We start from the raw sequence: 144,179 nt of genomic DNA, 5'->3' as shown, positions 1-144,179 counted from the left end.
TTAAGGGTCTACCTACTGCCATGCAGACTGCGGAGGAGCTTCTCAATCATGTGTTTCGTCTTTTCGGCATCCCCAAGGACATCGTCTCCGACCGTGGTCCTCAGTTCACCTCACGTGTTTGGAGTGGACTCTGCTCCAAGCTCAATATCAACGTCAGCCTCACCTCCGGATACCACCCACAGTCTAACGGTCAGGTTGAAAGGTTGAACCAGGACCTCATTCGCTTTCTGCGGACATACTGTCATGAGAACCAACAGGACTGGAGCCGATTCCTGGTTTGGGCTGAGTATGCCCAGAATTCCCTGGTAAAGCCAGCCACAGGTCTAACACCTTTCCAATGTGTCCTAGGTTTTCAACCCCCTCTCTTCCCGTGGGCTGGAGAGCCGTCAGACCTCCCTGCGGTGGATACGTGGTTGCAACGCAGTGAGGCCACTTGGAATACCGCTCATGTCCATCTGCAACGTGCCATCCGCCGCTTTCGTTTTCATGCAGATCAAAGGAGACGTGAGGGTCCTAGGTACAGGTCCGGACAGTGGGTGTGGCTTTCCTCCCGTGATTTACGTTTAAAGCTCCCCAGCAAGAAACTCTCCCCTCGCTTCATTGGGCCCTTCAAGATCCTTCGGCAGATCACTCCGGTCTCGTTTCGTCTGGCTCTCCCAGCACATTATAAAATCTCACCCACTTTTCATATGTCTCTTCTCAGACCCGCTGCCGCTCCCAGGAGAGAGGAGGTCCAGGAGGGGGTCGGTTCCGTGCAGGCTCCCCCAATTGAAGTCGGAGGCGAGGAGGTGTACCGGATACGAGACATCCTGGACTCCAGACACCGCGGCAGGGTATTACAATATCTGATTGACTGGGAGGGTTGCGGTCCTGAGGAACTTTCCTGGGTCAGATCTCAGGATATCCTGGACCCTGCTGTTCTTACCACTTACCATCAAACTCACCCAGATCGTCCTGCTCCCAGACCCCGTGGTAGACCCCGTCGTCGTCCAGGTCCTCGCTTCCGGAGCCGCTCGCAGGGAGGGGGCTCTGTCACGGAGCGCACACCTGTCACTGAGTGCGCGTCTTCACCTCCCTCCGGTCTCACACGCTCCTTGTCACCGGAGTTCTAGAACTGCAATTCATTCATCATTCCCATCTGCTATCATTAGTTCCCAGCCCTGTCTGGTTGTCTATTCATTATCCTCACATCCACCTGTTTATCATTATCCACCCTTTATCTGGACTGCCTTGTTCTTTGTGAAGTGTTGTTTTGCCACGCTGCATGTTGCTACGTGTTTCCTTTGTGGTTTACTTCTGAGATTCCTTGTTTCATCATCTGTATTAATAAAGTTCTGCAGATGGATCCGCTTGCCTCTACTTCGTCATTACAAATCGATTGATAACACAAATTATAACCAATTTTAAAAGAGTTACACAATCATGGAGAGACTCAAAAAGAGTGAAGGTGCAGTTATTAAATATATATTCAATAGTGCTGGCTGTAAACCAGTTTCAAATTTGAGACCAACCAATATGTATTTTTCAAAAACCGCCATACCGGTGCGCAGCTGAAACTACTGCAGTATCTTCAATGGCCATGAAGAGCGATGTGTAGAGTGTGTCGAGGGCGACCTCTAATAACTGCATACTCTTCTTACACTAATACTAACAACTTTAACACAACAGTAACTAACTCACAAAACTAACTCTCTTTAATACTGCACATACCATGAAGAGCCATATGATTTCAGCAATGCAGAAACACGGATGGAATCACGGAATCACCGTTCAGAATTCCTCATGCACAAAACAAGACAAACTTACTATTTTAATTCTTCAAAACCCAGCCGTTTACTAGCAATAAAACTCCAGACAGATGAGCACATTGCTGATATTTTTTGCATTAAAGACAAAGACAGTACTATACAAGGTGACCCAAAGAAATTAAATGCTTCTTTTGCCTCCTTTTATCAGGAGTTATATAATTTGGAAAGTAATTTTGATAAACATATCTGTGATAATTTCCTGAATGATGTTAATCTCCGCATTAGTACTGATGATTCCATAAAGCTAGATCGCCCTATCACATTGCAGGAGTGCGAGGCAGCTGCTAGGGACATGCGTAAAGCTAGATCACCCGGGCCAGACAGAATTCCACCCGAATTTTATCTTACCATTTGGCCTCTGATCGGTCTGCTTTTATTGGATATGATTACTCAATCAGAGTGAGATCATTTTCTAGGGATGTTAATTCTGCATTAATTTCACTGCTTCTTAAAAAAGAAAAGTACCAGTTGAGTGCTCCTGCTACAGGCCTCTTTCACTTTTAAATGCAGATTTAAAGATTTACGCGAAACTACTGGCCCGACGGCTTCAAGGTCATATGACAGAACTGGTTCATAGTGACCAGACAGGGTTTATAAAGTCTAGACTTGCTACAGGTAATGTTAGAAGACTATTACACGTTATAGATTGTGCTCAAGACTCAAGTTCCCCTGCTGCTGTCCTTTCATTAGATGCAATAAAGGCCTTTGACCGCCTGGAGTGGCCATTTCTGTGGTCAGTGTTAGAATTCATGGGGGTCGGTTTGCCGTTTATTAATATGATTCAGGGTGCTTTCACACTTGGTTCGATTGCCTGGACCGAACCCGAGTTCGATTGCTCCCCCCTCCCCCTGCCCCCGCTGGACTGTGTTCATATTATATTATTTGGTTCCGAACCGGGGTGCGTTTGCGTCATCAAAGCAGCAGCTGTTTACCCGGTTGCTTAGTAACGACAGCGAGCGTGAAGGCGGCGAAATGCATAGTGTTGCTCACCTCACTTTTATATTTTAGTTTTTTAACTGTTGGTTTTGTTTCTAAAGCTTCAGTACGTAATGGCACTTGCGTCTATATGCCGCAAATGTACTGCAAATGCTCTTAAAAACGCTGAAGACGAGCAGAAATGAGATTTACAGCTCTCTGCTTGCAGTATGTCAGTCATGCTCTTCAGGAAAATGAGTGAAACACACACAAACACACATTTTAATCAAATCATATGTCATTAATAGCGGTTCACTTCCGCGATTTAGTACACATCAGCAGCGAACCGTACCGGAGTTCACATGAACCGTACCCCAGACCACCCTTTTTAAGCGGACTCTGGTACGGTTCGCGGGTGCGCACCCGAGTTCGGAAGACCGCGTTCACATCATCCAAACGTAGCGAACTCTGACATCAATCGAACCCGGGTGCGCACCAAAACTGCTAGTGTGAAAGCACCCTAAGATCCTGTATAAAAACCCAACAGCTGTAGTCAGGGTGTCTACAGATATGAACAAGTTCAATTTAAGACTTTTTAAGACCTTTTTAATACCACCTTATGTGAAATTTAAGACCTAACCTGTGATGGAAATACACATTATATTACATGCGTATATGTAATAATGAATGCATTTAATGCAAAAAGAAAACAAAATATCCCCCTGAGACCCAAGCATAGCATTTTGTTAATTATAGTTAGTTATGTTTTAGCAATTTTTTTTCTGACACCATACACATCACATTTTTAAGTCTGGGTGTCCTGTAAAGAGCACATTCAGGGATTTTCAGAGATACCATTTTGGAGGTTTCGTCATGACCACTCCCTCGTAAAATTACAACTGCAAAAAAATAATGTTATGAGATTAATGTTTTAAATAACATTTTGAATAGGCATATACGAATAAGAAATGTTTAAACACATTCATTTAAATACACTAAACCACCAGTAGGTGGCGGTAAGTCACTTTTTCAACCGACTGGTTCAAAGCGCTGGAACAAAACAAAACGCGGAGTGTCACTTGTGTCACTCTGTGGTCGTCTTTGTTTGGAACTATTTTCGTTGGTGAAACTAAACAAAACAGTGAATATTGTGTCTAACATGTAAGTAACTTTACTACTTGTTTGTTGAACTTAAATCAAATGTGCACTCGAGAAAAAAGTCAACAAAATAGCTCCCTTGTTATGGTATATTATTTAACTACAGTACTTTATTATAAATAAACTAAACATGTTTAATTTTTACCTCAGTTTGTTTGTTCTGTGAATTTCTTTACGTTTGCTCATTACGGTCATGTTATTTCTCCATGAGAGTTTCTCACAGTCAGGCAGTGCGAGCCTCAACAACAGCGCCACACTGATACCAGAAATACACTATCCATTATCTATCGCTGAATTGCGCTGAATGTGATCAAATCAGAAGAATCATTCTCGTGATATGATGCTGCCATTTGTTGTAAACTTGCATGAACCCATCTAAACTAGTTAGGAGGCTGGTCAGCTGTAGTTCGATTGGATTCTGCCACCGCACTTCTCTCTGATGATGACCACGCGTAGACTAACGTTACAGCGGGGAGAAATCTGTGGTTTGTCCAATGATAACAGTCAAGGTGTCCGTCAGACTGGAGAAATTTTACCGGTAATGTGACCAAAAATATTTAAGACCCATCGAATCTGAATTGAGACATTTTAAGGCCTTATTTAAGGAAAACCTTATTTAAGACATTTTAAGACTTTTTAAGGAACCGCGGCCACCCTGGTAGTACTTATGGGCAAAATTAGCTCTTCTCCCTTTGCTGTCTCGAGAGGATCAAGACAAGGCTGCCCTCTTAGCCCCCTGTTATTCGCCCTTTCTCTTGAACCACTTGCGCAAGCTATCCGCGGCTCACCCACTATCTCTCCAATTTCCATTAGAGGTACATATCATCATGTTTCACTGTACGCTGACAATGTTTTATTGTATATAAACAACCCAGTGCAATGTATCCCACATATTTTGTCAACCTTTGATCTTTATGGCAAGCTTTCTGGTTTCAAAATAAACTGTCAGAAATCGCTACCTTTAAATCAGGCAATGTGTAATGTTCTCATCCCTGCATCTATTCCAGTCACTAAAAGCTTCACCTATCTGGGTATAGATATTTCGTCCTCCATACAGACAATTGCTAAAAACAATTATTATAAAACACTTAAAGTTGTGCCGGATCTGGACAGGTGGTCTAACCTGCCAAATTCGCTTCGTGGCAGGGTAGCCATTATTAAAATGAATATTCTGCCCAGGGTTAATTTTGTCAGCTCAATGCTCCCCCTTCCCCCGCCCCCTAATTATTGGAGCAAATTACAAACAGCAATAACTTGTAACAATCGGTCTTCCTGGTTGAAGTTACATGTATTAAAATGGGGTCAGATTCTACTGTGTGAGATAATGAAGTGTTTAAAAGGATTAGACAAACAACAGTAGTAAAGTGGAAAACCAACGGTGTCTTTACAATGTACACAAGAGACTTAAAACAACACAGTAAAACTAGGAAACTTCAGTCTGTTAAAAGCATAGAATCCATAATACCCTACCCTAAAACAGTCCGAATGAGTCCCAGTGCGCTGATAGTCCTTATGCAAGTGTCCAACCGTGTATATACAATCCAAGTGAGAGTGAATCCAAATGCGTGGAACTGGAAAGGTGAGACAATAAGAACTCCACAGTCCAGGTTAGGTGATCACCAGTGCATTTGTAGCCCCCTTTGGTTTTCCATGCTGCCACCTTTATGCTGGTCTACTTCCTGTTTCCTGTCATGGGATCAGTCACATGACAGGTGGACCCCGTAACATTTAAAGACATACACACATTAAAATAGATAAGAGGACTAAAATGGACTAAAATGACTAAGACAACATGTAAACCTATTAAAACTCTAATATACATAAAATCATTATAATATATAGAGTGGTAAAACAAGCGTCTTGTGTGACAGTGTCACATAGTCCCCCCCCCCAGCCTACGGCTCCCCGGGGAAGGTACTAGTCCCTTGAAGGTACTGTCAGCCATTGTCCATGTAGTGGGTATCCTCTTGAATGTGTGTCTTAAAATGTCTTTGTAATAAATTAGATAAAACTAGGCCGTCCCACACAGGCACTAGTCTGCCGGAGGAATCTACTGGAATGCTCGAAAGAGGTGAAAGTCGATACCAGCCTGGGTGCCCTAGGATCGGTGGCGCCACGCCTCCCAGGGTCGTGTTGCACCCAGCCTTGCTGGCCCGCCAGCCCCCCTGGCATTTCCTCCTTACCGGCTTGAAGGTCTCTTTGGTGGATGATGTTGCTGCTGATGAACGGTGATGTAAATGATGAGATGGTTTCTTGTGAGGGTTGATAACAGCACACTCCCTTGTCTCCACTCCACACGCCTTGCAGTCACTGACGAATTGCCAGATGTCTCTGCGGATCGAGGGCCACCAGGCAACTTCCAGGATCTGCAGGAGTGTCTTTAGCCGCCCATGATGTCTCTCTGCTGTTCTCTGATGGAAGGGCTGTAGCGTCTGCTGGACCAGGGTCTGCGGAATGAGGAGCTGGACCTTGACCCGTCCGTCATCCTTCTGGATCCGACGATACAGCAAGCCCTGGTGTTCTTGGATCTCGATACCCTGGGTCGGTGGAGTAGAGGGTGAGATGATAAGTTGCTGGAGCTTGACGTCATCCGCCTGCATGCTGCGGAGTTCCTCTCTGGAGAAGGGAAGGATGGAGAACACAGTGATGAAATCTGGCCCTGCTGGAATGGTGGCGCAGAAATCTCCATCGGTCGCTCTGTTGTTAGTCTGTGAAGTGGGAGAGGCAGTGGGATCATTGGCTGGTGGAAAGCCAGGGGCCGATGTGGGAGGCACTGGGCTGATTGTCGCAGCAGGAGGGGAGATGGCAGTTTCTGGATCCCTTGTTTGTTCCAGCTGTTTCGCCCATTTCTTGTCTCTCCTCTTGAAACATTCAATGACCTCTCTCTCCAGTGTCGCCACGGCATCCTTTATAGAGTCCTCCATTTTGCCAAATTTAAAATCCACAGCATCTCTAAAACACACTTCACGATTAAGAGAACTTTCAACAGAGTCTTTAAAATCCTTCTCCAGTCTTAAAACAATGTTTTTAAGATCAGCAACCTCAGTGCATAGCTGTTTACACTCACAATATTGTAACCCCCGTTCATCATTCATACCAGCTGATGTATTAAAAGAAGCAGCATTAACTTGTTGTGTCGTCATCCTTAAAACACTCTTCTCAACACAGCGTAACAATCTTTAAACGTTCCCCGTACGGGCCACCATATGTAACAATCGGTCTTCCTGGTTGAAGTTACATGTATTAAAATGGGGTCAGATTCTACTGTGTGAGATAATGAAGTGTTTAAAAGGATTAGACAAACAACAGTAGTAAAGTGGAAAACCAACGGTGTATTTACAATGTACACAAGAGACTTAAAACAACACAGTAAAACTAGGAAACTTCAGTCTGTTAAAAGCATAGAATCCATAATACCCTACCCTAAAACAGTCCGAATGAGTCCCAGTGCGCTGATAGTCCTTATGCAAGTGTCCAACCGTGTATATACAATCCAAGTGAGAGTGAATCCAAATGCGTGGAACTGGAAAGGTGAGACAATAAGAACTCCACAGTCCAGGTTAGGTGATCACCAGTGCATTTGTAGCCCCCTTTGGTTTTCCATGCTGCCACCTTTATGCTGGTCTACTTCCTGTTTCCTGTCATGGGATCAGTCACATGACAGGTGGACCCCGTAACATTTAAAGACATACACACATTAAAATAGATAAGAGGACTAAAATGGACTAAAATGACTAAGACAACATGTAAACCTATTAAAACTCTAATATACATAAAATCATTATAATATATAGAGTGGTAAAACAAGCGTCTTGTGTGACAGTGTCACAAACTAAATTTCTGTGGCATGGCAAACGACCTCGCATTAAGCTCACCACTATGCAGCGAGAAAGGCAGGCCGGTGGCCTGTCTCTCCCAAATTTGTCTCTCGCAGCAAAACCTTGACTAATCCAGGTACAAAGTCCATACAGGAGGGACTGGTAGACAAGGCCTGTAAGTCTCCAATCCTCTTCAAAGAGGATAAAGCCAGCAAGAGAACAGTTTTGAATGTCAGAAACTTCTCTGCCACTGACTCCAAAGGCTCAAAGGGACCCCTCATTAGACCTTCTAGAACTATAGAAAGATCCCAAGAAGGAATTCGTGCAGGGCGGAAAGGCCTAAGCCGTCTCGTCCCTTGCAGAAAGTGAGAAACTAAAGGGTGTCGTCCCACCGAAGCACCCTGCACTTGTACATGTTGGGCAGAAATGGCCGCCACATAAACTTTCAAAGTGGCCGGAGCAGCTCCTGCTGAAAAACGGCTTTGTAGAAACTCCAGTACTGAACCGATAGGGCAGCATACTGGGTCCTCATTTCGTGACAGACACCACGAAGCAAAAAGCTTCCACTTAAAAGCATAAAGGCGTCTCGTAGACGGTGCTCTGGAGTTGATAATGGTTTCCGAGGTCTCTGCCGAGATGCCATGACAGTCTAGCGCGCTCCGCTCAGAGGCCACACCCATAACTTCCATAATTCCGGATGGGGGTGCCGAATCATGCCTTGAGCTTGCGTCAGCAAATCCGGTCTGAAGGGAACCTCCAACGGAGGACCGACTAGCAGATTGATTAGCTCCGAAAAACTTGATTGGGCCAGTGAGGAGCTATCAGTAACAGATGTTCCACTCTGTCTGTTCGCACCCTGAGCAGTACCGCTGGGAGTAAACGAACTGGAGGGAAGGCAAAGAGAGTGGTCTTGGGCCATGAATGGGCCAATGCGTCTAGCCCCAGAGGAGACGGAGGTAAAAGGGAGAACCAAAGTGGGCAGTGAGTTGTTGTGCTCGACGCAAACAAGTCCACGTCTGCTCGACCGAACCTCTGCCATATAAGGTCTACCGTCCGAGGATGTAACCGCCACGCTCCGGGATCCAGACCTTGTCTTGAGAGTAAGTCTGCGCCCAGGTTCAGATGGCCTGGAATATGAACCGCTCTGACCGACAGAAACTTGTTCTGTGCCCAAAGAAGCAAACGCTTCGCCAGATTGTATAAAGGGCGAGAGCGAAGCCCTCCTTGGCGATTTAAGTAAGATATCACGGTCATGTTGTCCGTCCTGACCAGCACAAACCGTTTGAGCGCTAGAAACACTGCTAACAGCTCCAGACGATTTATGTGCCAACCACAATGCTCTCCACTCCAGACTCCAAATGTCGGGTGTCCTTGATACACTGCTCCCCAACCCCGTCCGTCGTGATAGTCTTGCGACGACAGCACAGCCCTACACTGCATGAAAAAAGGTGTATCCGGACCAGGATACTCCTGTATACACTGCTGAAATTCGGAAGAATCCAGGAGTATACTGGCCGGATAGGTCAAATTCCATGGATCCGTATATGTCCGTATACATCCGAAATGGTACCAAATCGGATGTATGTTGTGGCCGTATACTCCCATGCTACAGCCATTTGTTGCCATGGCAAATAATCCCATCAAGTTTTTCCCAGGAGAAATTTTCACACCTCTAAACAGCTTTGCCTTCCACCCCCTATTGGTCCTTCATCTCAAACTGGATTGGTTGTTTTTTTTAAAACCACTCCCAAAACCCAGACTGCTATTGGAGGACAGGACGCATTGAAAACCCAGTCAAGTGACTTTATTGGTTACTTCTAAGGCTAAGGGTGGGCTAGGTTTTGTAACATAGGGACTTGAAATATGCAGATTTTGCTCATTAATATATAATATATATATATATATAAAATAATCCCCTCTCCCTCCCAAAAGAAAAATACACACAAAACAATTTGAGAAAGTCTGAAATATTTATTAAAAAGGTATATAAAAAAAAAAAACATTCTTAACAGCATTATAAACGAACATTAAAACAATGGTGAAACAAAAACAAGTGAACTAAAGGTATTTAAAAGGGATGAAAATGTAAAGGAACAAATGTAAAAATATAAACAGTCCAAAGAACATAAATATACGTTAAAATGAATTGGTAAAGAAACAAAAAGGGAAAAAAAAATGAACAAAATGCATTTAAAAGACAGAGATGTAAAGGAATAAAATACACAGTGAACATAAAAAGGAAAATAATAAATATACAAATTAAACAATATAAAATGAGAACAATAAATTTATAAGACAAAAAAAGTGTATATAAAATATATTAAAATACATATAAATATTCCAAGTAAACAATATAACCAAATAAAAAGAACAAAGAGCATTATAAACATACATTCAAATGAATGGGGGAAAAGATAATTGAACAAAATGTTTCTAAAGGAAGGCGACGTAAGAGGAACAACAATACAAGACGTGGAGATCAAAAGCAACATGGACATCTAAAAAGGAACAAACATACAAAGTATACAATATAAAACGAGACAAAGAAATCTATAAATTAAAAAGTGTATATAAAATATATGTAAATGTTCTATATATGGGAACCAATAAAAGTATAAGTATATAAACATAGGAATAAAGAAAATATAAAATGGAACAATTGAATATTAAAATTATAATTATAAAATAATTGTGACCAACTCTAACACAATGTTGTTTGAGTTTTGAACATTTTTTCAAACTGGCATGATGGGCTGGTGATGTGATGTGTAGTGTGGGTCAGTCTAGTCTGGCTTGTAGTAGCTAGCCTAACCATCCACACTGGTCTTCCATCAACAACAGCATCATCATCTTCATCAGGTCTATAGTTGCGGTCTTCCACAGGTTCTGTGTTGGTTTGTGCAACCCTGGACCTGGTCTCCAGCAACTGCAAAACATGACAGTGAATTAACCACTAAAACTCAGAGAGGAGTATAGTAACATTCTGGAGGGAAAAAGCTTAACCGGTTTCTTAACTTACCCGTCTCTTTCTCTGACGGTTCTGTGTGATGTTCTTCATAGTGTTTCTTTTCTGGGCCTTTTCAGACTGAGCCAAAGAATACTTCCTCAGCAAAGTCTCACAAAATAAAATACATCTTGAGACCTGCCAAATAATACATTAATAATATATAGTTAATGCCAATAAAAGTAAGTAAAACAATCAAATTAAAATGTTTTTGTATAGCGCTTTTCACAATACATATTCAGGGTTTTTCCTGGGTCAAAAATGGTCTTCGGTGGTGGCTGACAGACATGGTCATCCATACACACACACACATACGCACGGTAAAAAAAAAATACCCTACCCACTTGATCTGCAAGCGCAATACTGACAATAAATTTGAAATAAATTCAAAGAAAGTTTGTAACTTTTGCTTATCTTATTTTGATACCTTGATGTTTGTTTTTGTTCCTCATTTTTACACTATTTACTGATAATTGTTTTGGTAATCATATCAATATTAAAAAAATAGTATTAAAAAAATGAACAAATAGCCTAATTTTCTGCCATATACAATCAGCTAGCTAACAACAAATTTGTTCTGGGTTCACCTCACTCCAGTCTAAACTAAATGATTTTAGGCTATTTATTTTACTACACATTGTCCACATAAATAAGCTGAAAGACTGTTGATAATTAAAAATAATTCTTACTATCCACTCTTGCTAAAGTGGGTAAGCACACTTGTGTTCTCATTTCAGGTGTTGTTCTGAGTAAATGATTAAACTAATTCGTGAGTTCAGTGTTGGACAGATCAATTCTAACCAGTCGTTAAACAGTCCTTCCAGAAAAATGCAGCTTTTTTTTGTGATTGTTGCGGGCAAAAATCCTTGATTATGTGGCACGTTTTCTTAAAAAATGCGATGAAAAATGCGGGATATTTATGCAATTTTATGCGATAAAATTGCGGGAACTTGCAAAAACTGCGGTTTGATGAGAAAGAGGAAAAAAGCACTACATCACAGAAAGTGCTGGAATATTTAAGTTCTCATCTTGTTTTATTGAAGACCTTAATAATGGCTCAAATTTACAAAACATTTAGTCAATCAAGTTCTGTAGCTTTACAAAAGGAATATGCTACAACTTCTGAAAAAATTAATAAATAACTTCCTGTTTTACAGATGTCGCTATACAAAACAGACATTTGAGTGCTTCCAATGCACAAAGTGCAATCTCTTAAAGGGTTAGTTCACCTAAAAATGAAAATTCTGTCATTAATGACTTCCCTTTATGTTGTTGGACACAAATTAAGATATTTTAGTTGAATTCCGATGGCTCAGAAAGGCCTCCATTGGCACAATGTACACTCTCAAGACCCATAAAAGGTAGCCTACTAAAGACGTCGTTACAAAGTCCATCTCACTACAGTGGTTCTACAATAACTTTATGAAGCGACGATAATAGTTATTGTGTGCAAAAAAAACTAAATAACGACTTATATAGTGATGACTGATTTCAAAACACAGCATCATGATGCTATGAATCATCGAGTCGATTCATGATTTGGATCGCGTGTCAAACTGCTGAAATACGTGACTTTGGTGATCCAACCCGCTGAATCGACTCATTGATTCATAACGCTTCAAACCGCTGAATCAACTCATTGATTCATAACACTTTAAACCGCTGAATCGACTCATTGATTCATAACGCTTCAAAGCTGTGTTTTGAAATCAGTCAGCACACAGGGAAACTGCTTTGCTCTTTTGCTGTTATTTTTGTTGGCCAATGGGAGTTTGTGCTTCATCATGGTTTCACCGGTATCTATGGTTTCTCCACGGGGTTTGAAGCTTTTCGATGACGTTCGCGTCGGGTAATCACGTCACTTCAAAACGTTCCCATGGCAATAGGCGGAAATGGCGGCTCTTGTGTGAAGTAAACGAAAATTTTTCAACTTTCTGCTAATATATATGACTTTTTTTGCAACGAAAATGCGGGGATTATGAAATCATGATAGCCCCGCATATTTTGCACGCGGAAATAGGCAATTTACGCGGCGAAAGTGCGGCGTATTTGAAAAAATGCGGCCCCCGCATGAATATGCGGACTTTGGCTGATTATGCGTTAAATCACGCGATCGCATAATCGCGTTTTTCTGGAGGGACTGGTTAAAATGATTCGGTTCAAAGGAGTCATTAGGTCGCGAATTGGACATTAGCAGACGCGTTGTGTGCGAATCCCGTCTTTAGAAAATCGCGAAAGATTTGTCAAGACACAGAAAACACTTCATAACCGGATAGGATTTGTTTCCTGTTTATTTAAAGTATGCTTTATGTCAGCTGGTCAGAGAATCAGTCAATGTTTTTTGAGCGCATTTCACACCCAGCGGTAATTAAAGGAAGACGTCTGATAGCGCCACGTGCAACATGGATTCGGTCTTCCGACCTTTTGATTTTGATTAACGTAAAATGTGAAACAGTAGAAAGCTAAGAATGCTTATTTTGAAGACAGAGAGAGTGCGAGCGAGGGATGAGCTCTGATCGTTCTCTCTGTCACTCAGTTAACGCAAGCGCAGCAGTTATCTACTACATCAATCATAAATCACAATAACTCAACAAATAAGGCTTTGGCGGGACAAAAATTTGTTTTGGCGGCCGGCAAAAAATTTTCAATGTAGGAAAAACCCTGATATTGTTTCAAAGCAACTTCACAGAAAATGCATATGTCTACATTACAGAAAAAAACAGAGAACATTAAAATAATGACAACATTTTTAAGATTACCTTTTACACATTCAGGGTCAACATCTGTAAAAGTTCTTCAGGATCATGGATCCAAAACTTCTGGATCATGAGGGGGGAAGAAACATGCACACACACAAATGAATATTAATTTGTTTGATAAAACATTAATATTAATTATCAACTTACGGACATGGACTTGCAAAACATACTCACCAGGCCCATACAAAAACTTTACAGTAGATCCAAAATCCTGGTTTGCCTATAATTCTTCAGAGTCCAAGTATGGTGTTTTCCTGTCCTCTCTGCTGAATGAGTGTACATGATCTCAGATTATTCATTCCAAAGCTCTGTTACATTTTATGACAAGCTTGATCTTAAAACTAGCTGACAGTAGGGATGGGCATTATGACCATATAATTATACATACATGAGAAATTTTATTTTACAATAACAATATATATCACAATATATTTATTTTGATGGATATTTTATTAAAATGCTACAGAATAATACTGCTTTAAAAGTCTTCACTGTATGATATTCAATTAATTAATATCACATGATTCTTAAAGAAGCAGAAGGTCTTCACTATTCTTTTGTTTTATTAAAATTATGACAAAGCTGCAGCCCCTTTAAGAACGGATGCACAGAATGACACGCATCCGGGTTTCCCCACGTTAACTTGAACTGTTTAACTTACTTAAGACATAACTGACAGTTTAAATCAAGTGAATACCTCACATGACAAGGTTTCTGAGATAACTGTGCATTTTACAGAAAGATAATTGATTTCGGGATCGCCTGCTGTCTGAGAGAGGCTTATTTTAACACATGCATGTCCCGCTCATTATTCTACATTCATGCATGTTTCCTTGTCAAAATGTCAAAAAGTTTTAGTACAGTCAGTGCTGCGTTATATACGCTATATTCCCATTCCGCAATATAAAAAGGTAATGTTAACGTTTACAGCAAAATCGCTAACAATAGTCAGTATCATCAGATCGCCATAACACTCAGCCCTATCTTAACAATATTACAACAAAACACAGAAACAGAATATGTAAGTTAATCACGATTAGCATATGACTTTAATGCACTAACGTTATATCTTGATAAGCAGTAGAAAAAATATAAAAGGATTTACGTTACCTTCTGCCGTCTGCTGTCCGCCATTGGAAACTTAGTCTGTTCTCTCAGTTGACATCCCACAATCAAAATTCGTCCAAAATAAGATTTTAACAGGTTTAAAATGATCCATGCAATGCCATTAATGGACAGAAGAAGCCGTCCTGTTGAAGATTAGAAGCCGCGATCGCATCGCGTCCCCGCGAGCCACGAGCAACTCCAACGGCAACGGGTGTATAATTCAAACTGAAGGCGCGCACTGTCATTGGCCAGATTTCTGGATGACGTTCAGATTGACCAATCACGCTCAAAAGAACACGGAAAGACAGCAAATAGCCTTGCAAATATAGAAAAAAACTTGTTTTAAACAACAGTTAGAAAATGTGTATATTTATTTTTATTTGCTGTTATATTTGATTAATTGGTCAAATGGTGTTTTGTGGTGTGGGCAGAGGCCTGGAAGTTTCAACCTGGAGAGCAGTGCAGATTTGTACTCTTTAAAAACAATTATTGTTTGATATTTAGTTTGCTATATATTTTGTTATATTTGTATCCAGAATTGAATGTAAAACCAGTTTGAATGTAAAAATACACCTTCACTGTAAAACAGAAAATTAAAGTAAAATATCTTAATTTAAATAAGGAAAAATCTGTAAACTAAGTGTTTTCTCTAAAACGTTTAATGTACATTTCTGTGAAGTTTTTTAACTTTATTTGACTTAAGATATTTGACTTATTTTACGGTTTTTGTTTTGCAGCTGTAGCTGCTGTTTTTTTTAGGTTTTTATTTTTACAGTGTAAATATAAAACTAATAAGATTTACTTTAAAATGACAAAGAATAATGTTAAATTGTTAGTATGGACACAAACATAAACCTTTAATATAATGAGCTAAATATTGTATTACAGTTGTTAATTTACAGATATTGTTTGTAATTTTGCATGAATTTGTTATTTATGAAAACAGAAAAATAATACAGTGACAGATAGCGTGTCATCCCCAGCAGACGCTGAAGTGCCTTTCTGTCAGTGGGGGGAGGAAGCTGCACTATTGCCGATACCTTTGATTCGTCAGGTTTCATTCCATCTGATGTGATGACATGGCCTAGGTATGTCACCTCCTTGACCATATACTGCAGCTTATCTTTGTTAAACTTGACACTGAGACTCTCTGCTCTGTTCATCACCTTTTCTAGGATGGTATCATGCTCTGTCTTGGTGGATGCCGCTATGATCATGTCGTCGGCCACCATGAAAACGCCTTCAATGTCACCAAAGCTCTCTGAGTTCAAACTCTGAAATACCTCGCTTGCTGACTTGATGCCAAAAGGCATGCGATGAAACCGATACCTGCCCCATGGCGTGTTGAAAGCACACAGGTCTGCTGACTCCTCATCTAGCTTCACCTGCCAATAGCCGTCCTTCTCGTCCAGGATGGTAAACAACTTTTTGCCAGCTAACTTACTCCGTATGTCCTCCAGGGTGGGTATGTTGTAGTGCTGACGGAGTATGGCCCTGTTTAGGTCTCTAGGGTCCAGGCAGACTCTCAGTGCGCCGTTTTTCTTCTCTGTGATGCACAGACTGCTAACCCATGCAGTAGGCTTAGACACTTTGCTTATCACACCCTTTTTCACCAGTTCATCCAACGTCTCTCGGAGTCGGTCATGGACTGCATATGGAATCTTCCTGCAGCCATGTATCACAGGAGGAACAGTAGGGTCAGTGTGAATATGGTGCAATCCTGGAAACTGGCCCAAACCTTGAAACACTGATGCATAGCGGGTGAGGAGCTCCGTTTTTGTGGTGGGCGATGATGATGTCAGGGCCTCTACTTTTCTTATGAGGTCCAACTGCACACATGCCTGTCTCCCAAGTAAAGCTATATCTGATGCTGAGGTCACAAAGAACATCATGTCAGTCATTATATCTTTAGCCTGCACATGGAGGTTAACAACACCTTCTGGTTTGATGCGAGTGCCTCCATACGATACAAGCACTGTGTTTGTCTTTTTGATTTTCACAGGAATCTGAAGCTGATCAATGATTTTCTTTGGAATGACGTTCGCTTCAGCACCCGTGTCAAGCTTGAAGTTGACAATTGTGCCTGCCATGCGCAGATTTGTGTGCCAGCCTGTGTCAGGCGTGTTTGAGTGAACTACAGTACCGACAAACAGTGGGTCTACTCCAGATAGCTCAGTGTCCATGTCAAGCGTGTCCATTTTAGCTTTGGATTTGCACACAATCGCAAAATGGTTCTTTTTGCCACATTTTTTACAAACTTCATTATAGGCTGGGCACTGTCTTGGCATGTGAATGCGTCCGCATTTTCCACAGGTTTTTGTGTGTCCTCTCATTGACTTTGAAGATTGTTTATTTACTGCGGGTTTGCTTGATTTGTACACAGGCTGTGAGCCCTTTTTTGTAATGGCATGCACAAATTGTGCTTCAGATGATCCTGCCATGGCTGTGGCTTGTGCTTTTGTGACCTCTTTAGCTCTGCATATGTCGATGGCTTTTGAAAGCGTCAAATCAGATATGGACAGTAGCCGTTCGCGAAGCCCAGAGTCAGTTATACTGAATACTATTTTGTCTCGTATCATGAGATCTTCCGTTTCTCCGAATTCACATGTGCGTGCCCTGTTTCGTAGTTCTGTGACGAATTTGTCTATGCTTGCTTGCTCAGAAAATGTGTGGGCCCAGAACTGGTGTCGTTCAAAAACGACATTCTTTCGCGGAGCACAGTATCTGTGAAATGCCGCGAGCACCTCTGATAATTTTTTATGTTCTGCGTCCGCATATTCAATCTCCAGCGAATTATAAATGTCTAGCGCCTCTTCTCCTATGCAATGCAGCAGCACAGCAATCTGTCTCGACTCAGGTTTATCCACTAGCGCTGAGGCAGTAAGGTACAGATTAAATCTTTGTTCCCACTTACGCCAATTTTCAGCCAGGTTCCCCGTCAGAGACAAAGGTGGCGGCGGATGAAGCATTTCCATCTTATTCGCCGCTTCAACGTGCCTGTGATGCTTTCGTCACTCGTCGCTCGTGCAGCGGTGATCTTTTGTCACTTCTTGACGTGCGCAGCGTTAGTTAGTGGGTACCGGCGATTCTGACACCATGTTGTGTTCTTCGTTTAACACTTAATTCCCATAAAGGCACACACACAGAGTTAGATGTGTTGAACTTCTCTTTACTCGTTCCTTCTACACCTGCTCAGTTATATCGACATGCGCAGTACACCCCTGGTTCATACCAACTACACAAACTGTATGGGGGTGACCCAGACTGAACCATCTACTGCATATACTACAGGTTTATTCACCTTAAACAGAGTAGTGAGGCACAATTAGGGACATACCAGAAGGCTTAAGGCTTAACGTTACTCTCTCTCGTTCTTCCCCGTCTGCATACACCATGCGTCTGAGCGCGAACGCTTAAAGGAGAAGCGATATCTATAATTCAACATGTAGATAATAGCGCTAAATTACCCCAGCACTCAAAAAACAATTGGAAGTTAAATAACACATTTGAAAAATTGACATCCAAACATGTTATAAATTCAGTGAAATACACATATAAATGTACTAAACAGATTGAGAAAACTACTGTGTGCATAATAAAGTTATTTTTTACACAAACAGTCTCATTGTGTGAAAATATACCACAAGACATTTAGTATGTAATTACAACTATCAAGTTAGAATCACAAATTACATAGTAAACAGTCAAATAAATGATCACAAATTGAAGAAACATACCTTAAACAGAGTAGTGAGGCACAATTAGGGACATACCAGAAGGCTTAACGTTACTCTCTCTCGTTCCTGCATTGAAAGACGCACGTGGAAATGAGGCTCTAACTTTAACGAGGTTAAATGAGCCACTTACAAGGAAAATCATTGAATCACACTCATACACATTATGACATAACCTCTAAACAGTGTTTCAACATCATAAATAAAGTGATTTCATTACAGAAAATCCGTTAATGCAAGACAAATAAGAGAGAGAAAAACTACCTACTTCCCCTTCTGCATACACCATGCGTCTGAGCGCGAACGCTTAAAGGAGAAGCGATATAATTTCCTTTGGTGTCTCGCTAATTAAGGCCCCACATACAACAATTGATAGGAACTCTTGATCGGAACCACTGAAAATAGTAAATTGAAAACAAGTTTTGCTGAAGTTAACAGTTTGTACTACATTTCTTAAAACACAAAGAGGAATATCAAATAAAACTCAAATGTCAAAATTGACCGGCTACATACTTCCCCCTTAACTTCACAAAACTTGAGCTTGCACTTTTGTATTGAATAAAGGAGCAAGTAAGGCAATTAGATTGTCACTTGACAACACCACTCTGTCATACAACATTCATGTTTCCCGACACTCACGGGGAAAAAGAACATAAGAAAGTTGATCAGGCTCTCAAATATTCCTTTGCTCAAGTGGTGCCTTATACACCACTCAATGTGACTTAAATTACACTTTTTTTGTTGCCTCACATTCTTATTATTAGGCCCATAGAACTTAAAACCTCTCAAAATAAAAGGGACTTTTATTATCTTTAACTGCGTTGTGAGTTGTTCTCTGAGTCATATTTTGAATCAGTCTGTTCACAGGTCTAACTAACCTACCAACCCGTGTTCGTACCTGAGTCACTATTTCAGACACATTAGGGGGTGCGCTAGAAATGGACATGGTGCTAGTGGACCTCAGCTGATTTCTAGCATTGGGCATTGCGTCAACTGCACACACTTGGTCTTGAGAGTCTGCAAGATTTGATGGGATGATTTGGGAGTCAGACTGAGGAAAATTTATTTCAAACCCTGGGTCCGGGTCATCTGATTTACTCTCAGGCTGTTACATTCTCCTGTCCTCCAGCATCTAATCGTCCATCCATCGAATCATCTCTGTCAGGAAGTGAAGCCACCCACTCAGCAGTACGCACTGTTTCAGGAAGGCCACTCCCCAGTGCAGAATTCTGTGTCAAAGCTTCAGACTGCTCCTGGCTAGTTAGGGAGTTATCATTGAAAGACTCGTCTTCATTTACTCCTTCCTCAAGGGGCAGAAAGTTGGCTTGCAACATAAGGTTATCAACACTTCCACCCTTGCAATCTTCTGCAGACCAAAAGTCCATGCACACTAGCTCAAGAGGCCTGGTTGTCTTTACACTCTGGGGCTCTTGCTTCTGGCTCAGGTGTCTTGCTCACCACGCAGCGCTTGCAGCATCTAACATGTTCTCTGACATCTCGCTCCAAGCCTACCCAAAAGAACCTTTCTCTGGTTAGATGAAGCATTCTGGCCTGGCCCTGGTGACCAGCATCATCGTGTACTCCGTGCAGGACTTGTTCGGTGAGTGAGGCTGGGACGATGTATTGCCAACGTTTCTTTCCTGTTAGTTGGTCTTTGCACACACGATACAAAACTCCATCCAACATTTTCAATCTATCCCACTGTTTGAGAGTCTTCAGGATTTTTAATGAATCTTTTGTCCTCTCACGTCTTGATGGCCTCCTGCCACGGGAGACATAAGAAAGAACTCGAGCCAAAACAGGATCTTCTGACTGTTTATCCAGAAGCTCTCTCAGTGTAAATACTGGCAGCACACTTTGCCCAGCTGTAATTAAGTTGTGCACATCCTGAGTTAGCCAATAATGCACTTCTCCCTTTGGCCCTGCATTCCACTCAGCCTGGTTCATCAGTATGGTCGACACTTCATCTGAGGAGAACGAGAAACCATTTGACTCTTGGTCAGAGACAGGAGGTTCTACACACTGACACTTAGCACTGATTCTGAAAGCATGCTGTACTACGTCCTCTTTAAAGTGATTGGCCTCCTCCAGCAGTCTCGCGTAAGGTTCTGTTACCAACCTCTGACTTGCACGTCCTGGGACAAAAGGTTGTCGACTCATGGCATCTGCCACCACGTTCTTGCTCCCGGGGATGTACTGGATACTAAAGTCATATGGTGCCAACTTGGCGACCCACCTCTGCTCACACGCATCAAGTTTTGGCTTTGTCAGGATGTAGGTTAGCGGATTATTAACCATCCAGACAGTGAAGGAATGGCCTTTCAGCCAGTGGCTGAACTTGTCACAGACAGACCACTTTAAAGCCAGGAACTCCAAGTGGTGGGCAGGGTAATTGCCTTGTGCACGTGAAAGGGCCTTACTAGCAAAAGCGACAGGACGTGCTCTAGTTTCGACTTCCGAGACTTGAGAAAGCACAGCGCCCAATCCATCCAGAGAGGCGTCTGTTGACAGGATGAAAGGGCGGTTGAAATCCGGGTGTGCAAGCACTACTGACTCCAAAAGGGCTGATTTTAGCTGATTGAAGGAGTCACGCTGTTCTCTCTTCCAATCGCTTGGGTTCAGCTTCCTGAAGGCAGATGGCTTTGTTGCGCTATTCTTTTGTCCTCTCGGTGCAGTGGTCAGTGCAAACAAGGGTTTAGCTTTGCTAGAGCAGTTCTGTATGAATCGCTGATAGAACATAACCATGCCCAGGAATGACTATCTTTTTTTGAGACGGCGTAACCCCATCTTCCATCATAATGTCTGCTTCGGTTATCGCTGTAATGGCTTGAACTTTGTCGGGGTCGGCCGTTACCCCTCTCTCATCAATCACATGACCTAGGAATCGTACACTCCGACGTAGCAGGTGACACTTTTTCGGGGCAAGTTTTAGACCATGGGTTCTTAGGCGGCTGAACACCAGCTCAAGCCTTTCCATCATCACGCTCTCATTTGGTGCAAATATTAGAAGATCGTCTAGGTAACAGAGAATGGTAAGAAAGTTCTGGTCCCCGAATATGCCCATCATGAGGCGCATAAAACTTGCAGGACTATTGCACAAGCCTTGAGGGAGTCGGTTGAACTCATAGAGTCCCATTGGTGTTGTAAACGCAGTGAATTTTTTATCTTCCTCCGCCATCTCTATGTTGTAGAATCCTGAGGTAAGATCCATAGCGCTGAAGATGGCATTGCCGCCAAGCGCAGCTAGACAATCTGCCTGGTGTGGCAAAGGATGGGCGTCTTTAGTGGTGCGGGCATTTAGCCATCGATAGTCGACACAGATGCGTAAATCTACGCTTTTCTTCCAGACGAGTACCAGCGGGGAGGCCCACTCACTTGAGGATTTACGGATTATCTCAAGTTCCTCCATTTCTGAAAGAACATGTCTGAGCTTGTGGTAATGGGCTGGCGGCACACGTCGGTAAGGCAGTCTAAAGGGGCGACTATCTGCAAGATGTATTTGGTGAGAGAAACCCTTCGCTTTGCCACAGTCTAATTTACCCTTAGAGAACACGTCCTCATATTTGCATATTAGCTGTACAAGTTGTTCCTTCCAATGTGGCGACACCTCACAAGACTCAACATCAAGGTCGCTTAGACCGAGTTGGCTCAGTCTATCGCAGAGACTTGAATCAGGGGATCTACTGTCAGAGACTGAAATACCTGCAGTTTGGTTCATGACTTTCAGCTCATTACTGGCTAGATGCTGGGGACTGATGTCCAAGTCCTCCAAAGCTACACAAGGGTATACGTCAGCCAACTTGGTGTTCCTCCGCAATGTTATGGGCTTTTCTGTAGCATTTAGCACCTTGACTGGCACCCATCTGTCACCACTCATGGATGCTACCACCCGCCCAACGACAATGTTCTTATGTGACTGAGACTTTGCAGGTTCAACAAGGACAGCACTCCCCTCAGAAACAGGTGTGGTAGCAGGTAGGCGTCCCCAGACGAGGTGCTCTTGCTGAGGACACAGCACTACAGCCTGGGTGAGTTTGGCCGTTCCTATCTTGCTGGGCATTTCAGTGCCTTTCCACCTGTGGAGGCCAGACAACATGTCCAGAAACTGCATAATATCTTCATTTCCTGAACTTTCAGGTCTATTTAGAACACGCCAGTACCCATGGGTACCCTTCATCTGGCTGATGATGTACTTAATAACATTAGTGCCCAAGATCATTTCGTCTCGTTGGCCAGGTACGACAAGAGTGGGAACACTAACCGCATGTCCATACACTTCCATTTCAAGCTGGTAGATACTCTCTGGTTTGATGTTGACACCACCGCAACCGACAAGGACGATATCGGGGCACATTTCACTGGGGGTGAGCACAACTCCTGCACTCTTCAACTTGCGTTCAGCCTCCACATTCATGGTACATGCCATAGACCCACTGTCGAGCAGAGCACGTAATGTAACTTGGGCCCCTGAAACGACAACATCCGTGTAAAACAGACTGTCAGCTTTTTCCAACTTCATTACATTTTGATATAGAACACTTTTGTCAGGAATTGCTTTGCAGCTTTCTTCATACATCCAAACGTCATTTCTGCTGTTGAGGGTTTCACTTTTCCCGCTCACATAGTCCCCTCCCCAATGCGAGCAGGATAGTTTTCCTGAGTGTGAGGCACCATGTTCGGCTGGGAGGCTGGTTCTGTAACATTAGGACAGTCTTTACGCTGGTGTCCAACCCTCATGCAGACAAGACACCGCCTCTCTCGCATGCAGTGTGAGCGAGTGGAGTGTGCTGGGTCCCCACAGATGCGGCAAGACAGATTGCGAGCTCCATGTGCTTGGAAAGGCCCTGAAGGGCCCTGCGCTGGCCGACTAGTCCGTTCGAGCACTCTCTCGAACATGCTGAGGACGCGTTCTAATGCATCATGATTGACTGCATCACCTGTCTTAGGTTGGCTACTTGGAGTGCATGCTGCGACATTGATAGCAGTTACTTCACTTTCCACAACTTCAACGTTAGGGATTGCAGTGGCTATCGATACTTGAAGGGTGCGAGGCATAACTGCACTGGAGGCTCTGCAAAACTGACTTTCCCTCTGATGTTCATCAATAGCCTCCTGTATCTCCTCGACTGACCATTTGCTCATAGGTTTGCATTTAAACACACTGGACAGTTCTGGGTCAGGGCAGTTTCGTATGAACATCATGGCTACTTCCGCATTCATGTTCTCCATGTTACCCCCACTACGTTCTAAGTGACCACTGGCTCGTTCAGCTGCGGAGTTCAATCTCACCCAATAGTCAACGGGGCTTTCCTTAGCTTTAGGCTGTGTTGCGTAGAAATCTGCCAATGGCAAGAGTGAAACTGGGTGATCGCTAAAGTAGTGTCTCAACATGTCATAAATTTTCTCAACGTTAGCTGGGCTAGAAGAAGCTGTGCTTTTTAGCCCCACTTTGATTATATTTTTAGCCCTTCCTAGGAGATGACTCATGACGGTGTCAGCCTTCTCTGCCTCGGGGCAACTACTTTTCTGCAAGTACAGTTCCATAACATCTATCCACTCTTGTACTGTGTACTTGTCACTCTGGTCTCCTTTGAACATGACTGGCTCTTTGATGTCAGACCTCACTATAAAGTTGACTTTGGGGGATTCAGGTTGAAGCACATTCTTGGTTGGCTCTGGTGGGCTTGTGGGTAACAGGTTGACTACACTCTGACTGGCTAGCAAATGGCCGACTATGGACTGACCAATCTGACTACCCAGCTCTCCGATTAACTCTCGTAGCTGCTCTGTGACATTGGGGCTGGGATCAAATGGAGTGGAAAATGTTGGCTGTGCTAACTCTGGAGGGGGATTTACTTTAGGCTCTGACAAAGTACTTGGGAATAACAGTTTTGGTACGGCCCCTGTATTCTCTCTCACACTATACAGACCTCTACCCCTCCCAACTAATGGAGTGAACATATCATTAGTGTCTCTACCTCTTCCGGCCATTCTGAATGGTAAGACAAAAAAGAAACCCAAATCAGTTAACAGAAATTTGTGAAATATGTAAATATGCAGTGGGTACAGATTTGCAAAACAAACAAAACAATGAAAATATAGGATTTGAGATGAACTCAGTCTTCAAAGGAATGCAAATGTGAATGTCAACGTCCAATATGCGCAAATGTCCGATATACGCCTGCTTTTAAAGTGTACAACACAGTCTGGAATTAAGTGGAACTTCTCGGTGGACAGGTGAGCGTGTGTGTGTGTGTGTGTGCAAAAGTTTGAATAACGTCACTTGAATATCTGCTGTGTAGATCCTCTGGCCACGCAGAACGCGTCACAGCACACTGCTAGACCCCGGCGATCGGCTGCAGCTGACCAAGTGGATCCGGGTCACGGCACCAGTTTTATGTAGCAGACTTCAAGTGGTAATCATCAGGGCACCATGGAAACACGACCACACACACGATTGAAGTGATGGAAACACGAAGGGGTTTATTCACCTTAAACAGAGTAGTGAGGCACAATTAGGGACATACCAGAAGGCTTAAGGCTTAACGTTACTCTCTCTCGTTCTTCCCCGTCTGCATACACCATGCGTCTGAGCGCGAACGCTTAAAGGAGAAGCGATATCTATAATTCAACATGTAGATAATAGCGCTAAATTACCCCAGCACTCAAAAAACAATTGGAAGTTAAATAACACATTTGAAAAATAGACATCCAAACATGTTATAAATTCAGTGAAATACACATATAAATGTACTAAACTGATTGAGAAAACTACTGTGTGCATAATAAAGTTATTTTTTACACAAACAGTCTCATTGTGTGAAAATATACCACAAGACATTTAGTATGTAATTACAACTATCAAGTTAGAATCACAAATTACATAGTAAACAGTCAAATAAATGATCACAAATTGAAGAAACATACCTTAAACAGAGTAGTGAGGCACAATTAGGGACATACCAGAAGGCTTAACGTTACTCTCTCTCGTTCCTGCATTGAAAGACGCACGTGGAAATGAGGCTCTAACTTTAACGAGGTTAAATGAGCCACTTACAAGGAAAATCATTGAATCACACTCATACACATTATGACATAACCTCTAAACAGTGTTTCAACATCATAAATAAAGTGATTTCATTACAGAAAATCCGTTAATGCAAGACAAATAAGAGAGAGAAAAACTACCTACTTCCCCTTCTGCATACACCATGCGTCTGAGCGCGAACGCTTAAAGGAGAAGCGATATAATTTCCTTTGGTGTCTCGCTAATTAAGGCCCCACATACAACAATTGATAGGAACTCTTGATCGGAACCACTGAAAATAGTACATTGAAAACAAGTTTTGCTGAAGTTAACAGTTTGTACTACATTTCTTAAAACACAAAGAGGAATATCAAATAAAACTCAAATGTCAAAATTGACCGGCTACAATTACACTAAGTTTGGTCATTCTGGCATGTGTGGAAAGGGTTAAAACATGCGCGTTACAACTAACCCCGCTTTAGGTTGTGCCCGGCGCTCCCCTACTCTTGATTGCAGATGGTGACGGAGATCCGGACGATGGAATGATGGAGACGATGGAGCCAGGAGACAAGACGAGGGAACACTCAGGAGACTAGGGGTGCATTCCATTCGACAGGGTCCCTACGCACTGTTCACTGCTCCCTACTCCCTGAGCACGGTATATCAGTTGAAGTGGACTTCGCTGACAATAATCGCTCATTTGGAACCCCCTGCAACGTCATCAAAGAAAGGCAACGACGGGTGCAGATTATGATATAGCCTAACATAAATTAATATTGTAATTTACTTTACTTTCAAATTGAAAACCATATAGTAAGCATATACATTTACAAAAACACACAGTATAGGCTATCTAAAACATATAATCAAAACATTGTCCATTAGTTTTATTAGTTTACTTATAACCTGTATTGACTATGAACAGATTTGAAGCTGCACCTGTCATTCAATATAAAAATACTTTGATTTGGTTAACTATGTATGTAGGCTATTCTTAATGGTCTTTAGCGTCTCATCTCGTGCGCTTTCTTTCCCACGTGCAGCTGCACAGTAAACATTCCTGAGGTAAATAAAGTAAAATATAAAACATGACTATTCTGCCCTCGCATGTACGACGTCTGATTTGTACTAGCTAGACAGATAGTTAACAGCAATGAAGAGAAACTCCAGAAGTCTTGTTGAGGATTGATGTTTTATCTTTTTGTCTCTTTTCTTCCTCAGTTTTATTTCTCAAGTTTTTTCCCCATTTAAGTCTGTAAGACTGAAATAATAAACAGAAAATAAACATTACAGAAGTGTAAAGTCTGTTGTTCTTACACAATCACAAATAAAGTTACCCAGTAACTCAATATGGATAAACAGTTGGCTATTATATGTCAACACTTTACCCAATACTACAGATGTAAATAAATCAACTAATAATTCTGAGGCGAAGCGCTGAGGCTCGTTGCTGAGCGGATAAATCAGTGAATCAAAAAACAAAGGCTTCAATCTAGAGCATATATGCGATCAAAATGATAAGAATCACGAACGTAATAACACACATTACTTAATGTAAACATATACATCATACAGAAACCACAATTCTGACGAAAAATTACTTACAGACAAAGATTTGACCAAACTCTGTAATGACGCAGACTCGTTGGTGATATCAGCGCTGTTGCTCGGCGAACACTAGGTCCGTCACTAAAACGGGTCCGACTAGGAAACAAACTAAACGCCAAAGGGCGGAACACTCCTCGCCTGGTATATTATTATACCACTATCAACATCTTAATTACTCAAAGATTAATCAACCAAACAAATATACAATCAATCACTAATTACATTTATGAACAGTATTATTACTTATCAGAATGTCCATCACTTTATCAGTCCTTAGACATAAGAAAAACAAGCTCTGAGATGGGTCTGATGTAAGTTTTTGTTGTTCCTTGCCTCACAACTTTAACTTCAACCTTGCGGACTTTGTTGTCTTTGCTAGGCAATGTCTTTACCACAAGTCCAATTGGCCAGTCGTTCCGTTTAGCCTGACTGTCTTTCATCAGAACTACATCATCTACTTGTATGTTTGGCTTGTCATCAGTCCACTTGTGACGTTTCTGGAGAGTCACCAGATACTCCTGTCTCCAACGTTTCCAGAAGCTCTCTGCCAGACACTGCACTTGTTTCCACTGATTTTTGTGAAGATCCTTATGATCAAAGTCACCTGGAGGCGCTGTCACTGGAGTTATCTTTTGAGTAAGAATCATCGCAGGTGTCAATATTGAAGGATTGTCAGGGTCAGTTGACACTGGAATCAATGGCCTGGCATTAAGAATGGCCATGACTTCTGCCATCAGAGTCGTCAACACTTCATGTGTGAGGTGTTTCGTGTCAGACCGCAGCAACATCCCTTCCAGAATGCGACGCGCTACTCCTATCAGTCTTTCCCAACAACCTCCCATATGGGACGAATGGGGGGAGTTGAAAGTCCACGAGCATCCCTGCTTGTCAAGGAAACTTGTCAGTTCTGGATCACTGGTGTTGAATTTTAACTCTTTGCACGCTCCAATAAAGTTTGTGCCTCTGTCGGAGCGAAGCTGTTTGGATGACCCACGGATAGCAAAGAATCTGCGTAAGGCGTTTATAAAACTTGAAGTGGACATTGATTCTAACACTTCAATGTGTGTCGCTCTCGTGCTCATGCATGTGAATAACACTGCCCATCGCTTACTTTCAGCACTACCTCCACGAGTGCGCCGAGTGACAATGCTCCATGGTCCGAAGACATCCAGACCGACATGGGTAAAAGGGGGTTCTGAGGTGAGTCTGTCAGCTGGTAGTGGTGCCATTTTCTGCTCCATAAACCTCCCTCTCAGTTTTTTGCAGGTCACACAGTTATAAATGACACTTGACACCAGCCGTTTACTTCCCACTATCCACACTCCTGCTGACCGGACGGCACCTTCGGTCAAATGACGACCTTGATGAAAAACATCCTCATGGTAATGTCTCACTATTAGAGTTGCGATGTGATGAGTTTTGGGCAGTATGACAGGATGTCTCTCGTCTCTGGGTAAGTCAGCGTTGGTAAGACGTCCTCCAATCCGTAGGAGTCCATCCTCGTCGATGAAGGGATTTAACTTTCTCAGTGGACTCTTTTTTGAGAGCTGAATCCCATCTCCCAAACATTTTAACTCTTCTCCATAAAACTCTTGCTGTACACAACGAATGACAACTGTTTTAGCTTGCCAACGTGCATCAACTGCGTCCACTTTTTGAGTCTTGGAGTATGTTCTGGTTACTTGAATAAGTTTTGTGATGGCTTGCAGTAGTCTCGTCCAGCTAGAAAAACGTTCAAAGCGTGCTGAGCTGAACTGACCTTCTGTAGCTTTGGTGTAGTTGACAGCAACTTGGGCTTGAACTTCAACATCAAGATCTGGGTCAACCAGATCAAAGCTCTCGCTTTGTGGAGGCTCACTGCTGCTTTTCAAGAATTCAGGGCCTGAGAACCAGTTAGAGGCTCTGAGGATGTCTACAGACGTGGGTCTGGTGGCGTGATCTGCCGGATTCTGTTCAGTGGCAACATACTGCCATTGTTGTGAATGACTTGATTTCCTGATGCGATTGACTCGGTTGGCAACATACACATGAAATCTTCTTGAGGTGTTATGGATGTATCCGAGAACAATCCTGCTATCAGTGAAAAATCTCACGGCATGCATCTCAATATCCATCTCACAGCAGATTGTGTCCGCCATTTCAGCTGCCAGGACAGCGGCGCACAACTCTAAACGTGGAACTGTATGGGCTGGATGTGGTGCCAATTTCGCTTTGCCCATAATAAATCCTACGTGGCACTGGTTTTCATCATTGGTGACACACAGGTAGGCTACTGCAGCGATAGCCTGAGTGGATGCATCAGAGAATAAACAGAGTTCTCTACTTTGAGATGAGACAAGAGAGATAGGCACATACCTTCTCTTGATGTGTAGCTTCTCTAATTCCAGAAGAGACTCTTTCCACAACTTCCAGGACACTTGCTTGTCTGCAGGGAGAGGATCATCCCAATCATATTCTTTGGAAGACAGTTCTCTGATGAGAGCTTTTCCTTGAACAGTGATGGGAGCCACGAATCCCAGTGGATCATAGAGGCTCTGAACTGTTGACAAGATGCCTCTTTTTGTGAACGGTTTCTCTTCGTGGGATACTTGGAAACCGAAACTGTCACTCTCCAGATTCCATATCAGTCCAAGGCTCCGCTGAAGTGGGAGAGGATCTGCACTAAAGTCGAGGTCTTTTAACTCTTTTGCAAGGTCCTCGGGGGCAAATGCTGTCATGACTTTGCTGCTATTGGAAGCGATTTTGTGGAGTTTTAAGTTCGATGCTGCTAACATTTTTTGAGTCCTCTGTAGAAGATCAATAGCTTCTTCTTCTGTCGGAACCGACATCAATCCATCGTCCACGTAGAAGTTCCTCATGACGAACTCCTTGCTGTCTGTGCCGTACTCCTCCTGATGCTCTTGTGCAGCTCTCCTTAGACCATAAATGGCAACTGATGGTGAGGGGCTGTTGCCAAATATGTGCACCTTCATTCTGTATTCAGTGATGTTATTGTTCAAGTCGTTATCCTTGTACCAAAGGAACCGCAAATAATCACGATGATCCTCTCGAACAACAAACGCGTAGAACATCTGCTGAATATCAGCGGTGACTGCGATGTTCTCTTTCCTGAAGCGGATTAAGACACCCAGCAGGGCATTATTTAAGTCTGGCCCACTGAGCAGCACGTCATTCAGCGATACACCGTCATGTTTGGCACTTGAATCAAAAACAACTCTTATTTGATTTGGTTTTTGAGGATGATAGATCCCGAACAGAGGCAAGTACCACCTTTCTTGATGTTCCTCGATCTCGGGTGCTAGTTCTGCGTGGTCATTCTCAAATACCTTTTTCATGAACTCCAGGAAGTGTTCTTTCATGTCTGTGCGTCTGTCTAGAGTTCGACGGAGAGATACGAGTCGTCGCAGAGCCATCTCTCTGTTGTTTGGAAGACGACGACGGGATTTGCAGAACGGCAGCGGTGCTACCCAACTGTTCGCCTGATCCACATAAACCTCTTTGTCCATGATGTCCAGGAATGTTTGATCGTCTACTGACGGAGCTACTTTTTCATCGTCAGGGTGGCTGTCGAAGACTGTGGCTCCAAGTTTTTCTGTCTCCTCACCTTGGAACGCGCAGTCCAGACTTCTTGGTTGGTGAGTGTTTTTTCTGTTAAGTGTCTCTTTCACTTGAATTTTGTTAGGACAGGGACTTAACATGGATGTCCGTCCATTAGGCAGTGTGTGAGTCTTGTACACACTGACACTGGGTGGTTTGTGAGCCCGGTCCAGACAAACATCTCCTACGATAACCCACCCGAGATCAAGACGTTGAGCGTAGGGGTCTTCATGGTCTCCGTTATACTGCTGCCTCACTTTATGCACTCGCAAAATGTCTCTTCCTAGCAGGATAAGGATCTGAGCATTTTCATTGAGTGGTGGTATCTTATCTGCTACATGTCTCAGATGGGGGAAACAGCGAGCAATTTCGGGTGTGGGAATTTCGTTTCGATCGTCTGGCATCATTTCACACTCAATAAGAGTTGGAAGCTTGATTTGGATCTTTCCATCATATGATTCCACCACAAAGTTTGTTGCTCTCCTCCCTGAGGTTTCCATAACACCGGAGCAAGTTTTTAATGTATAGGGAGATGCTTTTTCATAGAGGCCAAAGTGGTTGAAGAACTCAGGGCGAGCAAGTGAGCGATTGCTTTGATCATCTAACACTGCATAGGTCTGAATTACCTTTCCTGGATGATCTTCTGGGTAGACTTTAACCAAACATATTTTACAGCAGGATTTGGCGTTGGTGTTTCCCCCACAAACCTCTGTACATTTTGACGTTACTGCAGGGAGAGTTCCAGGAGGAGTCTCGTGAGTCTCTTCCTCCTCGCCTTGATCTGCTGAAACTTCTGAGAACCAGGGTGCTGGACCAGGATGTAAAGCTGATGTGTGAGTCTTGCTGCCACATTCTCTGCATACTATTTCTTTATCACAGTCTTTTGCTCTATGTTTGGTCGAACCACAGCACCTGAAGCAGATGTTCTTCTCCCTGAGGTAGGTTTTACGCTCCTCTATTGGCTTGCTGCGGAAGGTACGGCATTTTCTGAGTGCGTGAGGTTTGTTATGCAAGGGGCATATTCGATCTGGATCTGTAGCTCCTTTTTCAACAGAACCGGTAGGAGCTGCTTTGGCTTCAGGAAACACGCCAGTCTTTCTCACAGACACTGGTACTTTGTTGTTGTATTTTGTGGGTCTCTCTGACTTTGTTGGACCTGAGTAGAGTGCCTGAGGTATCATAAAGCTAGGGTCGTTTCTGGTTTTGGCTTCAGAACGAATGAATTGTGAAAAGAAGGCGAAAGGTGGATATGAAACATGATAGTTTTCTTTGTACTTTGACCCTTGGAAAATCCACTTTTCTTGGAGACTAAATGGGAGCTTTTCTAAAATGGGGTTCACTCCACGTGACGTATCAAGATAAGCTAGACCAGGGAGGTATCCTCCTTCTTTTGCATATTCGAGTTCAAGCAAAAGGTCACCAAGCTCTCTTAATCTCACATTGTCTCTGTTCGAGATTCTGGGAAATTCCTCTATCCTCTTCAGGAGTGAATGTTCAACTGCCTCTGGGGTTCCAAAGGTCTCCTCTAGTCTTTGCCAAACCATGTTTAGCCCTGCAGCTGAGTTGTGGCTGTGTATGGCTCGGATTCTTTTAGCTTGTTCCTTAGATGCTGGCCCGAGCCATTTAATCAGGAGGTCTAACTCTTCTCTTGGAGTTAAGGTGAGTTCCTCAATGACGCTTTGAAAGGAAGTTTTCCACGCCCAATAGCTTTCCGGGTGGTCATCGAACTCCATTAAACCAGATGTAACCACTTCTCTTCGCATTAGGTATTTTGCGACATCTGGTGTGGTTGCTGTATGCTTTACAGAGTTGTCGGAGTCCCTTCTCTGTTGTGCAGGATGTCTCAGGTAAGTTGCATCCACACATGAATCTAAATGTCTCTTTTTCTGTGTCTGCACAGAAGGAACACTTCCAGGAGTACGTTGTGTGGCGTTTGCTGATTGTTGAGATTTCACATTTTTAGGAGCTATTTGTAGGTGAGTATCTTCAATGTCAATTCTGAGACTACTCATTTCTTGTTTTACTGACTCTACTGCAGGTTGTGAAGATGTGTGCATAGGTATGGGTTCTGATGCACTACTGCTGTGTTGCAAAACGTACTCACTTGTCCGTTGTGCAGCGTTGGATGGCGAGAGTGGTAAGTCAATGTCATGACGAGAATCTATATCTGCATTTTCCACAGCAGCCACAAACACTGCTTCTTCGGCTGTGGCTGTAGCGGCCTCCTTTTCTAACTTTAGAATGTGCATTTTTGCTTTTAATGTTGCTTCTTCGACCATCATCTCTGCTTCTTTCTGAGCGAATGAAACCTGCATGCGGGCAGCTTCGGCCCTGGCTCGAGCTCTGAGTGCAGCAGAGCTTGTTGTTGATGATTTTCTACTTGATTGGGCGATGGATCTAGTCACCAAGGACTGATACATTTCTTTGTTGTTACTCCGTTCATCCATCCTGGTTGCTTGGATGACGATGGGTCAGCAATGCTGAATCAGTGTTGAACTGCTTCGTGATGAACTTGGCGCATTACTGTCTTCTTACTATTCTGCCCTCGCATGTACGACGTCTGATTTGTACTAGCTAGACAGATAGTTAACAGCAATGAAGAGAAACTCCAGAAGTCTTGTTGAGGATTGATGTTTTATCTTTTTGTCTCTTTTCTTCCTCAGTTTTATTTCTCAAGTTTTTTCCCCATTTAAGTCTGTAAGACTGAAATAATAAACAGAAAATAAACATTACAGAAGTGTAAAGTCTGTTGTTCTTACACAATCACAAATAAAGTTACCCAGTAACTCAATATGGATAAACAGTTGGCTATTATATGTCAACACTTTACCCAATACTACAGATGTAAATAAATCAACTAATAATTCTGAGGCGAAGCGCTGAGGCTCGTTGCTGAGCGGATAAATCAGTGAATCAAAAAACAAAGGCTTCAATCTAGAGCATATATGCGATCAAAATGATAAGAATCACGAACGTAATAACACACATTACTTAATGTAAACATATACATCATACAGAAACCACAATTCTGACGAAAAATTACTTACAGACAAAGATTTGACCAAACTCTGTAATGACGCAGACTCGTTGGTGATATCAGCGCTGTTGCTCGGCGAACACTAGGTCCGTCACTAAAACGGGTCCGACTAGGAAACAAACTAAACGCCAAAGGGCGGAACAATGACAGCCCTCAGGTGCTTCTCAACACTTTTAATTTGTTTACATATTCATCAAATATAATATACAAATGTAACAGTTATTGCCATAACCATTCATAAATACTCTAGTTTTTATAATAACTATGAATATTCAAATGCATATGTAAACTCCTTAATCGCAGAGCTGTTTAAAAACTCTTCCAACCAATGGCTCTGTACCATCATTAGTTCAGACAGGTGATGCACGCGACGCGCAAAGACATTTGGGTGATTTTCACTCTCTACTTCCTGTGAAGTGATGTATCGATGTTCCCTTCTTCCCTACACCGTTCGCAGTACCCTTCGGACTGAACATGTTCGCTCCCTTTGGATTGGAATCTCACTTAAGATGGCAGAATACCCTCTGAAGTCCACTTCGCAGTCCACTTACGGTCGAATGGAACGCACCCTTGGAGTTACAAGGAGACAGGTAGGTGTAGCAGTAGCAAGAGCATGTGCAAACAAGACCGGACAGTGACTGAGTGAGTGCGTGGGGCTTAAGTGCAGGCAGTGATTGCAGTGATGATGATGTGCAGGTGCGTGTGATCAGTACTCTGGTGAAGGTGCACGTTGTGACTGGGAGAGGGTGGAGCCTGGCGTGCTTATGACAGTAACATTTTTGCAGTAAAATACCCCAAAACCACTAGGCCAGTGTTATATATTTTGTTCAGTTGAGCACTTACAATATTCCAAATGTTTCCAACTATTTGTAAATGGTGAGTAAATTGTTATTTTAATCAAGGAACTGGGACGTGTGTGGGCGTGGCCTGTCGATGACATCATATCTGCATTCCCCTCGGTTTCTGGTCTTATTCTGCAGAAACACTTTACTCTCACTGCAGTGTGAACAAGTGTGTGGCGAGGTGGACGAGCGAGAGACATGGGAGGAGCGAGCGAGATCGGTGTGCGTGATTGAGAATGAACGTCACCTGCGAGGCACACCGGTCTCGAGTCCTCTCATGAGGGAGCACGGAGACATAAAAGGACGAGCGACTCCAGTGAAGGACGAGAGAGGACCAGGCCAGGGGCCTGTTTCAGAAAGGAGGTTCAACCAACTCTGAGTTTAAACCTGAACTCTGAGTTGACTTACTCTGAGATGGGAAACTGAGTTTTGGGTTTCAGAACAGCTGAATTAAGGTAGTTCAATCAACTCTGAGTAGACTGACTCTGGCTGCATTCGAAACCGCATACTTCCCTACTATATAGTATGTAAAAAGCAGTAGGCGAGCGAATAGTATGTCCGAATCCTCAGTATTCATAAAAGAGTAGGCGAGAATTTCCGGGCGGATTAACTAATTCTCGCGAGATTCGGACGCGCGTGTACTTAAATTGCGTCCGAATATGCCTACATACCTAATATATAGTAGGAGAAAACAGTACGTGAATGGAGTAGTATGTCCGAAACCTCAGTATTTATAAAACAGTATAGGCGAGAAATCCCCGGATGGCCTACTGCGTCCGCCCAGATTCTGAAGTGTGCATCCGATGGACGTTTTAATATCCCATGAGGCCATGGGGAATCATCATTTTCGAACATGTCGGAGGACGTAGACGCAGCTGTTTTCAAGTGTAAGTACAACAAACTGAACCGCTGTTAATTGTATTTAAATTTCACATATTTAACAACTGACGAGGAAACTGTTGGTTTTAAGACATTAATATATATTAAATATTGATATATTAAAGGTATTAAATAGCTGTAAAACATTTCATTTTCATATAGTTAACGCACCAGTCGTGCTTCATTAAGCACACATACTTCTGAAGATTTGTTAATCATCGTTTTCTTGAAGGCATTACTTTAACTGTGTACAAGAACCCGATAAACGTTTGTTTAAAGAAAAGGTGTGAATGCACTCTTAACCATATGCAATATAGACGTTTCCTAAATGTGCGTTTAACATTTGACAGGGGACATTTTCGATAAGTATTGCAGATGACATCACAGCATGAAATAGACATCTGATCAGAGTGATGTGTGTGTGCTATAATGTAGAGTTCACTGTGGTCAACACTGCTTACTTTACATGAACGTCAGTAATGTTAATAAATCTACATAAAGTAACTAAACATAAGTTATCTTTTTTATTTGTCCATTAGTACTGTTGATGAATTGAGGAACATTAACACATCAGCAACTGCCTCAACATTTAAATGTAGTATTGAGCACATAAACTTTTATGCTTTTATCAAGGTGTTGTTTAAGATCCAGGTAAGATGAATGTTGTCTGATGTTACAGGGGCAGAAGAGCACGTGTGTGTGTGTGTGTGTGTGTGTGTGTGTGTGTGTGTGTGTGTGTGTGTGTGTGTGTGTGTGTTTGTTTATCTGGTAGAGACTGGAGAGAGGGTGATGAAGGAAGGCTGTCATCAAAGGCTTTGAGTATACTACAGAAACAAATAAAACATCAATTTAAATCTTAAGTTGTATTTTATTTTAATTTCAAACAGAGTTATTTCAGCACTTTTCTGATTCTTGATGTCTGTGCGTTTGCTGCAGAGCTTCTGTGGTTGAGCCTTGCTCAAGGACACACTGGTGGTGACGGCTGCGGAGATCCAAGCAGAAACCTTCTGCTTATCAGTTCAGTGTTTAGCCCACTACACCACAACAGTCATAAAGCTACAATACAAGTAGCATTTAATTGTAAATATATTAAATCAAATATGGCAAGAAATGGGATGCTGACAACATGAATTGTAAAGCGTTTTAAGTAGTCATGCTGATGGAGAGCAGGCACACGGATGTTTGGAGCAGACATCAGCTGTCAGATTGTCCCACACATGTTCTTCACTCTTGCTTCAAGGTTGTGGGGTTCAGGAGGGACATGATGGAGGGACATGATGGACATGATGGACATGATGGAGGGACATGATGGAGGGACATAATGGACGGCTGGGACAGGCGAAGGTGTTCACGGTGGTCAACTGCTTCATCAAGCTGTGTTGAGATGGCAGCAGATGTGGCTTCACCGTCTGTAAATGTGTGATGGTTTGGTAGAACAATACGTTTGAATAAAGCTTTGTTTCATGGTGACTTATTCATTTGTGATGTTTACTTTTATTCATTCTTTTACTCATTAATTCATGTTTCCTATTGTTGTCAGTAAATAAAATATTTTATTAACTCATGCATTTATTCATTGCTTGACTGAAAATTGGTATTCACATCGGCTGCATTTGTCTAGTGTGTATTCGTGCATCGCTATGTCATATGACAAGTTGCATTTTGCTTGTTTTACTAAAACAATATAATTTTCAGTAAAAAAAAATAAGAAAAAGTAATATAATTAAGTATTGGTCAGCATTTGTCATTATTATTGTAAGTGTTTTAGTGGGCTAGCAATGCAATTCATTCTGGGGTAATCTTAATTTTGAATAGTGAACTTACATTTTAAGAGTATAAAATCATCAGTTTTCTCCAAAGGTGAGATCCTCGAGCAGCTGAAAGAGTCTCTGTGCAGACACTGAGGGAAACTGCACAGGCTGTGGAGTTACTGATGCTTTGAGCTGTTACTGCACCTGTCACTCATAGCTTTTATTTTATAATTACATGGTTGTATCTTTAACAATCATAATGATAAAACAAAACAAATATCATGGGTTTGCATACATTATATACAAAGAAAAAAAACAATAATAAGGTTAGATATCTTTGAATAATTAATCATAATGCAATAAAAAAAGGAAAATATAAACGAGATTTAGGCCAATTTTGCTTGTGGATGAAATTTTTTGCATATAAAATAAAGAAATGAACAACATATTCAAGAGATCACGGTTTTGGTAAGGATAAAACTGGGTCAGATGGGTTAATATCACAAAATAAATGGGCAGCTGTTTCTTCAACAAGACCACAAAATTAGCAAGTTTAATCAATATTAAGATATTTATAGATCGATGAATTAAACCTGTCACTCGTCTTTCAAGTCGTTGCGCTTGAGATAACGTTGTAGGTCACATGATAACGTCAACATGGCGCATAAAGTGCGGATCGCATTCATACTTAACGAGATCAGGCAATATAGCACCTACTCTTTTAGAGCTCGTTAAGTAAGTACTTATTGAAAATGAGTACCTACTCAATGAGTATTTTATTATATTACTTTTGCATCAAATTACAAAAATCAAGTTACCGCTGATGTGAGAGTGTTTCTAATACAGCGTCTATGGGAGTGATAGTTAAAATTAACATCTTTCTCTGTTTTCACTGCAGTTATCAATCTTACTTTAATCTTTCCATCTTTTTGAAAGTTGTGAAATCACTATTGTGGAGTTTTTCTTTTGCTATTTGAGCAAATGGAGACACAAAAATATATATTTAATGTATTCTCTCATTCACCGCTATAAGAGTTAACCCAACTATGACGACTTCAGCTTCGGAAACCCAGAAATGTGAAAAGGGTCTATGCTCTTTCACATAATGAAATGTTCTCTGATCCCACCTGTTACATTTATTAATCAGGGTAATGACATTAAACAGTTGACTTCTACTCAGGCCAGCCAAACACCAGCACCACTGACAGATGAAGAGGAGATGGAGGAAGAATATTAACACCCAACAGGAAAAAGAATAAAGTATTTGTAGGAAATAAAGATGACTATAAAAAATGTAAATAAATGTATTTAACAGCTGTGGTGATGGTTATGCCATATATCTCGTACTACCATCTGGCAGCATCCTTCCATTCCATACAATAATCAGTTTTCAGAAAGTGTGATGATGGGTATATGAGTGTCATAAATGCGTCCAACCACTGGAAATCCTAAAGGAAATTCGAATTATTAGGTTACTTCTAGAGGTTTATCAAGTGAACGTCAGGATCCTGTATAAAAGGACATGCCATTTTTGTCACTTTGACATTGTCCTCATGATGAAAATATGAGCAATGAATGTTCTTGGAAAGAATGCTTTTCTTACTTTGTATTTTTGTCAAGTGGCAGAAAATTTAATTTGTTTTAAGTAAACTTTGCTTATTTTAGATTTAGATTAAATTTATAATTTTTTTTATATTTATACTTAAAATACGACCAAAATACTCAGTAAGAAAAGCATTTGTGGCGTTTGAATGAATGAATTAAGTATTTAAACACTGCTGGTGCTTTAAAAAGGGAAGGAGACTGAAAGAAACTCTGGGTTTACCAAAGAAAACCTGCTTCTGACCAGGTTAGGTTCACAGAGTAAGTTACCCTGGTAACTGACTCTGAGTATAAGTTACCTCTCTTTCAGAAACGGGCTTGACTTACCCTGCTTTCTCGGGTTTGACATACCTCCCATTCTAAAACAGAAAACCCAGAGTTTCCCTTATTTCAGGGTTAAACTACTCAGAGTTTTCACTTAACCTCCTTTCTGAAACAGGCCCCTGGACTTTAAAGCTACACTGTGTGATATTTTCCCCCATCTAGTGGTGCAAAGGTATATGACCATCCAGTGAATTTTAGTTTCTGTTCCTCTCAATTCCGATTTCGTTTTAACTCCTACGGTGGCCGATTTAGACCAAGATTAACATGAATTCCAGCTCGACCTCGTCCACATTCGACACGGTGCCTGTGGGATATTCTGTGCGCAGTGGGACCGTTGGAACTCAACTGGCCTAATTATTCGGCTAGAAAGAACTGCAGCTAATCCAGAGTGAACTTTGATGATAGTAATGTTTATTCAGTCATCCAATTGCAAGGCATAAACAGGTTTGCGTGGATATGTACATAAATGTGGTTTCTGTGAGAGAACAAATAAGGATGGTAAATATACATACACAGTTAAGAACTGTATAACTATACTTATAAGTTACATTTGTATAATGTAACCGTAAACCAGAGCTTATTGTACCATATATAGGCGCTAAAGGCAGCTGCATTAAAAGGAGCGGAGCTGCCGCAGCTGCTGCTAACAAGCGGTGTCGGATTACAAAAGTGTGTGCGCCGCTTTAACGTTAGCACTGCCGTGCGCTCTGTATAACAATTGTTAATATGCCGATCAGACCTGATGCATATTTCCATCAACATACATTACAAGCAAATATTTTCTAAAAACGAATAAACATTGTTGATAACAAAATAACTGAATGATTATTCAAATAGGTGAGCATTACGCTATTGTATGTTGACACAAAAATACTTCTGAGGTGACATCAACTGAATTACGTGATGACACTCTGAAACACATCTACAATGACAATAACTATTATTACTTACGGAGTTATTAACGCACAGAAATACCACACAAGGAAAAACAGACTTTTGAGGAATAAACAAGCCAGGAAAACTCCATCTGTTACTGGAGCTGCTGAGATGAAACTCTCTGCGCATGCACCAGACAAGTCTGAACAAGTTGACGCGCATATGCGCGAGGCAGAGAATTTTGTACAGTGCCATCAAGTATTAAAACCGGTTAAAACGCGAAAGGCGAAGCTTGAATTTACGGGTATGTCCCTCTTTGGCTAATGTACTTTCAAGATGGAGGGGCAACATGGCGACCACCGTCAGATCCCATTACCTTATGTATTTTCAATGGCATATTATAAACTTACGAGAATACTTTATTACTTGAAAGAAGTAAATATACATTAATGAGCACATATATTTTTGAAAGAACTAAGTGTTTTTAGCTTAGAATAGACTAAAAAAGTTACACAGTGTAGCTTTAAGTTGTATTTTTATTTATGTTTTGTTTATGTATGTGTGCGGCAGTCGTCCGTGAGGGGCTGCCGCTTTTACTTTCATTTTGTGTTCATTTATTTTATTAAAAGTATGTTGAACGTTCGCCGGTTCCCGCCTCCTTCTTTCCACACGAACAAACATTACTACATTGGTGCCGAAGCCCGGGAGGAAGGAGAGACATGCTGTCGAAGAGCCCTCGCTGCTGAGGGGGATCGCGGTGCTGAGGAGTTCGGGCAGCGCGGATGGGTGAAGACCGCGAGGAGCTGCCCGAGGCGGTGGTGCTGGAGCGAATGAAGATCCGGTGGGACGGAGAGCTCGCTGCCGTGCCGCCAGGGGGCGGAGGAGGATCGAGCCGTCCACCGAGCGTCCAGTGCCATCGCATGGCACCGCGAGGAAGAGCCTCTCGGCGGGCTGAGGACTGAGCGGCAGTGTGTCAGGGAACCGGACTCTTTTTTTTTTTTCTCCTCTCTTCACTCTCTCGTCCGGTCGCTCTGGGGGTCTCCGTCTCCCGTTCTCTCGGCTCGCCGGCCCATATCCCCGGACGCCGAGATTGGGCTCCCCGGGGGGGAGTAGGCGTAGACGCGGGGTAGTCCCCGGCCTACGAGGGGTGTTGGGGTATGTGGCGAGGTGGACGAGCGAGAGACATGGGAGGAGCGAGCGAGATCGGTGTGCGTGATTGAGAATGAACGTCACCTGCGAGGCACACCGGTCTCGAGTCCTCTCATGAGGGAGCACGGAGGCATATAAGGACGAGCGACTCCAGTGAAGGACGAGAGAGGACCAGGCCTGGATTTTAATTTGTATTTTTATTTATGTTTTGTTTATGTATGTGTGCGGCAGTCGTGCGTGAGGGGCTGCCACTTTTAATTTCATTTTGTGTTCATTTATTTTATTAAAGTTCCCATGGCATGAAATTTTCATTTTATGAGGTATTTCAACATTAATATGAGTTCCCCTAGCCTGAATATTGTCCCCAAGTGGATAGAAATGTTGATCGGTGTAAAACCGAGTTCTGGCTGTCTTTCTCTGCCTTTGAGAAAATCCAGACTAGCCAATCCTGAAGTCTCCTGTTATGACATCAGAGCAGGAGCGGTTTCCTCCCTTTCCTCCGCCCAGAGAATCTGGCACGCCCATGCAAACGCTCGAGAGATCATTACTTGTGAACGAGTGAATGCTGGCAGTTTCTCAGTGTTTGGATGTACAAATGAAAACAGAAGTCTTTTTTCAGTTCCTTCTGATCTGTGATCATTGATTTCTTATGTGTAGCTAATTATTTATTATTCGTGCACACGCTGCGGCTTCTCTCTCTCCCGACAGAATGGTGTTTTCGTGTTTTCTATCTTGTGAGTCAGTGTTTTTGTATGTCCTCGTCGCGTCTATCTGTTCTAAAATGTGCATACAGTCGTGAGTTTCTGCTCAACATCGGCAGAGCCACATCTTTAGAGATAAACCTCACGCACGCCGAGGCTCGGCCTTCAACATCCCCGACCCCCAGTACTGCATCTGGCCCACAGCGGAGGCACCAAACGCGGGTGAGATTAAGCAGAAGGGGGGTAAGCGTGAGGGTATCCGGCTAGGCTAGCCAGCTATCCCCACAATAAACTGGATTACATTCGATTACTGCTGTTGTGTCTTTGTTTGCGCTGTGTAAGTTACTCAATGCGCGTCACTGACGCTATTCATATAACGTTAATTGGAACATATCTAGAAATAATGCTTTAATCAACACTTACTAACTCGTTCATCTCGCTGTAATGGTACATTGCATGTGTTACAAAGTTTAATTTACTAAAGTTACTAACTTTCTGACATGAGTGACAGCCCCTCCGACTAGAAATAAACTAATAACCTGAAGTATATGCTAGTAACTACAACAGTTCACCCTGAACTGAGACATGCTGAGAGAACTGATGAGAAGTGAACTCAGGTCCATCCGTCTCTCTGGCAGCAGCTCGTGCGTCGTAGACTTCGTTAAACCACGCCCCCTCCGCTCATTTAAAATGCAAAGATGTCAGCCAATCACAGTGGGCGTTTTTACTGAAGTCTCACAGCAGACACGCCTCTTGAAACGGCATTCAGCCACAGGGCAAACAGCAGTATAGAAAAAATGCCTTTTATTTCTAAATTATGACATTTTATGATGTAAAAATCATACTAACAATATAAGTACACCTCAGGAAACACTATAAAATAATAGAAAAATGCCATGCCATGGGACCTTTAAAAGTATGTTGAACGTTCGCCAGTTCCCACCTCCTTCTTCCCACACGAACAAACATTACTACAAAGTGTCATAGCAGCCGCTGAGAGAACACAGAGTAACGCCATCCCATCATCAACACACTCAGATGTGTGTAATATGATCAACAGAGCTGCGTTACCTCACACTCATGAGCGGAGGAAGTGGAGACTGTGGCTTCATAATAAAAGTCCCGCTGCTCGCGAGGCGTGTGTTGCGTTGATCTTATGAACAATGGCTCCAGCGGTTCCTCAGCTCCACAACACTCGTCCTGCTCTGCTTCACTACAGTAACGTTAATAATCATTTCTGCCCGAGTCCTATCCCGATTCTTTCCCACCGGCTGAGGTGAAGACCACATGTCCCAAGATTCTGCGCTCAAACGTGCCGTCATCAAACTACGCCTTTGTTTTGAACAGGCGACCTCTAGCGGACGGAAAAGTTACATAGTGCACCTTTAAAGCTACATACACCCACACCATTACATTGTGTAAGGCTTCAAGTTAAGATGGAATGGTGAATTTGCTCAGCGTTATGAAATCACTAAATTCTAATTAAATATGTTGTAGTGTTCTCGTGCAGTGTGTTGAAACTGACTAAACACCAAGTTAAACCGTTGCAAATGAAGACAGAGTCGTAGTTAGCTTGATCATTTACTGTCACAATTCCTCATAAGCGTATAACGGTGAAAACTGTAATAAAACAATACAACAGTAATCAGTGTCCATTTCTTGAATACCATTGCATTGAATGGCTAACATGTACACACTGCTGTTCCCAGTTACAATAGCTATTAGCATTGCTATACACAATAGTAAACAAATTCATCAAACATCATCCTTTTCACAAAATACTTCCTGATATACAACCTTTAACACATCAAAAGTCATACAAGTTAACTTACGGCATTGCCTTTATGATGCTTCGTAGCGGATGCGAATGGATTGATAACAAGAGCACACCATGTCAGTTTCATGCAGGAAGGGCTAACAGGAAGTGACTTAACAGGCAGTGACATCACATGATAAGAATAAGTGTTTCTATAAACGATTTCCTTTAAATGAAAAGTAATTATTAACTTCTCATTTTCTGCCTGAAGATATACATCAACAAACATTTAGTAGATGTTTGAAAATTAAAACCCTTAAGGACAACACATATGTTAATATGCTCAGCGGCATCATTTTTAAAGTTCAGAATTGGCATCGGGCATCGATCGGTTTTGATTAGCATCGCCTGATTAATACTTACCCTCTTAATTCCTATGGGAGCATTAAGGGTGTACTTAGTTTTTCATACGTATTCTCCATTTTTGGCCTAGTTGTGGTTAAATAAATAATGACACTGTGTAATATGTCATGTGTTGATGTTCATCTAAAGTTGTTTACCTAATTTTAAGACCTGCCAAGGACCAGATGATTTTTATTATTATGGTTAGTTGGTGTACTTTCTTTTTCATATGACTGCATGCTGTACAGTTGTGTTCAGATATAGACTGTATACTGGTCACATGCAGATTTAGTTTGGGTTTGTTGTATTTCTGTAGGATGTTTTTTAACTATTTTCCTCTTTCTTTTGAGCTTTCGTTCACAGAACAAAATATGTTTATGAGTGAAGCATAGAGTATAGAGTATTCAGATGAGTATGGCAGTATTAAGCCACAGCTACACACAGCTGCCCCCTAGTGGATCTAGTTAGAAAACAGAACTAGCACATGTTTGTCATATTCATTTCCCAGTTCCTAAAAAAAACAATTGCCACCTTTTTTACGCATGTATTAGTTCATTGTAATTAGCATCTGCAATTCACATTTTCTAGTATGTCTTGTCATGCAAGTAATCATTATATAAGAAATATGTGTGTTTTATAACATAAGCTACTGCCCTCTGCTGTATGTAGACAGAAATGAAAGCTACAGCAGTAATGAAGCATTTATTCTTATATTCAATCATTTAGCAGACATTTTTATCTCTAACTTACAAATGAGGAATATTACAGCATAAACAATTCATAAACAATATCAGCAGTGCACAGTTCTAGATGTGCATCATCACATAAAATATAAAAGAAAATCTCTACAAATTAATATTTTTCTAAAATTGTATTAAGAATAATAACAATGTAATATGAATTAATTTATTAATTCCAAATAAAATAAGAAGTACAAAAGGTTATCTGTATAATTACTTAGATTTTTACAGTAAAAGTTTGGGTAACACTCATTTATTAAGTAAGTGCATTAACTAACATAAATTATAATGATAAATATATTTGTACAGCATTTTATTATTATTAATAATAATGTTCATTTAGTTTATTTACAGATACAACTTTGGATTTTAATAATGTATTATTAAATGTTGAGATTAACAATACCTAAGATTAATAAATGCTGTAGAAATGTAGTTCATTATTGGTTCATGTTAACTAATTAAAGTTAACAGATTAAACCTTATTGTAGCATGTGACCAAAATTTGTTCTTCTCTCTTCAGAAAGTCTTCTGGTTATTTATGCATCCGTGTAGTCGTTGCCCGTATCAGTTGTGGTGGTGTTGATGGAGTCTGTGTTAACAAAAGAGCACACAGAGTTCACTGGGTTAGTGTGTGTGTGTGTGTGTGTGTGTGTGTGTGTGTGTGTGTGTGTGTGTGTGTGTGTGTGTGTGTGTGTGCGTGCGTGCGTGCGTGCGTGCGTGCGTGCGTGCGTGCGTGCGTGCGTGTGTGTGTGTGTGTGTGTGTGTGTGTGTGTCCTGGAAAACCACTGAAGCTCAAGACTGATCAAATCCTGAAAACAAACCTGTCAGAAACACAGTCAGGACAGTAAACCTCATCAAATATTAATGCCAGAATTGTCTTTAAAGCATTGCCTGTCAGAATGCGTCTCACACCAACAACTGGTGTGAAAATTTAATTGCAGGAACACAGGAAACTATACTGAGCTCTGACTGTAGACATAACGTGTGAAGCCATTACAGTCGTCAGCAATAAGATTGAGGAAGAGAAACTCTGTTCATTCACTTCATCTGTATTCAAGTCTATATTTGAGCTTCTTGTAAGGCATCTTTAGCAGCCAAAAGAGAGGATGATTGAGCCAGTAATGATAACAAAGCATTTTGAGAAGCTCTCAGCATATTTGTATGAATTTTAATTTATAGATTTTGATCTGACTGTGAGTAACTGGTGAAACACACACCTTTAGCTTTCTCCTGATGGCGATCACGATCACTGCCACAGTCATGATGACGAGAACAACAGCAATGGAGGAGGAAAAGCAGATGTAGAATAAAGAAACTCCTTCCTCATGATGATCCAAGAATGCATGGAAATGCAATGACAGGCAAAAAGAAGTTTAGGCTTATATACATTTGACAGACACATACAAAATATCAGCTGTATTATTACTGTGCATTTTTAAATATCTAATTATACATCCCAAACATCAGCAGATGAGGAAGAAAGAAAGGTAGAGAGAGGAAGACAGATGACAATATTTTAAAATGGGAAAATGGAAACGCGTGGCAATATTGTTTCATCTAAACTTCTATAGCAGAGATGTATTTGTTTTACCTGACCGCTTGTAATTGTAGGTCTCGCTGTACAGGTAATCAGAATGAATCTCATGCACACAGGTGAAGGAAGCAGGTGGACTCACACTGACCATAAACACACATATAACACCAGTGCATTCTTCTATTTCCTCTGTGTAGTTCAGTTCACTCTCCACAGACAGCCGCATCTGCGTCCACCAACCGTATCTCATTTTAGCCATTTGGTCAAACTTACACAGCACTATCACACTATCATGCTCTCTGTCCTCCATCTTTCCGTACACTGTGATGTTCGGCACTAGAACATCTGAAACACAACACATCAACATGCTGGAGAAATGTGAACATGTTACAAATATCTGCAGCTAAAATTGTGCCACGGTGCAGTGCCCTTAATGCACACTAAACCCACACTTCGGATCAATATTGAAGGCTAAGCATATCCCATCATGCATTATGTTTGGGAACTCATGTACCCCCGAAATCGCGAGATATCGAGGAAAATGTTGCACTGTAAGTTAAATTAATGATATATTACATATAATTTGGAAACAAGTGTTGCACATTTTATTACATATCGACTACTGAACAACATTTAGACGTTTATTTTAAAATGTAAAGTATTGGGAAAAAAGCTCTGTAAACACTTGCATTTTTTACAACACTATAAGTGTGTCCCATCTGGTAATAAAATGTTCTGGACACACTTTCAGTCACGCCTATTGAACACTTGGGCCAAATGCAGGAAATACGCCTACATCTAGCGTGACGTTTTCAACGTGATTGCGCAATCTTTGGCACGTCGCAGAGCAGCACAAGGCAAGCAATTTACGTTAAAACATTCATTTGTTATTTGTTTTGAAAATGATGGATGGTTTGTCTAGATCAGACTCTATTCCTCGTCTGGGATCGTGCAGAGCCTCTGAAGCCCTTCCGTTGAAACTGCATTGATTTGGACCTTCAACATTTTGGTTGCCATTGAAGTCTATGATGAGGAGAAACATCCTGGAATATTTTCCTCAAAAACTTAATTTCTTTTCGACTGAAGAAAGAAAGACATGAACATCTTGGATGAGATTGTCCTAATATTTTACTCACCCCATTTTCAATTTGAAATGAACTAATCCTTTAACTGATTTGAATAATATAAATTGATAATGTTCTGTGTGTATGCCATAGTAAAGAGATGTGTTATAAGTCTAGAGTGTGTCTGCTTCCTGAACAATGCTAGGAAGAGTGTGTTCCAGAGTTTAGGAGCTAAATAGGAAAAGGATCGACCGCCTGCAGTTGATTTTGATATTCTAGGTATTAGAGCCAGAGTTTTGAGACCGCAATAGATGTGATGGAGTATAATGTGTTAAGAGCTCGCTCAAGTACTGGATTTTGTAAGTAATAAGCAAGATTTTAAAATGTATGCAATGTTTAATGCCAGTGCAGTGTTGACAGAACTGGGCTAATATGGTTATACTTACTGGTTCTAGTAAGAACTGGAGCTGCTGCGTTTTGGACCAGCTGGAGTTTATTTATTAAGCGAGCAGGGCAACCACCCAGTAGAGCATTACAATAATCTAACCTTGAGGTCATGAACGCATGAACTAACTGTTCAGCATTTTGCATTGAGAGCATGTGCCGTAATTTAGATATATTTTTAAGATGGTAGAAAGCAGTTTAACAGATGCTAGAAACGTGGCTTTAAATGAGAGATTGGTATCAAAGAGCACACCCAGGTTCCTCACTGACGACGACAGAGCCGCCATCAAGAGTTAGACAAAACATACTTTAATAATCAAATGTGTCAAAATGAAGCAAGATGATGCAATGCCGTTGTTTTGAGGAAAGTAATTAATGTTGCTTTTAATTAATTAATTAATTCCAGTGTATTAGTTTATTAAAAGACAAACAATGATTAAAAATAAAAAACAATTAGCCAGAATCACTTTAACTTAAAACATGCCGGTTGTGAGATTAGGGCTTTTTTTGTTATTATTATCATTATAATTTGTTATTATTTCAAGGACCTTTTATACAGTTAGAAAATCAGAAAACTAGAATATTAGGTCATACTTTCCTCATTTCCTATATCCGACATCTCAAAAAAGTCTGTGTCCTGTCGAACAAAGGCACATAAAAAGCTCATTAATAAAATATAACATTATTTTCTACTACAGTAAATCTAATCCAGCGCTGAGAAAAGACTAATGATATTTCTGTTCTGTTTATACATATAGAGTGCATACAGTAGTCAAAAGTAGTCACCTCATATTCTCCCATCTGACATTTATCTGGATAAAACAAATAACAATAGTTTATTTTTAATATGATTTATTACCTGCGCACATTATGAAGTAAAACACGAGATAAAGCAATGTACTTACATAAAGCTAACATTACCACCAGCAAAAGGACCTGAAGAAGGAGCTTCATCGTGCCTCAAACGATTGTGCTTCTAACACAGTCTGCATCAACTCAGTTTCACCCTTCAGTTCTTCTCCTTCACGTTTCCTGTGCTAAAGAAGTTTAGTCCTTGGCATTTGCATATGAGCCACATGTTCTATTAATTTACTATACATTCAAATAAGATCTCATTGATTCAAACTCACATCAATTAATTATATTACATGACTTTAATGACTTTATATGACTTTCCCAGTCATCCCAAAACTCCATAGTACTATAGTAATTTTTTTCACTTCTGAAACTTAGACTTTGCAAATTCTGTGTTAAAGAAGTATCATTTGATAATAAAAAAAAAAAAAGTTCCCTTCTCGAAACGTTATTTAGACAAAAGAAAAATATATATTACATGCAATTTGCTGCAGGCAATATTGCAGACCTGTTCCTCAGAAAATTATAGTAAACTAGCATTAAAATGTTTTATGAAAACATTTTAAAATTTTACAAATATCTACAAGATAACCACCAACACTAAATTAATCATTGAGGCTGTAAGTAAAAAAAATCATTATTTTTTATTTTGTTTATTCCCTTTCAGTCAAATTGGGATCTGTCTTCAGAGACCAATCTACTTCGAGTGTATTAGAAACGAGCCAATCGTATTGGCATGCGATCCACGCACCGCCCGCACCGCGGGTATAAATACGGAAGTGGATGTCCTCATTTGACGGCCACTCTCTATCTTGCATATTAACATGTGAGATCGCGTTCATGGGTGGTCCATGTTCTCTCAGGAGAGCATGGTCACGTCGGTGCGTTGTTCGTCTCACCTTTCTCACAAGGGCTTGAACGTTCAGTGCGCCGTGTGCCGTCTCGCGCCGGCTGATAGCAGGGGTTGTCACGGCAACCCAGCACGTCACTCGTGCTCTGGTGCGTGGTCGAGACTGTGAAACCTCAAACGGGGTTGAGTCCCTTTGCTTATTCCCCAATCTAGTTCCTTTTCTGGTGCACCAGAAAGGGGCTACTTTGGCTAATAAGCGTTGGTGACCTGAGGATTACAGTGGGGCTTCCCCGCCGGGTTCATTCCCCGTGGGCCCCCACTCCTCTATCGCATCACGAGCGTGCTGAGACTTTGTTCGTGGGTGGTTCATATTCCCTTATGAGAACATGGCCACGTCGGTGCGGTGTTCACTGTGCCTCTTTATTAGGGGCTTGAGTGTTCAGCGCACCATGTGCTGTCAAGTCGGCCTGCTGGTAGCTTACAGATGGGATTGCTGGTCCTTTTCTGAAAAAAAGGGGGACCTAGCGTTTTATTTGGGGCTCTGGCAGAGGACAGATGTCAATTGCTGCATCGGAGAGAGGGCTGTTATGTGCTGGAAATGATAATGCTGAGTTTCCCACTATAATGGTGTGTGCTCATGCTGAATCAGATTCAGAGTTGACAGCAATGCTTTCCGGGGTGGCTGCCCGGATGTGCATTGGAAAAACTTAGCAGTGTGGAACTATTTGGTGCCAAAATATGGAACACCAAAAGGGCCATAATCTGTAAACGTTTTTTCCCTCTCTCACTGCCCTCTGTCCTGCATGCATGAGGGTAGTCCCGACCCAGGGGTTATGCAGGAACTGCGTGCGGTGATGGACCTCACTCTCCAGGTGATGGAAGTCACTGCATGCTCCCTGGGTCAGGCGATGTCCACACTAGTGGTCCAGGAAGCTGGGGCTAAACCTGGCAGATATGCGTGAGCCCGACAAAGTTCGGTTCCTCAACGCCCCTGTCTGTCAGGCTGGCCTCTTCGGCGACGCCATCGAGAACTTCGCCCAGCAGTTCTTGGTGGCCCAGAAGCAGATGGAGGTGGTTAAAAAAAAAAACATCCTGCCCCAACGACCAGCTGCTGCCTCCACCCAGTCGTCGGCCGCAGCGCCTCCATCTGCTTGTCGCCGAGGGCGCCACCCTGCGTCCGCCTCCGCCCCTGCTAAGCCAATCAGCAGCCTCCACCCAGGCAGCAGGTGGCCGGGCGCAAGGGAGGCGCCCAACCCATCCAGGGTCCCGCCAAGTCCGCTGGCAAGCTCAAGGGCAAGCGACCCTGAAACGGGCAGAGGGGAACTGCTCAGGGAGACGGTGTCCGCACCCCGGACTGGGGGGAGAATATTTTTCGGTTTAGGTCCTGCTGCTGGCTTTCCGGAGTCCAGCAGTACCCACATGCTCAGAGCAATTTTCTTCCTCCCTGGTCCCCGAGAGGGTCAGGTTGGCAGTGTGCGATGAAACCGGGCTTTGCCACTCCTTTCCTCCCCTCTCCCCCCTCGCCAGGGGGCAGCAGAGTGGCCCACACTGCTCACCCAGACTCTGCCCCACCCGGAGTACTCAGGCAACACTCCGGGCCGGCTCCGGGCCTCCCGAGTCGGGTCTGAGTACTCCACTTCGCTGCCTCACCCCGGGTACATCTGTGGAGCAGACATTTTGTAGAGCTGCAGGCTGGGTGACACCCAACATATTCACAAGATTCTATAATTTCCCAGTGGAGCCTGTGTCCTCTCGTGTACTCGCCCCAAATGGCCAGTAAGTGGACAGGCTCAGGTGTCATCGCTTCCTGCGCCATTCCACTCCTCGGACTGGATGCGTGCGCATCTCCACTCATGTGAGCTTCTCAGCAGGCCCTGAATTCCTCCAGCACTGTTGATGTCGACACCAGAGTGCATTCCCGATTGGTAGGCCCTCGTGTCCGGCTAGGTGCCTCCGTGTGCATGGTTCCCCCTTTGGGCAACCCCCATATGTGTATTTCCACGGTAAGTCTCCTCGAGCACGTGTCTTCCCTTGGCCAGACACATTGCCACCCCTGGGGTTGAAATATTTCCACCTGTGGCTGGATACCCCAGAGTGTTCCGTATGCAGTCTGTACCACTGGAACGGCCAGGCACTCATGCCTCGGCTCTTCAGTAGGGAAACATAATGCCAGTGTGCAATGCAACGGCTTTATACCCACGCGGTGGGGCGGGGTTGCATTATGCAAATTCCGCAGAGTCATGGCATTTTCATGCCATTGGCTCATTTTGTAGATCTCAAAGGCGATTGGCTTCTAAGCGAAACCCCCATTTCGTCAGTAACTGACGTAACGTCTCCGTTCCTTCAGGGAACGAGGGTTACATACGTAACCAAGAGGTTCTGCTTCATCACTGCATGTGCTGTGAGTTTAAGACACATCTTTAGACTAATCCTGACTTGTGCAAATTTGTACACATTTATTTCTTAGTTGTAGTATTAGTTCTTACTTTGCTAAAATTATATTATTTCCGATTATGGCATAGCTTTCTGCCCACCCAATTAGGCTAATAAAGTAATGATTAAAAAAACACAAATGCTTGATCAAGGGCCCGGCGCGAGGATAGTGGTGGGAAATATCAGCCCAACCCGGCCCACGCCTGACGACAGGCTGACGACAAGTAGGTGCAGCGCATCATATGAATTGCTTTGCTCGATGAGCACCTGTTTATAGCAGTTAGGGTTAGTTAGCAGTGTTGTGGTTCATCTCTACTGCAGACTGCTTATTACATGAAATGGTGAACAGTGAAACAGAAGTAATGCATGTTGCATGTATTTACTTGAGTTACTTGAGTTTTACATATAATTTCATTGCCGCTTACTCAGTTGAATTATATTTCAGCTACACAAAATTGAAATTACTAAAGGGTGCATGTTGAAGACATGTAAAGTCTATTTGGTCAAACGCAAATTGGATGAGTTCAAAATACTTAAAAGTCTGATGCAAATAGTTTTGAATAAAACATTTTTTGAGTAAAACAAAGGCAATATTTTTTACAGTGAACAGTTTTGAACTTCACACATACAAGGCATAAGCCTACACTGTAAAATCAGATCTTCGATCAAGATCCAAGATGGCGATGGCGTGAGTGTCTGGTGCAGACTGTCTGCTAATTATGGAATTATTTGCCTTCAACTAACTTTGTGATGAGTACTATTTTGAATTTGAAAGCCTATATTAAAAGTCTCCGCTGATTATTGATTTGAGAAAGCTCTTTCCGAGCAGTCAGCTTTGATCTGTACTAGAGCCATAATGGAGCAGACCGCGTCAAACAAATTCCTTTTGGACGAACTACAACAATTAAAATCCGAAATGGTTTCCCATTTTGATGTAAAGATGGATAATCTACAGATGAATTTAGAGACAATAAAGCTTTCCTTATCAAACCTGGGAGAACATATATCGGAGCTGGAACAAAGAGTCAGTGGCAACGAGGATAATATATCCGATCTTGGAAAGCGTATCAAAACACTTAAGAGTGAAAACGCTTACCTGCGGGACAAGGTGGATGATGCCGAGAACCGTAATAGGATTTATAACCTGCGCTTTGTTCATGTTCCCGAGTTGTCGGAGGGCAAGGACACGTGTGGATTTATTTCCAGTCTGATTCAGCAGCTTTTCGGGAAAGAAAGTTTTACTACTCCCCCAGTCATTGAGAGGGCTCACCGTTCTCCAATGCATCGGACCAAAGACAGCGGTAAGCCGAGGGTGATTATGGTGAAGAGTCTTAGTCTCCTTGATAGGCACAAAATCCTCCGACTTGCCCGGGAGAAAAAACAACTAGAGTACAACGGTGATCGTATCCATATATTTCCTGACTTTAGTGCTGCTTTACTTAGCAAGCGACGTCAATTCGATGACATAAAGAAACAACTCCAACAACGTAAACTGGAATGCACACTGATTTACCCGGCTACCCTTAGGATTATCTTTAATGGGAAACCTCTTCTGTTCAAAACTCCAGCAGAAGCTAACTGTTTTTTACAGAGCGCTGTAAAACGCTAACTGTCTTTTCTTATTGATTTATTGTCCTGGAACTTGCTGCAAAATGCTGCAGACTTTCTTTGATGGCTTTGATTTGTTTTGAATTGAATTGTTTGAATTGATTATATGTGAAACAACATCACTTTATTTTTTTCTTTTGTTTTAAGTAACTTGTGCTCTAATTTGTGTTCTAAGCCCTTGTTGATAAAAAGTTGAAGCATGCTCCTTAGTTGTATGGTGTGACTTAATTTTATAATGCTACTAGAAGGGGCTTTCCTTTGTTTTTGATTATATTGGGAGCTGAGTAAGTAAATTATGTAATTACAATATTCAGTATATTAGCAGATAGTCTGTTTTTCTTTCCTCCTTTTATTTTTTAATTTCAAATGTTCTGGACCAGGCAGTTTGTGCTTGTTTGTGCGTGTGTGTGTGTGTGTGTGTGTTGCTCTTCCATCCATTCATATGTCCCTCTCTCTTATCTACTTCTGAATGACTATGGTTAAAGGTTTATTAGTTATTCACTTAAATATTAGGAGTCTACCTCATAAAATTGATCTTCTTAGAGCATGGCTCTCATATAATAAACCCGCTGTTATTACTCTTTCTGAAACTTGGTTAAATAGTAATGTACGTGATGATGAAATAAGTCTTGATGGCTATAATGTATATAGAGCAGATAGAGGCAGTCGTGGTGGAGGAGTTGCTACTTATGTTTCCGCAAACCTATCTTCTGAACGTATTACTGTAAGCGTAAGCCCCGTAGACTTTGAATGTCTTTTTGTTAGAATATGTTTTCATCAAATTCTTTAAATTGTTCTGATGAAATTATAGTACTTGAAGATTTTAATCGAAATTGGCTTGATAGGTCCTCGTTGAAAGAGAGGAATCAGTTTGAGAGTCTAAATCTTACTCAATTAATACGGGAACCCACTAGAGTCGAGGGGAACTCCAGGTCTCTCTTAGACTGGATTTTGGTCACACATCCCGATAGAATTGTTGATTCGGGTGTTCTATCTGACTGTTTTAGTGACCATTCAGTTATCTTTTGTACCTGGAAAATAAGGTTACCTCGTTTACCACCAAAAATAATCAAGGTAAGACAATTAAAAAATATGAATAATGATGCATTCATTCAAGATTTGTTATGTATTAATTGGAACAGGATGGGCTTAATTCCTTATGTTGATGATGCCTGGAATTTCTTTTATACTGAGGTATTAAAAGTTATAGATAAACATGCTCCATGGGAATCAGTCAAAGTGAAGGGTAGAAATCTACCATGGATTACCGGTGATTTAATATATCTCTTCAAGCAAAGGGACAAGGCTTGGGAAAAATACCATTTAACAAAAGATCTGGCAGATTGGATTGAATATAAGCGATTAAGAAATGTTTGTACTGTTAAAACAAGAAATGCTACATCTGACTATCATAAAAATTCATTATTAAATGATTTTTCAAATCCGAAACATTTTTGGAAAAAACTTAATTGCTTATTGAACAAATCTAATAAGAGCTCCCTTGCAAAAATTAGAATAAATAATAATATTATTAGTGATCCAACTTCTGTAGCTGACGCTTTTAATCAACATTTTTCTTCTGTTTGTAATCTACGTCCACCTGACTTCTGTTACTCCAACTTTGTAAATAGTAATGTTGCAAACAGTTCTTTCTCATTAACCACAATTCTTCCTACTGAGGTACAGCGGGCAATTTCTGAAATTAAATCTGGAAGTGGAGTTGGTATAGATGATCTAGAGATAAAGTTTATTAAGATTGCCTCTCATGTTCTAGCATATCCATTATGTGATTTATTTAATTTATCTATATCTACTTGTAAAGTCCCAGTCATGTGGAAGTGTGCCAGAGTAATACATTTATATAAAAGTGGTGATCCTCTTGATCCTAACAATTACAGACCAATCTCAATTATTAGTAATGTAGCTAAAGCATTTGAAAAAATTATATCCAAGAGATTGTTTAAATACATAAATGAGTTCTCTATTTTTTCTCCAAATCAATCAGGTTTTAGGCCCAATTTTTCAACCACTACTGCTCTTACAAAATTTGTTAATGATGTTACATCATCTTTGGACAATAATTTGTCTACTGTCTACTGTCTATTTGCAATATTTATAGATCTAACCAAAGCGTTTGATCTGGTTGATCATTATATTCTCCTAGATAAATTATATAACATTGGTCTCTCCGAAAAGTCCATTTTGTGGTTTAATTCATATCTTCATTTCAGACGTCAGTGTGTAATTGTCAATGATTCTCTCTCTCAGTTCATGATAATGGAAAAGGGTGTTCCTCAAGGTTCTTGTTTAGGCCCTCTTTTATTTTCAATTTTTATTAATGACTTTTCTCAAATGTGCTTTGATAGTCAAATTCTCTTGTATGCTGATGATACAGTTATTTACTCTTCAAAACGTGATATTAATTTGATTCAATCCTCACTGCAATTCGATTTTAATATTATTCAAAGGTGGTTTTCGGATAACGGACTTATACTGAATAAAAGTAAATCATACAGTATGTTATTTTCCACTTGGTCTGCCCGACGTAACCAAGGTAATAGTCTATCAATTAAATTCTCAGATAGTATACTTATGGAGAATGTTGAGAAATTCAAATATTTGGGCCTTTGGCTCGATTCCAACCTCTCCTTTAGGCCTCATATTGACTCTATAGTGAGAAAAGTAAACTATAATTTAAGATTATTATATCGTTCAATTAATTGTTTCCCACCACTGATTAGATTAAGACTTGTAACTCAGCTATTATTTCCTATTATTGATTACGCTGACTTTGTTTATATGAGTACAACAGAATAATGCCTGAAACCCTTAAATGTTGTCTACAACAGTCTCTGTCGATTTGTGTTGAGATGCCCGTTCTTAACCCATCATTGTTATATGTATCAACAATTAAATCTTTTATCACCTAAGGCCAGACGACAGCTACACTGGTTTCAGTTTGTTTATAAATGTATCTTTTTTAATTATCCTCTTTACTTGAAGCAATATTTAGTCCCATATAGGTCAACTTATGGCCTGAGACACCTTGATCATCTCTTTTTTTCTGTTCCAAATATATCTAAAGAAATTGGAAGACATGCTTTCAAATTTAAAGCCCCCTTTGATTGGAACAGCTTACCTTGTTCCCTAAGGTCCATTTCTTCCTTTCCACTCTGTTAACTTATTTACAATCCTGTGATCAATGTAAATGTTTCCCTAGTATATGACCTGTATTATTATTATGATTTTTTTATTTATTTATTTATTTTTTTAATTTTTTGATTTATTTATTTATTTATTTTTGATTTATATATATTTTTTTTAATTTAATTTAATTGTATTTATTTTTTTTCTTGTATTGGTATGTATATTTAGGTTGTGTATATGTGTATGTATGTATATGTATGTGTGTATGTATGTGTATATGTATGTATATGTATGTATGTGTATGTATATGTGTATGTATATATGTATATGTATATATATATATATATATATATATATATACACATGTATATGTGTATGTATGTGTATATGTATGTATATGTATATAATATCTGTTTCGGTGGCTTCATCAAATACGGTTTTCTCAAATATGGTTATCTCTTGTAATACTTTAATATTTTGATATTCTTTACTGTTTATATGAATATGCTGTGGACAGAGGGGGGACTGGTTGGGGTGGTTGATTGTGTCGAAGAGCTTTAGTATGTCTGAGTGTGTGGTTGTTTGATGTTATTTTGAGGACCCCCTCGAAAACGAGATGTTCCATCTCAAGGGGTTATCCTCTAATAAACTCAATCTGAATCTGAATCTGAATCTGTAAAAAACATTGCCTTGGTTTTACTCCAAAAAATTGAGGCAACTATTTGCAAACATCCTCGAAACAACAACGGTCACACCTGATGTAGACAACGCTGTTATAAAATTACCATAAAATATGAAATATGAGGACAAAATTTGCGATATGGAAAAATATGTCATCACCATGTGAAAAGGGTTCATTGCATCAGCCAAACCCAGCAGTAAATATTTTAGGTAAATGTAACTTGAATTGTATGTTGTAAAAGCACATGTCTACAAAGCCTTGTCTAGATTACTCAGATATATAATTATAAAAAAATGTTTTAGCTACAAATACAAATTTAGTGAGCTACTCAAATTATCCAAGTAAAGTAACCAACAAAGATTAATTTGTAAAAAAAAATTTGTCTATTACAGTCTTAATGATTCCTTATTATCAGTGACTAAAATGCATATTTGAGCTGTTGAAACTTAAAGCAACTTGCACTGACATCTTAAAACATGTCAGTGCCATTGTTTTGTCTCGAGATGCACACTAGTAATGTTGTTGTTTTTTAATCTAATGCACGTTTATAATAAGATACTCAATGTCCTAATTAAGGCCTAATCCTGGTCTAATCTAAGATCTGTCTGTGAAACCAGGCCCTATACCATCAACCAATAAACCAATAGCAATTTTGTACAGGTTTTATTTTTGTCAGGTTTGATGTAGCGGATGTACAGCGCTGAAATGACATTGCATTCCTGCATTTGACAGATGCTTTTATCCAAAGCGACTTACATTGCATTCAAGGTACACATTTTACATTTTGTCAGTTCTTGCTTTCCCTGGGAATCGAACCCATGACCTTGGCGTTGCTAGCGCCATGCTCTACTGTCTGAGCTACAGGAAAGCCATCACATCACAGAACAGCAGCAGCAGGTGGCAGGGTAGTCGAGAACGTTCACTTTCAACTCATTTCCATACACATAGTAAACATAGGGCTTCTCTTTCCAAGTGTACTTCACCCTTGTTATGGTAATGAGCTCGACTGTCTGTCTCTGGAACAAGGAAATATTAAATTACAAAACCAGATTCAGGTTTCATCCGTATTATGGAATAGTGTTGATATGCACATCTTACAACTCTAAATATTGTAGTGTGAATATTGTATTGTAGTGAGGGTACCTGCTGTAATATGCGGGAGTTCTTGGTATATTTCCCCTGATGGTGTCTTATTAACCGCTCAGACGCTTGTGCAACAGAAACATCAGGGAAACCCAGCACTGGATACACCTAGAGTGAACATACAGCCACGTTTATCATCACGTTTATCCTTTCTTTTATCTGTCTGCACATCTGTATACCATAATCTGGGCGTCTCTGAAGAGCTCCTTCCCTGAAACCTTCCCCAGCTTTTCCTGTCTCAGACCGCTCGAATCTTGCGCTACAAAATCATCCTTCTCTACAAAATCATCCTTCTCGGTGCTCCTGAAATGGTCCAAACAGTAGCTTACAGAATGAGACAGATCACTTTGACAGGGTGTGCAGGTATTATCAGTGAATATATGATGATAATACCATTTGACTTTGAGATTGATGAAGACCAGTAGCTGTCCATTTCCATCACAGGTGTCACACTTGTTGAAGCCACTGCCGCTACATGAACCACATCTGAAAAGTGCCAGATAAACACTCAAAAGACACCAAACCACAGCTGCCCCCCTACTAGATGCACTTAGAACTGTTTAAAACATCATGTTCAGGACATGAAGGACTCTATGGCAGTCTGAATCAAACGTGGTGAGAGTAAAACACTGGTTGGTTGGTGCCAAATAATAGACCACACTTTTTCTCTCTATTTTGATTGATTCTTATGAATTGTCCCAAAAGACTGGCTGAAGAGTGGAACAAGTTGTATTTAAATTAAAATGTTTCCATTATCAAAACTCTAATTCTCTCATGACATCACATACGTAATTTTATATTGTAGAATTTTTTTTAAGAAAATTCAACTGTGTACCCTAACATTAAAATTCAACTGTGTACCCTAACATTAAAAGTATTTAGTAGTTAATGATTTAAAGCTGCACTATGTAACCACTAGGCCAGTGTAATATATTTTGTTCAGTTGAGTACTTACAATATCCTAAATGTTTCCAACTATTTGTAAATGGTGAGTAAATCTTCCCAGAGGAACCGGGACGTGTGAGGGCGTGGCCTGTCGATCTCTGTGTTCCCCTCGGTTTCTCCCAAAGTCGCCTCTTCCGCTCATGTATATGTGGTGAAACTAGGGTTGGGTACCGAACTCTGTACTTTTAAGGGCACCAACCAAAGTACGTCGGTACTACCGAGTACCGATTCACATTAAATCAATCGGTACCAAATTTCGGTACCTGAGAACACATCTGGTGATATAGACTATAGATCTCCAGAGCCGCTCTGAGAGAGTCACATTTTACCGAAAAACGACCGTCATGTCACAAACACACAGAAACTCAAGATCTTCACGGCAACCCGTCAAAATAAAAGTTTGGTTTAACTTGACAAATATATTCCTGTTGTACAGTAGAATTTAGATACGTTTCAGTGTAATAATAATACTAATATAATAATAATAAATTATCAAAACATTATTTTATTAAAAGTAATAAATCACATTTTTTCTTCCATGTTTTAATTTTAACAGTATAAAGCTCAGTTGTGCAGCACTTTGTTTGACAAAAAAGTTTGTTTAATTAAGTTTTAGGGCTTCATTTGATTACCAGAAAACAGACAACACAGAATTTGTGGGAAATCTTTTCATAGAAATTGAATTAAAAAGAAAAAACAAATAATATGGTTGTTTTTATAAATTCAATTAATTAAGTAACTATAGCCTACAATTTACTGGTAAATATTAAAGTAATCAAACATCACAGATGATGGCAGACAGAGACCAAGGCAGCTCTGGCATAATGTCAATATCACTTCTATAAATGACTTACAGTTATTAATGTATCCCTAAAGTACTGAAAAAAGGTACCGTTGGGTACCGAATGTGAACGGTACCCAACCCTAGGTGTAACGCAGAGCTGTTTTATTATATTAGATACATTTGAGTGTGTTGAAAGATATGTTATAATGCCACTCTGTACGTTGGCTTGGCGCTATTGAGACACTTGTTCACACTGCAGTGAGCGAGATCAATATTAGGCGGTAAAACATGGCATTCTGTGCGGTAAATCAACAACACCAGATTTAAACAATAAGGCTAACTGTGTTGAGCTGGAGAACAATGATCAGTTTCTGTTGATGAATGATCCAAACTGTTGCTCTGCTGTCTAATAAAACACAATATATTAAAGTGTTTTTGGTGTTTCCATGGTTTCTACAAAATAAAACCGAAATCGAGGGTAACGCGGGTATGATGTCATTGATAGTCTGTGTCCTGGTTAAAATTGCTGATTTCTCTGGATTTATACATTCTTGGAAACATTTGAGATAATGTAAGTACACAAGTCAACAAAATATATGACATTGTTCTAGTGGTTTTTGGATATTTTAATCTAAAAATCGTACATATTGCCACAATTCACCAGTGTGAGTGCCCGTGATCACCACCAGAGGGCACTCCAACCCGTACTGTCATTCCATCAAAGACTACATTACCCATAATCCTTTGCCCGGACTCATCATCGCTCATTGTTTGCACCTGTGTCTCATCACCTCATTACCCCAGCCTATATAAACCATGTTCACTCTATCATTCACTGCGAAGTCTTGTTTGTTATCACTGCATTTCTGAGCGTTTCCCTGGTTTCTTGTCTGTCGGTTTTTTGGATTATTTGCCTGTTCCGTGGATTACCCATTTGCCTGTCTCTCCTGCCTTGTTTGCCTGATTGGACTGATTACATGTTATGACCTCTTGCCTGTTTGATGACTACGAGTTTGGATTACCCCTTACAAATAAAATTGCATTTGGATCCTCAATCTTCTGTTCCTACAGTACATACAGAATGCCAGACTTACTTCTCACATCCACTACAGTGACATCTACTGCAGGACTCGTTATCAGGACTTTGACCAGAACCGTTACACCCAGAGCACACTTTCTGCACAAAGACACAAATAAAAGAGTCTCTAGTTTTACATGCCAATAGTATGACGTCTTTTAACCACCACATTCTCCAAAAACTACTCAGTGAATAATAAAACTGGCCTGATGTTTACTTACACTTCCAGTTCCAGTGCATGAAGAACAGGCGTTTCTTCCCATTCCACTGCACGGGTCACATTTCTAGGACACAACAAGAAACAATTTTTTGCTTTCCAGTAATGTGATTATGTACTCTTAATGTTCCCCAATTATGCTTAAGTGGGGGTGGGGGTGGGGGTGGGGGTGGGGGGGTATTACCTTCCATGTGTTATAGAGCTGTTTGTGAATATATTGTCTCTCAAATAAAAGAACTGTTTCTGAACTGCCTGAAACCAGTCGTCAGTAATTCCAGTCTTACTTCCTGCACAAGTTTGTAACACATTTACATAATGCCAGCCTTTATCCCTTTTCCACCAGCATGAACCGGGTGCTAGTTCAGAGCCAGTGCTAGTGCAGGTTCGGAGTTGGTTCGACTGACGAGCCTTCTAAGAACCGATTTGCCTTTCCACAGGCTAGAGAGCCGTCACAGAGCCAGTCTTACGTCACTGTATACGTCTCATCTTTCTCAGCAACGCTAGCAAGATACATCGGCGCTGTGCAGACCGATCAGCGTATGATATCAAAGTACCGCAAGAGTGAATCAAAAGCATAAGGAGTCGCGTGATCTCGCCGTACTTCGATGTCATACGCCGATCGGTCTGCACAGCGCCAATGCATCTCGAACAAGCCTTCCATCAACACTGGCGAATGTTGTGTTACTACTGATGCTCATGGCTTTACGATCCTACATCGGCATCAAAACACAGCGAATCCCACGCAGTCGTGCAGCTCGCCGTAATTTGCATAGACGGAGATTACAAATGAGCAGCTTTTAGCTCCATTAGCTGCTATTTCAAAAAGGTCGGTCACAAGTTTGTGTTGGTCTTGTTGGTCACGGTAACTCCAGCCCCTGACGCAAGCAGTTCTTACTTCTAGACCAGCAATGTTTTGGTGCTACTTAAGGCCCTGTCCCAAATGGTACACTTCGTGTGCACTTTCGGTCTAGTGGACTTACAATGGCTGCTGTGTGCGTGTGTCCATTAAGTCCACGAGACCGCAGGGTGTCCCATTTGTCAATTTAGATCTCAGAAGGGTGCTCGCGAACGCCCCCTTTGAGGTCGATATGCGCCCTCGATGCGCACTATTGCCGAGCTCGCACTGGTTACACAGCGGACTTCTTCCCAGGCAGTCAAACCGGCATTACATTGTGAAAGTGCGGACTCAGAGGAAGACCGCAAGGGTTTAAGGGTGCCATTTGGGACAGGGCCTCAGTACCACTTTTCTTTGTTCAGAGCTGGTGCTTTGGGTGTCGAAAGACAAAGAACTGATTTGCTCTGGCTCCGAACCAGCAATTTTGTTCGAGACCAGAGAACCAGAATCCAAAGTTCTCCATTGACTTTGTATTGCGTGAAGCGCCTCCTTGTCACACAAAAAACAGAACAATGTCTATGTAATGTCTAAAGCTGCTATGTGACAAGGTGTACAGAAAACAAGCTAAAAACCACAAAACTATAGCCGCGTTTCCACCGCAGGAACTTTACCCCGGAACCAGGAACTTTGGGGGGGAACTCGGTGTGTTTCGACCGCAGGAACCAGGGTCTAAATGAAGTTCCGGGTAAATATTTCCCCCTCCAAACGGCCCTGCTTGCGAGGTGGGACTTTTCAAAAGTTCCCGAACTTTCGGGGGTGGGACTTGGGCGCTGAACATGCTGATTGGTTGAGCTCTCGCAGCTATTTTTTTTTCCACCGCCATATTTACAAGTCTTTTGCGAGGTGAGTTCCGTGGGTTTTGCGTTCAGTAAATATTTTTTTTTGCAACAATGGAGTTCAACAAAAAATTCGACCGATGGACCGACGACGAGGTTCAGGCTTTATTGAGCATATATGCGGAGGAGGACATCCAGCGGGAACTGGAAACGGCGACCCGCAATGAAAAGGTATAACTGAAGATATCGACTCGGTTCCAGTCACACTGGAAAACAGCGCAGAGAGAAGTTGAAGAAATTAGACAAGATTACAAGAAATTAAAGGATCATAACAACCGGAGCGGTTCCGACCGCCTGGACGCGTTGCTGGGACACAGACCGTCCTTTTCTGGCGCAGCGGTAACGAAAGACTCGGCTAGTGCGTTGTTGGAAACCATCCAGGAATCCGAGTGGGTTGAAGGTAAATATATCATCTTGGTATCATCTATTAAACTCGTTGCAGTGTTTAAACACGTTGCAGTAACTTTTTTCAACGTGCTTTTCCAGACGTAACGAGTGGCCCTGATGAATCGCAGGCAACGGAGACCAGCGTGTTTTCCCCCGCGGTCACCAGTACGTTATAAAGCTGACAAAAATGTGTATATATTTAAAAACTGATGTGTAATCCTTAATGGTTTTGTTGTTTTTAATTGTAAACTTAAATTGCCCATGATAAAAATTGCACACTGGGCATTGTTCAAGCTGGCCAAACAATTGTTCATTATTTGTAGTGAAAACACTTTAAATAATTAATTGATGGTTTCTATTGTTTCATGGTTGCCTTGTGTATTAATTTCCATGTGTTCCTGTGCAATTTTTCTACTTAGAGAAAAGGAAAAGGGACTGTGACTTTCTTGATGCACTGAGGGACATGGAGGATGATGCTAACCGGCCGTCCTGCAGCATGGACAAGAACTGACCAATATATGCAGCTGTTACTGGATGGCCAGGCCGAGGAGAGATGAGGAGGCAAGAGCTGGCATTCCACCAGTCAGAAGCGGAAGAAAGCAGACGGCAGCAGAGGGACTTTCAGACCGGGTTTCTGTCTGTTCTTGGACAGTTTGTCCAGTTGTTCAAGAAGTAGCCACAATGACCAGCCGCTTGAATGAAGCATTTGCTCTACCACATTTGTACTTTATATATTGTACATGTTGGCACAGCTCTTGGAAAGGTTACTGAAAAATACACTTTTTTTATATTGTTGTTTTCACATTTTATATTTTCATTTTATTGTTCTAGTAATTTATTTGTCTTTGCACACTTTTATTTTAATTTTGTAAGAACTAATCTGTCTAAAATAAAGTAAAATGTGTAAAATGTCACTGTGTCTTTAATTTCCACATTCTAACTATATAACCACATTCTAATTGTATTCATATAGTGTAGGAAGCAAATAAAAGGGCTGCTGCTCGCAAGTCTTTCTGAATATGCACATAAACATATCTAGAAAACCCAAATATTATATTTTTAAATGTATAACTATGTGAATGTAGTATAATAACTTATAACCACAACTTAAGTGAAGCCATAAGTGTGGTCTTACTTCATTTCAAATTTGAGGAAGAAGTCTCTAATATTATGCATTTAATGAAGCATATTGTAATACTAGTCATGTGATTTTTTTTTTTTTTTGTGAATGTTAAGAGATGTTATTGTGATAAAAAATAAAATACTTGCAGTCTAGTACCTAATCTTTCAACTGCTTAATTCAGTCTATTGTTTTCATTCAATTAACTTTTCACACATCTGTCATGACTGACTGAAACCTCATTATCCTTTTATAGAAAATGTTTTGTTTTGGAATTGAGCTATTACAACACATTCAGATTTTGGATTGCCCATCATCCCATTTTGCATTAAAATGGTCAAACCAGGTGAAAGTGCACGTTTAAATAAGCAGTGTTGGTAATGTGTGTACATATAATCAGCAAAAGCAGCGCTGCTTGCATCACCTACACTTGTTATTGTTGCAGACAGTATCGCGCAAAAGTGATTACTGTCCGTCGGTGACTGGGAGGAGCAGTCGCGCGCATTCCCACGTCACCGGACTAATTTGCCTAATCTCCCCGGTACTTTAGACCGCGGTGGAAACGCAGATTGTAGCAGGTCTGGGGGAGAAAAAGTTCCTGGGAAAAAAGTTCCTGGTACAAATAGTTCCGGGTAATTTCGGTGGAAACGCGGCTTATGTTTTTATAAGCTGTCGACCCAAAAAAATGAACGTTTCAGGAGACAAAAGTGGATACAGTAAACATGTTGCCACTGTTAAATCAAAAATCCAAATGTTAGTTTTATATATTATATTTCCTGTCTGTGATTGCGTTCCCCTCCAGTGTGTGTAGTTTAATATAACATGTCCGCTCTGTCTCAATTGCCTGTATCCACTTTTGTGTCCTTATACGCTCGTTTTTTTGGGGGTCGACAGCTTATAAAAACTTCTGGGTTTTTGGTTCTGTGTTGTTTAGCTTGTTTGCTGTACACTTTGTCGTTTATCAGCTTTTAGACATTGTTCAGTTTTTTGTTATAACTCAGGAATGAAAAGGAGGCGCTTCACGCAATACAAAGTCAAAAGAGAGCGTTGGATTGTTCCCCCCCCCGGTGGGCGTGGCCTTCAGATTATGATGCGTGTCGCTCTGTCTCCATATGGTCTTCATCGGCCACCCGTGATCAACTGTAGTTGTAGCTGATGCCTGGAGGAGTGTGGATAATGTAGTTGACATGACACGAGAAGACTTTGCATGCACTTCTAAAGGATAAAGGCCTGTGCACACCGGGACGATTTTCGCACGCGCTTATCGCCAGCGTTTTTCACAACGTTTTTCGGCGTGTACTTGTGTTCACACTCAAGCAATTTTCACTGGCGATTTTCCGAGTGAACGTACAAATTCAGTAGATGGCGCTCCCGGTACACAAGCTGGTGCTGCGCCACTTTACGCTTCTGACATTCGCTTGTCACGCAGAAGAAGAAGATAGACGGTATTTACGTGCTTGCCAAAACCATTCACGCACTTTTTTCTAACTTACGAAAGGCATCTTCTTTGTCTGGTGTCTACTTACTTCCTCTTCGTCGTATCAATGTCTGCTCGGCAAGACCGTTTTGGTCTCTATATGGGCGCCACCAAGTCATGTTTTACTGTAACTTCAGCAGCTTATGACGTCGGCAATAAACATGCAAAAATCGTCTCGGTGTGAACAGGCCTTGAGGATGGTACAGTAAAACAGTTTGGTAAAACCAACACTATCGTTACTGTTTGTATCACTGTTTCCAAGTGCTGAGGAAGCTACCGCAGCTGAAAATCTGATATGACATTGGCCATTTTGTTTCTGATACGTGCTGCAAGTGATAGACCAATAACAACAGACTGAGGCAACTGACCAATCAGAGCAGAGGAAGCTCTCAGAAAGGAGGATTTTGATCTAACCATTTCAGACACTAAGAAAAGAGTGATATTGAGTGGTGCTGCAATGTATATTATGAGAAAATTAAAGTGTTTTTTGACATTGGATGCATTTTAACCTGTTGTAGCAGACCTCTAAACCAAAATGAGGAACCTTTAAAATAGCATAATGTGCTACCAAGCTCCATAGATGGTGATTTAATATAGAAAGCTTCTGATACAGTTGCTGCACACTGTTGTTTGTCTGGGCCCTTCTTGTGGATCTTGAGTGGTCAAACCTTGATTGAGGAAGTGTAGGGCACTCTAATGGTCTCCTTGTGCTCAATAAAGTAGGACGGAGGTTGAGCTGCAATCTCCCACGGTCCAGGAGCACGCTGAATCCCAGCATCCACACGCTGCCCTGCGGAAGAGTGTAGGCAATGATTTAGCCAGGGAACAAGGTTTAGATTGTGGAACTAATAATTGCAACCAATTTGAATCGCACAAAACCTGTTGCTATCGTGTTTATAGCTCATTACTAGGGTGTTATGGTTGCCAAGTCAAAAATGTCCATCCCAGAGTCTCTATAGTCTCCTTGGAAATTGGTGCAAAATGTCAGTAATATAAATGGACTGACAGACGAAGTGCAATAAACGTCTTGCATTCGAAGGTGGATGCCTAATGTTTGGGAATGCAATCGTCGTATTGTATTTTTAGAATTTATGCTCATCTTGGGTTTGCATCCATCCATTTTTCATCCATTTCTCGGGACCTGAAACTCGTTTAAAAGAATTGAGTTCATTGGAGTGGTCCAAGACCTTATGACTTTAGTCACACCTCATGAACACACAAAAAATTTATTGGATTTGAAGAGTTTATGTGGTTGAAATAAACAGGTAACACTTTATTTTGATAGTCCACTTTAGACATTCTACTAACTATAAGTAACTTTGCAACTACATGTCAACTAACTGTCATTAGAGTATTTGTAAACTGTCTGATTAATATTTACTAAAACTTTATTTTGTTGGTCCCCCAACAGACATTCTACTGACTATAAGTAACTTGGAAACTACAATTCAACTTATTCTACTAACCCGAACCCTAACACCTAACCATAACCTACCAGTCTACTGACAGTCAACTAATCCTCTAATGACAGTTAGTTGACATGTAGTTGCAAAGTTACTTATAGGTAGTAGAATGTTTAAAGTGGACTATCAAAATAAAGTGTAACCACAAATTCTTCCCTCATGGGTCAATTTGACCTCCTTAGGAATGAATGGAATGAAAGGAATGCTTCAGTACACATAGACAAACCAAAATTGCTCAAAATTGAAACTAAAAATGCTAAAACCTTACCAAAAAGTGATTTTATAATGCTATCTGAATGCATTCTGAAGAGAGAAACTCAAGAACTGACTTTAGGACCCAGCGGAACAGCTCATTTGCTCCATATAGAGCAGGGGTGTCCAAAGTCCGGCCCGGGGATGAATTTCAAACGGCCCGCAGCTTGTCTATTAAAACATATTAAATGTGGCCCGCCACAGCCCATCAACAACACTAACGTGCAAATCAGGAGAAACATTGAGCCGATCCAGTTTCAACCAACAATTCACCAACATTTATCATGGGTTTACTGTGGTAACACGAACTGCAACCATGGTATGTTGTCAGAAATGTAGGTTAATAATATCTTTTATTTAATTTTTAATGTAGACATGTATTAAATTAATAATAAATTAAAGTTACACGCGCCAAATTACAGACTATTTTTGTCATTGTATTTATATTAAATGTGTTTATAGATTAAATACCATAAAGCCATTCTAGATATAGAAATAATATTTTTATGTGTGCACTGAAAATATGCTCTTATTTAGTATTTTTGTCTTTTTTCTAGTCTAAATATCTAATAATTCTTAAATCAGGATGCATTTAGTAGATAAGTAAAAAGACATAAGACATTTTTTTCTTGTTTTCTGGAAAATAAAATTAAAATGAAGTGAGTTTTTGCTTAGAACAAGCAAAATGATCTGCCAATGGGGTGAGATGCCAACTCTTTTTGCAATCTTGTTCCTTATTTCCGTCCCAAACAGAAACAATATTATTTTTCTTACCCCATTGGCAGATAATTTAGCTTGTTTTAAGCAAAAACTCACTTCATTTTGATCCCCCATTATGTCATTTTACTTATCTAGTAGAATTTTAGATATTTGAAGAAAAGCATTTTCTGGTTTTGGTTTTACCTGTGGTGATCTAAGTAGAGTACTCGTTAATTTAAATAAGAATATAGTCTAAACTGTAACCCTTTAAAACCGAGGTTGTTGAAAGTTTTACAGATATTGTTGTGTTAAATTTACATCTGTGTCCAATCTCAAGTTACTTCTACTGTCAGCTCAAGCTTTTGTCAAATCTGTTATGTGACCAAGAAACAAAACATGAATATATACATATATATATATATATATATATTGTAGGCCCCCAGGTCTGTCCACAACATTGATTCTGGCCCCCTTTTAAAATAGTTTGGACACCCCTGATATAGAGCTATAAGGCTAGTTGCAAGAGTCATGAAATATCATCTTATATTATTATTTTTTCACAAGAGGTCGGCAGAGACACCCAAAATGACCCAATGTGAGATATCTTGAGCTGATTTCAGCTGGTTATTGCATGTATTGGAGAGTTATTTTGAATTTACATTGAAACAATGTGAAAATGTGCTTAAATTATTATTTATTAAATTATTTATTGATCAAATCTAGTCATTTAAAAGTAAATAAAAAAGAAAAATAATTTTCTAAAAATCGTCCCCCAAAAATTGCATAAAAAATAGAACAAATATTATAAAAATGAAATGATATAAGCTATAATTTCAGGGAAGGATTTGTCACAGGATGCGAGGGAGGATTAATGTGATAACCCAAATTTTGCATAAAAATAGGTTGATTAAAACAGCTTATGATATTCTGTCCCTGTACACTCCCTCCTATGTAAATCCAGGGGATCATTTATTTTCTAATATCACAGATCTCCTCAATAAGCTGCACATTTTGAGATATCATTCACATCTGTACATCACAAAAGCACCGGATAGTTTAATACACAGAGGTCTGTTTAAATCTCTAATCACAAGTATTATCAATAGTGATGGTGGTTTGCCTAATCAAACACAACTATTGATAGACTCGATTGACTTTTGGTACCTTTGTAAGGCTCCTGACTCCACTTAGTAGATCTGGACTCTGTGAACGTCTCCAAACGATACTGAGAACAAAAAGCCTCAGATGGACATTGCGAACCACGTTCAGCTCTATGAAGCCAGAACAACATCAGATTCATGCAGGTCTATAATACACAGAATGATTGTCATCACTAAGGATCTCACCCTGTAGGTGTTGAAGGACTGCATGTTGGTTATAAGTCCATCTCTGACGGGGCAGAACTATAGCAGCACTTGCTGGAGACGTACTCTTCAAAAGCTGCATGTGCTCTCTCCTCTGAGATGGACGGAATGTTGTTGCTAACAAGAAATGATTAATAGACATGCATGTTGAATTATGAACGTGCAACAGGAGTCAGTTTCAGAAATTAAGACGTCTGAAGCACAGAGACCTCTTGCACTTTAATTCATAGTAAAATGATTGATTTAGCTGCACTGGCACTTTCAGATGAGAACTGAATCATCTGTGTAGTGACACTATTGTCTTCTGTAGAGCTGCTTAGCTGAAATAAACCTGCTTCATCATTGATGAATTTTGCTGTATTAGGGCTGGTTTACACAGAACACGTTTTTCACTGACGCAGGTCAGTGGAAGGAAAAAGGTCTAGACATGTGTTGAACCACTTTTCATTCATTCATTCATTCATTTCTCTTTTATTCCTTTCATGAAAATGGATTATTTGTACAAGGCACATAAAATTCATTTGAAGTTTTCCTTTACATTTCCATGATCAGAAAGGAGCAGATGGAAGAATAATATTCTTATATTTATCTGCCCCCTTTATAAAAATAAATAGTAGATGGCAAAAAAACTTTTAACTTTTAACTACACTGCAAAAGACACGAGCACAACGGTTTACCCTCAGGTCCTCTTCATTTAGGGCTCACACTTGTCTTCTTCACGGTCAAAAGTGACCGAAGCCTTAAAACGTAACTTCCCCTCCCAAAAATTAGAATTTTGAGGGTATTTTATGATACCATGCAATATTTATATTAGCTATTTTTCCCCATTAAAAAACTAAAACAAAAAAAACCATTTCTAATATATTTTTCAATTAAAGCAGTTTTCCATGTTAACTCTTTCCCCGCCAGCATTTTCTTGGAAAAGTTGCCAGCCACCGCCAGGGTTTTTGATTATTTTCACATAAATGTAATGGCCCATAGAATATTTGATTGTTTGAATATATGAGCATGCAATATATCAGAAGAAAGAGCAGACCCTCTGCGTTTAAAGGAACAAACAAAAACGTTTTATTCTAGCTTCATGCATTCCTTAAATGGGCGTTTCATAAAAAAAGCAACATTTTGAGTAAAATCTGAGAAAATCAAGTTTTTGTCAAAGACTCCATCCAGATCAGATTCAGAGCGATGATCAAACACAGATGGAGTCGACCGAGTCCATCAACACCCACAATGCTTCACAGTCCTAGAGCTCGTCCTGGGTCCACATCTCATTCAGGACAGTTTTGATTTATATGATGTTTAATGTTGATGATCACGCTATTTTACATGTGCATCTGCTTACATACGATCACTTGTTTTTGCGTCTTCCTCGTCTGTGTTTTGATCAGGAGATACTCATTCAGAAGATGTGTAATAGCGCCCCCTAGCATCTAACAGTGAAAACCCGGAAAATTCTGTGTTTGGGAAGCGTTTTTTCACAAATAACGGAAAATTACGTTTTTGGCGGTTAAAATAGAGAGGAGGCATTCAAAATCCAATTTTTGCAAGGTAGATGAGTGCCATCTGGTGGGAGTAAGAAAATAAAAACTGTTGTAATGTCATGTTGTGACCACTAGATTTCTATATAACTCTATATAAAATGGCGTATAAATTCTCTAGTGTTTTTAGACATAAATACTTATTTTTATTAAGCTGTGGGTTTGGATTTATACTTAGACATTCTCAAAGACAACATTTTGTCAAGGTTTAGATTAGTTTTTATGGTGATTTGATGTGTCAGTTTTTGCATTAATTTTACTGCATTCAAACCTGAGCAGAGAGGAGAACATTTGGACATATAACATCAAAATTCAATAAAAATATAACAAAAATGAACAGATATGTTTTATCACAGCATAATAGATCAGATTTTAACCTCCTATTTGAGTCTTTTGGCTCAGTTTGACCATATTGATACAGCCACACCAGTTAATTTGTGCGCGTGTAATATTTTGGTTTGTGTGTGTGTGTGTGTCTGAGTGTGTGTGTGTGTGTGTGTGTCTGAGTGTGTGTGTCTGTTTTGAACTCTTGATGTTTTATAATGTAACCTCTTCCTTGCTGTTTTTTTTTTTTTTTACTGCATTCTGGCTGAATTATTGATTCAGTGTGTGTGTGGTTGTGTCTATTTTGCACTCTTGATATTTTGGAGTGTCATTGCTGTGCACTTTTTTCTCCATCATGGCTGATTTGTGGTTTGTATCACCAAGACTCCCTGAGTTTTTGTATTTTTGCGTATTTCCCATTCATTCTTAGGATTTTTCCCCCAATCCTTTAACATAACCTAATCATCTCAATGATTTTTGTGTTTGTTCACATAGCTAATGCGACAAAAGTCACCAAGTGTCATTCCATTAAAATTTCAAAATGTAAAAGGACCAGAGGGTTAAAGACGTCTGTATAGCGAATGTTTACACTGAAAAGCAATGGAAAAGTAGAGCAGTGGAATGTAAAAACACATTGTGTGTGAACGGCCCGTAAAGTTATTTTCCTGTTTATTAATGGGAAGCTGCATTAAAAAAAACTATCTGTAGTGTATTAAAGCACTATATTAATGAATGTGACTCTACTTAATCTATATGGAGAAAAAACGTACTGCCATTCTGGATGGCTGGAGGCTTCAGGCGCAGGCACAGACGGCATTGGAGGAGGAAGATACGCACCTGTTACATGATGAACACATTCACATTTCAACACATTGAAACAATCTACATTGTTAAAAGCGCTATATAAATAAAGTTGACTTGACTTGACTTGACAAGAGACAGTTTTATAACTATAATACATTCAACATCCAAATTCTGTTACTTTATGCCGATATCTAAGCTATTTAAAGGAACACGCCACTTTTTTTGAAAATAGGCTCATTTTCCGTCTCCCCTAGAGTTGAACAGTTAAGTTTGACCGTTTTCGAATCCATTCAGCCGATTGCCGGGTTTGGCGATAGCACTTTTAGCATAGCTTAGCATAGATCATTGAATGGGTTAGGGACAGGTGTGGTGGTGTGGGTCAGTTTAAGGGTAGGGTTAGGGACAGGTGTGGTGGTGTGGGTCAGTTTAAGGGTAGGGTTAGGGACAGGTGAGGTGGTGTGGGTAAGTTTAAGGGTAGGGTTAGGGACAGGTGTGGTGGTGTGGGTCAGTTTAAGGGTAGGGTTAGGGACAGGTGTGGTGGTATGGGTCAGTTTAAGGGTAGGGTTAGGGACAGGTGTGGTGGTGTGGGTAAGTTTAAGGGTAGGGTTAGGGACAGGTGTGGTGGTGTGGGTCAGTTTAAGGGTAGGGTTAGGGACAGGTGTGGTGGTGTGGGTAAGTTTAAGGGTAGGGTTAGGGACAGGTGTGGTGGTGTGGGTAAGTTTAGGGGTAGAGTTAGGGACAGGTGTGGTGGTGTGGGTCAGTTTAAGGGTAGAGTTAGGGACAGGTGTGGTGGTGTGGGTAAGTTTAAGGGTAGAGTTAGGGACAGGTGTGGTGGTGTGGGTCAGTTTAAGGGTAGAGTTAGGGACAGGTGAGGTGGTGTGGGTAAGTTTAAGGGTAGGGTTAGGGACAGGTGTGGTGGTGTGGGTAAGTTTAAGGGTAGGGTTAGGGACAGGTGTGGTGGTGTGGGTCAGTTTAAGGGTAGGGTTAGGGACAGGTGTGGTGGTGTGGGTAAGTTTAAGGGTAGGGTTAGGGACAGGTGTGGTGGTGTGGGTAAGTTTAGGGGTAGAGTTAGGGACAGGTGTGGTGGTGTGGGTCAGTTTAAGGGTAGAGTTAGGGACAGGTGTGGTGGTGTGGGTAAGTTTAAGGGTAGGGTTAGGGACAGGTGTGGTGGTGTGGGTAAGTTTAAGGGTAGGGTTAGGGACAGGTGTGGTGGTGTGGGTAAGTTTAAGGGTAGAGTTAGGGACAGGTGTGGTGGTGTGGGTCAGTTTAAGGGTAGAGTTAGGGACAGGTGTGGTGGTGTGGGTCAGTTTAAGGGTAGGGTTAGGGACAGGTGTGGTGGTGTGGGTAAGTTTAAGGGTAGGGTTAGGGACAGGTGTGGTGGTGTGGGTAAGTTTAAGGGTAGAGTTAGGGACAGGTGTGGTGGTATGGGTAAGTTTAAGGGTAGAGTTAGGGACAGGTGTGGTGGTGTGGGTCAGTTTAAGGGTAGGGTTAGGGACAGGTGTGGTGGTATGGGTCAGTTTAAGGGTAGGGTTAGGGACAGGTGTGGTGGTGTGGGTAAGTTTAAGGGTAGGGTTAGGGACAGGTGTGGTGGTATGGGTAAGTTTAAGGGTAGGGTTAGGGACAGGTGTGGTGGTATGGGTCAGTTTAAGGGTAGGGTTAGGGACAGGTGTGGTGGTGTGGGTAAGTTTAATGGTAGGGTTAGGGACAGGTGTGGTGGTGTGGGTAAGTTTAAGGGTAGGGTTAGGGACAGGAGTGGTGGTGTGGGTAAGTTTAAGGGTAGAGTTAGGGACAGGTGTGGTGGTGTGGGTAAGTTTAAGGGTAGGGTTAGGGACAGGTGTGGTGGTGTGGGTAAGTTTAAGGGTAGGGTTAGGGACAGGTGTGGTGGTATGGGTCAGTTTAAGGGTAGGGTTAGGGACAGGTGTGGGGGTATGGGTAAGTTTAAGGGTAGGGTTAGGGACAGGTGTGGTGGTGTGGGTAAGTTTAAGGGTAGGGTTAGGGACAGGTGTGGTGGTGTGGGTAAGTTTAAGGGTAGGGTTAGGGACAGGTGTGGTGGTGTGGGTAAGTTTAAGGGTAGGGTTAGGGACAGGTGTGGTGGTATGGGTCAGTTTAAGGGTAGGGTTAGGGACAGGTGTGGTGGTGTGGGTAAGTTTAAGGGTAGGGTTAGGGACAGGTGTGGTGGTATGGGTAAGTTTAGGGGTAGAGTTAGGGACAGGTGTGGTGGTGTGGGTCAGTTTAAGGGTAGAGTTAGGGACAGGTGTGGTGGTGTGGGTAAGTTTAAGGGTAGGGTTAGGGACAGGTGTGGTGGTGTGGGTCAGTTTAAGGGTAGGGTTAGGGACAGGTGTGGTGGTGTGGGTCAGTTTAAGGGTAGGGTTAGGGACAGGTGTGGTGGTGTGGGTCAGTTTAAGGGTAGGGTTAGGGACAGGTGTGGTGGTGTGGGTAAGTTTAAGGGTAGGGTTAGGGACAGGAGTGGTGGTGTGGGTCAGTTTAAGGGTAGGGTTAGGGACAGGTGAGGTGGTGTGGGTCAGTTTAAGGGTAGGGTTAGGGACAGGTGAGGTGGTGTGGGTCAGTTTAAGGGTAGGGTTAGGGACAGGTGTGGTGGTGTGGGTCAGTTTAAGGGTAGGGTTAGGGACAGGTGAGGTGGTGTGGGTCAGTTTAAGGGTAGGGTTAGGGACAGGTGAGGTGGTGTGGGTCAGTTTAAGGGTAGGGTTAGGGACAGGTGTGGTGGTGTGGGTAAGTTTAAGGGTAGGGTTAGGGACAGGAGTGGTGGTGTGGGTAAGTTTAAGGGTAGGGTTAGGGACAGGAGTGGTGGTGTGGGTAAGTTTAAGGGTAGGGCTAGGGACAGGTGTGGTGGTGGTGTAGAGTTAGGTGTAAGGGAAGGGTCAACTGTGTAATTACAAATGTAACTACAGAAATTAAATACAGATGTAATTACATGCAGGTATTTTTAAAAACATGCATGTACACAATAAGTGCATTGTATCAAAATGTTAGTACATAGTAGTTAAGGCCACCTAACATAAAGTGGGTCCACTTTTATTTAGCAAAAATGCATGAAATGGATCAAGAGTAGTCAAGACTTTTACATTGTTACAAAAGTTCTATCTCAAATAAATTGTTTTATTTTATTTTATTTATTTATTTAACCAGGTAAGTCAGTTGAGAACAAGTTCTCGTTTACAATGACGACCTGGCCAAGAGGCAGCGTAAAAAGCGGGTGCAGAACAATAAAACATCAAGTGAGTACAAATAACACAACATAAAACAATAACATATAAAACAAATAACTAAAAACACGTACAGCGGTCTTGTACTATTGACCAAATTGAAAGGAGGAGAGTGAAATAAATGAACTAAGCTATAAAGTCTGCTGCAAAAGTTCACTAAAGAATACAATTGACAATGTTGAGTATTAAATGAAGCTCCAGTCACGAAGCGGATTGCAGCGTGATAAATTACATCCAGTTTATGGAGGAGAGTTTTTGAAGCGGACCTATAAACTACATCACCATAATCCAGACTTGGAAGCACTGTCATTTTAACCAAAAGTTGTTTCGAAGTGTGTGTAAAAGAAGATTTATTACGAAAAAGAAAACTAATACGAGATTTAACCTTTCAAAGCAATACATTTATATGAGTTTCAAATGACAACTTGCTATCAAGCCAGATACCAAGATATTTGTAGCAATCAACATAATCAATCTTCGAGCCATCCATTGAGTACATTTCAGGTGGATCTTTAACTTGCGGAAAATGCTTTCTGTTCAATAAAGAATCACGGTTTCCACAAAAATATGAAGCAGCACAACTGTTTTCAACACTGATAATAATCACAAATGTTTGTTGAGCATCAAATCCTCATATAAAAATGATTTCTGAAGGATCATGTGACACTGAAGACTGGAGGAAGGATGAATAAATTCAGCTTTGATCACAGGAATACATTACAATGTACAATACCAACCTCCAGTTTTTGAATTTTAGTGTACATGCCACTTTAACTTTTATGTCCTGTATCTTAAAAAGTAAGTTATATGATATATGATAGGAGCCCTCTTAATTCTTGCAATAATAATGATATATAATAATAATTGAATAATATTCCATAATAAAATGAAAAGAATCAATATTGTTTTGTGCTTCTTACCACCTCCGTCGGCCACAAGTCCCTCATATCCCGGGATGCTGTCAAACATGCTTGCAAGAAATAAATTACAACAAATTAAGGCAACTTGCTTAACATCATGAATTATATATATCGCAATTTAATTTCAACCAATCAATAGCAAACATTGGTAAAGTTTAATTTTAATGATTTGAAAGTGCTCTCATTAAAGTAGATCTGCAACAGCTGATTTTTGCATATATAGCTCAATATATTTTTAATATAGAATTCATTAACACATTATTCATTACATACTATCATTTATTTATATTATAAGCCAAATAAGCTTTTTTAACAGAACTAATCGAAGACTTACCTTCCTACTTCTCAGAGCTGCTCAAATCAGAGTAGACGGATTCAGATTATATACAGAAGCAGGTTCTGACACTTATGAGTTATGATTGGTGGAGAAAGATGTTTCCTAGTGGTGTGGTCTAATTGTAAACAAAAAAAATTTGAGAGCACAAGTTGATGGTTTAAAGCCCACCTCCATATGACCACTGTTCCCTTCAGCAACATTAACAGACTCAACATTAGTTTGAATTTCATTAGTTAAAGGAATAGTTCACCAAAAATGTAAATTCTGTCATTAATTACTCACTTTCATGTTGTTCCAAACCCCCTAGACTTTCGTTTATCTTCTGAACACAAATGAAGATATTTCTGATGAAATCTGAGAGATTTCTGTCCCTTCATTGACAGCTACGCAACTACCACTGACGCTTCAAAAAGTTCATAAAGAGATCGTAAAACTAATCCATATGAATTGAGCGGTTTAGTCCAGATTTTCTGAAGAGACTCGATCGCTTTATACGATGAACAGATTGAATTTAGGCTTTTATTCACATATAAATATTCATCAGCGAACATCAACCGAGCCTGCTTGACGTGCTAGAACAAACCTCATTGGTTCTCGAGAAGCTCAAACGTGATGCGTAACACTAGAATGAACCTCATTGGTTCTCGCTGAAGCTCAAACGTGATGCGTAACACGAGAATGAACCTCATTGGTTCTTGCAGAAGCTCAAACGTGATGCGTAACACAAGAATGAACCTCATTGGTTCTTGCAGAAGCTCAAACGTGATGCGTAACACAAGAATGAACCTCATTGGTTCTTGCAGAAGCTCAAACGTGATGCGTAACACGAGAATGAACCTCATTGGTTCTTGCAGAAGCTCAAACGTGATGCGTAACACGAGAATGAACCTCATTGGTTCTTGCAGAAGCTCAAACGTGATGCGTAACACGAGAATGAACCTCATTGGTTCTTGCAGAAAACTCAAACGTGATGTGTAACACGAGAATGAACCTCATTGGTTCTCGCTGAAGCTCAAACGTGATGCGTAACACGAGAATGAACCTCATTGGTTCTTGCAGAAGCTCAAACGTGATGCGTAACACGAGAATGAACCTCATTGGTTCTTGCAGAAAACTCAAACGTGATGCGTAACACGAGAATGAACCTCATGGGTTCTCGCTGAAGCTCAAACATGATGCGTAACACGAGAATGAACCTCATTGGTTCTTGCAGAAGCTCAAACGTGATGCGTAACACGAGAATGAACCTCATTGGTTCTTGCAGAAAACTCAAACGTGATGCGTAACACGAGAATGAACCTCATTGGTTCTTGCAGAAGCTCAAACGTGATGCGTAACACGAGAATGAACCTCATTGGTTCTTGCAGAAGCTCAAACGTTATGCGTAACACGAGAATGAACCTCATTGGTTCTCGCTGAAGCTCAAACGTGATGCGTAACACGAGAATGAACCTCATTGGTTCTTGAGAAGCTCAAACGTGATGCGTAACACGAGAATGAACCTCATTGGTTCTTGAGAAGCTCAAACGTGATGCGTAACACGAGAATGAACCTCATTGGTTCTTGAGAAGCTCAAACATGATGCGTAACACGAGAATGAACCTCATTGGTTCTTGCAGAAACTCAAACGTGATGCGTAACACGAGAATGAACCTCATTGGTTCTTGCAGAAACTCAAACGTGATGCGTAACACTAGAATGAACCTCATTGGTTCTAGAGAAGCTCAAACGTGATGCGTAACACTAGAATGAACCTCATTGGTTCTTGAGAAGCTCAAACATGATGCGTAACACGAGAATGAACCTCATTGGTTCTTGCAGAAACTCAAACGTGATGCGTAACACGAGAATGAACCTCATTGGTTCTTGCAGAAACTCAAACGTGATGCGTAACACGAGAATGAACCTCATTGGTTCTTGCAGAAACTCAAACGTGATGCGTAACACTAGAATGAACCTCATTGGTTCTTGCAGAAACTCAAACGTGATGCGTAACACTAGAATGAACCTCATTGGTTCTTGCAGAAACTCAAACGTGATGCGTAACACGAGAATGAACCTCATTGGTTCTTGCAGAAACTCAAACGTGATGCGTAACACGAGAATGAACCTCATTGGTTCTTGCAGAAACTCAAACGTGATGCGTAACACTAGAATGAACCTCATTGGTTCTTGCAGAAGCTCAAACGTGATGCGTAACACGAGAATGAACGTAGAGGAACGAAAGTCCAACGGGTTTGGAACGACATGAGGGTGAGTAAATGATGACAGATTTTACATTTTGGGATGAACTATCCCTTTAATGAAAAGTAAATAAAGTCAAATGGAAAAACTGATCACCATAATGGTAACCACACAAAAACACATCTATTTACAGATGCCACAACTATATTTACTGTGTGAAAAGAAGTTATGTGGGTGCAATGTTCAATTTCAATGTAATCTAATTTAACCAAACATTTTTGCTTATCCATGCAACTAATGCATAAATAAAGTGAATAAATGGTGCATGCATGTTGACAGGAAAACGCTGATATGATACAGCACATTGCAAATAATCTTTAATGCCTGTGAGATTTGTTTTTACAGGTAATTTTCAGGCCACAACCGCAGCTTTCTCTTTGACTCATTTCTAGAGACAATGGCACACAGAAGTCACAAACACTACATGCTCTTCAGCTCGAGTTTTTCAGTACATCCGTCAGCTTTGGTTTGTGGGCATTTTTATATGGAAATTTAGCTCAAGATCACCAATGAGGCGGTCTTTGTGTCCACATAACCACACTGACATGTTTGTTTAATAAAACACAGTTTCCATTAAACACATCCGTACCACATCGCTGCAAAAAGGAAAACATACGGAATGTCTATTTTTTTTTAAATCATGCACATTATTGGTTCTATAGAGTTTGGTTTTAGTATGTTTGGCACGGTAAAAACAGATTAATCATAGTGTAACACCTTTTTAACCGGTCACTTCTTAGCTCACAGGGTCAAATTTATATCTGGACTGTATGTATACCAAATATGAACCAAAAATGTAAAATATAATATTTACAACAATGTCACTAAAAGCATCTATTTAATCATACATGTCTAGTCTTACTTCAACACGTATTATTTATGACATGTACAAAAAACTAGGGGTGCACCGATATTACAATTTTGGCAAATAACTGATCATTTAAAAGCCGATAATCGATATATTGGCCGATAACTTTTGTTAACAAAAAACAAAGTCTCACCATTGAAAGCCATGTCCCACACACACAACTGTAATGTTCTCATTATACTTTTATTGAGCCTATGACAGACTTGCGCTGCACATGTTGCCAGATTGGGAGGTTTTGAATTTGATTGTGCGGGTAAAAATTTGTTTGGGTGGGTGGACAAAATTTGGGCTGGTTTGAGGTCAGCGCTGCGGTTTTCAAACATCTGAATTTCATAGTCTAATTGGTTAATAGACAAAAGTGAAGTGTGTAAATACTCTATAAAATCAGTCATCATGACGTTACTGAACACCAAGCGGCTCTCCCGCAGTTTCTCCTGAAGCCGATACTGAAGTGAGTTAAACTGCAGTTCATGGACTGGCCACTAGAGACAGACTCCAGAAGGAGCAGAATCTCATTGAGCTCATGTTAAAATGGCCAACTTTACAGCAGAAGAACACATGTTTACAGTCTGGGACAAACTGTGCTTTTGGGCTCTACGGCTAATATTGCCCTTCATGACGACTGTGAGGGGGAAATGTTTTTATAACTCATTCCTTTACATTATATAAAGCCTAAAGTTCTGCATAATTAAGGGCGTGGCCACTTTGAGTGACAGGTGGATTGTTGTTTGTCTGCCGCTTGACGCCACGGACTCTACGTCCATATTTATTTACAGTCTATGCTAAACACACAGGCCCAGGCGGCTGCAATGTTGCCAACTATTTTCAAGGGAAAGTAGCTAAAGCCTGCCAAAAAAGTCATTAAATGTCGCTAGATGACATCATGCGTCAATTAGCACAGTGGTTCTCAAATGGGGGTACGTGAAGGCACTCCAGGGGGTATGTGAGATTTTAAAATATATATCGTCGCTGTCCGATAAAAACCACGAATGTCCATTTTGCCGATTTTGAGATTTTTCGACGGATTGAATGTCCAGGTTCATTTCCGTATACAGTATGCTTCACATATCTAAATGGCCAATGAAAAGTTGTGAAATCATGTCATCTGATTTTCACGTATATCCATTTGGTGTCAAAGCTGTCAATCACGCCGCGTATCGCCCTGTGGAAGCATCTCGCCGGTCTCGCGAAACATAGCCTGGTGAGACAATTGCTGCGTCCCAATTCGCACACTATCCGTACTAAATAGTATTCGAAAAAATAATTAGTATGTCCCAAATCTTAGTATGTTGAAAAAAGTATTCCAAAGATTCCCGGATGGTTTACTATTTCCGGTCAGAATCCGAAGTGCAGATCGATGCGCACTCTAACGGCTGATATTGCCCACAACCCATTGCGAGATGTCACAGTTCAAATCCCCCACTTTAAATTTAATTTCCTACCGTATCGGAGAGAAATGTAGTCGCTCGTTGATCTGCCTTTCGTGGGTCTTTAATGCAGAGACTCCTCTCATGTGTTTGCAAAGTTAATGGCCAAACGTATCAAAAGTTCTTAATGCTGCTGAAGGAGAAATATAATGTGGATAATATTGAATAAATATCTTTTCGTCAGGTTAAATACTGATAATTGCTCACTCAAACCACTTTATCTAATCCTCTCCACTTAACCGTCAGACTCGCGTAACCGTCATGTTTGTAGTTTTTTAAACACTTTTTATCCGCGTTTGTAGTTCTAATCGAATCCTCGTCCATCTCGCAATGGGTTGTGGGCAATATCAGCCGTTAGAGTGCGCATCGATCTGCACTTCGGATTCTGACCGGAAATAGTAAACCATCCGGGAATCTTTGGAATACTCTTTTCAACATACTAATGCCGCGTTCCAGGCATCCCGTAACCCGTGTTTTTCCAACCTTCTACCCGTGAAAGTGCACTGGAACGGCAGTCAAACCCGTGACTTCCCACCCGTGAACTCGTACTAGATCGATGTACTCCCAGTTACGAGTTTTGACGTCACATAGCCCGCGAAGCAACAATGGCAGCCCCCTACGGATGCAGTGTTTATGAAACAAATATACAAATAACGTAAAATAAAAGGTATAACAGCTTTTCTTGCCGTCTGCGCTGTTTTTCTCCTCCATTTCCCTCAAATAAGCAAGGAGTAAGCACCTTTGGCGATAGAAATGATTGTAAATGAGCATACACCCCGTACGGTCCGCCACGCTTTGTTTACATCGAACTACCACACAATTCCTTGCGCTCAGGCAGTTTGGCGTGACTTTGCCTGGAACACTACGAAGTCGTGAGTCGTGGTTTGAAGTTGTAATTTACAGGCTCAAAAACCTGCCTGGAACGCAGCATAAGATTTGGGACATACTAATTCTTTTTTCGAATACTATTTAGTACGGATAGTATGCGAATTGGGACGCAGCAATAGTATCTGTCTAGCATTACCATGTCAGTGTATTGATTCATTGTCCCTTCATAGTTTACAAGAGACATTTAATACATTTATAATTAATATTAAATAAACTAAGCGTATTTAATAAACTAAGACGTAGGCTATTTAATAAACTGAGCGTATTCCTCTGTCAATATGAAACGCGACTTGGCCATTCTAATTAATGATCGGAACAACGCGTATCGACCACCGTTACTGTAAAATATGCACGTATGTCCATTTAAACTCAATTTTGGTCAAATGTGAATTATATCATTACTGGCAAGAATATGGTTACGTGTAAAGATGCCGTACCAAGTATGACAACGCTACATTCAACTGCTTTTGAAATACAGTGTTTTTTTCACTTCCTGAAAAGTAACCGTTTTGGACATACGTGAGTTTCATCGGGCAGCGACGATAGATATATTTAAAAAGTAGCATCCATGCAAAAGTCCTTGCAAAAAGGCAAAAATCCTGTGACCCGTTAAAAAGACACTTTTTTTCACAGGTTTATTCTACCGTGCAAACAGCAGCATAAAGAACTGATCAACAACAGAACCTGCTGGATTCACATTATCACATGTTCACGCACCTTCAGCGTTTCTGACAACACAGAAAAACAGAATAAAATATGAGTAACATCTAGGTTCTGAAAACCCTGTCTCAAGCCTTTCGTCTGTCTCCGCAGCGCGAGCCTCTGATGACTGCACGCACGCCTTCTCCAGCGGAGAGAAGAACACAAGTGACAATGTTTACTTTAGTCAACTTGACCAAAAGCACACTACGAGAAGACTTAAAGCAGGCTTCAGATGCACTGATGCTCCAGGAATACAGAGATAACTCCTCTAGAGCGGCCAGCCTCAGGAAGAGCCTTCATCTGCTTTCCACCAGTCTAGAGCTTGAGCTGCTGATGTATTTTAATATAATAGCAGAGCCGGCTCAAGGCATAGAGTTGGACAGTAACGAAGTACATTTACTTGAGTACTGTACTTAAGTACACTTTTTGAGTATCTGTACTTTACTGAAGTATTATTTTTTAGGGAAACTTTTACTTTAACTTCACTACATTTGAAAGACAAATATCGTACTTTTTACTCCACTACATTTCTATCAAAGACCCTCGAAGTCAAAAGTCGTTTTTGTAGCAGCTTTGCAAGTCAGTGGAGGATTTTTTTTCTTCTTTAAAAGTTTTTTTGTTGTTGTGCAAAATGTAAAAGTCTGGGAGAAAGAGAAGCAGAGACGTATGGATGAATCTGAGAAAGCCTGATGAACGAGCTCAGTTCAGTGTGGTTTTTGTGCCTCTGAGATGCCAGAGCTCGAGTACTGAGAATAGAGCTTTCTTTTGTGTTTTTCTGCACTTAAACAGACCAATACACACAAAATGTCAAAATGTTCATTTTGGAAAGTATTCACGTAAACAAAGTTGATTATGTCTTAAGTGAACGTAAACAGTTGGGGAATATCTGATGTGTATCAGTGTGTAGGATTTGTGCATTCTGCCTTAAAGTGACAGCAGCTTTGTAAAAAGCTTTGTAACTTTTATACAAGTATTTAAATTAGTTCAAGGTAGTCGTATGGAGCATCACTGACTGGCTTAAACCACCATGGCATAGCGTGCATTTATACAATAATAATAAAATAATGCATTGACATAAAAAAGGAAATTTACTTTTGATACTTAAGTACTTTTAAAAGCAAATACTTCTGTACTTTTACTTAAGTAAAAATAGTTTTTAACAACTTTCACTTGTAACAGAGTAATATTTGACCAGTAGTACTTTTACTTTGACTCGAGTAATGGAGTTGTGTAGTTTGCCCACCTCTAGGCATAAGTGAACTAATCGGCTGCTTAGGGCCCCCTTCGCCACCAGGGCCCCAAGAGCACATGAAATGACTTTTTGCAGTATGTTATTTCATGATGATTGAAATCGCGAAACGGCCTTAAACAATTACTAAATAAACAGCAAAATGTGAAGTTTTCTGATATATGCACGGATTGATTCTGACACTGCACGAGCTCGCGGCGCCATTGGCTGGACACTATTCGCTGGTTAGCCAGGGGTCAAAGTCCAAAGTGCGAGAAAACAGCGCTAAAACGTAACGTTACTCGTCAGTTGCCCAGTAACCTTTTTATGAATGTTTGGGTTTGAGAATGTGAAATGGTTTAGTTAAGTGTGAATATGCTGCATGTTTTGGACAGAGTACAGCAGAGCTTCAGTTTCTCAATACATGTTTTTCTGCAAGTGCTTTATCGTCCCCTTGGAATTATAAGTTAGCCTACATTTTGGAAGTTTTTATTTAGAAAATAAAAAGGTTCTTTCTACACCGTCGAATGGAATGGAAAAAATAAAATGCTATTTCCGCCAAAATAAAAGCTCTGTTTAATGTTTGAGAGAAATCAACATTTCTTGTTTTGAAAGAAGTCTCTTCTGCTCACCAAGGCTGCATTTATTTGATCAAAAATACAGTAAAAACGGTAATATTGTGAAATATTATTATAATGTTAAAGATCTGTTTTATATGTGAATATAGTAAAGTGTGATTTCTTCCTGTGATCAAAGCTGAATTTATCATCATTCCTCCAGTCTTCAGTGTCACATGATCCTTCAGAAATCATTCTCAAATGAGGATTTGATGCTCAAGAAACATTTATGATTATTATCAATGGTGAAAACAGTTGTGTACAATATTTTTAGGATTTTTGAAAGCTTTCTATTTCAGAGAAATGCTGTTCTTTTGAACCTCCTATTCATCACAGAATCCTGGGGAAAAGTGAGCATTTTCAGCATAAAAGACTACTTACTTTTTTTTTTAAGTTCATATGCCAGTGTGAACTGTATAAGGCTTTGAATATTAACACCTGAGCACACCTGTGGGTTTGCTACTGTTACAATTATAAACCGTATAAGGGTAAGACCATTACAGCCAGACATGATGAAGCAACACAGCTACAGCTACTAAAATTGATACTGGGTGTGCGAATGATCAAGAAGTGACAATAGTCCATCGTATCGGTGGCACCGAAGGGCCCCCAAATCATATTCTGCTTAGGGCCCCATAAGGGCTTGGCCCAGCATATTTTGCAAGTAAATTCATCGCCCTTTCTGTCGAAATGGTCCCACACAGTAGGCCTACTTCTTTTCCATTGCTTCATTTTGAGAAATGTCTGTGTAAGACACGTGTGGTTGCGTGAGTTAACAAATACAATATTTTTCTTTAACCATGCAGCAAACAAAACAAAAAAAATCTTAATTATTTTTTTGTGTTATATCTTTTTATTTCCAAATAGTTCAAGAGAGACCCCTACAAATGAGCAGTGTTTTGCACATTTATGGAGTTTTAAATGGTTCATTTTATAGTTTTAAATGGTTATATAGTCACTGTTTTCATTAGATTAGTTTGAATCACTACATTTAAGTGATGAGAAAGATTTGCAATACATTTAGTCATGGATTAATATAATTTAAAATGTTCGAAATAGTTTTTTGTTTTTGTTTTAAATGATTGAATTTTGTATGTGTTTATCTGTTCCAAAGTTTAATAAATCAGACACTGATGGCACAGTGCTTTGTTTTAAGTCTTCTTTTTTTCAACCAAAAAAGCTTTGTGCTGGTTAGGGGGTACTTTAAAAAAAATAATATTTCACAGGGGTTACATGACTGAAAAAAGGTTGAGAACCACTGAATTAGCATATCCGTGACGTCATCACATCGGTCGCATTCGGCCTGCCTAATGTGTGTTCTCTCCTAGTCCGTGTATTTAAATATAATATTATAATATAGCCGAATGTCCAATAAAGATGTTGTCACCACAGAATGAGTATGATATAGTGAATGACTACATTTTTTATGTATGCAAATTAGTCTGTATGGATGTAATAAGTCAGGACCCTATCTGAGGGTTGCCCCCCCCTCAATATAATATATTGAGATACTTAAAATAATGGTGTAAGTAGTAAAACAATAAAAGCGCAAACGGATTATAAGTTATAACCCCAGTAAGTAACTTAGGCAGTTAAGGCCATTTTATTTACTTGTGATTTTCTCTTTAATACAGACAATGCTGATAATATTATTTATAATATTAATAATATTATTAATAAATTAGCAATGACAAAAAAATTATGATAAACGATGCATTTTTCCTTAAGTCTGAACTCACACAACTAATGCTTTGTGTTGTTGGCCAGATAAAATGACAGAGATCAGAAAAACGGACATCATTTTTCAGTGCACCAAAACTTTAACCATATTTTCCTTTTTTGAAGACATTTCAATCATATTTCAAGCCATGTAAAACCATCATGGCGAACTGTGCATCTGAAATGTCAGATCAGGAAATAATCCATTAATTTATTAGCTTTAATATATCGGCCACATTTTCATAGCGATATGGTGTCTGATATAGTGCATCCCTATTAAAAAGAAAACGTTTGGTGACATGATTCTTTCTCAACACTCATTTTATTATAGTGGTATTAATTATGACAATATAAAACTGTTTTGTAACTCACATGTGGTCATATTGAGTCAGATGACATATAAAATGTTACAAATATCTATATAGACAGAAGCTGAGTAATCAATGATCCATTGTTTTGTATATTTTCCTATACGTCTCAGAATGATTATATTTCTGCATGCTAAAGGATATACAGTGGTTATATTGTTCTCCTGCTGTATGTCAGGTCAGAGGTCAGAGGTCACATCACAGAGCAGCAGCAGGTGGCAGGATAGTCCTCAGCATTCACTTCACACTCATTTCCATACACATAGTACATATGGGATTTTCCTTTCCACATGTAGCTGACCTTGGTGATGGGAATGAGCTCGATGGTCTGCCTCTGGAACAGGACAGATGAGAATGACAGATTGAAGATGAAGCGTGTCTCTAGTTACAGACAAACTGCAATCGTATTGTAAAGTTTGTGCATTTTGTATTAAAACATACAAATTATTAGGGCTGGGTAAAAAATATAGATTTCTCGATATTAATCGATTCTCATTTTTACGAACCGGTATCGATTCTTAAATCCCAAGAATCGATTAGTCATCCTGTTTTCAGTTGATGAATGAACGGAGCATTGTAGCTCCTCCCATCCAATAAATCATAATAATATTGGTACTTTGTTAATATTGATATGAAACAAAATCTCAGATTTCAAATTACGTCCATTTTATTACGTTTTTTGGCGCTGTGGCGTGAGATCGCTCTGGCTCAGGGATGGGCGATACCACTTATTTTGTTTTCGATACGATACCGATACTTTCAAGACCGCGATACGATACTTCTAAACTAAACTTTGAAATCATTAAATTATTAAAATTACTAAGAGTAAAATGGGTAAAGATACCCACTTAACATTATATTTGAAAGGCATTTTAACCTAGCGGAAGAACATTTATTTTAAATTTCCGCGAGTGTAGTCTAGCAACTCTCGGTAGAGCTGAGAGCTGGAAAAACCAAACTCTGGTCAGGCCAATCACAGCGTGTGTAGAGTCGGTGGGTGGGGCTTAACATAATGACGGCAGAGTTGCGGAGCTTCTGCGTGCTACTCGTAAACAAAGCTGACGAACAGCTTTTGAATCGGCTTTGGCTGCGACTCTGGAAGACGAAGCTTTTCTTTGAGAAAAGAACAAAGAACGGCACTGAAGTCATTCTTAAGAAAAGAAGATGTGTTCGGAGTTTTGCCGACCGGATAACTTTAGCTCGGCTTCACCTTCCTCTTTGCTCTGGTTGGTTGTTGCGCTATCCAATCGCGTGCAGAGGGAATCTGAAAGACAAGCGTTTATCCCGCCTCTCGGATTGAGCCCTGCCAATGGTGAGATTCCAGACCCAACATCTTCATGTGGCTCTGGCTTGTCAGGCTAATTTTAACCTTCAATACGCCTTAATTGCAAATTATTAGATCATATTTTTGTTTACTTGTAGTGGTAACCATGGAAATCTACAAATACTAGTTGACCTACAGTCACTTTAGTAAAAAATAAACCATGCTTCATTTTCATAAGGGCCAGTGACAGGACGCTGCATCCATAAAATGCAAGCTTTTTATTCTGACATGATTTATATTAACATTAGTTACAGAATAGAACATGAGCAATATCAACGTTTAACATTACATTTAAAGAGTGTAATTGCACTATGTAGGCTACAATATCGATTTGTTTATTGTGAAATAACTCAAACATATGTTTTTCTGTCTTCTGATGAGTGTTGTTCTGGGCTGCGTTTCCAAAAGCATCAATGGTTTCTTATGATAGTTTTGGGAAACGTCGCCGCTGTCATCAGTGTTCGAACGCTCTCTCTGTGATTGACTGGTTCTGTCTTGCAGCATTAGCGTGCATTCAGATCATGGTTCAGATGAGCAGGAAAAATAGTCCTATACTACACAATTATTCTGCAACAGGTTATTCGTATTGTATGCATAATATAATCTTTGTAAATAAACAAAATGACTGTTAAAAAAAACACCTTAGTATCGATATTTTTATTTGAGTATCGAAACTTTTCGATGCTCACATTAGTATCGATACTGTATATCGATACGCCCATCCCTTATTACAGCGCAAAATAAACATGAATGAGCATCTGAAAGTGTGTTAAACGATAGAGTACAACTTCCCGAAATCCGTATCGTGTCTCATGTAATCGCTCAATCAGTGTCTCAACCGTGGAAAAACATCAGTAAAGCAGCTTGTGAACAATTTCACATAATTTACCTCAGAAAAACCATATCCAGTGTCCATAAACTCACAATTCAGCTAGAAAAATAACTCTAGAGAGGAGCATTTTGATAAATATATGCACCATTTTACATATTCATTATCTTTTTTAATGTTCTTCAATATTTAATGCATGTATGAATAAATCAGGCATGTTTTTGACAGCCACCTTTTAAATGTATATATTTAAAAAGAAAATAATTGGAGTAGAAATATGATTATGAAATTGTAAAGTTAATCTTATAACTTTTTTTTTTTTTTAAAACATCGTTGAGTGTAATTTAAGTGTTTGCATTCAAATCAGTTAATTTTGATGTATATATATATATATATAATTATAATATTATACTACTAATGTAGTTCTGACATAAACTGACTCCCATAGTTTACAGCATTAAGAGATTTGTTTTCTTTGAGAACATTTCCTGATATATATCCAAAACAGGGCTTAAAAACGGAAAAAAATATCAATGGGTTCACTCCGAGCAGAATCGATATTTTAACGTTTCCGTTTTTGCGTTCCTCATTAAACATTAATGTTCCGAAAACGGTTTGATTTGAAAAAATACCGGTTAATAACGTTATTTTAATTTAGCCTATACTTTAAACAAATATGTATAAATAGACTTATTTTCACTCAATAATAATATAACGCATGGTAATTAAACGTGAATATTTATTTCATAAAGAAATACATGCATTAATTACAAAGCATAAACAGCGGACCTGTTTTAATGGAGCGTTAGACAATCTAAAGTGGCCTCTTATGCCGAATTCTTTTCAGAAGAGTGAGAACATTCTTTGTACATAACTTTTTTTCAACACGACTTGTTTTAAAAATTGCATGAATAAAGAATATATAAACTGGATAACCATTGCTCTTTTAATGCACCGTCAACTGCTAATTTCAAAGCAAACACTGCGAAACACTGCATCACATAATCAAATTCAGTCGGCTAATAAAGCTTGATCATTTAATGCAATATAACACAATTTAATACGAAGCATCATTCGTCTATATAGAAAACATTGAGCTGTCCTGTATTGGCAATCTGAAAAACTATAGGAAAAATGTTTGATAGATGCTATAGCCTGCTTGGACAGGCTTAAACAAAATCCATAAACTAGCCTAAATCAGACTATTTGAGCTTAAAGTCCGAACTGCTTATTTAAACGTTCGAAAAGAATGTCCTCCAATACCTGCGCTCTCATTGTAGACCTCAGCGGGGAAAGAAATGTGCTTGAGGCGTGTAAATGCGCTCACACTGACTTGCGTACCGGTAGATTCACAGATGATATTTCACTCACGCTTGAGTGAAAGAGAAGCGTGAACGATAGAACGATAAAATAACCTTATTAACCAGTTAATGGTCATTTCAAATTAACGTTTCTGTTCAGAACGATTCAAATTGATTTTGATTTCGTTTCCGCTTTTGTTCCTCTTAAAATTTCGTTCGTTTCCGGTTTTCGTTTTCGTTCCTTGAACCGGTTCAGAGCCCTGGTCCAAAATAATCGATATTGAATCGAATCGGATCGGAATTGCAAGCTTCTGAATCGAAATCGAATCGAATTGTGAAATTTGTGTCAATACCCAGCCCTACAAATGACAGAAATTATGAATAAAAATATAAAAAGCACGCAAAGCTGTACCTGCTGTAATATGCGGGAGGTTTGGGCGTATTTCGCCTGATGTTCTCTTACTAAACGCTCAGCTGCTTGTCCAACAGAAGGATCAGGGAAGCCCATCACTGGATACACCTACAGTGAACACACACACACACACATCTGATGAACTTTCTCTGCTCTTTCTTTTTACTGCTCATCATATGTTCAGTCTGTTCTTACCATATACTGGGCGTCTTTGAAGAGCTCCTTCCCTGAAACCTTCTCCAGCTTTTCCACTCGTAGACCGCTCGAATCCTGCGCCAAGTGATCATCCTTCTCAATGCTCCTGAAACAGAAGAGTAGTAGCGGTCAGAACGAGACCGCTCACACTTCTGAAAACCATTCAATAATCAATAACATAAGCCCTATTCGGATGGTAATTGTTTCTCACGTGGACGTCCGTAAAAATTAATGTTCATCTCAGTGATAAACCTGTGCATTGGGATGAGATTTATTGACGGTGGAGGAGAGATGCTTGGTATATATACAGACTACCAGCACATCTGGGAACTTAACTGTCAATTTCGTCAACGCCCCTTTTTAGGGGAAAATAAACTAGATTTCCCATAGACTTCAATATAAAATAGCGGCACAAAACAACATTAGTCTATAAAGTTTTAAATATGGATATTTTCGCATCGATATAATGCATCGATTCGCTTCAGAAGGCCTTTATTAACACCCCAGAGCCGCTGGAGCAGTTATATGATGGATAGATGCACTTTTATGGACTTCAAAAACAGAGCAACTATGAATCAAATTCTAATGCTTGGATTAGCCTGTAATATAACTCAGATTATATTCGTCTGAAAGAAGAATGTCACACACACCCCAGATGACTTGAGGGAGAGTAAATTATGGGCTAATGTTCATTTTTGGGTGAACTATCCCTTTAAATCATGTAGATCATACCATTTAACATTGAGGTTGATGAAGACGTTCAGCTGTCTCTTTCCATGGCAGGCCTCACACTGGCATTTGCCGCTGCCGCTACACGGACTACAGCTGAAACACACAAGACAACACGTAAACACTCGGAAAACACCAAACCACTCACTGAAGCTCCGGGAAGGATTTCATGACAATTCAAACAGTAGCTAAAATCAAATATTTAAAGGGATAGTTCACCCAAAAATCAAAATTAGCCCATGATTTCCTCTCCTTCAAGTCATCCGAGGTGTGTATGACATTCTTCTTTCAGACGTTATATTAAAAATGTCCTGGCTCTTCCAAGCAAATTAAATTAACCGTGTGGAGCACTTTTATAATGGATGGATGCACTTTTTTGGTCTTAAAATTTTGGGCTTCCATTATAAAGCTTGGATTAGCCAGGACCTTATTAATATAACTCAGATTGTGTTCATCTGAAAGAAGAATGTCATACACACCTCGGATGACTTGAAGGGAGAGGAAATCATGGGCTAATTGTCATTTTTGGGTGAACTATCCCTTTAAATGATAAAATAAAATAAACGTACTTTTCGCGTCCGCGCCCGTTGCAGTGTGTGCAGCGTTCCTCAGTGGGACGGTTACCAGAACCATTACACACCCAACAGACTTTCTGCACATCGACAACAATAGAGGACGGATTATTTCACATCATATGAACGGAATGAAAACCACGGTGTGGCTTGTGCACACATTTAAAATACAATTCAAATTCTCCAGGCACCACACAAAGGGATACTTTTATGCAATACAATTGCCATATTTTCCCCTGTGAAAATACCTTTGAGAACAAAGAAATTCATTGTTGAAATGGCACGCATCTGGTTCAGTCTGTGCTAGTCAAAACTGACTTACGTTTCCAACTCCCGCACAGGTGGTACAGGGGGATCTTCCCGTTCCAAGACACACGTGACAGTTCTAGGGTACAAACAGAATTTAATGCTGTGAAATATGAATATAAGCATTACTGGGATGTTTAACAATAAGCACTTGTGCTTTTTATTATTCATCCCATTCATTTTTCCCATAGGGAGTTTTTAAAAAGTCCAAGTAGCTATGAGGTGAATCACAACATTTGATTTGTCATAAAAAAAAATGCCCAATTGGCACTAAGGGGCCTAAAGTGTGCCAAAAAAACACCCCCCACACCATTACACCACCACCACCAGCCTGCACAGTGGGAACAAGGCATGATGGATCCATGTTCTCATTCTGTTTACGCCACGTACGATGTCATAAAAAATAATAATATTGGCACAGACTTAAGGTTGGTCTCGATTTAAAGAAGACCACTGGCATATTATTAGTAAAAAATTAATATTAAGTAAAAAAAGTTAAACCAAAAAAGTTAGAGGTTTAAGTTTATTTTATATAAAATATATTTTTATGAAAAAGGTTGAACTCTAAAACTGCTAGAAAATCAAAGCCACAAATAAAAAAAAGTTTGAGGTTATGATGTCTCAAAATATCTCAAAAATACTTTTAGATATCTCAAAAAATGAGCTTTCAGTCAGAGTTTGTTTGGGCGCAGTGCCACATTTTCCCCATTAGATTCCAGCAAAACTCCACTGATACACACAGTGTTTGGATTTGTGATTTGCAGTTGATCTCTCTCAAATATTGAAACAAGTACACACACACACACACACACACACACAATTGTTTTTATTGCACAGATACACACCACACTCTGACATCCATACTAACACACCCACACAGTTACAGCTGCATAATTTATCAAATTAGCTTTAAAATATGCATTGACAGAAAACAGGAATAAAGTATTTGCTTTATAGGCCAAACCTGAAAAAATGGCACCATCTGTTAAAAAAAAATGGTTGAAGCCTTGCAGATATAATTTATTTATATTAACAAAGATTGCATCATTTTATAGTTAAATGGCAAACAGTTTTAACCCTCAGAGACCTAAGGGTATTTTTACAATTAATTTTCCGCCTGGTGTTATTTACTAAAAAAGCTTGTAAAACATCAACCCTGTTGTGCACAGACAATTGACACACCTCTTTTTTTTCAAGACAAGCTGCACTGTCAGTATATTTGTGTTGCATTGATGTCACCTGAATGTAAAATAAGTTATGGGACCATAAAGACAAATGAAAACATAAAACGGAAATTGAATCACTCAAATATTTATTGAAAACACACACAAATAAATAAAAGCTAAGCATATTTCCTCTGGAAAACAGTTTGTTCAAGTCTTTGGAGTCCTGGAACTCAGGAATAAACATGAGAACTTATACAGAACCAAAACTATTTACATTTTTCCAAAAAAAGTCCAGGCGCTTTTGGCCTCTTTGGATTTTGAATATTTACTGGTGCCAAGCCTCAAAACAGTTCCTATCAGGAACTTCTCCTCAAACTTTCTTCTCAAACTTTTTCCTCAAACTTTCTCCACAAAACTGCAGCGCGTCTCTCTCTCTCTCTCTCTCTCCTCAACACTAGCCATGCGTCTATCTCTCCACAATAACAGAGCTGTGGTTCGCGTAATGACGCACACCAACGTGGATGACGGATCATCCTGTCATTGGTCAAACCCTCATCCAAAATGGCAGCTAGCATCGCGCTAGCGGCAAAAATGACGGAAAATTTATAAATTATGGACATCAAGTGGATATATCTTGGATGTAAGCGTTTTGATTTATTGCTGAACAACTCCAAAAAGATGCACATGTTCCAGGCTGGATAGAAAACCTTCTGTAAAGGCTACAAAGACACCAAAGACACCCCCGTGATGGCTAGCTCGTTAGCTTTCTGCTGGAAAAAACGGTAAGAAAATCGATAAAAGTTTCATGAAATAATATAGATATTTATCGGAGGTGCCGTATGACGTCGTGGGCGATGCCGTCGGGCTCTGAGGGTTAATGGGTTTTGTCCACAGATGCTAAGAGGTATTTTGTGTGCCTAGTGCAAAATAGATTTTTTTAAAGGAAATGGGGGTGAAATATTAAAATTCCAATAAAAATACACACCTGTGGCAAATTTTATGCAGTTAGCATTACCAGAGGCAAAGTTAGCAAAAAACAAAACTGAAAAAGCCAAACATTTCCATAAGGATGCACAAGGGTTAAAAAGGTACAAGACTGTGAACATAACGGCTTTAACGAGGGAAAGAACTATAATCCCATAAAGCCTTACAAAATAACGTAATCAAATAAAAAAATATGGATAAATAGAAAACCATATATGAAGACTTGACCAATGGAAAACGAAAAGTGCTTAGTACACGATGTAACTACAGAAGAGTCAAGTTTTAAATATCGAAACTCTTTGATCATTTGAGCAAGATGCTAACGGTCTAATCAGATTCAATGATCTATGCTAAGCTATGCTAAAAGTGCTACCGCCAGACCCGGAGATCGGCTGAATGGATTCGAAAACGGTCAATTTTCAAAAAAAGTGTTCCTTTAAAGTTGTTGACTTTAAATATAGAAACAATATATTTTATGTTTATTGCACAATATTGCAAATATAGTCAAATAATTAAGTAGTTTGACTAATGTCATTCTCAGTGCCTCATGGGACTGGGCGATTCTTTTGGTGAGATTTGATAGCTGCGATTGTCTGATTGGTGGAGAGTTCTTTGCAGAATCATGGGTAATGTAGTTCTTCAGTCTGCAGTTAACATGATTATATTAAAAATAAGCTAATATTATGCAGACTTGATAGCTCCAACAAATGCATTTTTCATCGATTAAAGAGCACTTATCATGGAATGTTGAAATTTACCTTTCATGTAGTGTGTAACAGATCTAAGTGAACAAAAACATCCTGCATAGTTTGAAATATGACAGTGCACTATATATAGTTATTTTCTTTCAAAAGTAAGAGTCGACTCTGAGTCATTTTTATGAATCGTTAGAAGACCGAAGCTTTTTCTCTGACTAGATGACGTCAACTTGTCAAGTTATTTGAATACGATACGCCCACTTATTGCTCCAAGACGCCAGTGAAAACTAGAAAACATCATGGAGACGAGACGCTGTGAAAACTAGAAAACATCATGGAGACGAGACGCTGTGAAAACTAGAAAACATCATGGAGACGAGACGCTGTGAAAACTAGAAAACATCATGGAGACGAGACGCTGTGAAAACTAGAAAACATCATGGAGACGAGACGCTGTGAAAACTAGAAAACATCATGGAGACGAGACGCTGTGAAAACTAGAAAACATCATGGAGACGAGACGCTGTGAAAACTAGAAAACATCATGGAGACGAGACGCTGTGAAAACTAGAAAACATCATGGAGACGAGACGCTGTGAAAACTAGAAAACATCATGGAGACGAGACGCTGTGAAAACTAGAAAACATCATGGAGACGAGACGCCAGTGAAAACTAGAAAACATCATGGAGACGAGACGCCAGTGAAAACTAGAAAACATCATGGAGACGAGACGCTGTGAAAACTAGAAAACATCATGGAGACGAGACGCTGTGAAAACTAGAAAACATCATGGCCACGAGACGCCAGTGAACACTAGAAAACATCATGGAGACGAGACGCTGTGAAAACTAGAAAACATCATGGAGACGAGACGCCAGTGAAAACTAGAAAACATCATGGAGACGAGACGCTGTGAAAACTAGAAAACATCATGGAGACGAGACGCTGTGAAAACTAGAAAACATCATGGAGACGAGACGCTGTGAAAACTAGAAAACATCATGGAGACGAGACGCTGTGAAAACTAGAAAACATCATGGAGACGAGACACTGTGAAAACTAGAAAACATCATGGAGACGAGACGCCAGTGAAAACTAGAAAACATCATGGAGACGAGACGCCAGTGAAAACTAGAAAACATCATGGAGACGAGACGCCAGTGAAAACTAGAAAACATCATGGAGACGAGACGCCAGTGAAAACTAGAAAACATCATGAAGACGAGACGCAGTGAAAACTAGAAAACATCATGGAGACGAGACGCTGTGAAAACTAGAAAACATCATGGAGACGAGACGCCAGTGAACACTAGAAAACATCATGGAGACGAGACGCCAGTGAAAACTAGAAAACATCATGGAGACGAGACGCCAGTGAAAACTAGAAAACATCATGGAGACGAGACGCCAGTGAAAACTAGAAAACATCATGGAGACGAGACGCCAGTGAAAACTAGAAAACATCATGGAGACGAGACGCTGTGAACACTAGAAAACATCATGGAGACGAGACGCCAGTGAAAACTAGAAAACATCATGGAGACGAGACGCCAGTGAAAACTAGAAAACATCATGGAGACGAGACGCCAGTGAAAACTAGAAAACATCATGGAGACGAGACGCCAGTGAAAACTAGAAAACATCATGGAGACGAGACGCTGTGAAAACTAGAAAACATCATGGAGACGAGACGCCAGTGAAAACTAGAAAACATCATGGAGACGAGACGCTGTGAAAACTAGAAAACATCATGAAGACGAGACGCTGTGAAAACTAGAAAACATCATGGAGACGAGACGCTGTGAAAACTAGAAAACATCATGGCGTCGAGACGCTGTGAAAACTAGAAAACATCATGGAGACGAGACGCTGTGAAAACTAGAAAACATCATGGCCACGAGACGCTGTGAAAACTAGAAAACATCATGGAGACGAGACGCTGTGAAAACTAGAAAACATCATGAAGACGAGACGCTGTGAAAACTAGAAAACATCATGGAGACGAGACGCTGTGAAAACTAGAAAACATCATGAAGACGAGACGCTGTGAAAACTAGAAAACATCATGAAGACGAGACGCCAGTGAAAACTAGAAAACATCATGGAGACGAGACGCTGTGAAAACTAGAAAACATCATGGAGACGAGACGCCAGTGAAAACTAGAAAACATCATGAAGACGAGACGCTGTGAAAACTAGAAAACATCATGGAGACGAGACGCCAGTGAAAACTAGAAAACATCATGGAGACGAGACGCTGTGAAAACTAGAAAACATCATGGAGACGAGACGCCAGTGAAAACTAGAAAACATCATGAAGACGAGACGCTGTGAAAACTAGAAAACATCATGAAGACGAGACGCTGTGAAAACTAGAAAACATCATGGAGACGAGACGCCAGTGAAAACTAGAAAACATCATGGAGACGAGACGCTGTGAAAACTAGAAAACATCATGAAGACGAGACGCTGTGAAAACTAGAAAACATCATGAAGACGAGACGCTGTGAAAACTAGAAAACATCATGGAGACGAGACGCTGTGAAAACTAGAAAACATCATGGAGACGAGACGCTGTGAAAACTAGAAAACATCATGGCGTCGAGACGCTGTGAAAACTAGAAAACATCATGGAGACGAGACGCTGTGAAAACTAGAAAACATCATGGAGACGAGACGCCAGTGAACACTAGAAAACATCATGGAGACGAGACGCCAGTGAAAACATCATGGAGACGAGACGCTGTGAAAACTAGAAAACATCATGGAGACGAGACGCTGTGAAAACATCATGGAGACGAGACGCTGTGAAAACTAGAAAACATCATGGAGACGAGACGCTGTGAAAACTAGAAAACATCATGGAGACGAGACGCTGTGAAAACTAGAAAACATCATGGAGACGAGACGCTGTGAAAACTAGAAAACATCATGAAGACGAGACGCTGTGAAAACTAGAAAACATCATGGCCACGAGACGCTGTGAACACTAGAAAACATCATGGAGACGAGACGCTGTGAAAACTAGAAAACATCATGGAGACGAGACGCCAGTGAAGACTAGAAAACATCATGGAGACGAGACGCTGTGAAAACTAGAAAACATCATGAAGACGAGACGCTGTGAAAACTAGAAAACATCATGGAGACGAGACGCTGTGAAAACTAGAAAACATCATGAAGACGAGACGCTGTGAAAACTAGAAAACATCATGGAGACGAGACGCCAGTGAAAACTAGAAAACATCATGGAGACGAGACGCTGTGAAAACTAGAAAACATCATGGAGACGAGACGCTGTGAAAACTAGAAAACATCATGAAGACGAGACGCTGTGAAAACTAGAAAACATCATGGAGACGAGACGCTGTGAAAACTAGAAAACATCATGGAGACGAGACGCTGTGAAAACTAGAAAACATCATGGAGACGAGACGCTGTGAAAACTAGAAAACATCATGGAGACGAGACGCTGTGAAAACTAGAAAACATCATGAAGACGAGACGCTGTGAACACTAGAAAACATCATGGAGACGAGACGCTGTGAAAACTAGAAAACATCATGGAGACGAGACGCTGTGAAAACTAGAAAACATCATGAAGACGAGACGCTGTGAACACTAGAAAACATCATGAAGACGAGACGCTGTGAAAACTAGAAAACATCATGAAGACGAGACGCTGTGAAAACTAGAAAACATCATGAAGACGAGACGCTGTGAAAACTAGAAAACATCATGGAGACGAGACGCCAGTGAAAACTAGAAAACATCATGAAGACGAGACGCCAGTGAAAACTAGAAAACATCATGGAGACGAGACGCCAGTGAAAACTAGAAAACATCATGAAGACGAGACGCTGTGAAAACTAGAAAACATCATGGAGACGAGACGCTGTGAAAACTAGAAAACATCATGGAGACGAGACGCTGTGAAAACTAGAAAACATCATGGAGACGAGACGCCAATGAAAACTAGAAAACATCATGGAGACGAGACGCTGTGAAAACTAGAAAACATCATGGAGACGAGACGCTGTGAAAACTAGAAAACATCATGGAGACGAGACGCCAGTGAAAACTAGAAAACATCATGGAGACGAGACGCTGTGAAAACTAGAAAACATCATGAAGACGAGACGCTGTGAAAACTAGAAAACATCATGAAGACGAGACGCTGTGAAAACTAGAAAACATCATGGAGACGAGACGCTGTGAAAACTAGAAAACATCATGGAGACGAGACGCTGTGAAAACTAGAAAACATCATGAAGACGAGACGCTGTGAAAACTAGAAAACATCATGGAGACGAGACGCTGTGAAAACTAGAAAACATCATGGAGACGAGACGCCAGTGAAAACTAGAAAACATCATGGAGACGAGACGCTGTGAAAACTAGAAAACATCATGGAGACGAGACGCCAGTGAAAACTAGAAAACATCATGGAGACGAGACGCCAGTGAAAACTAGAAAACATCATGGCCACGAGACGCCAGTGAAAACTAGAAAACATCATGGAGACGAGACGCTGTGAAAACTAGAAAACATCATGGAGACGAGACGCCAGTGAAAACTAGAAAACATCATGGAGACGAGACGCCAGTGAAAACTAGAAAACATCATGGAGACGAGACGCTGTGAAAACTAGAAAACATCATGGAGACGAGACGCCAGTGAAGACTAGAAAACATCATGGAGACGAGACGCTGTGAAAACTAGAAAACATCATGGAGACGAGACGCCAGTGAAAACTAGAAAACATCATGGAGACGAGACGCTGTGAAAACTAGAAAACATCATGGAGACGAGACGCCAGTGAAAACTAGAAAACATCATGGAGACGAGACGCCAGTGAACACTAGAAAACATCATGGAGACGAGACGCCAGTGAAGACTAGAAAACATCATGGAGACGAGACGCCAGTGAAAACTAGAAAACATCATGGAGACGAGACGCTGTGAAAACTAGAAAACATCATGGAGACGAGACGCTGTGAAAACTAGAAAACATCATGGAGACGAGACGCCAGTGAAAACTAGAAAACATCATGGAGACGAGACGCTGTGAAAACTAGAAAACATCATGAAGACGAGACGCTGTGAAAACTAGAAAACATCATGGAGACGAGACGCTGTGAAAACTAGAAAACATCATGGAGACGAGACGCTGTGAAAACTAGAAAACATCATGAAGACGAGACGCCAGTGAAGACTAGAAAACATCATGGAGACGAGACGCTGTGAAAACTAGAAAACATCATGGAGACGAGACGCCAGTGAAAACTAGAAAACATCATGGCCACGAGACGCTGTGAACACTAGAAAACATCATGGAGACGAGACGCCAGTGAAAACTAGAAAACATCATGGAGACGAGACGCTGTGAAAACTAGAAAACATCATGGAGACGAGACGCCAGTGAAAACTAGAAAACATCATGGAGACGAGACGCTGTGAAAACTAGAAAACATCATGGAGACGAGACGCCAGTGAAAACTAGAAAACATCATGGAGACGAGACGCCAGTGAAAACTAGAAAACATCATGGAGACGAGACGCCAGTGAAAACTAGAAAACATCATGGAGACGAGACGCTGTGAACACTAGAAAACATCATGGAGACGAGACGCCAGTGAAAACTAGAAAACATCATGGCCACGAGACGCTGTGAACACTAGAAAACATCATGGAGACGAGACGCTGTGAAAACTAGAAAACATCATGGAGACGAGACGCTGTGAAAACTAGAAAACATCATGGAGACGAGACGCTGTGAAAACTAGAAAACATCATGGAGACGAGACGCTGTGAAAACTAGAAAACATCATGGAGACGAGACGCTGTGAAAACTAGAAAACATCATGGAGACGAGACGCCAGTGAAAACTAGAAAACATCATGGAGACGAGACGCTGTGTTCTGAAGTGCCACTCAAAAGCAAACTTTATCATCTGCCCAAGGATGAGCATTTGAAGACAAACCATACATCGTCGCGATTGTGTGTTTATTGTCTTCAAATGTCTCTATTTGCATCTTTAGCGATCTCAGGAAGCTTTTATTATGGACTTCTATTATGGCACATGGTTCTTCTTCGTCTGTGTGTATCATACATGGACTACATGTGCACAGAGCGCCCTCCGGCTGCCAGGATGAATTGAAAACAACACATAAGAGACTCAATCGCTCATGAATAGGCTATATCTGCGCATTTTGAGGAAGTATTGAATAAAAAATACTCCTCTGTTTAGAAATTTGACACAGACATATGAGAATCTATCAATATTTCTCCTCACCTGCACACTTTTGAACTAAAAGCCCTGAGGGATGTTGATTTGTCGCGAGTCTTCGTGAGGAGTTTTTTTATGAATGAGATCAGCTGAGGCTCATATTACAATCAAACGCTACCGACACGGTTTTCATATTCATAACTCCTGACACATGTTAACAAATGACTGTCACTATAAGACTTTGAGAATAAAACAGAGGTAAAAAATGGAAGCTTGACTCTTAGATCTTTTAAATGATGTATAGATTGTCATGGTAATTACTTACATCTGACAGTCATTTGAGCTAATTTAAACAAATAAAGCATAAGGACAAATGCGCCCTCAATCCAGTTAAGAGGTTCCGAAAACCATTTATGGTGATGGGCGTTCCGTTTCCGAAAATATCTGCACAGACTAAACCAATCACAACTGACTGGGTCATCGGACCAATCAGCGCAGATTAGCGTCACGTAAAGGCGGGGTTTTGAAAAGTCAATCACTAAAGGAATCATTTGAGAATCGCTGTCAAAACAGGTCAAAATAAATGCATATTATAAGAAAACTAAAGTCTTTTTTGTCATTGCATGCATGCAAAACTGTTGTTGGGGACTTCTAAAACAATATTTGGAACATTTTAAATGCCATAATAGGTGCTCTTTAACAACCTTGTAGATCACAGTAGGCCTGTCTTTAAAGGTTTATAAGTTACCATTTCAAATGCATTCCCTTATGGGAAAATAAATGGGATTCTTTTTACTTCTGGAACCCGACTGTTACCCTCAATAATAGAGAGCAGAACTATTCAAATGGAAGATTAAATAAAATACTGCCCAAACAGTTGGTGTTTAATGCAGAAATGCTCTGATACAGTGTGTTGAACTCTCTGAGTTTGGTGGATCGTGTGGGTAAAGGTCAAACCTTGACGGAGGAAGTGTAGGGCACTCTAATGCTCTGCTTGTGCTCCTGAAAGAAGGCCGGAGGTTGAGCCGCAATCTGCCACGGTCCTGGAGCCGGCTGAACACCAGCATCCACAGGCTGCCCTGAGAGAGAAGGACACACTCAATTAAACACATGTCTGAGGAGGGACTACAGCATATGAGACAAATATGCTGACATTTTATCTACTTAGTTTAACCTGTTAACTGTCAGGCTAAACCCTCCTTTTTTCCGTATAGACATGAAAAATGAAACATCCAAACTTAAATGGTTTTTTATTCTGGTAATTCTGGTAAAATAAATGGTAATTCAAGAATGCTTTGGAATATATTGCTTTGGTATTGTTCTAAAGAAGACATCTGGAAGAATTTTGTAAGTGAAATAGAAATAGTTATAGAAGTTTATGAAAATGTAATATTTTATATAAAATAGATATTTTACAAAACATGATTTTCTCTAAAACTGCAAGAAATTCAAAGCCAATATTATGAACAAGTCGTGTTCCAAATTTTAGGTCCATATCTCAAAAAATGATTTTGTTTGCATTTACATTTACATTTATGCATTTGGCAGACGCTTTTATCCAAAGCGACTTACATTGCATTCAAAGTACACATTTTTTACATTTTTGTCAATTCTTGCTTTCCCTGGGAATCGAACCCATGACCTTGGCGTTGCTAGCGCCACACTCTACTGTTTGAGCTATAGGAAAGCTTTTTGTTTAAACCTGTAAAGTCGTGACGTAATGGTCCAAGCCTCAACTCGTTTCACTAGAGAATGCCATCAACGGCCGTTTATGAGCACTATTTATTCATATTAAACATCAAACATTTTCAAAAGTTAAATATTTTAAATACTTAAAGGGGCTATATGCGTTTTTCTGAAATTTAAACTCGCGACTGACACCTGTGGCCAAAAAACAGAACTGCTCTCATTTTCTGCTCGCTCTCGCAGCGGTGGTGACGTCACATCCGCAGACAGCGCGGGAAAAGACGACCCGCCAGAAAATAGGAAAATTAGGAGACAGGCTTATAGGTGCACCCACTGTGAGCGGACAAGGTGTCAGTATGCTCATCAGGAGATGTTTGAGTTATAAATGGTAAAATAAAAAGGCTATTGTTACGTTTATTTTGGGGGAAAAGTTGCAAATAGCCCCTTTAAAGATGACTGTCTGGCCATCTGGAATTTTGGTATGGAGATATATTGGTATTATTGATTTGATTTGAAACCTTTATTTCGAACATGAGAGAAGGAAAAAAAAAAATAAAAAAAAAAATACAATAATGTTCAAACATTTTAAAAGAAAAAAAGTAAAGAAGAAAAATAAATTGAAAAAGAAAACAGCAAAGTATCTTACTTTCCTGTATAAACATGCTTCTATCTCATGTGTGAAAAGGAGTAGGAAGAAGTAAAACTTATGTACTCCTACCGCTTTAATTCTTGCTTTCCTTTAAATAACATACATATGCCTACATATGATATTTTTTGTATTATTACACCACATTGTGTGTATATATTAGCACCGTTTGTTGTTTTTCTTGTGGTATGAGATCCGCGTGACGTCAGACTTAACAACCGAATAAGGGCGTCTCCATTTCCATATATGGTTTGAGTGAACTGAACCATATATTTACATCATTTTCATACAATTTATGAAGTAGACATCCTATTCAGAAGTAGTATGGGGATTTTGGCAGAATTTGATATGAATTCAACCTCTAATAAACACATAAAAAGAACAGATATGTGCGTTATAGCTCGCCGCCACATCACAAATGGCAAATTTGTTGTTTTGTTCTTTATATTTAAAAAAATGTCAGACCTTTTTTTCCCTCAAAATATTGAATGAATGTTATCTTTTGAACAAACTGAGGTTTCTACCAATCTTTCATGATTTGTCCTGTTCATCGCCATTTCAAAATAAAGGTCTCAACACACCTTGTGAGTATGACAATATTCTTGTATTATTATTGCTCCTCTGTCATTTTTTTTTAAACAACAGTCCCTAAATATGACAACTAGAGATTGTAAGCTTTCAAATGATATTACTGGGGATATTACTGTTTTAAAAATGTAATGGATTTGGTGGGCCGGTGACACTTAACAGGTTTAAAAATCTCTACAATGTGACCCAATGAATACGTTTTTATCTTTCACGAGCCACATCTTTCCCTGCCCTGAATCCACATGGAGGTGAACTCGTTAGATTTGCATATTTACATCGTACATCCCTTTTTCTGGAGACAAATTTATGTGACCAAGTGCAAATGGAGCCAAAAGATTGATCGATTTGATCAAGGTTGCTGAAGTATGTTTTCTGGGTACCTGCATAAGGCTCCTGACTCCATTCAGTAGATCTGGACTCCGTGAACGTCTCCAAGCGATACTGAGAACAGAATAAGCAGACGCATCCAGAGCAACACTTTATCACATCCGCCACCAAGAACATCAACATTATGCATGTCTAAAAAACCTGCTACTTTTCTACGGAGCCCCTAAAGGGACATGTCGAATGCTAATTGATAAGCCATCAATGCTTTTGCGTTCCCCGAGAAACTCTTTGTGAGTGAATGCAGTTTCTGAGGTTTCTCATGATTATTTCATCACCATGTTCATTTAGGGGCTCTGTACTTTTCTACCCCGCACACTAGACTAAGAAAACGATGCTCATAATGAAGATGCTTTAGTGTATGTCTCACCCTGTAGGTGTTGAAGGACTGCATGTTGGTTATAACTCCATCTTTGACGGGGGCAGAACTATAGCAGCACTTGCTGGAGACGTACGTCCCCAAAGCTTCACGTGCTTTCTCCTCTGTGATGGACGGTATACTGATATCAATGAGAAGAGATCAATACATGGGTGACCTTTGCACTTGTTCAACAGGGCGTTGTACAATATTTGTCAATCTTTGTACTGCAAGACCCCACCATGACACTTTTGAGGTGTTTTTCTAAGCGAACACACCCAATGTAGGTCAAAGTGCACACACTAATGGGCTAATATGGGGAATCACTAGATGTGTTAGATAAAACTTTTTGAAGACAATAACCCCCAAATATGATGATCCCCTTTTGAGAGGAATGCACACGCAGATATATATTCATCTTCTATTATACAAAGGAAAAAGTGTGATGTTATAAAAACATGCTATTTGTTACTTTACTATTGTTACTTATTGTTATTAAAAAGATTAGGCTATTACTTATTACTAGTTTTAATGCATTCATTTTTAAACAATTAAATTCTAATTTGATGGTATGGTAAATAAATAATAATGAGCAATTTTTAGGGCTTCACAATTTAGTAAAAATATAATTGTGATTTTTCTGATAAAAATTGTCATTAGATTTGATTAATTATAGATTAATTACAAATTAGATTTTTTCTAAATATATTATATGTATATGTGTATATGTGTATATATATATATATGTGTATATATATATATATATATATATATATATATATATATATATATATATATATATATATATATATATATATATATATATATATATATATATATATAAATAATTACTATTATTTTTAATATGATTATTACTAAATAAAAATTAAACTAATTAACAAATATTACAACTGTGATCAAAATAAAATAAAAACATTAGCAATTGGACCAACGTGTTTTGGTCCTGAGACTTCCACACAATGAATTGTTAGTTCACCTAAAAAGGACATTTCTTCTGTCGTTAATTCCTCACCCTCATGTCGTCCCGTAAGACCTTCGTTCATCTTCAGAACACAAATGAAGATATTTTTGATGAAATCCGAGAGGTTTCTGAACCAGGCAGCAACGTCATTGCAACTTTCAAGGCCCAGAAAGGTAGGAAAAACATCATTAAAATAGTCCATAGCTGCGTCCGAAATCGAATACTTCTCTACTATATAGTATGCGAAAAACAGTACGCCAACAGAGTAGTATGTCCGAATTCATAGTATTCGAAAAACGAGTAAACGAAAAGTACCCGGATGATACGATGGACTTTACTATCCCATGAGGCCACAGGAGATGATTTATGAATGGAGGTGATGGGACGCAACTGACGCTGGTAGGTCACATGATCATGAACATTTTAATGGTCGCAAAGTTTGTTCAAATTCAATATAGTACGCGATTTCGGACGCAGCCCATGTGACTCCAGTGGTTCAATCTTAAATGTTATGAAGCGACGAGAATACTTTTTGTGCACAAAAAACAAACAAAAATAATGACGCAATGACATTGCTGCCTATGGCTGGTTCAGAAACCTCTAAGATTTCATCAAAAATATCTTAATTTGTGTTCTGAAGATAAACGATGGTCTTATGGGACGACATGAGGGTGAGGAATTAATGACAGAATTGTCATTTTTGGGTGAACTAACCTTTAAAGCTACACTGTGTAACTTTTTTAGTTTATTCTTAGCTAAAAACACTTAGTTCTTTCAGAAATATATGTGCTCATTAATGTATATTTACTTCTTTCAAGTAATAAAGTATTCTGGTAAGTTTATAATATGCCATTGTAAACACATACGGGTGAGGGTTTGAATGCGGGTCGCCATGTTGATCCTCCATCTTGAAAGTACATTAGCCAAAGAGGGACATTCCCGTAAATTCAAGCTTGGCCTTTGGCGTTTTAACACTCGATGGCTCCGTGTCCAATGTGGACGAGGTCGAGCTGGAAGCCATGTTAATCTTGGACTAAATCAGCCACCGTAGGAGTTAAAACGAAATCAGAATGGAGAGGAACAGAAACTAATATTCACTGGATGGTCATAAACCAGTTCACCACTAGATGGGGGAAAATATCACACAGTGGAGCTTTAAATCCCAGCCTTTGAATTTTTAAACCACAGAGATAAAGGACACACCCAAACTGTGAGAAATGAAGATTTCCCATCTTTATATGGGCGGGTGCCGGTCGTGTTAAAAGATTAATTGTGTGCATTGTGTGTTTTCTGTGTAGAGAAGCTCTTACTGCCAGTCTGGAGGGTTTGGGCCTTGTTCAGGCACAGGCATCGGGACAGATGGCATTGGAGGAGGAACATACCCACCTGTGGAAAGAAAGACACATCAGTAACAAAACTAGGGGCTTATTCATGTGTTTTTATGCTCTGAACACTACAAGATTATCGCTGCATTTAAGTCCTCCTCAGAAGTTTGCATTTGAGTTGAAAAGTCGTAATTATGACGTAAAGAGCGTTAAAATAACTTCGGTTTGAGGAAGATAGCGATGTACCTTTTCTACAAAATGATGAATAAAGACTGCGCATCGGATTTGTTTTTGCGTTTATATGTTTTTATTCGATTTATGAAGGTGCTGTAAATTAAAGGTGCAGTGTGTAATATTTATAAGGATCTATTGACAGAAATGCAATATAATATTATATATAGCTATGATTTCAGTGGTGTATAAAGACCTTACATAATGAACCGTTTTTATTACGTTAGAATGAGCCGTTTCTATCTACACACACCGCGGGTCTCCTTACAGTGAAGCCGCCATTTTGCGCAGCTATGTTTCTACAGTGGCCCTGAAGGGACAAAGACAGAGCACTAGCTACTCTCTGCTGTCACAGACGACGACATCTTTGTCCTGTGTTGGCCACCGTAGCTGCTCTATGTGCGGTGGGCGATTGCAATTCGCAACCTCACCACTAGATGATGTTCATGTGCGTTTAACTTGTACATATGATCTTTCCAACGTGACGTGTAATAGAAAGACGTTTTTTAATTATTTAAAGATAAAGATTACTTTTTTGCGTTGATAAACATGCTAAAAAGCGATTATGCGTCTTGATATTAGGGGTGCTCCGATCGATCGGCAACTGATCTCGATCGGTCGATAATCGCTTTGGGATGATTGATCGCACCTGCCGTGAGAGCGAGGGCATGATATGCAGCGACACCGTCTCATTCTCTTTCCAGCGCGGGTAAAATAATTATAATGCTGAAGGTGAGGTACAATTAATATTTCTATATTAAATAACTTACGCAGTCATTTGAAAACGTTCTGTGGGACGCAAGTTCACAAACAGCGCGCGTGAATCACATTCACATCAGCGCATCGCATCTGCACTAAAATCCAGGATTTGCCTCATTTGCATTTATTTTTAAGTCTTGCCAGTGTTTAAACCGCACTCGCGCGCACGGTCTGGAGACACACACACACACACACACACACACACACAGGCCATCTCACAAAAAGCTTGCGAGTACAAATTGCGCTGAAATGGTCAGATACACACACATTTATGTACTAAATGAGCGTCTTGACGAGTATGCACGTAAACCCCGTCGTGACTCGCGAGTGAACGCTTGTGCAACTGTAACTGTATCCGTGTTCGCTCTTAAAGTGACAGCTGTCGAATAAACTACTGCTGTCTCTGAGTTTCTCTTTGTCTTGTGTTGTTTGATGAACCTTTATGACACTCACTGCTCTTGAATGACTAACTTTTGCAACCTTAAGTGTAAGGATTAATCTAATTTAATTTATTCAGGGAAGACCAATATTAATTTACATTTGATTTCTTATTAAATGTCTTTAGTATTTCTTACCTCAATACTAATGTTAGTACCTGAAAAATTGTTTTTAAAAACAAAAATGCAATGCATGATCAAATATTAAGGTGAGATAATTGTATACATTTATTATATACATTTATTTGGGAAAGATGGCCTACAGCAGCCTTAAGTTATCTCATTTTCTAAAATAAACACTTGGTGGTTCTTCAAGATCTTGACTCAGTTAATTTAGAGTTTCATTTCTACAAATGGTGCAAACTCTGCAAGATTATAGATAAAGTTTGCCATTCCCCTGCCATTCTGTGATCGGCAATCGGCAGATCATGATCTTGGTGATTGGTAATCGGCCCCAAAAATGCTGATCGGAGCATCTCTACTTGATAGCGAATTGGCGTGTCATACATCGGCCATTTCATGAGATCAGTCTGCTATTTGAGCATAAGAGCATAAGACAGTTCATGTCAGATTTTGTTTCTGGTAACTTGAATCCCCCATTCAAATAGTCTTGGATGCCAGAAATAGCTGCCCAGAGGTGTTGCAAATATGGCCACCGAATTACCAGACTTCCTTCGTAAAGGAATGCATGCTTCTTACCTCCTCCGCCGGCCACTGTGCCTTCATATCCAGGGACTGTATCGAACATGTTTGGAGGAGGAGCGGAGGGTCCGTAGTTTGGCATGGGTGGGGCAGCCATGGCTGAAAGACAATCAAACAAACCGGTTAGGGAAGGTGCTCGCTGGTTTAAAACAGTCATTTACTAACCATTGATCCAATTCCGTGACAAATGTCATTAAACATGGAATTTTATTGCACAACTTTCTGAAATATTCAATAACAGTAGCCTGAAATATCTTTGTAAAAACCTATAAATAGCCAGTTATTTATAGTCTTCAGCTGCTTAGCCAAAGAAGCTATTTATCTGCACCAAACAATACTTAGGGACTTACTTTTTAGATCTCGAAGAGCGGATTATAGTTGTCGTTAAGACTCCTGAAGCCAGAGTTTTTCTCGTGGTGAGCAGTGTGCATGCTAATGCCTATGGTGTCCAAGGCTCGGGTACATATGGTACAGGAATGCATGGTTTACGTGGAGCGCGGCTGCTATTGGATGAGGCTGAATGGAGGAGTGGGTGGATGATTGCATTGTAAACTGAGAAACTAGAAACTAGTCGGGACAAGTGTACCTTACCATAGTGGAGGAATCAGTTAGTGAATCTGGAAAAACTTTGACTTTGAAATTCATATTCCATGGTATTGATATGCATTGAAGAGCACTTATATCACGATACTAGAAGAACCATGTTAGGGTATGTCAAAGAAATACCAAACTCTGAAATACTACACATGAAATGCTACACATTTGCCTTTGTATGGTTTGTTTTGTTGTTGTTTATGGGTCAATGACAAATAAGGTTTTTACGATGTTTTAAAATGCATGTGTATGTCCAAAAAATGCATGGTGTTGATTCATATTGGTTTTACAGACAGCATTAATATATTCATATATTCAATATATTCATTTAAAATAATATACATATGAATCATTGTAGTGTCTAAAATGCATATCACAAGGTAAATTCCCTTTCCATTTCTTTATGTGTTGCCCTTTTAGTCCAATTCATATAAACAGACACTTTTCTATGTGTTCAAACACCCAATTTTCCATAAGGAGTTTTTATGTTTTGTTATTAACTGTAAAAATGATTTGCATACATTCTTACGTCATTGCACTTGCAGTGGGAACTCATACTTTTAAATGTAAATTTGCTGGTCGCACCACCTGACATTTCAAACTCAATTAAAATCTAACAGGCATTGACTTGGACACCTATACAAATGTCTGACCATGTGCCATGTTATACACACACTTTTTAAATCAAATACACATTTTTATAATATCAACACATTTTCAAAGTTTTCCAGGGGTCATACCACCTGACATGATAAGTTGAATCAACCTCATCATTACTCAAAAATGCCTAATTATCTGATATTTATGGGAGGGTGACTAACATTAGCCACGTTTCCATTACCCTTCAAATTGCGCAAATTGAAATTGCGAATTGAAAATACGCCCAATGGAAACGCGTCAATTTCGCAAAAACTCCCATATATCGCAAAAAAGTTTTTACTCTCGCATGAGGTGGTTTTTCAGGCAATTCGAAAAAGGAAATTTTCGCAAAACTGCAATGGAAACAGTTTTTCCGCATTTACAGGTCAGCTGGTACGGTCACGCATTGCTCTCACACAGGGCCTACATATCATTTTTTTCCCACTCAAGTATGTACGAGATCTTATGTCGTTAAAACAACATATATTTTCTCCTAATAAGGAAAGTGGCGTAACTTTATAATGACGGACCCCGGTGCAACCACAAATATCATAACTATCTATAGGCCTACTGTAATTATGACATATATTCAAGAAATGTATTAAAACAGAAAGACGCTATAGTTTCAGCCTTGCTCAAAGACTAGGTCAATCCATTCCCGACGATCTTGGTTTGCTTCTTATTTATTAAATATAGCCTACAGCCAAATAGTTGATTAAACATTGATCAAAATTACAATACAATTTATACAAAACAAAATTAATTTTAAAGAAAGACTTTCTAGAAAACACAATTCAATTGTGCTCAAAATCCAAGTCTCCAGACATATGCGCATCTGATTATGTGCTTTACTCATGCTGCTCACTTTTCATAATCAACATATGAAATTAAAAGATTACAATATTTAGACATAGCCTAACTATATGAAACTAAATAGGCTACGTTTTCTTTAACCCTCTTTCCGACAAAGTCGTTGTCGCCTTTTGATGAATTTTTTCCTTATTCCAGCGGAAACTTAAAATACTCCGTCATTTTTAGCCATACAGATAAGTGCAAGACATAATTATAAACTATAAACTGTCAATTTTTATTTGTGTACACTCACGATAACAGCAAAGGCCGTGGACTCAGGGAACAGATTATTTTGCACTCCACTCCAAACGCTGTCTTTATTTCAAAAATATATTTTGTTTATTAAACGCAAAGTTTTTCATTTCAAAAGCATTTCTAAACTCAGTTTATATTTCCAAAAAACGAAATTCAGAGCCAAAATAACGAAGTGGTAAAAAAAAACGTTGAGTTCCACCATGCAAATTCAAACATTTCGCTCGTCTCTGTATGTGGCAATGCGTCACAATAACCTGCGTATGTAAACGTCGATCATTCTTTACAGATGATGGTGTGTTTGGACAGAAGACGAGTTCTTTATTAAACTCATAAAAAACAATAGAATATAAAATGCCACAATTTATCATAACACCTCATATGTGCCGCTCAAGTATAAGGTGCTTTCCTTGCCATCAGTGCTATAACACGCACGTCTCTTTCCATTAATAATAATGGCGTGCGGTGGCTTGGATATACATAAACAATACAAAATACGTAGCATGATTTTTGGAATGATTTATCACGAGAGGAAAAAAAAATGTTGTAGTCGCATAACATCAGTTAATGGAAACGCTGTCATTTCGCAATATTTTTTTGTCGACTTTTAGAAAATATCGCAAAAGTTTTGCGCAAATCTGTAATGTAAACGCGGCTACTGTTACTCCATCACAGGGGTCTTCTGTGTGATGTCATAAGCTGTCACATGGTTTTCTTAAAGGAACATTGCATAAAGTGGCATTTTTATGTCGGTGTCCCTGACATTTGGAGAAGTACATTTTTCGGACAAAAGTTTTTTAAGTAATATAATAGTTTTGAAATAGGACCGATACACTATCTCCCCTCATTTATAAGGAATTTAATGTAAAATCATGCCAAACTATTTGAACTATAAGAATTTTACTGAGAAAATGTTTTGTTTTCTGCTTTCGGACGGTCGGACCACCTGACATTTTTGGTCTTTCAAACACCCCTTCTGACTTCAAAAAGTCAATTAATTTTTTTTTTTATGAAAAGGGTTTCTTATACAGGAAATATTGTAGATCAATTTGATATGACATGTGTTTATTAAAATATTTTTTAGGAAAATAATGAATTCCGACACAAAAAATACATGTCATTGACCCTTATATCTTGCTCTTTCTGAGCCTTTTTGTAAAACATTTTTAATAAATAATTAAATATGATTTCAGATATGGCTTGGTTCTTTCTTATATGGTTATCTATTTTGGGATAGCAGCTGGACTATTCTTTGGGAGTCCTGTAAGAGTCATGTGTAATTCCAGTAAAGGAGCCCTGCAGGATTCTTGTAGGATTCCTACAAAAGTCCCACAGGAAAATGATCACGGAAATTCTGTGGGAGTTGCACAATGCATTCCTGGATTTCCTGCAGGATTTTTTTTTTTTTTAAGGGCAGTAGGCTATACACTTGTTTAACAATGTTTTCACCATTTGAATGAGTTCTTTCTACAATAAAACTGTGGTAACTTGGTATAACTAACGCTGTTTTGAATATTTATTTCAATAAAGTCTCAATAAAGATATTAGTATGGTATGTGAGATGACTATAGTATTTGGAATTGTACAGCTATATACTAACAAAAAGTCCAATAAAAGTAACTACCGTGTGTGTGTGTTTTACATTTACGATAGTGGGAAGTACACTGGAGTACCAGTATTTGTCGGAGTACCATGGTAAAAATGTTTTTAAGGATACCTTTGGTATTTTCGCGGATGTTTTCATTACATCGTGCGTTTTGTAAGGAATACCGCATACTAGTATGACATACTATACATTGAAATTACGTTTTTTATGGCACATGTACCTTTACGTAAACATTTAGCGTTGTTTTGAATACCACAGTGGCGCTTAGCAGAAACTCTGGTTACCATGGTAATAGTAACGCACTCTTTAAAAGGTAACGTTAGTAGGAGCCGCATCATGACAGATATGAACGCGAGGCTGAGGAATAACATTACTTAATTACGTTACTTACCTTGTTTTCAATGGCGGCCGTCGTAAAATGCTGTATAAAGCTCCTAAATCACTTATAATTTCCCACAACTAATGTTGTCTGAGTTTTTGTCTGCTGGAATTTCTTTTAAAGGTGTTTTTTTTGTGCCGTGTTTCATCAACAGAAAGGTTACAAAAACACAGTACCGCCCACCGAAGAGATGTATGATTATCCCCCACAGAAACCAAAGATAAGATGGCGTAAGGTCTATGGGGCGTAGTCTTAGATGTATACATTACATATGGGTGTAGTCGTTTAATCTGAGAATGCTTAAAAATCACAACACACTCTTACCTGGTACTGCGGGAAATCCATAAACTGGGCCAACTGCGCCGTAATTAGCTCCATAGCCACTTAAGAATAAGTTTAATGAAGTCAGTTTGCGCACTTTTTGAAACAGAAACTAATATTGATTCCGAAGACACTATCAATCTTACCTCGCGATCGGTCTCTCCATTTTGGAATCGCAGTTAGAAATAGCTCAAGTTCCTGAAATGTTTAACTGTTTCCTCTCGCTTTACTCATCATGTGATCCTGTTATTTCCTTAATGATTCCCTTATAAAGTGTACCAGAGATGAACAATAGGCTATTGGTCAGTCTACACAGTAGTTCATTGTATATAAAAATGAGCAAACCATGTTGGAGTCATAGAGCATGTCACAAGAGCAAAGTGCAGTTTCGATTTAACTCAGTTGAGTTGTGTGTGTGTTTCATAAGTTCCCCTTGAAACGTTGCAAAACAAGCAGCAGTTTTGAGACTAAAAGCGAATTCAATTTTTCTGGGGAACCAAAGCACTGATAGGCTATATTTTTTCTTCCCATATATGTCCCCTTAGGGCTCCGTAGTTTCTAAATGCATGAACTTGTACCTGCAGTTGTATATGCAAGACAAGCAGAGTGTTGTTTATTAGAAACGAAGAGGATGTGGACACCAGTGAGGTATCAGATCTGTGGTAGTCTTGAAATTGACTAGTTGTCACGCTTTTTACACTTGATATGTCTCGTGGTGGGTTTAAGTCAGAATGTAAACTGGGCCACAGATGGTAAACACAATTACATTAACCCAAAACTAACTTAGTTAAAATGCCACAGTCCATAATGTTTTTTTGTTTTGTTTTTTGTTGAATTATTAGAATATAGATATTAAGAGAATAAACTGTTATGCAAGTACTTTTACTTTTAATACAAAGTACATTTAAAATCAGGTACTTTTTTCTTAAGTAGGGTTGTCATTGTGGTACTTCTACTTTTACTAAAGTAAATATTTCTCTGGGTATTTGTACTTTGAGATTCAGTACTTCCTCCACCACTGTTTAAAACCGACACATTAATGTAGTGGTCAAATTTAACACTGGAAATATGTTATATTATAATTTAAATCTGACTAACTTTTGAATTGTTTGTCTTAAATCAACATCTCAGGAAAATGTTATGGGGTTTCAAATCAAAATATGACTTTCTGTTACAAAAGAGGGCATTGATTTCATAAATGTCCACTGTAGAGACTCCTGGGGCCGTACCATGAAGCCGGTTTAGCTGGCCAGCCAGGTCAGTTTCAGTTTAGATTGCAATCCTGGGTTTTAGGTATCATGAAAGTGGCTCGGCTGCACTGCTAACCTGCTCCAGGACAGGTTATGTTCTGGATAAGAGATCTCAAACTGAATTTTAACCAATCAGCTGTGAGCAAAGTGACACACCTCTGATGCAATAAAGCCCCAGTTTCTCCTGCTCCTAGAGAAACTATGTGGTCACTATATGATTAATGATGATTGCTTAATATAATAATTGTATATGATTTATAATTATATAGTGATATATAGCCTATATATCATTAATATACCCTTAATCCATTACACACATTTTAGTTTATAAATATACAGATAATATGTGATAAACTGTACAATAAATAAAGCTTTAAAAATGTTTTTATGATCCTTCAGAAATCATTCTAATATGAGGATTTGCTGCTCAAGAAACATTTATGATTATTATCAATGTTGAAAACAGTTGTGTGTGTTTTTTTTCAGGATTATTAAATAAATAGAAAGTTCAAAAGAACAAAGTTTATCTATAATATAAAGCTTTTGTAACATTATAAATGTCTTTACTGTCACTTGATTGGTTTAATGCGCCTGTGCTGAAGTTCTCCCCCCCCCAAAAAAATAATTTTTACCGACCCAAACTTTTGAATGGTAGTACAATGTTGCAAAAGCTTTCAATTTCAGATCAATACTGTTCTTTTGAACATTCGATTCATCAAAGAATCCTATAAAATGTGCTTTCAACACTGATAATAATCATAAATGTTTCTTGCGCATCAGATCCTCATATGAGAATGATTAGTGAAGGATCATGTGACACTGAAGACTGGAGGAATGATGATAAATTCAGCTTTGATCACAGGAATACATTACATTTTACAATATATTCACATAGAAATCAGTTATTTTACATTTTTATAATATTTAACAATATTTCTGTTTTTATATTTTATAAAATTAATTTTATTTTTTATATTTTTTTAAAATAAAACTTGACTGGTAGTATATATATATATATATATATATATGTAAATGTAAATGTGTGTATATATATATATATATATATATATATATATATATGTAAATGTAAATGTGTATATATATATATATATATATATATATATATATATATATATATATATATATATATATATATATATATATATATATATATATATATATATATATATATATATATATATATATATATATATATGCAATATATTTTCTTAATTTATCATGGAAAAGCATTTTCTTCTGTGTAAGTGCATTAAAATTCTTCATACTTAATCTTCACCTCAATCTCTTAATCTTCAGCAAAAGAGTTTGGAATTTTTTTTTTTTATATATATAATACACAAGTTTGTAATACAATACACAAAATACAAAATGTATCAATAATATGTTCAATGTCATCAGAATATAAAGGCTACAAAAATTATTTAAAGATTAAGGTAAAGGAAGAAGAAGAAGAAAAGGAAAGATAGAAAAAAAAAGAAAAAAAGAACATAAGAACATGAGGGTAAGATAATTATACATCACTTGGGTTATACAGATTAAAGTCATTACAAATTGACATCGTTTTACTTGCTTTCTTGTTTACAGAGGATGAAATAGTGTTAAGATATATCTTAAATTCTTTCAAAAAGACACAAAAAATTGGTTTGTTGTTGGTGAATTTACATTTGTGGATATAAAATTTACAAAGAAAATATTTTAAATTTAGAACAAAGTAAGCATTGCTTTTAGTAGAGTCACAACCATAGTGACCGAAAATAATGTCTTTAAGAGTTATGGATATGCCTTGCTGGATATTATCATTAATAAAAGCCTCAATAATTCTCCAAAGTTGTTTAGTATAATAACATGACCAAAATAAATGATAAACAGTTTCTGTGTAGACTTGACAAAATGAACAACTAGTATCAATATTAGTTTTAAATTTCTTCATGAAATGTTTGACAGGGTAAAATTTATTTATTATTTTGAAAGATACTTCTGCAAAAGAGTTTTGAATCACGTTGGCTCTCTGGCGAGAAATGAGTCACACTTTCTCTGTGTTGAAAGGCATGTGATTGGCTGTTTACTGCTGATGTCACACTTTCTCTGTGTTGAAAGGCATGTGATTGGCTGTTTACTGCTGATGTCTACTTTCATGCTCCACAAACTCAAGATCAAAACCTGAGTTGGCAGAGAAAGTTGATGATCAGCATCATGGGACAAACGAAGCCTGAATATATTGGTTTGGTTTTGTCAACACGAAACTAATCCTGTAACCCTGAGTTAGTTCAACTGCCATCATGGTTCAGGCCCCAGGACTTAAATCATGTTTATCAGGCATTTAGGAGACACAACAAGTGAATAGGGAAATAAATTATATTTCAACATTTCTATGAAATATTAGATGATATTATGAAAATCTTGCCTAGTCTTTTTTATTATAAGTTGCCCCAAGAACACATTAATATGCAAATTAAATACAATGTATAGATACTGGGAATGGGAAACCTCGCTTATGGCCATTTTACACACATTGCATAAAGCAAAATGCATCAATTCACAGAAATTAAATTTGGCCAACTGAAAAATTTAGATGTGATCGGTCACTAGAAAATGTTCAATTGGAGACCTGATTTATTTTTACAGTGTAGTTGAGAATCATCTTTATACAAAGTTTGGTATAAAAAAAAAACATGAATTTGAACCCCCCCCAAAAAAACATAGTTTTTGCCTATTCATGTGTGTTTTTTTTATTTTTAATTGTCCTCTACAGAGGACATAGCATAACATATGAATAAAATATACTTTTTCTTATGCTCTAAACAATGTAATGACACGAAAAAATACTACATTTACAAAACTTTTTTTTATCTGGTTCTCAGGAGAATATTTTTACCACCCTATCGTTTGTGACATAAAGTGTCACAATTGAACCGGCCATTAAATTATTCATCAGTTTATATTTTATTAAGCAGTTTTTAGGTTAATTTAATCACATAATGATCTATGAAATAGCAAAAATGTTAAAGGTAACATAATCAAACATCGTTTTGGCTAATATATTTAGTTAATTATGTAAACCATATGTCGACCTGGCCTGACTTAACTGACTTAAGTACTTTTGCGTTTGCTAATGTGGTTTTATTTGCCCATTGAGCCGTAATAAAAACTTTGTTTGTTTAATATAACAAAAAGGATTACATCAAATATTTGAGTGAGACAAAGAACTTTTGACAACTTTTTTTGCAGTCTCCCCATCATTATAGTGTTTGCTTACCGTATTATGTACACCCCAAATCAGAAAAAGTTGGGACAGTATGGAAAACGCAAAAAAAAAAAAAAAAAAAAAGAAGTGATTTCTAAATTTACTTTGACTTGTATTTCATTGCAGACAATATGAACACAAAATATTTCATGTTTTGTCTGGTCAACTTCATGTCATTTGTAAATATGCATCCTTTCCTGTCATTCAGACCTGCAACACATCTCAAAAAAAGTTGGGACAGGAGCAATTTAGGGCTAGTAATGAGGTAAAATGGTTAAATAATGATGTGATTTGAAACAGGTGATGTCAACAGGTGATTGTAATTATGATTTGGTACAAAAGCAGCATCCAAGAAAGGTCTAATCCTTTAGGAGCAAAGATGGGCCGAGGATCGCCAGTTTGCCAACAAATACGTGAGAAAATTATTGAAATGTTTAAAAACAATGTTAATAACAATTAAAAGATTCAAGGAATCTGGAGGAATTTCAGTACGTAAAGGACAAGGGCGCAAGCCTAAGCTGAACAACCGTGATCTCCGATCCCTCAGGCGGCACTGCATCAAGAATCGTCATTCATCTAGAAGCCATATCACCACATGGGCTCAGGACTACTTTGGCAAACCTTTGTCAAGCACCACAATACATAGTTACATCCACAAATGCCAGTTAAAACTGTACTGTGCCAAAAGGAAGCCCTATGTTAACAGTGTCCAGAAGCGCCGTCGACTTCTCTGGGCTCGGAGGCATCTGGGATGGACCATCACACAGTGGAAACGTGTACTGTGGTCAGATGAAGCAGTATTTCAGGTATTTTTTGGGAGGAATGGACGCCGCGTGCTCCGGACCAAAGAAGAAAAGGATCATCCAGACTGTTACCAGCAACAAGTCCAAAAGCCAGGGTCTGTCATGGTATGGGGTTGTGTCAGTGCCCTTGGCAAAGGTAACTTGCACTTCTGTGAAGGCTCCATTAATGCTGAAAAGTACATAGAGATTTTGGAGCATACTATGCTGCCTTTCAAGAAGACATCTTTTCCAGGGACGTCCATGCATATTTCAACAAGACAATGCAAAACCACATTCTGCACACATTCTGCAGTCCTGGCTGTGGAGGAAGAGGGTTCGGGTTCTTGACTGGCCTGCCTCAGTCCCGACCTGTCTCCAATAGAGAATGTGGACAACGAAGACCCCGAACTGTTGCCCACCTTAAGACTTGTTTGCAGGAAGAATGGGACAAAATTACACCTGAAACACTTCTTCACTTGGTGTCTTCAGTCCCTAAACGTCTTTTAAGTGTTGTGAAAAGGAATGGCAACATTACAAAGTGGTAAATTGCTCCTGTCCCAACTTTTTTTGAAATGTGTTGCAGGTCTGAATGACAGGAAAGGATGCATATTTACAAATGACATGAAGTTGACCAGACAAAACATGAAATATTTAGTGTTCATATTGTCTGCATTGAAATACAAGAAATCACTTCTTTTTTTTAATTTGCGTTTTCCATACTGTCCCAACTTTTTCTGATTTGGGTTGTACAAATACCAATATTTTTTAACATCTAAAAACCACCATAGTAGTGTTTGTGCTGTATTGTTAGTGTGTCTCTCCTGTGGTTCACCAGCCTGTGTCTCTGTAGCAGGCCGTTTCAGTCCATCTGTCTCATCTCTGGACAGCCAACAAACACACTCGCACCCCGACGGTTTCCCCAGCCCTACCCACTACATTTAACTGGATTTGTTATTAAGTCATACCCATATTTTCATGACATGACTTTGAAGAGGCTGAAATGAGATCAGCCGTGTTTCTCTGAAACCCTCAAATCTGAGTAAGCCACTGGATTTCCGAAAGTAGAGGAGGAAGATAAGAGAGGAAGAGACCCAAAGCAAACGCTCGGCTGAAGATCTGTACTCCAGGCAAGAGGAGAAACAGGAGCCATGTGGCGTGTGAGCTGGTCTGTGAATCCCAAACTGCTCCCGGACGGGATCCTGACACGGGGCAATGTGAAGAAAGGACTGGCTGGAGGAGGCAAAGGGAAAAGGAAGACGTTCTCTTTTTCTCTGCGATGTCGGTTTGGAGTTATCCGAGGAAGGGTTCAAGGTAAGACATGTGAGAGAATGCATGACCTTTACATTTGAGTGGGTGTGTGCTGATGTTTGAACAGGTAAAGGTGAATCAGGGCTGTCAACTCTTACGAAACTGACACTGTTCTCACGCCACACATTCAAAAAAAGTCTCTGCATTCAAATTCTCTCAATTTGATTGCGAAATCCAAACGATAAACACCATTTTGGCGCTCTTTAACTTTCCATAATTCTCAGCCCAAGCTAAAGTCGCAGTTGGCAGCCCTGGGGGAATTGTATGTATATCTGCTGTATACATTATGAGCAATGATGCCGAAGTGATTGTGTCTGTCATTTTTTAAAATATGTTTGTTTTTTCTTTGCGTGGGTCTGAGAAATGAATGAAGATCTGTTGTGCTGTATCAGCTGAAGTGACCTGCAAAACAACATCCGGCCACATGGGGTCTCTCTCTCTCTCTCTCTCTCTCTCTCTCTCTCTCTCTCTCATATATAGGGTGAAGTCAGGGTGATTGCGACACTTTTTGCCATTGAGATGACTTGGAAAAAGTGTCTCAATCACCCTGACTTCACCCTATATATATATATACTGTACATACACACACACTATCAGTCAAAAGTTTGAGACCGGTTAGATTTTTTAATAATAATAATAATAATAATAATAATACATTTTATTTGGCCGACGCCTTTCTGAATACCCAAGGACATCTTACATATATCAACAGTCATAAAAGAAAGAAATACATTAAAATACATTACATTCATAATAAAATATGTACCAAATAATATAAATCTGATTAGTGCTAAAAGCGCCAAAATATAATATTTAAATAAAGTGTCAGGAGGGTTACAAGGGCGCTGTTATACTAAACTGTTTTACAGATTAAAAGCTTTCTTGAAGAGATAGGTCTTTAACAATTTTTTTAATGAATTGACTGAGTCTGCCTGTCGAATGTGGGAAGGAAGGGAATTCCAAAGTCTTGGAGCAGCACAACTGAAGGCCCTGGCCCCCATGGTAGAGAGGCGAAATTTGGGGGTGACAAGGAGGCCAGTCGAGGAAGAGCGGAGGGAATGTGCAGGGACGTATTCTGACAAGAGGTCAGAAATGTAGCTGGGTGCAAGATTATGGAGTGCTTTGTAGGTAATGACGAGGGTCTTAAAATCAATACGGTAGTGCACAGGGAGCCAATGTAGAGTGATAAGGATAGGTGTGATGTGTTCAGAAGATCTGATACCAGTGAGGATTCGAGCGGCAGAGTTCTGAATAAGTTGAAGTCTATTTATTAGCTTAGAAGGGAGACCGATGAGAAGGGAGTTGCAGCAGTCGAGACGTGACGTGACAAGGGCATGAATCAGGGTTTCAGTGCTGGCTTGTGTCAAAGTGGATCTAAGCCTGGAGATATTTCGGAGGCTGAAGAATGAGGTCCGTGTAAGAGATTTAATCTGTGAATTGAAGGATGGTGAACTGTCCAGAATGACACCAAGGCTTTTGACTTGAGTTGACAGAGGTGCAGAGATCTCATCTATGGTAAGATTGAGGTTTTGCTGTTTTGAAAGAGTAGATTTGGAGCCGATGAGCAGGACTTTTATTGGCATTAAGTTTCAAAAAGTTTGCGTTCATCCAGATTTTAATGTCTTGAAGACAGTTTCTGAGTGAGATGGGTGGAAGGGGAGATGAAGGTTTAGTTGAAATATAAAGCTGGGTGTCATCAGCATAGCAGTGGAAATGTATTTTGTGATGTCTCATGATCTTGCCCAAGGGAAACAGATATATAATGAAGAGGAGTGGACCCAATACTGACCCCTGGGGGACACCCTGAGGCACAGAGGCACAGGCCGATTTATAGTGTTTGAGTTGTACAAACTGCTGACGATCCGTGAGGTATGAACAGAACCAGGAGAGTGCATCCCCTGTTATACCAATGCTGGCCAGACACTCAACGAGGAGGGGATGTGAAATGGTATCAAAAGCAGCGCTCAAGTCAAGTAAAATCAAGATGGACAATAGACCAGAGTCAGCAGCACAGAGTAGGTCATTGGTGATTTTTACCAATGCAGTTTCCGTGCTATGGTTAGCACGGAAACCAGACTGGAAATGTTCATACATGTCATTGTAATTGAGATGGTGATGTAGTTGATGAGCCACGACCCGCTCCAGTATCTTAGATACAAAAGGAAGGTTGGAGATGGGACGGTAGTTGCTCAAGTTATCAGGATCAGCATTTGGCTTTTTGAGGACAGGAGTGACAGCAGCAGTCTTAAGAGTGGGCGGAACAATGCCTGTGGAGAGGGAGGAGTTTACTAAAGCCGTGAGTAATGGAACAATGGAAGGCAGGCATGCTTTAAGAAGACTGGTAGGCAGAGGGTCTAGTTGGGAAGTAGATGTCTTTGATTTGCTGACAAGTTCTTTGATCTGGTTCTCTGAGACCAAGGTGAAGTTTGAGAGGGAGGTGGTAAAGGCAGGGCCTTGCAGGGCAGTTATGTAGATCCGGTTATGAGCTGGAGTGCTAGGAATATTAAGTAGATGGTGATGTATTTCTTGAATTTTTGCATGAAAGAAGTTTAGAAACTTGTTGCAGAGTTCCGTTGAGGAGTCAGTGGAGATGTTGTCAGGTGGCTTAAGGATGCGGTTTACGGTTGAAAACAGGAGCTTCGAATTGTTATTTCCAGAGTTTATAATGTTTGAATAGTAAGATGTTCTAGCAGCAGAAATGGAGTTGCTATATTGCAAGAGATGATCTTTGTAGGCCTGCACATGAGATACAAGGCCTGTCCGTCTATAAAGGCGCTCAAGACGTCTCCCACGTCTTTTTAACTGGCGGAGCTCAGGTGTGTACCACGGTGCCGAGTGGTTAAAGGAAACAGAACGAGTTTGAATGGGAGCAAGAGCATCTAAAGAAGAAGATAGGCAGTCATTGTAATGAGCGATGAGGCTGAGGGGACAGAGGAAGTCAGTAGTCGAGCATGTATTTATGAGGCTCATAAGGTCAGATGGATTAATTTGTTTTATGTTTCTGTAGGCTATAGTGCGTTGGTGTTTATACCTGGAAACTTGGACAGAGACTTCAAATAAAACAGCTTTGTGGTCAGAGATGGGTAACTCAGCATGTGTTACATTGTAGGGCACAATACCATGTGAACATACTAAATCTAGAGTATGACCTTTGCTGTGAGTAGGAAAATGTAAATTTTGAGTGACATCAAGACCATCAAGTAATGACATACAATCAGCAGCAATGGAGCAAGTAGTAGTGGCATCAACATGAATATTAAAATCACCAACAAGTAATATATTGGGAGAATAGACAGAAAGTGATGTTTTTAATGTTTTTAAAGAAGTCGCTTCTGCTCACCAAGGCTGTATTTGTTATTAAAAATACCAAAAAAAAGCTGTAAAATTGTGAAATATTATTAAAATGTAAAATAACTGTTTTCTATTTGAATATATTCTCAAATGTAATGTATTCCTGTGATCAAAGCTGAATTTATCATCATTCCTCCAGTCTTCAGTGTCACATGATCCTTCAGAAATCATTATAATGTGATGATTTGATGCTCAAGAAACATTTATGATTATTATCAATGTTGAAAAATGTTTTTTTTTGCATTATTTAATGAATAGAAAGTTCAAAAGAACAGCATTTATCTGAAATAGAAAGCTTTATGAATGTCTATACTCTCACTTGATCAATTTAATGCATCCGTGCTGAATAAATGTGTTCATAAATGATATTCATCATATGAGAATGTACCTCGGTTTTGAAGTCACGGTTCGGTACGGATTCAGTACAGCAGTTTTACAAAATTGTTTCTTATTTATTTTTATTTAACAGTGGTTTACTGAAGAAGAAAAAAAGTGTCTGTCCTTGAATTAATTTAATTATATCTGAAAGTTTATTGAAGATATTGCTGTAAACTATATAGGGAGCCCTTACTTGCACATTAATATTAAAGGTTAACAAAATAAAGCCCAAACTATTAGCCGTAATTCAGCTGCGGTTTATGTTTAGATAAAATAATCAACACTCAAATAACACATTGTATGCAAACCTGTAACCTTCACATAAGGCAGTTTTGGCATTAACTTCTAAATCTAATAATGAAATCGTTTTTTCTCCAATTCGTTGTTGAAATATAATCATTTATACACAGTGTGTGTCATTTTCATGACAGGTTTATTTAAACACACATTAATAATCCAGACATCAGTCACAGGTTCAGTAGAATATAATGAATATAACGGCTAATATAGGTCATATATTTAGTGAAAGAGTTGATTTCTCCAGTGAATATGATTCTGTGGACACTGAATGACTGCCTGAGGTAAATGTGATGCTAACATTACATGACATTGTTTAGTTTACAGCAGTTATATTGACGTCTTTCCGCCGTTGAAACACTGATTGAGCGATTACACCACATGTGAGTCGGGGTGGTTGCAACACTTTTTACATTTCCTTCAGTTTCTCAGCGACTGTTTGTATTAGAAAGGCATAATATATATATATATATATATATATATATATTAAACCCATATATGTCACCTACCTGCCCATACTGTTGCAACATGTGTACATATGATAATATGAGAGGAATTTGTTCTTAAATAGACCCTGAAAAATGTTGCAAATGTCCCCATATATGTACCCCAACAGTACCGAGGGGCAGTTGCAACAGTCAGATGTAATAAAACTCATACTCGGCATCATTTTTCAAATTTTTTTTTAGTTTATTTGAGACCAGAGTTCATTGAGTTAACTTATTAAAGTAAAAAACAAGTTTGTTTAAAAACTTGTTTAAAAAACACCTTTGTCAAAATCCCACAAAAATGTATATAGGCCCAACTGTAGTAACAACTTCATAACACCACCAAAAGCACATAAACGGATTATTTCATAGCATCAAGTATTCACCAGGAGCCACCATCAGTGCAGGCTTTATATATAAACAAATGCTGGTGAGCATAAGAGATTTCTTTCAGAAACTTTAACTTTATTCTGAACTGGTGTTAAACTGCAGAATGTGTTGTTGGGGAAGGAGCTTATTTCTGTGTTATAGAGAGGAGAATGTGTGGAATGTGTTGTTGGACGAGACATGTTTTCGTCTGCTCTCACACACACACATGTGTCCGTCAAGACAAAATACCCAGACCAACCCCGAAAGATGAAATTTGAGACAGATTTCACATAGAGAGAGACTTGCTTTGGGGTTTGCCTTTCTTTGCATAGTATAAAAGCCAGTTTTTAACAACATGAAGCAATGATGTGCAAGTTTGATTCTAAAGCTGATGCATTTAAGTCAATGAAAAAGCGATAAAGTTCGGTCATTATTGCTAAATCAGCCCCGACGGGATGATCAGGATATTTTATTCTTTATTTTGTAATAGCAATATTGAAAATGTATTGAAATATTTTTTTATACGACAAGAGAGCACAGCTATGGCAATTATGCGCTGTGCATGTCAGTTAAATATGACAACAATCAGTTACAAATCAGTATCAATCATTCTCATATTGTGTGCAAAACATGGAAATAACAGGGTAGCTTTTAAGTAAAATAGATTAAAAAGCACTGTAGCACAGATATAGTGGTCAGATGGTGTTTTGATGTATATCAATAATGAATATCAATCACTTATCTTATTCGCTTAGAAGAAAGTACTGTGGTGGTAATATGGCACAGTCATATTTCAAATGTTAAAACTAAGGTACTTTGAAATATACAATGCTACTGAAATTCATTTGTTTGATTGTGTGTAATAGCAATGATTGTTGATATGTATCATGGTGGTATCATATTCATTGATTCAGTACTATACTGTACATAAATATATCATAATCAAATATCCTAGGCATATCTGATATATCATATCCTAAATATAAAAGTACCATATATTCATTTGGTGCATCATTTTGTTTATGATTGATGATGGTTTGACCACAGTTACAATGAATCTACATGGTAAAATGTGCCGTTTCACACTATGAGATCCTAAATGTCTCTTCTGCTCACCAAGGCTGCATTTATTTGATCAAAAAATACAGTAAAAACTGTAAAGTTGTGAAATATTATTATAATTTCAAATAACCATTTTTTATTTGAATATATTTAGGGCCCGAGCACCGATGGTGGGAGGACCGTATTGTAATCGCTCAGTCTAATATTCTTCTTCCCCTATATGGATCACATTTTTGAGGGCCTAAACATGCTTTGAAAACTCATGAAACTTTGCACACGCGTCAGAAGTGGCCAACATTTACGTTTGATATGGATTTCAGAATTAGGCATGGCAAAACCTACAAAATTTCAACGAAGTGCCCCTTCCACTACATTTCACGCACGAGTATGAAATTCGGTAGACACATGTAACAGCCCAATACCTACAAAAAAGTCCCTGAGAGCAAAATCTGAAAACCAACAGCAAGTGAGATATTTTGAATTTTCTTTGCCAAATTTTTGCACATTTTGCCATTTCCAGACGTTGTACGTTGTACAAACTACTCCTAGAGATTTAATCAGATCAACATCATATTTGGTCAGTCAGTCTTTTCGCTGAAGGGCGTGACCGTGGCGACCTCTCAAAGTCTGATGTTTCGCCATGACACAGGGAGTTGTTGTAACTCAGGCATTCAATGTCCAACCTGCCCCAAACTTCACATGTTTGATAAGAGTCCTGAACAGTGTTGGGCAACGCATTACAAGTGACTTGAGTTACGTAATCAGATTACTTTTTCAAGTAACCAGTAAAGTTACGCATTACTGTTCAAATGTACAACAACGTTACTTTTCCACATTTATTTGACTGACAGCTCTCCTGCCCCCATGTTGAGAAGAATCGAGAGAAAGTGCAGAGGTGTTGTGAGTAAACATGAGGGTTATTGTAGTTCTAGACTAAATGTGAGCATTTATTTATTAACCTCACTTGCAAAAAAAGATTCAGTACTCCTCAAAATGACTAAAATAAGTAAAATGCAAAATCAGAGTACTATGCAAACCTCCAATAATTAAATATTAAATAAAACAAATATTTGTATGCATTTATTCTACCTTTATTGACCAATGTGTTGCAAGAATGGAAATGGCATGTTTTACACTGTAATGCACTCCCAGAAATATATTCAAATATGCCATGAAGTCCCAAACATGCTAGAAACACGTTAAATCACTAGGCTAAGTGCTAATGTATGCGATTAACTCCCCGAAACAGGAAGTTGTTGTAACTCAGGCACATAATGTCCGATCTGCCCTAAACTTTACATGTTTGATAATAGTCCTGAACATAGATATACATAATAAAGGCGCTGCTGGCCAATGGAGGTCGACGTCCGCACCTGGCGGCCATCTTGTCACAGTCAGCTCGCTCACTCGTAACATTGTGTTTTAATGGTGCATGTACTCTTTCAATAACCATAACTTAAAAATTGTGCAAATTGATCATTACATATTGGCCCAATAAATGACTTCCAAATGCAAAAAGATGCATTGTACTAATCATAGCTTAAGGTCTTCACTCAAAATTAAAATTGTATATTCACCGAACATATTTAATTGTGCTCAGTCAATCTATGAAGTCGAAGTGAAAAATCCATGTTGGCTGAACAAGTCCTATGTCCGAAAAACGGTATACGCATGCGCAAAATGCACTTGAAGAAAACCGTTCCTGTGGAGATTTCAAATGCGGAGCCGATCCAGCAGGTGCTGAAGACCGAAACACACTTTCCCAAGAGAATAGAGATATTCATCTCACAAAGACGTTGGTGAGTATTTAGCACTGAAATTATTCTCCAGAGTTTTGCTTTATGACCGGTTATGAAGTTTAAAAGACATTTTGTAGAATCACAAGTTCATGCATTCATTGTTCATGCGTGTGTTCTCGTTTACCACATAATTATCTAATGGTAGCCAATAGTTTTATTTTCCTCATGTCGTATATGTCTAAAACAATAGGTAATAAGGAAATGAAGTCATTTGTGTGATATGTGCGGCATGCGACTGTTGAACACGGTGCGTTTGGCGTCGGCCTCTTTCAGGGCTTGAGTTATTGCCTTTTAATATCAAACACGTCAAGCTCGTGATTTTCTTATGTCCATTCATTCGTCTCATCCTCATTATATAATGAAGAAACTTCTGTTCTGTCTCTTGCCAGATGTGATGCCGGGAAACTTTGCCATTAATGTTAGTTTTTATTTTTATTTGCAGGTTTTTAGCTTGCAGTGCCGTGTTTTCCTGTTATGCAAAAAACTTCTTGAATATTCAGAGTTTTTCCTTATTGAAAATAAGGTATTTTCACCCAAATATCCTGTTTTGGAATTTACTTGTTAATAAAGTAATGTGATAAAATGTCAACCCTGTTGTCTGTTTCTGTATTTTGCTTAATATATTTATGTTTTTAGTCATTTTTGTCTTTTGGGACAGTGAGATATAAACAATTGTTACAACAATTTAAAATATTTAATTGGACCAACCATACAGTTTCACTATAAAACATTTCTCCAATTCAAAATTTTCTAGTGACTGATCACATCTACATTTTTTAGTTGGCTAAATTTAACACTAGACGCTCAGCTGCTAAATTAAGGGAAAGGGCACGTGAGAGGGAGACAGACAGACAGGGAGGAGGAGGAAGTGTGTGTGTGTGTGTGTGTGTGTGTGTGTGTGTGTGTGTGGGTGTGTGTGAGGCACGTGGGGGCTGAGAGAGAGTAGTCAGGGGGTTTGGCTGTGCATTTAATATTTCTGTCTACATTAGCTTGCTGGTCGGAAGATACTTATGTGCAAGACTGTGTGTGTGAACGGAGATGATTAATAGGCCAGTGCTGGAAGAAAGAGCACGTGTGAAAACAGTCAGAAGCTCAAGAAGTGAGGGAGGAGCAGCAGAAAGGAGGGAGGAGAAGAGAGGAGAGGAGAGGAGCGAGTGTTCCTTCTGTCCGGGGCTGATCTGTGTGAAGCACTGGAGCGTTCAGATACGTTCCCATACTGCAGCGCTGTCCTCTCTGGATAAACTACCATCTGCTTCAGAAACCCAGGACTGAATCCGCGCGGATCACATTGTGTGACTGACTGGAGACTGGACATGTGCGGATTGGCAAGAGAACGAGACCCCGTTATGCTGTTTGGAAAGAGCAAATTGGAGTGACACTCAGGAATAATCACACTTTTTCAGTCACTCATTCATGCATTACACTCTTACAATCGCTCACGTGTACCTTGCAGAGATTCAGATGCTCTGCACATTTTCTTGGAGAAATTGTGGAACAGGATCTGTGCAACAGGATCAGCTGTAGATAAAACCAGATGAGATCTGAATCTTCTGCCCTGAATGGATTCATCTATTCTTCTTGTCTTCCATAAAAGAAGATTCTTCCTATGAGTATATCTAAGGAATCCTAACGGAAGTTACACATGCGGTGTGGCTTAATTGGATTGGTTAATATGTTCATTTCCATGTGTGCGCTTTAACACACGGACCATTTGGTCAATTTAGTTAGTATCTAAACTGTAGTTGGCCGAATGGAATGGTGATTTTCCCATGATGCTGTGTGGCTTTAGGAGAGAGGTTCGCAACAATAGTGGTGAGTCGTGTTGATCATTTTTCCAAATCCCTTTCTTTTTTATTTCATTTGTCATAATTGGGGTTGGAAAAATTGTTGGATGTTTTTGAAGGAAGTCTCTTCTGCTCACCAAGGGTGAATTTATTTGATCAAACATATAATAAAACAGTAATATTGTGAAATATTATTACAATATAAAACAACCATTTTCGATTTGAATATATTGTAAAATGTAATTTATTCCTGTGATCAAAGCTGAATTTTCACTCCAATCTTCATTCACATGATCCTTCTAATTGGCTGATTATTATTTTAACAACCCCAAATCAGAAAAAGTTGGGACAGTATGGAAAACACAAATCAAAAAAGAAAGAAGTGATTTCTAAATTTACTTGGACTTGTATTTCATTGCAGACAACATGAACACAAAATATTTCATGTTTTGTCTGGTCAACTTCATGTCATTTGTAAATATGCATCCTTTCCTGTCATTCAGACCTGCAACACATTTCAAAAAAAGTTGGGACAGGAGCAATTTAGGGCTAGTAATGAGGTAAAATGGTTAAATAATGATGTGATTTGAAACAGGTGATGTCAACAGGTGATTGTAATTATGATTTGGTACAAAAGCAGCATCCAAGAAAGGTCTAATCCTTTAGGAGCAAAGATGGGCCGAGGATCGCCAGTTTGCCAACAAGTACGTGAGAAAATTATTGAAATGTTTAAAAACAATGTTCCTCAAAGAAAGATAGGAAGAGATTTGGATATTTCACATTCAACAGTGCATAACATAATTAAAAGATTCAAGGAATCTGTAAGGAATTTCAGTGCGTAAAGGACAAGGGCGCAAGCCTAAGCTGAACAACCGTGATCTCCGATCCCTCAGGCGGCACTGCATCAAGAATCGTCATTCATCTAGAAGCCATATCACCACATGGGCTCAGGACTACTTTGGCAAACCTTTGTCAAGCACCACAATACGTAGTTACATCCACAAATGCCAGTTAAACTGTACTGTGCCAAAAGGAAGCCCTATGTTAACAGTGTCCAGAAGCGCCGTCGACTTCTCTGGGCTCGAGGCATCTGGGATGGACCATCACACAGTGGAAACGTGTACTGTGCTCAGATGAAGCAGTATTTCAGGTATTTTTTGGGAGGAATGAACGCCGTGTGCTCCGGACCAAAGAAGAAAAGGATCATCCAGACTGTTACCAGCAACAAGTCCAGAAGCCAGGGTCTGTCATGGTCTGGGGTTGTGTTTGGTTTTGTGTTCATATTGTCTGCAATGAAATACAAGTCAAAGTAAATTTAGAAATCACTTCTTTTTTTTTATTTGCGTTTTCCATACTGTCCCAACTTTCTGATTTGGGGTTGTATTTGAAATATTAGTCTTTTGTAACATTATGTCTTTACTGTAACTTTTGATCAATGTAATGAGTCCTTGCTAAATAAAAGTATTAATTTATTTTAATTATTTTCTAATATATATATTTTTTTAATTGTACTGACCCCAAACTTTTGAAACTTGCAAAATGTAAATATTTTCACACCCAGCTTCTTTAGGTATCAAGAGTACCATTTCAAACATGTACTACAGTGGTACTATGGTATCCGATGGTATTTTGTGGTACTTTTATATTTACCATGGAACTGAATGGGACACTAAATATTCAACTATATTACTGATCAGCTCATTTCAATTATCATAAAGTCAAAATTAAGAGATAAAATGTTGAAAATATGATTTTAAAAGTCCTCATTATTAGATAAAAAGTCAAAAATACAACATGCTAAATCATAATTATAAGATAAAAAAGTCAAAAATATGATTCTAAAAGTCACAATAGTGAGATAAAAAGTCAAAAATATGACATGCTAAGTCATTGAGAGATGAACAGTTGAAATTAGGACTTTTGGATTTAAAGTCAAAATTAATTTTTAATCCTATTTATGAAATAAAAAGCTGAAATTAAATTTAAAAAAAAGTCTAAATTATGACCAAAACACACACTAAGACATTTAAGAGATGAAATCATGCTTGTTATTTTTTTTAAATGCGCTTTTAATTTTTTGATTCACACTTATAATAATAATAATTCTTTTTTACATGCGTTTTTACATTTTGAAATCCGTTTTTACAACAGAAATGAATCAAAAACTGACTTTAGTTTTCATCTCAAACAAAATTAATTTCCTATAATCAGTGTGAGAAGCTGAAGCATCTGTGTGTGAAGAGACTTGACTTGATTATTGGTAATTTTGTTTTTATTAAGCAGGTTTGAAATGATTTCATCGTGTACAGTTAATTTAATCTTCTTCACAAACAGTAAAACATACATTTTATTCCTCATACTTTTACTTTAAATCAAACCACTAATAATGTAATCTTTGCCAGAGGATCAGTTGTGCAGGTTGTTGTCCCAGGCCATGTGTTGGGTGGCTCCACTATGGTCCTGTATGCAGTTGTCTGAATCTCTGGCCCCGGGGTCAGGGTAGAGGAGGCCCACCCATTTATTCATTGGATCCTGGGCCGTGTGGTTTTCATCTCCAGCCCTGCTGGTCCTGGAAAAGCCTGTTCACAGCTGAGCGAGGGCTGACAACTGGAGCCGCTGTGGCCTCTATAAATAAAAGCCTGAAAATAGGCCCTGACTGAGCCTCCATTTGCATTGTTAGAACATCATCCGTTTAACCTACATCAGGGATTGGTGTCGACACAACCAGGGCCGTTGGAGTGGCTTGCTCCAAATTAGTTTCAGAGTTTTAATAGACTTGGAAAATTGAGTTATCCTGACCCATAATGACAGTTTTACTCGGCAGTGACTTTCAGAGCTGATGCTGTGTGTGTGTTATATAACAATCGCTGATTTTGAATACTCATAGATGTGTGTTTCTTCACTGTTAAAGCAGTGCTGTGGTGTTTTGAGCCTGTGACCTCTTAAACTAACAGTCTGGGTGATGTTGGTTTGTTTAGCCTTTTGGCCTTAAGGGCAGCTGAACCATCTTTACTGACTATAAGGAGATTTATGGGTTGTTAACGCTCAGGTAGGAGCGTGATAGGATTGGCTGACCTTTATTTATTGAGTAGCACACAATTGCCTCTACATCAAGCTCTTGTTCTTGTTGTTTCATGGATTATATAAATCATGTGTTGGTGGATCGGGAAGCTTCATGGTTTAAAAACAAATGTAAATTAAGCGCTGCTAATACATTACCATTTAAAATGTTTGTTTTTTTTAAAGACATTAACACTTTTATTCAACACAGATGCATTAAATGGATCAAAAGTGACAGTAAAGACAAAATATTCTATTTCAAATACATTTTTCTATTCATCAAAATTGCCTCAATCATGTGACGCTGAAGACTGGAGTAACGATGCTGAAAATTCAGCTTTGATCACAGAAATAAATTACATTTTAAAATATATTGAAATAGAAAATAGTTATTTTAAATTGTAGTAATATTTCACAAAATTACTGTTTTACTGTATTTTTGATCAAATAAATGCAGCCTTTATGAGCATAAGAGACAAAAAACATGAAATCTACTAATCAGAAACATTTGAACAGTTGTGTATCGTCCATAGACTGAATAAAAATATGGACGTAGTGTCCGTGACGGCACCCATAGGGTTCTGAAGTGTAAAGTCGGGTCGAGCTGGCCCTCGCCATCTTGTCAGCGTCTCTCCAGATAAGAGAAAATGGGCAAAGAGGCGGGACGTGGGCGGAGCTGAGGTGATGACTGACAGACAGCAGACAAACGACAATCCACCTGTCACTCAAAGTGGCCACGCCCTTAATTATGCAGAACTTTAGGCTTAATATAATGTAAATGAATGAGTTATAAAAACATTCCCCCCCCACAGTCATCATGAAGGGCAACATTAGCCGTAGAGCCCAAAAGCACAGTTTGTCCCAGACTGTAAACATGTGTTCTTCTGCTGTAAAGTTGGCCATTTTAACATGAGCTCAATGAGATTCTGCTCCTTCTGGAGTCTGTCTCTAGTGGCCAGTCCATGAACTGCAGTTTAACTCACTTCAGTATCGGCTTCAGGAGAAACTGCGAGAGGAGCCGCTTGATATAGTCCAACAGTTTCAACTTTCCAGGGTTAGGAAACAACAAACAGAAAAATGTCTGTTCACAACCCATGCTTCCATAATGTATCTTTCCAAGTGAAACAGGATATTCAATAACAAGAACATAGGATAGGACTTAACAGAAGTAAACAAACAGGCCCATAGCCAGCCTAGTGAAAGGGGAGGTTCTTTTTTTCACATCATATTTGCTACAATGTTGTCAAATTACTAACCAAGATCATGTACCACCTTTTTCAGTCCAAACACACACTGTTATTTGGCATGGATAATCAAAACTTCCCCACAAAGTTTAAATCACAAATTCACCTGAGAGAACTATAAGCTAACATGTGTTTGTTTCATGTTGTGAAACATGAAGTTTTGAAGAAGCCACTAAATGTACATTTGTAGGATCACTAACGTATAATTGGTCATAAAACAAAGGTGCTTTAATTATTTGGCCTATACTTTGCTGCACACCAGAGGTGGACAAAGATGTACTACTTGTCTACACTAAATTTTTCAAATAAACATCGAAATAAATCTAAATAATAAACTAAATTAACCATTTAAACTAAATTACTGATCGAATTATTGATCTAAAGCCCACACTGTCGCTGTGTGATGGTTGAGATGGGCTGATGACATCAGCGTTTTTTCCGGAGTGGCTATGCGGCTGAATAAAATTATGCTGCATTATTTTCCTGTTTAACACTGTAAAGCTGCTTTGAAACAATCTACTTTGTGAAAAGCGCTATATAAATAAAGTTGACTTGACTTGACTTGTCAAATATTACTTCGTTACAAGTGAAAGTTGTAAATACAGAAGTATTTGTTTTTAAAAGTACTTAAGTATCTAAAGTAAATTTCCTTTTTTATGTCAATGCATTATTTTATTATTGTTGGATTGTTGTATAAATGCACATTATGCCATCATGGTGGTTTAAGCCCTTCAGTGATGCTCCATCTGTCATGCTAGCATACGACTATCTTAAACTCATTTCAAAACATGTATTAAAAGTTACAAAGCTGCTGTCACCTTAAGGCTGAATGCACGGATCCAATACTCTGATACACATCCAATGTTCTCCCAACTGTTTACTCTTCTCTTTCTCCCAGACATTTACATTTTTGAACATTTTATGAGACATGCGTCAAGTGTATGCCAACTAAACTAATCTTTAATCTTTAGAGAAAACTGAAACACTTTCTAAGTATGGCCATGGGTGCACACACTGTGCCGAGAAACCGTCTTCTTCCATTTTGCTATAAACTGATCAGTGTTCAAAAAATGTTGGTAAACTTCACATGACCCTACAAGAGTGATTACTGATAGGCTGTCTACAAAAAAAAAAAAAAAAAAACTTTTAAAGAAGAAAAAAATCCCCCACTGACTTTCAAAGCTGCTACAGAAACGACTTTCGACTTCGAGGACCTTGATAAAAATGTAGTGGAGTAAAAAGTACGATATTTGTCTTTCAAATGTAGTGAACTTAAATTAAGAAGTTTCCAGAAAAAATAATACTCAAGTAAAGTACAGATACTCAAAAAGTGTACTTAAGTACAGTACTCAAGTAAATTTACTTAGTTACTGATCCTGTTTGAATCCGGTCCGGATTCAAATTATTGGCCATCATTACTTAAAATAACACCTGTTTATTATAAAAAACGGACTTAAATTCTGGACCTTTGGCAGTTAGGCGGCCATGACAAAGTACACGTTTACATATGATCTTTCTTGTTGTGAACACTTTCATGTTGACTTGAGGTTGAATTCAGTCCACATCTGATAATTGAGTAAAGTGCATATGTGATTTATTATCATAATTTATTTAATGATTTTGTGTTTTCAGATGATGTCGCATACACTAAGGGAAGTAAAGATGCCGCAAGTGACAGCAGCGGCCTCACCAAGAGATGCAGTCTCACTGGTAAGTGGGCAGAACTAAAACCTGCAGATAACTGATGCTAATGGGTTAGTTCACCTACAAATGTAAGTTCTGTCATTAATTACTCACTCTCATGACTAGGGTTGGGAATCGTGAGAAATTTTCCGGTTCCGGTTCCGGTTTCGGTTCCGCCTAACGATTCCGGTTCCGATTCCGGTTCCATTAAAATTATTAAACAAATTGTGGTAAAGGAAAAAGGCACAATACGCAACTCAAACAATCCATTTTGTGTTTATTACTTGCTCTAAAATTAATTTACAGGTTGGCAATGTCAAAAAAGTCCTGTACTGTACATATATTACAGTATTAATTAAGCCATTCTTGCAACACATTGTTTTTCAAATGAACACCTCTAAAATTGTCTTATTACATTTTATCTCTCTGTCTCTGAATAAAACCAAGTTATAAATTATATTTATTAGTTATATTTATTAATTAGTTGTATATTAATTTAATAGTAATTCAGTTATTCAGTGAACTTGTAAATAATAAATTGCAATTCAGCATTAGGCTACAAAGGTAATTGTGCCTAAACGTTTACCTAAACCATGGTGACTCAACGGTTGACATATACATATATATATATATATGCCTTACACTATAAATCTGGTAAGCCCTGAGGCACTTTGTGCTGTAGCAAATGTTTTGTCAAATTGCTAGTGCAGCCTCCTTTGCATGTTATTAACTTTTCACATTTTGCTTCATTATCATTCATTCTTTGGAAATGAATCCATACTTGTGACTTTCTCTTCGCCATGCTGGTGGTCAACGAGAAAATATCTGACGCAAAACCGTAAATGTGAAGCGCGAGGGCTTTCAGGCTGAACTGCGTTACACTCCTGGAAGCGGCAGGCAACGTAATTAATATTCATGATGAGGTGAGCCAGGGTTGCCAGGTTTTCACAACAAAACCCGCACAATTGCACAATCGCTTCAACCCGCGGACATGAAACACAGCCTGCGGCAACAGTGGAAAGCGGGAAAACCATGGACTTGGCAACACTGGCTGTCACTCGCTATGAAAGGATACGCTTCCAGCGCTTCGCACACACATTGCACCAGAACCGTTTTCGGAACCGAAACTTAGGAATTTCGCGCGGTTCTGGTATTTTTCAAAAATCAGTTTCGGTTCTGAATAAGAACCGGTTCTCGGTTCCCAACCCTACTCATGACGTTCCAAAGACTTTCGTTCATCTTCGGAACATAAATTAAGATCTTTTTGATGATATCTGAAATTTCTGTCCCTCCATTGACAGCTACACAACTTCAATTTTGACGCTTCAAAAGTTCATAAAGGGATCATAAAACGAATCCATATTAATTGAGCGGTTCATTCTCGTGTTACGCATCACGTTTGAGCTTCAGCGAGAACCAATGAGGTTCATTCTCGTGTTACGCATCACGTTTGAGCTTCAGCGAGAACCAATGAGGTTCATTCTCGTGTTACGCATCACGCTTGAGCTTCTCTAGAACCAATGAGGTTCATTCTCGTGTTACGCATCACGTTTGAGCTTCTCAAGAACCAATGAGGTTCATTCTCGTGTTACGCATCATGTTTGAGCTTCAGCAAGAACCAATGAGGTTCATTCTCGTGTTACGCATCACGTTTGAGCTTCAGCAAGAACCAATGAGGTTCATTCTCGTGTTACGCATCACGTTTGAGCTTCAGCAAGAACCAATGAGGTTCATTCTCGTGTTACGCATCACGTTTGAGCTTCAGCAAGAACCAATGAGGTTCATTCTCGTGTTACGCATCACGTTTGAGCTTCAGCGAGAACCAATGAGGTTCATTCTCGTGTTACGCATCACGCTTGAGCTTCTCTAGAACCAATGAGGTTCATTCTCGTGCTACGCATCACGTTTGAGCTTAAGCAAGAACCAATGAGGTTCATTCTCGTGTTACGCATCACGTTTGAGCTTCAGCTAGAACCAATGAGGTTCATTCTCGTGTTATGCATCACGTTTGAGCTTCAGCAAGAACCAATGAGGTTCATTCTCATGTTACGCATCACGTTTGAGCTTCAGCTAGAACCAATGAGGTTAATTCTCGTGTTACGCATCACGTTTGAGCTTCAGCTAGAACCAATGAGGTTAATTCTCGTGTTACGCATCACGTTTGAGCTTCAGCTAGAACCAATGAGGTTAATTCTCATGTTACGCATCACGTTTGAGCTTCAGCTAGAACCAATGAGGTTAATTCTCGTGTTACGCATCACGTTTGAGCTTCAGCTAGAACCAATGAGGTTAATTCTCGTGTTACGCATCACGTTTGAGCTTCTCTAGAACCAATGAGGTTAATTCTCGTGTTACGCATCACGTTTGAGCTTCTCTAGAACCAATGAGGTTAATTCTCATGTTACGCATCACGTTTGAGCTTCAGCTAGAACCAATGAGGTTAATTCTCATGTTACGCATCATGTTTGAGCTTCAGCTAGAACCAATGAGGTTAATTCTCGTGTTACGCATCACGTTTGAGCTTCAGCGAGAACCAATGAGGTTCATTCTCGTGTTACGCATCACGCTTGAGCTTCTCTAGAACCAATGAGGTTCATTCTCGTGTTACGCATCACGTTTGAGCTTCTCAAGAACCAATGAGGTTCATTCTCGTGTTACGCATCATGTTTGAGCTTCAGCAAGAACCAATGAGGTTCATTCTCGTGTTACGCATCACGTTTGAGCTTCAGCAAGAACCAATGAGGTTCATTCTCGTGTTACGCATCACGTTTGAGCTTCAGCAAGAACCAATGAGGTTCATTCTCGTGTTACGCATCACGTTTGAGCTTCAGCAAGAACCAATGAGGTTCATTCTCGTGTTAAGCATCACGTTTGAGCTTCAGCGAGAACCAATGAGGTTCATTCTCGTGTTACGCATCACGCTTGAGCTTCTCTAGAACCAATGAGGTTCATTCTCGTGTTACGCATCACGTTTGAGCTTCTCTAGAACCAATGAGGTTCATTCTTGTGTTACGCATCACGTTTGAGCTTCAGCGAGAACCAATGAGGTTCATTCTCGTGTTACGCATCACGCTTGAGCTTCTCTAGAACCAATGAGGTTCATTCTTGTGTTACGCATCACGTTTGAGCTTCAGCGAGAACCAATGAGGTTCATTCTCGTGTTACGCATCACGCTTGAGCTTCTCTAGAACCAATGAGGTTCATTCTCGTGTTACGCATCACGTTTGAGCTTCTCAAGAACCAATGAGGTTCATTCTTGTGTTACGCATCACGTTTGAGCTTCTCTAGAACCAATGAGGTTCATTCTCGTGTTACGCATCACGTTTGAGCTTCTCAAGAACCAATGAGGTTCATTCTCGTGTTACGCATCACGTTTGAGCTTCTCAAGAACCAATGAGGTTCATTCTCGTGTTACGCATCACGTTTGAGCTTCAGCGAGAACCAATGAGGTTCATTCTCGTGTTACGCATCACGTTTGAGCTTCTCTGGAACCAATGAGGTTCATTCTCGTGTTACGCATCACGTTTGAGCTTCTCTGGAACCAATGAGGTTCATTCTCGTGTTACGCATCACGCTTGAGCTTTTCAAGAACCAATGAGGTTCATTCTCGTGTTACGCATCACGTTTGAGCTTCAGCGAGAACCAATGAGGTTCATTCTCGTGTTACGCATCACGCTTGAGCTTCTCAAGAACCAATGAGGTTCATTCTCGTGTTACGCATCACGTTTGAGCTTCAGCGAGAACCAATGAGGTTCATTCTCGTGTTACGCATCACGCTTGAGCTTCTCAAGAACCAATGAGGTTCATTCTCGTGTTACGCATCACGTTTGAGCTTCAGCGAGAACCAATGAGGTTCATTCTCGTGTTACGCAACACGTTTGAGCTTCTCAAGAACCAATGAGGTTCATTCTCGTGTTACGCATCACGTTTGAGCTTCTCTGGAACCAATGAGGTTCATTCTCGTGTTACGCATCACGCTTGAGCTTCTCAAAAACCAATGAGGTTAATTCTCGTGTTATGCATCACGTTTGAGCTTCAGCGAGAACCAATGAGGTTCATTCTCGTGTTACGCATCACGTTTGAGCTTCTCTGGAACCAATGAGGTTCATTCTCGTGTTACGCATCACGTTTGAGCTTCTCTAGAACCAATGAGGTTAATTCTCGTGTTACGCATCACGTTTGAGCTTCAGCAAGAACCAATGAGGTTCATTCTCGTGTTACGCATCACGTTTGAGCTTCAGCAAGAACTAATGAGGTTCATTCTCGTGTTACGCATCACGTTTGAGCTTCAGCAAGAACCAATGAGGTTCATTCTCATGTTACGCATCACGTTTGAGCTTCAGCAAGAACCAATGAGGTTCATTCTCATGTTACGCATCACGTTTGAGCTTCAGCAAGAACCAATGAGGTTCATTCTCGTGTTACGCATCACTTTTGATCTTCTCTAGAACCAATGAGGTTAATTCTTGTGTTACGCATCACGTTTGAGCTTCAGCAAGAACCAATGAGGTTCATTCTCGTGTTACGCATCACATTTGAGCTTCAGCAAGAACCAATGAGGTTCATTCTCGTGTTACGCATCACGTTTGAGCTTCAGCTAGAACCAATGAGGTTCATTCTCGTGTTACGCATCACGTTTGAGCTTCTCTAGAACCAATGAGGTTAATTCTCGTGTTACGCATCACGTTTGAGCTTCAGCAAGAACCAATGAGGTTCATTCTCGTGCTACGCATCACGTTTGAGCTTAAGCAAGAACCAATGAGGTTCATTCTCGTGTTACGCATCACGTTTGAGCTTAAGCAAGAACCAATGAGGTTCATTCTCGTGTTACGCATCACGTTTGAGCTTCAGCTAGAACCAATGAGGTTCATTCTCGTGTTACGCATCACGTTTGAGCTTCAGCAAGAACCAATGAGGTTCATTCTCATGTTACGCATCACGTTTGAGCTTCAGCTAGAACCAATGAGGTTAATTCTCGTGTTACGCATCACGTTTGAGCTTCAGCTAGAACCAATGAGGTTAATTCTCGTGTTACGCATCACGTTTGAGCTTCAGCTAGAACCAATGAGGTTAATTCTCATGTTACGCATCACGTTTGAGCTTCAGCTAGAACCAATGAGGTTAATTCTCGTGTTACGCATCACGTTTGAGCTTCAGCTAGAACCAATGAGGTTAATTCTCGTGTTACGCATCACGTTTGAGCTTCTCTAGAACCAATGAGGTTAATTCTCGTGTTACGCATCACGTTTGAGCTTCTCTAGAACCAATGAGGTTAATTCTCATGTTACGCATCACGTTTGAGCTTCAGCTAGAACCAATGAGGTTAATTCTCATGTTACGCATCATGTTTGAGCTTCAGCTAGAACCAATGAGGTTAATTCTCGTGTTACGCATCACGTTTGAGCTTCTCTAGAACCAATGAGGTTAATTCTCGTGTTACGCATCATGTTTGAGCTTCAGCGAGAACCAATGAGGTTCATTCTCGTGTTATGCATCACGTTTGAGCTTCAGCGAGAACCAATGAGGTTCATTCTCGTGTTACGCATCACGTTTAAGCTTCTGCAAGAACCAATGAGGTTCATTCTCGTGTTACGCATCACGTTTGAGCTTCTCTAGAACCAATGAGGTTAATTCTCGTGTTACGCATCACGTTTGAGCTTCAGCAAGAACCAATGAGGTTCATTCTCGTGTTACGCATCACGTTTGAGCTTCAGCAAGAACTAATGAGGTTCATTCTCGTGTTACGCATCACGTTTGAGCTTCAGCAAGAACCAATGAGGTTCATTCTCATGTTACGCATCACGTTTGAGCTTCAGCAAGAACCAATGAGGTTCATTCTCATGTTACGCATCACGTTTGAGCTTCAGCAAGAACCAATGAGGTTCATTCTCGTGTTACGCATCACTTTTGATCTTCTCTAGAACCAATGAGGTTAATTCTCGTGTTACGCATCACGTTTGAGCTTCAGCAAGAACCAATGAGGTTCATTCTCGTGTTACGCATCACATTTGAGCTTCAGCAAGAACCAATGAGGTTCATTCTCGTGTTACGCATCACGTTTGAGCTTCAGCTAGAACCAATGAGGTTCATTCTCGTGTTACGCATCACGTTTGAGCTTCTCTAGAACCAATGAGGTTAATTCTCGTGTTACGCATCACGTTTGAGCTTCAGCAAGAACCAATGAGGTTCATTCTCGTGCTACGCATCACGTTTGAGCTTAAGCAAGAACCAATGAGGTTCATTCTCGTGTTACGCATCACGTTTGAGCTTCAGCTAGAACCAATGAGGTTCATTCTCGTGTTACGCATCACGTTTGAGCTTCAGCAAGAACCAATGAGGTTCATTCTCATGTTACGCATCACGTTTGAGCTTCAGCTAGAACCAATGAGGTTAATTCTCGTGTTACGCATCACGTTTGAGCTTCAGCTAGAACCAATGAGGTTAATTCTCGTGTTACGCATCACGTTTGAGCTTCAGCTAGAACCAATGAGGTTAATTCTCATGTTACGCATCACGTTTGAGCTTCAGCTAGAACCAATGAGGTTAATTCTCGTGTTACGCATCACGTTTGAGCTTCAGCTAGAACCAATGAGGTTAATTCTCGTGTTACGCATCACGTTTGAGCTTCTCTAGAACCAATGAGGTTAATTCTCGTGTTACGCATCACGTTTGAGCTTCTCTAGAACCAATGAGGTTAATTCTCATGTTACGCATCACGTTTGAGCTTCAGCTAGAACCAATGAGGTTAATTCTCATGTTACGCATCATGTTTGAGCTTCAGCTAGAACCAATGAGGTTAATTCTCGTGTTACGCATCACGTTTGAGCTTCTCTAGAACCAATGAGGTTAATTCTCGTGTTACGCATCATGTTTGAGCTTCAGCGAGAACCAATGAGGTTCATTCTCGTGTTATGCATCACGTTTGAGCTTCAGCGAGAACCAATGAGGTTCATTCTCGTGTTACGCATCACGTTTAAGCTTCTGCAAGAACCAATGAGGTTCATTCTCGTGTTACGCATCACGTTTGAGCTTCTCTAGAACCAATGAGGTTAATTCTCGTGTTACGCATCACGTTTGAGCTTCAGCAAGAACCAATGAGGTTCATTCTCGTGTTACGCATCACGTTTGAGCTTCAGCAAGAACTAATGAGGTTCATTCTCGTGTTACGCATCACGTTTGAGCTTCAGCAAGAACCAATGAGGTTCATTCTCATGTTACGCATCACGTTTGAGCTTCAGCAAGAACCAATGAGGTTCATTCTCATGTTACGCATCACGTTTGAGCTTCAGCAAGAACCAATGAGGTTCATTCTCGTGTTACGCATCACTTTTGATCTTCTCTAGAACCAATGAGGTTAATTCTCGTGTTACGCATCACGTTTGAGCTTCAGCAAGAACCAATGAGGTTCATTCTCGTGTTACGCATCACATTTGAGCTTCAGCAAGAACCAATGAGGTTCATTCTCGTGTTACGCATCACGTTTGAGCTT

General features: G+C 39.6%; 4 protein-coding genes and 1 long non-coding RNA gene across 7 annotated transcripts in view; 1 reads left to right on the top strand and 4 right to left on the bottom strand.

Annotated features, from left to right (window-relative positions):
* Positions 1-10,547: 10,547 nt before the first annotated feature.
* LOC307132555 lies at positions 10,548-13,575 on the bottom strand. The gene is made up of 3 exons (XR_013817310.1): positions 13,463-13,575; positions 10,719-10,841; positions 10,548-10,625 (listed from the first exon to the last, which is right to left on the bottom strand). It is a non-coding gene; the product is annotated as an uncharacterized lncRNA (long non-coding RNA).
* A 30,963-nt stretch (positions 13,576-44,538) lies between these two features.
* LOC307132716 (uncharacterized protein) lies at positions 44,539-48,661 on the bottom strand. Its single transcript, XM_079827226.1, has 6 exons — positions 48,545-48,661; positions 48,426-48,451; positions 48,234-48,276; positions 46,189-46,476; positions 45,815-45,915; positions 44,539-45,186 (listed from the first exon to the last, which is right to left on the bottom strand). The coding sequence occupies exons 1-6, from the start codon at positions 48,591-48,593 to the stop codon at positions 45,130-45,132; spliced, it is 564 nt and encodes a 187-aa protein (XP_079683352.1). The 5' UTR covers positions 48,594-48,661; the 3' UTR covers positions 44,539-45,129.
* Positions 48,662-57,860: 9,199 nt separating this feature from the next.
* Positions 57,861-70,877, bottom strand: LOC307133093 (protein SSUH2 homolog). Its single transcript, XM_079827882.1, has 9 exons — positions 69,857-70,877; positions 69,675-69,735; positions 66,765-66,886; positions 61,386-61,448; positions 61,181-61,263; positions 58,751-58,843; positions 58,537-58,660; positions 58,358-58,465; positions 57,861-58,230 (listed from the first exon to the last, which is right to left on the bottom strand). Exons 1-9 carry the CDS (start codon positions 69,878-69,880, stop codon positions 58,087-58,089), a joined length of 822 nt encoding a protein of 273 aa, XP_079684008.1. The 5' UTR covers positions 69,881-70,877; the 3' UTR covers positions 57,861-58,086.
* Positions 70,878-86,908: 16,031 nt separating this feature from the next.
* On the bottom strand, positions 86,909-115,068 carry ssuh2rs1 (ssu-2 homolog, related sequence 1). 3 transcript variants are annotated; one of them, XM_079827496.1, is made up of 13 exons: positions 114,717-115,068; positions 114,574-114,632; positions 109,925-110,026; positions 107,784-107,859; positions 105,504-105,633; positions 105,130-105,190; positions 102,787-102,908; positions 92,767-92,829; positions 92,442-92,524; positions 91,876-91,968; positions 91,144-91,249; positions 90,949-91,056; positions 86,909-87,416 (listed from the first exon to the last, which is right to left on the bottom strand). In XM_079827496.1, the coding sequence occupies exons 1-13, from the start codon at positions 114,734-114,736 to the stop codon at positions 87,276-87,278; spliced, it is 1,164 nt and encodes a 387-aa protein (XP_079683622.1). In that variant the 5' UTR covers positions 114,737-115,068; the 3' UTR covers positions 86,909-87,275. The 3 variants fall into 3 exon arrangements, with proteins under 3 accessions (XP_079683622.1, XP_079683623.1, XP_079683624.1); XM_079827497.1 differs by lacking the exons at positions 114,574-114,632; positions 114,717-115,068 and adding an exon at positions 114,262-114,476; XM_079827498.1 differs by lacking the exons at positions 114,574-114,632; positions 114,717-115,068 and adding an exon at positions 110,278-110,443 and having other exon boundaries at positions 87,020-87,416.
* Positions 115,069-130,034: 14,966 nt separating this feature from the next.
* grip2a (glutamate receptor interacting protein 2a) overlaps positions 130,035-144,179 on the top strand; it is a 79,905-nt gene continuing 65,760 nt past the window's right edge. The window contains exons 1-2 of the mRNA XM_079827297.1: positions 130,035-130,731; positions 136,640-136,717. Coding sequence (XP_079683423.1) covers positions 130,689-130,731; positions 136,640-136,717 — 121 coding nt within the window. The 5' untranslated portion in view covers positions 130,035-130,688. The remainder of the gene's footprint in view (positions 130,732-136,639; positions 136,718-144,179) is intronic.

Source organism: Gobio gobio (assembly GCF_949357685.1).
Source record: "Gobio gobio genome assembly, chromosome: 10".
Taxonomy (NCBI): Eukaryota; Metazoa; Chordata; class Actinopteri; order Cypriniformes; family Gobionidae; genus Gobio; species Gobio gobio.
This window is presented reverse-complemented; position numbering and strand designations above follow the sequence as displayed.

Excerpts from the sequence above, each read along its gene's own strand:
- LOC307133093 (XM_079827882.1), bottom strand. The coding sequence starts at position 69,880 with ATGCAGTCCTTCAACACCTACAGG. Across the intron at positions 69,736-69,856 it reads AGTCCTTCAACACCTACAGG|TATCGTTTGGAGACGTTCAC; the intron begins GTGAGATCCTTA and ends TTTTGTTCTCAG. Across the intron at positions 61,449-66,764 it reads CCTACACTTCCTCAATCAAG|AAATGTGACCCGTGCAGTGG; the intron begins GTTTGACCACTC and ends GTTGTGTCCTAG.
- ssuh2rs1 (XM_079827496.1), bottom strand. The coding sequence starts at position 114,736 with ATGGAGAGACCGATCGCGAG. Across the intron at positions 110,027-114,573 it reads TGGATTTCCCGCAGTACCAG|CCATGGCTGCCCCACCCATG; the intron begins GTAAGAGTGTGT and ends ATTGTCTTTCAG. Across the intron at positions 87,417-90,948 it reads CCTCCCGCATATTACAGCAG|AGGCAGACCATCGAGCTCAT; the intron begins GTACAGCTTTGC and ends GTCCTGTTCCAG.
- LOC307132716 (XM_079827226.1), bottom strand. The coding sequence starts at position 48,593 with ATGAAGCTCCTTCTTCAGGTCCTTTTGCTGGTGGTAATGTTAGCTTTA. Across the intron at positions 48,452-48,544 it reads GGTGGTAATGTTAGCTTTAT|ATAAATGTCAGATGGGAGAA; the intron begins GTAAGTACATTG and ends TGTTTTATCCAG. Across the intron at positions 46,477-48,233 it reads GGATATAGGAAATGAGGAAA|ATGTTCTAGTGCCGAACATC; the intron begins GTATGACCTAAT and ends GTTGTGTTTCAG.